Below are 144,179 nucleotides of genomic sequence, written 5' to 3' on the forward strand. Positions count from 1 at the left end.
GGCCTGCTCCAGCACCTCACTTGAACCGGCATCTTCAAACTTTTGCTTGATCCGTTGCTAGACAGATCTACCCTAGCAACCACAGCTTCCTTCTCCTCATTTCAGTAATCAACGTCCAGCTTCAGTCTCCAGGCCATTGCTAACAGTTTCCTCTTCACCAACAATTCTTCCCCGGCAACATCCATAGCAACGGTCTGCATGGCAATCCCTCTTTACCTGCATGAGTTATAATAAGCTTCTATTTACGACTGCATTGTTGTTGCTGCAAAGACTGTTATTTCACCTCTGCTTGATATCCATATCAAAGACTGTGTATTGAATCTTTACTTGCACCCTGCCTGTGTCTACATCAAGTTTGTGCTCATTACTTCATGCTTGCATCCAGCCAAGACTGTGCTCATTAACCCTTGTCTGCAGCCTGCCTGTGTCCACACCAAGACTGTGCTCATTAACCCCTTGTCTGCAGCCTGCCTGTGTCTACACCAAGACTGTGCTCATTAACCTTTGATCTATTGCCTATTTCTGTTAACGGGGGTACAGATAGTTACTCCCCAATCCAAGACTTTCATGCTTGTTCCAGTTACCGTGTGTATTGCTACTTACCTTGAGTATTAATTTGCTCTCACTCTATGTACAGTCAAGTTTCCTTTCCTAAAAGAGGACTTATTCAAGGTCATATCTGCTCCTCTGATTTCCCGTGGGAAGAAAACTACTTTTTCAAAGACTGTTTAATTTCTAAGGACTTTCCTAACACAGTATACTCTCCTAGAAGCTCCTGCTTATTTCCAGAACTACTGCGGGTTTTCCTTCTTGGGATGTGCAGGGATTGTCCTTCTGTGAGACCTGAAAATAAAGAGTTTAATTGAATTCATCACAGTGTTCTTATTGCTGCACAATACAGGGTTCAACTAACACATTAAATTCCTAACATATTTGCACTAATTTATTGGATGACATTCACTCTGTCCCCTGGTAAGGCTGAGTCCTAATCGCTACCCTCAGAAAATATTGTGTTATTTTTATTTTAATATAATCTTGCAATTTAGGCAGTGTTGATGTAAGTGAGCTGTACTACCACAGCAATTTTGTCACTTGACTGCGTTCCCCATTTAGAGCAGGCAGGGAAAGATAAACACAGCTTGGTTTAGAGTTAAAAAAGAAAATAAGTGACTCCTTACGAGATAAAAAGAAGGAATTTGAGAAAAGATTTGTTTGCCTACTTTTGGAGGGTCACAGAATTAGAGAAAGAAATGTTGACTTCTGGATATCTGACTAGGGTATCCTAGAGTTGTAAAAAGATTTCTAAATTGTACAGTATAGATAGATACAAGAATCCAGTATGTATTGTAATATATAATTTTATAGCATATGCTCTCATATGTATTAATTAAATACATAATGTATTGCTCTGCTTTAAATGTTGTTCCCTCTAATCAGACTAACCCTCCCATCCCTCCAGAATTTGTCCAGTCTTGTGTTTGGTCAAAGGGTCCCAATGATGTGGGCCATATGAGGGTTTCACAGGTCAAAGCAAACAAATGTATGTAATTCTGAAATACCCTATTTCTCCTAAAGCTAGACAAGTTATTCTTCCTGTCATTCAAGATCTTTTGCAGCAAACCAAAACCTTTCACTATATACTGCTTGAACTTAGGCATTCAACCAGTATTCTAACACAGACTTACTTATCTTAACAAATAGAGAACTGTTGCTTATTACAGTTAGATCCTATTGCAAGATTCCTCCCTGGCCCTGATTGTCAAATCCAGTGACATTGCACTTGCCAACAGACTTACATTGTGTTGTTCTCACTTTATCTTTTTATACTTTGGTGAATTCAGGATTTATCCCCCCTTCTCTTCAGCTGTCCCCTTAGTGCTCCTAAACTTGATTTATTTGTAGAAGGGAGTATCACACATACTCAAACTGCTGCTTTAATTGCCTCATATGCGGTTGTTTCCGTTATTCCAGGTCATCAAGAGTTTAACTTTTCATTGCTTGAAGCTAAAATTATCCCAAATTGCTCCTCTGCTCAAGCAGCCTATTTTTTTTAATTTGTGCATGTCATATAGCCAGCACTTTTATTGCCGGAACTAAAGGTAGGCAGAGAAGACATGTACCTAGGGCGCAAGGCTGAGGGGGGGGTGCCAGGCAAGTATACTCTCTGCCTCCTACCCCTAGTCCGGTCCCCTCTCTGTACTCTCAAGCTGGCTATTCCCTGCTAAGAGGGACTGTGTGTGTGTCTATTCGCGAGCGTAAGATCATGAGAGGGTTCCTGGCCGGCCTGGCCCAGCGCTGGTAAATATTTATTATGATTTGGTTACAACGTTGGGGTAGTTTGCTAATTTGTTTAATTATAGAAAGAACAGCTCATCAGTAACCTGCTAGATACAGTCCTGTTACATTTATAGTAGTAATCAAATGTTACTCTCATTCGAATGGTCTTGATTATGTCTCCCAAGATAATGCATTTGTTAATGCAAATTCTAAAGCCATCCAAACAAGCTATCCACTGTTTCTACTATTCAGAGCCATGGCCCCACAGATAGCACTTTTCCAATTCAAATCTCTTTTACATATTTAAAAACTGTTCAAAAAGACGCTTATGTTGGAGAATGCCATCATGGGTTCATGGCGGTTGTACCCTGAGCCCTTAGGACATAAATTGCTTTAAAAGCAAGTTGAAGATTTTCTTCTATTGCCCAAAGGGTAATAGATGGCAGCACACATAGGCCAAACTGAACCAACAACGATCTGTCATTTGCCCCAGACTGTAGCACCTTTTCAAATAGTACCAATTACACTACATAGAGATGAACCAATGTCAATGCTATAAATATGTTTTAGTCTGCGTAGACCTGTTTTCCAGCTGGCATGAAGCATTCGCAATGGTAAAGGTATATGCAGCCAGCACAGTTAAGATATTATTCCCAGGTTTGGCCTACCCCAAATAATCAATTCTGACAGGCGAACACATTTTGAAAATACACTGATGGTACAGGTATGCAACACCTTACACATCATAACAACTTCATACCCTTGTAGACCACAAGCATCTGGGTTGGTAGAGCAAACAAATGGAACTATAAAACAGAAATGATCAAAAACCACAAAAACTTTAGGTTGCACATGGGTTGGGTCTTTACCCCTAGTACTAACTTCCATGATTACCACACTTTTGGCAAAACACGGGTTGTCCCCTTAAGAAATATTTTTTGGTAGAATGATGGCTACTGATGTTTCAGTGACAATCCCTCGGGACCTGCAGTGATAATTTAGTTCAGTACTTAATTCAACTTTCTAACAGTCTGTCTACCATTAAATCACAGGCCACTGAGGCCCAGCCCACCAATGACAACCAACAAGTCTATGAATGTCAGTCCGGTGATTGGGTGCACTACAAGCATCACTCCCGGGAAGCATGCTGGAAAGGTCCTTTCCAGGTTCTGCTAGCATCACCAACGTCAGTAAAATTAGAGGGAAAGAATTGCTGGGTTCACGCATGTAAAGGACTTGCCTGGTCGTCTGGTGGGGTGACGGGGATGCCTGCCATGTCCACTTGCTTCCTTCTTGCGCGTCGTCTTCTGCAATACTTCTGGATTCACACCGCTCAAAGATTCTTGGCTTTTCCCGGCCGGGCCGAAAGTAAGGCTTCAAATGTATTGTTATTGTTACTTTTTATTACTGATCCTTCGATTCAGGCCCTCTCCTATTCATATTCCAGTCTCTTATTCAAATCAATGCATGGTTGCTAGGGTAATTTGGACCCTAGTTACCATATTAGTTAAGACGCAAATTGAAAAGCTGCTGAATAAAAAGCTGAATAACTCAAAAACCTTTAATAATAAAAAATAAAAACAAATTGCAAATTGTCTCAGAATATCACTCTCTACGTCATACTTAAAGTTATCTCAAAAATGAACAACCCCTTCAATGAATTGATTGACTTTGAGACTCATAACAAAACAGAGCATCCGGACTGCGTAGAAGAAAAAGGAACCAGAAGACCAGAAGGTGGCTGGGTAGCACAATCTAGTAGGACGCTGTTGGGTAGGGAGTGTGGCACCTTGGTAGGCAATGCATGATTAGTCTTGAGAGTAGTCTTCCCACCTGCTATAACAATAATTTTCCTCATTATAGTCACGTGTTCCCTCATGGAACATGCCTCAGTATATAAAAACGTTATTCCAAATGCATATTAGAGTGGGAAAAACCCTAAAGCTCGCTGATTGTTGGGTTTGCTCTGCTATACCATATAGTAGGGGAGCTTTATCTTTATCTGTTTTTCTGCCTGTAACAATGTATGTAACAATGGTGCAAGAAACCCCATTCCATACACCTACTGGGAATAATCTTCCCCATGAGCTAGAAGTTATCATAACCCAATCAAGACCTGTTACTCTTCCTGACGTACCCAAATAAAGGTAGTACAGGTATGGGACTTGTTATCCAGAATGCTTGGGACCTGGGGCTTTCCAGATAATGGATCTTTCCATAATTTGGATCTTCATACCATAAATCTACTAGAACATCATGTAAACATTAACTAACCCCAATAGGCTGGTTCTGCTTCCAATAAGGATTCATTATATCTTAGTTTGGATCATGTACAAGTTACTGTTTTATTATCATTATAGAGAAAAGGGAAATCATTTTTACAAATTTGGATTATTTAGATAAAATGGAGTCTATGGTACATGTCCATTCCATAATTGGGAGCATTCTGGATAACGGGTTTCCGGATAATGGATCCAATACATGTACTTGAAGTGAATCTTTTTAAACACATTTTAACTTTTTAAATTGCAATATTTAGAATAGGTCAAGGTGATCTTTTTATGGGAAATTCTTTTTTAAAAGGGCAAAAATAGAATAAGGCTAGAAATGCTGTATTTTGTATACTAAATATTAACATGAACTTACTGCACCACAAGCCTAAGCTAACAAATGATTTTTGCTTTCAAAGTTGGCTACAGGGGGTCACCATCTTGTAACTTTGTTATACATCTTTGCAAGACCAAGACTGTGCACATGCTCAGTGTGGTCTGGGCTGCTTAGGGATTGTCATAAACAAAGCTGCTTGAGTTCTGCATGGCTGGGAAGTAGGGCGGAGGCTCCCCCTGCTGTTCATAAGTATGATTGTTTCCCTGCTCAGCAGTTAGGGACCATCTTAAAATTCCTATCCACAGCAGTAAATAAAGGGAGAATTTCACTGCATACAGTCAGGTTTCTTATAAAAACGGTACACATTTTTTAATTAAAGTATATTGGAGATAGGTTTCTTTTTCATTAAAGAAAGTAAAAATGGGATTTTATTTTTTTGCCTTTACATGCCCTTTAAACACAACGAGTCATGCAGAAGTTGTTTTATATCCAAATACACAGGAAAGATAAAGAATATAATTTTTTGATAATTTGGATAAAATGTAATCTATGGGAGACATAATTTAGAGCTTTCTGGAAAATGGGTTTTTGGATAAAGGATCCCATACCTGTATGGAAATATTCATCTCCAAAGGGGGGAATGTTAAGATCAAGAATAGAGCAACAGGGCTAAAACTATCAGGTCAAGTTTCCCATGATTTTATTTTGCTTATAGGAAATAACATTGCTTATTTTTTCCCGAATTTGTTGATAAGTTGTTTATCCTTGGAGATGGAAAGTGCCACGGACATTGTAAAATAAACATTTGTTCTTCTTGTGTTGAAATAAGGGGGTGATTAAAAGAAAATGCGTAATTGCAAAATGCCATACTCTGCCTGCCCTATGCTGCCTGTGTGTGCCTGTGGGAGGTGAACCTGGTGGGGGTAATTAGTATATGGCAATACTGTTTCAGGGGTTCATCATGTTCTGGGGGGATGGGTGCTGTGCTATCACAGGGAAGGAGGAGGCATATAAATTTAAGGGTATGTCTTAAAAGGGTGATTCACCTTTAAGTTAACTTTTAGTATGTTATATAATGTCCAATTCTAAGCAACCTTTCAATTGCTCTTTATTTATTTTTAATGCTTTGCCTTCTGATTCTTTTCAGCTTTCAAATGGGGGACACTGAATTTTTCTAGAAAATAAATGCTCTGTAAGGCAACAAGTGCATTGTTATTTATACTTTTTATTACTCATCTTTCTATTCAGGCCTCTCCTATTCATATGCCAGTCGCTTATTAAAATGTGTGCAAGGTTGCTAGGGTAATAGGCGCCTGGCAACCAGCTTGCTGAAATTATAAACTGGAGAGCTGCTGATTAAAAAGCTAAATAACTCAAAAACCACAAATAATAAAAAAATGAAAACTAATTGCAAACCACTCTCTACATCATCCTAAATGTTAACTCAAAGATGAACAACCCCCTTTCATATGACATGAACTTTTTCCCATATGAGTGATATTCCTGCAGTAAGCACAAACCATTTGTTTTTTTGGTGTGTTACCACCATTAATTTCTTGTGATAACATGGGTGTGGTTTAAATTGGGTTTAGTTTAAAAAGGGGGCGTGGTCAACACTGCCCTATATTATCGACCCTCCATCAGGTAGGCCAGAAAAATTCTGGCTCTTAGCACTACAGAAATTGGACGGCACTGGTCTAGCTAATCCATTTCCATTAACTCTGTGAATCTCTTCTACTGGATTTAACATGTAGAGCTTATTATCAATCATAAATAACATTTTACCTTATATTTATCCTAAGTACTCTCAGTTTAATTTCCTAAAAGCCTAACAAAATGTACCTATTTAGAATTTCCTGTTGACATTTTCCTTGTATTTTTTAAAAGAAAGCTGTTTAGTAATTAAATACACAATACATTGCAATCCTGTCGCAGTAACTACCAGGGTGACAATGGGTGGCTACCAGGGTGGCTACCAGGGACCACTGGAAGGCTGTCAGTGATGGTGCAAAAGGATATGCCAGCTGGTATTGAGACTGGGAGGCAGCCAAGGGAGTTCCAGGTGCAAGTTTCTCATCTGGCCTGAAACACACTGGTACTGTTACTGTCACTATGTGAACCCCATGAATTGCTTTATACACTGTTTTTCATCTTAAATCATTGTACACACCTATATAACTAGTTGCCTATGTCACAGAAATACATAAATAAAATTTTACTGCCATCTAGTGGATGATAAAAGAATTACCCATTAACAATGCATTCGAATGTCAACAATACAGACAAAGTTAGGTACTTTTTTCCCCTAGGTGCTAACCGTACTAAAATATGTTGTGTAGCTTTCACTTACAGTGTATTGCATTGTACACACTGGCAGTATTAAATCAAATGTGGTGCAGTAGATAACCATTCTGAAAATGCCTGGAACCTGGTCAACTTCAGAAAAAAACGAACACTTATGTTTCCATACCAGCGATTTACATTATAGCTGATAGTAAAGCATTAGTAGGAGATTAGATGTGGAGTGGTAGGGGAGATTTATTGCTGACCACTAATCTCCTAGTGTGTCATCACCCTTAAACAGGGGCAAATATTTAACTGTGTGATAGTATTACACATTACACAGTATTACTATTTTACATGGTTTTCTTCTTCCCATTAAAAGAGATTGGAATCATTTTGTGAGACTGATTTGAGGGGTGCCGAGATAACGCAGCAGTATATTGAGACTGACCTTCGATATACTGCTAATATTGACTGTGCCAAGTGTCATTAAAGGAGTTGTTCACCTTCCAACACTTTTTTCAGTCCAGTTGTTTTTAGATGTTCACCAAAAATAAAGGCTTTTTTCAATTACTTTCTATTTTCTATTTTAATTGCAGGTAAAGTTGCTGTACCGTGTTTGCCAGTAAAAATGTTACAGGGCCACCACTTTTGTTATTTTTTATTTCAAAAAGGGTTGCCCTGTAATATTTTTTATTTGTGACTGTTTTACTAATATTGAAGTGTAAAGATTATTTTTTCACCTTATGGCTTTCTAAAACAGCTCTGAAAGGGGAATCGTCAACTCTATTCCAAATGATACATTAGTTTATTAATTTCTTATCATCGGCCCTGCTGAGCAGAATCTCTGCATTTCTTTAAAGGCAGCTGTTATAATTGATACAATAGTTGCTAATTTTCCACAGATGCTGCTGAGAAATGTATCAACTAATGTAGGAAACTGTAACAGTCAACAATCTACACCTGAATTACTGAGCTGCCAGACAGGGACATTACATTTAAATTTTGTAAATATGGTCAAAAATAACAAATGGAAAGCAATTGGAAAAAATCTTTGTACTGATGATCTGAAAAATAAGTGAACTGAAATAAGTGTTTGGAAGGTCAGCAGCCCATTTAACCTTACTAACCCTGATATGAAGGAATTGTATGTATTCTCTGCATGTAAAACACTGATGCTTGGTGACTTGTTTGAATATAGCTAAGGCATACAAAATCTTATGAAGAAGATTAGGAAATCACAATTAATCTGGCATCAATTTTGATTACCAAATATAAAATTTGTTTGGTTGGTATAGCCTGCTTAATTTTGGTTAGTCAGGGTCGGACTCGGCCGAGTCCTGTTCCCTGTGGTAGTCTTTATGCCCAAAGTCGCGGCAAATACAAGGTGCTCGCATGCATGTGTTCTGCAAAGGGGGGTGCAGCTCGGTGGGGGAACCCGGCGGCAGGAGACCTGGAGGGGGGCCCTGCAACAGCAGCCCTGGTGGGCCCAAGGGCCCCAAAGTCTGATCCTGGTTAGATTCATAATCAAGCTGAAACTATAGTTTCATGACTCCCTAAACAATGGTATAACTCTACTCCCATTTGCCTCAGTTTTGCTATTAGAACACTTTGGTAAATATACTTGGTCATGTTAAATATGATACTACTGGTTTTCCCAAGCAAATCTGAGATGAGGATGATTGTCCTTGGCTCCCAGTACACAGGGGCGCCCCACCAATGAGGCAAGTTGAGACACTCGCCTCAGGCGGCAGCGCCCCCCTGGTTGCCAGGGGCGGCAAAACGCCGCGCACGCACTAAAACAGATGGTGTGCCATCTTGGATCATCGTGAAAAGGACATCTGCAGAGAAACTCGTGAAACAGGCTTAAGGCTGCTGAGAATTCAGATCCGGCTGTGCCCTTGAGAAATTCCGGAACTGTGTATATGGTGAGATTATTCCAACTTCTTTTTGGGGGGCCTGTGCAGCTGGCAAGGATAATCTGCTCTCTAAATTCAGCCATCTACTGGCCAGCCTGTTTGTTATATCTAATTAAATACTCTGCACACTCCACTGCTTCAAAATCCCAGCTCCAACTTCTGGGTAATAACGTTTCTGTCTTGTTGAACTACAACTCACAACCATCCTCCACTGCTTCAAAAATCCCAGCTTTAACTTCTGGGAAATAGATTTTCTGTCTTGTTGTACTACAACTCAAAACCATCTTCTTTTTTAAATTATAAGCATATACCAACACCAAAGAAACAATCATTTGAATTTTCTCCAGAGGAAAAGTGATTGCCCACCTGGATTGTATTTATTACTGATTTTAGAATTATTTATTCATAATTTATTCACTGTGTTTTCTGGCCAGACAGTGTTTTTGTGATTATATATAATAAATTGTACTTTTAATATATTGATTTTGCAGTCCAATTTCTACTTATTTTTCGTAACAGCAGAATATAGTGTCAGTATAGTATAGTATCAGTATATACTATGTTAGAGCTAAATCACATGATTAAGAAGTATGCCTCATCCTGTAAGCATTAATCATTAACAAAGAAACTAAAACTAAGAGACCAAGATGCTTGGCATTTGGTAATTATGTTTGAAACCACGCCCCTCATTTTGAAACAAACCTATAAAATATACTCAGGCTATACAATGACTTGCTTGTCTATTTTGATAAAGGCACTGACCTTTATTCTCTATGGACGCCTTCTCTATTTCAACTGTAGATTGTATTTTAGGTTAAGCTGTCAGACAGGAAAACACAGACATTAGAGTTTCTATGCTGCATGGGGAATGTTTAGAAAATATAGTTTTTTTTTTGTCATTGCTCCTTAAATGAATATTCTGTACTAGATTACTTGCACACAAGCCACTGTATCACCTGGAGTTCAGTTCTAACCGAGGGGGGACTGGTTTAGAGGTTTAGTATGGCACATAATGTAGCTAAAGGGGGAGAGAATGGGACAGAGGAACATGGGTGGGCTAAAGGAATGGCACATGGGGACAGAATGGAACATTGCAATGGAAATGTGCAATTGGCACACTGTTGGATACAGGGCAGGATTTCAGTGATGTTCCCTTAGGCCAGCGATTATTTACCCAGCAAGCCACCACGCTCCCCTGCCAGCCGCACGCACAAATATGCACACATTCAGGCTTTCGCTTGCACCAGAGAAAAAGCTGATAGAGGACTATGCTTTATGTGAAGATACAGGAACTGTACCAGAACAGGAGAGTTAAACCTAGCACAGTCCTCACACACTTCCCTATTAAAGGAAAACTATACCCCTCAAACAAAGTAGGTCTTAAAAAAAAATATTGCATAAAACATCTCATGTAAAACCCTGTTTCATGTAAATAAATCATTTTCATCATCATCATCATCATCATTTATTTATATAGCGCCAACAAGATACGCAGTGCTTCACCTTAGTTATAACAACAGGGAATACATGGTGGATAACAAACAAGGGTTACAGAGTACAATAGGATTAGAGGGTCCTACAAATTAGAGTTTACAAAGTAAAGGTTAGGGTACAATTGAGACATTAGGATTTTAGAAACAATTTGTGATTTTTGATACAGCAATGACTGATTAATTAAGCTACATTGAATAAGCTTCTTTAAACAGGTGGGTCTTTAAGGAGTGCTTGAAAGTTTGGAAAGAAGGAGAAAGTCTGACAGCTCAAGGCAGAGAGTTCCAGAGAAAAGGGGAAGCCCGAGAGAAGTCTTGTAGACGAGAATGGGGAGAAGTGATGAGAGGAGAAGCAAGGCGAGGCGAAGATCAGAAGCAGAGCAAAGGTTGCGTGAAAGAGTGTATTTGGAGATCAGAGATGAAATTTAGGGAGGGGTTTCATTATTAATGGCCTTGAAAGTGAGTGTTAGTAATTTGAATTTGATTCTTGAGGACATTTGGAGCCAGTGAAGGGACATGCATATGGGAGCAGCTGGTGTTGAGCAGCGAGCTAGATGAGTCTAGCAGCCGCATTTAGAACAGATTGGAGTTGTGAAAGGTGACTTGTTGGAATACCTGCGAGGAGTAGGTTGCAGTAATCAAGGCAGGAGATGATGAGAGACAGATTGCAGGGGGTTAAGAAGGGAGTTGTGAGTCAGATGCTGGATCAGGCGTTTGTAAACAAGACTTTCTAGTCATTTGGATGTGAAAGAAGAAGGGAAACCGGGCGATAGTTAGTGGGAGAGATGGGATCAAGGGAAGGTTTTTTGAGGATAGGAGTGATAAGTGCTTGTTTGTATAAGGATGGAAAAGTACCAGTAGAGAGTGAAAGGTTAAATAGGTGGGTAAATATCAGAGATTGGATAAAGGAGATGAGATGGTATGGGATCAATGGAGCAGGTTCTGGGTTTTGAGCAGGCTAGAAGTTTGCTACTTCATCTAGTGTTGCAGGGATGAAGGAGTGCAAAGTGGATATGAGTGGACTGGTGGTGAGTTTTAGATTGTTGTCAGACAGCATGCTCAGCCTAATAAGATTGATTTTTTCATTAAAGAAATTAGCAAGATCTTGGGCAGGTACATTAATGAATGCAGGAGATGGAGGGGGACATAGGAGTGAGTTAAATGTGGCAAAAGTCGCTGCGGTTTAGAGGACAGAGTGGAGATTAAAGAAGAGAAGTATTGTTCTTTAGCTAATGATAGCGCTCGATTGTAGCAGGAGAGCATGAATTTAGAGTGGATGAAGTCAGGATCAGTTTGTGACTTTCTCCACCGTCGCTCAGCTGATCTACTACATCTTCTGAGGTACCGAGTTACAGTAGTGTACTACTAAAATAATATACTTTTTTAGTAGTATGTGCCATTGGGTAATCATAAATAGAAAACTGCCACTTAATTTGATATAAACTATCTGTTGCTCAAGTATTCATTTTGGGGGTATAGTTTTCTTTTAATGCGGAAAGTGGGCAGCATGCCACCCCAAAAACTTTGCTGCCCTAGGCCTGGGCCTTTGTTGCCTTCCCACAAATCCGGGCCTGGGTGGATAAAGGAGGAGATAATGGCACAAGTGTGAGCTGCAAGGAAGAATGGCAAAAGGGGAGAGAGGAGGGTAACATAAACTACAACATTTGTGTGAAATTATACTAATTGTAGTAATTGATATGTGCAGTGGGATTGGCTCATAAAAGGGGCATGGTGTTAAAATTTCAGTACTGGTTAGCTGAAGTTTCTCTTGCAATGTCAAAGTACCCATCAACTCAAATCAAGTAGAGAACCCCTTTGGTGTGGGATTTTCATCACAATATAATCACACTGGGGGTCATTTATAAAGTTCACGCAGCGCATATATATTTATTTGCAAATGGTTGTATTTACCATGTTTTCAAATATTGCACTGCAGTGTCCGTCTTTCTGGTTTTTGCAAATTCGCATTTTTCACTGTGCAAGGTTGAAAAGTGACAGTAAATTTGCAATTTGTTAAACTGTTTTGCGAATATTTTCTTTGCCACCAAAGTAGTGGCGTAACTCAAACGCAGAAATTTGCGATATTTAAAAAGCTCTTATGGACATTCTTAGAGCAAATAAAAATTTGCAATTCTCTCTCTCCACATAAAATACACCATTCTTATCCAGCTTTACAAATACAACCATGGGCAGGGTGAATATGTTCACTGTGCTAACAATTCTGCAGATTATAAATAATCCCCACTGGCTGCTTGTCTTAATTTACATGTTGCTTCTGATGCTAAAGTGTTAAATAACATTGCCGACAAATTACCCCCCCCCCAATCTCTTACTAATCTAACCCAGAGATTACAATGGCCATGTGTTAAATGTTCAGGTTAATATGCATTAGCATTTTAGCACTGGGTTGAGTAATGAAAAAGGTTATGGATACAGGAAGGGGAGGAGAGAGCAGTCAGAAATGAATCTGATTGACATCTCTGTGTGCATTCTTCCAGTTCCACAAAACCCTACACTGAGTTATTACAACTGCAGACAAGGATTCATACTATCTGCAGGTATCACAGTAAAACAACTCACAAATTCAATCCACAGTACTGTCAGAAGACCAGCACACAGCATTGCCAGCCTCCCTAACTTTCCCTGTTTTCATGTGCATCAGTCTCAAGTAAACCTTGGAACACTCTGGAATAAATGGCTTCTTCAAGGTCCACAGCACCCTTGCACTGGGTTATTCCACTGCTCAAAGCACACTGAGCATGTGCAGTGTCACTGACACTCAAACAAACTCCAAGATGGGAATCGCCTGTGAAAAATTTGAACAGGGGCAATCCGGACCCCTCTGCTGCCTGAGCCCCTCCCCCCCACACTCACCTTTCAGTGCTGGAGGGGGGGAGGCTATGTTGCTAGCTCAGAGAGCAGATTGTGCTCTCTGTAATAGGAAAGCTGAATTTCAGGTTTGAAAACCGGAAATTCAGCACTTAGTTACTAGGAGTGGCTTTTTGCCACCCATGGTAATGTGTGGGGCACTGTCGGCTGGTTCAATATATAAAATATGGCATTTCTAGTCATATTCATGTTTTAGGTTTTGTTTTCCTTCAATAAAATAATTGAAGACCTACATCAACTTGATTGGTTGAAAAAACGGTTCTTGAAATGCTATTGGCTATACACATTTGCACCACATAATTTCAAAAAAACAGAACAATGGGAGTAGCCGCAGTAGACGTGTAAAGTGCTATTTAACGAGACAGGAAGTATCTTAAAGGATAACTAAACCCTAAAAATTATGGGGGTGCTATTAGGGTTGCCACCTTTTAAAAAAAAAAAAAATGACCGGCCAGTGGTGGGGGAGGGAACTAAAGGGCTGGGCTGTGAATTGTGATGCAAAAAGGGGCAGAGCCGGTGGGGCATGACGCAAAAGGGTCGGGCCACATTGCCAGAAGCCGTAGAAAATGTACGTTATCACCAGCGGGCAAGGGCATTTGTGAATGGTATTACAAATTACAGGCAGCTACATTGCCGGTAAATTTGTAATACCAGCCCCGGCCGGCATTTGCCACCTGGCCGGCATTTTATCGGCCTGGCCTGGCCGGTAAAAATGATGGTTGATATCAATGTTATTAACAGGGAAAAAAGATAAATTTATAGGAAGGCCGGTATCTTTTTCCAGAAAAGGTGGCAACCCTAGGTGCTATTCTAAGAACTTTTGCAATGTACAGTCATTATTATTTTTTTTTTTTTCATTACAAGATATGAAAGGATAAATGTACAGTTAATATGAATGAATTTTGTTACAACAGCACCACCTGCAGGTCATTTTCCAACCAGTCTGACCACCAAGTAGTCAAGGAAGTTGCCTGGAGAAAGAAAAAGGCTGCTGTTGTAACAAAATTCATTCATATTAACTGTACATTTATCCTTTCATATCTTGTAATAAGAACATAATAATAATAAATGTACATTATAAAAGTGCTTACAATAGCACCCTCATACATTTTACATTCACTTATTTTTAAGGTTTGCTTATCCTTAAAAGAAAAACTGGCAAGACTGAAGAAAAATGCTATGATTTTAGGGAAGATCAGAGGTACAACGCGGAGGAATGATATCTGAAGTGCAAGTGCCACCACAAAGTTTTATTGGGGTTTGCGGAGTATACGAGGCGCAGCTCGACAACTTTACTTATGGATATCTCAAACCCTATATACGTTTTCTTTAATAATGTCCTAAAATGGCCACCGTATGACCGTGCTTTCTTTTTCCCTTAAGAAGCCGCCCAATTTTTAACGTCACAAATGCCACGCAGCACAAGAAAATGGGCGGGCTTTATTGTGTACTCACACTAGGAACCGACCAGATGATGTCATAAGCTTATATCCAATAACAATGCTGCTTTATGGCCAAGCCTATTACTACAGTGAGTTTATACGTGTCATGTGGGCCGACCCGAAAGCGCCAATCCCAAGATGGTTACTCAACGTCAGTCTGGGACTTTGGCAACCCACCTGGTGTCGCTGTTTATGGGCGGTGCCAAGAATTGACTCTATAAAATAAAGCCAAGAAGACAGTGGGCGTGTCAGTGTGTCCGGCTTTGGTGGGTAAGTATGCGCTAAAAGAGCAGTATTCTCAGTATTCTCCGCAATTATAACAGGGTATAATGGAAGAATGATTCTAATCATGTTCAGACTGTCTTGGAACGTACCAACAGTGGCGGGGTAGAATGTTAGAGTGGCTTTAATATTTTGTCTTTGGTTCAGGAGATTCCGTATTGGGCAAGAAAATAAACTGAATGGGGTGGGGGTACAAGTGGGGTACAAGTGAGTATCCCAAATAGGGAGAGGGATGGTGCTGGTTACATGAAGGGGAGAGACATGTGGCCACACATTTAGGAGAACTTCAGAGATGCTGGATTTTATAGGTCCAGGGGGAGCATTTGTTAGGGGTCCCAGCACCAGGGCACATTGGCAGAGGAATTTAAAGACTTAACATTATTATTACTTGGTGTTACATTTGATGGATGTTGTCAGTATATTTATGTTTGATGTATAAGCCCTTTCTATTGTACAGTGCTGTAGAATATTCTGGTGTTAAATAAATATGGAATGGAGTGAGGATTGGTGCGGGATCTGGAGGAATGAGTGAGTTAGGAAAGCTAAAAAGAAGGGGTGTAGAAAGGTAGAAGGACTATTGGAAACTGTAGAGGTAGGTAGTGATAGTGGATGGTGATGGGTTACAGATCAGGGCATACTTACTAACTTTAACCTTTAAAACAGTTCACCTCTAAGAAAGGCACTATGCACAGTGCACTGAAATGTCTGCAGCCCAAGTCAAGTGCATTCATTGAGACATTCTCATTAAAAGAGGCACATTACATGTTGGGAGGATGGTAGGTATAAAGGGCAGGTGGAAGGAAAGTGCAACACAACAAAAGGGGAATGCTTGAGGAGCTTAACGCACATCAGGATGCAGAAAAGGAAGTATATTAACACAAGGCATGTTGTCTTTCTTCTGTTTATTTGGATCAGTGCTGAAACACATAGAGAGTTGTCTCAGATCATTCCCCACTGTGGATACTAAAAAATGATTTTGTGTGTGTGGCACACCTGTATCACTTTATTTGTTATCTGAAAACACAGATGTCCATTTGTCCAAAAAAACCCAAAAAAACAGTTGTATAGGAGTGCCATATGTATACATATTTGGTCAATTGTCCATGCCTGCAATAAGTGATTTATAAATGTATCTGTTCAAGACTGTGAGGCAAATTCCTTCATTAGTACCAATTGCAGCTCTTATATTTCCTGTGTTGGCTCATAAAAATGTTTCCAAATTTGAAGTTTGAGTTAGTTAGAATGCCTGATCATTGTCAAACACGAATTTCCTTATTTTATTAAACTTATTTTATTATGTGAAGCTCAATTTCAGTAAGTGTGATCATGTTTTCCAGATTTGCCGTACAGTATGGATGTGGCAGTTGTTCGTCAGCACCTGTCTGAAGCAGGTCAGAACCACGTGTTACAGTTCTGGGATGAGCTATCCTCGGAACAGAGAAGCAATCTTTTAGAAGAGCTTCATGGTCTAGACTTCCTGGAGTTAAATGGCTTCTTTAAACGAGCAATGGCAGGATTTTCAATCTCATCTTCCCAAGAGAAAGTAGATACAAGAATGGAGGCCGTGCCTCGGGAGGTTCTTGGCAGTGTGACACGGGACAAGGAACATCTACAAGAATGGAAGGCACAAGGTAAATTACAGCATTAAATTGAAGGTAACATGTGAAACCAGTAAGCATACTTAATCAGATAAGAAGTTTGTCAGTGTGTGGTTTGGTTCTGTAATCATTGTGGGTCCTTGTTCTTATAACCACTGATGCTGAAATTGGGGTCAATGGCAGATGTCAAGTTTCTGTGTTCTGGCAGCCTGAGAATACTCCCGAAGTGCTGGGGATTTTAGGCTGAAACCCCTGACGTGTGCAGCTTTGTGGCTATATTTAAATTTGTTTCTCTTTTTCTTTTCTTTTTTAAATACACTCCAAACCATTTAACTTTTCTGAGTGTCTAAAAATGTTGGCTATGTTATGGCAAAGCTACCAAAACTGTATTCTATAATAGAGAATACAGCACAAGGCCCTTTATCTAAAATATTATTGATTGCAGCACTTTGCATTAAAGTGTGGTGTATTAAATTGGTGTGGGACCTACATAACTATGTTTATGTAGTTTAGTGTGAGCTAAACTAGCTATAGTTGACTAGTCCTAGAAGAAACCCAGAATGTCAGCTGACTAAATTCAACATATGTAACGGGTCACATTTCTGTGTAACAATCCAAATAATGTTTTTGTGGACCAGTTGGTCATATGTGGTTACGTGAGTGGAACTGGTCATGTATGGCCAGCTTTAGAAAGCGTATAATATTGACAATTACACAATTGTTTTTTGTTTTTTTTTAAAGATAGGGAGTGGTTAGGACAAAGGTGCATATAAGATTATCCATATGTCAGCAAAGACATTGACATAAATATTTACTGAGCAATCAGATGTGACTCATGCAATTAACAGATTGTAGAGAAGGGGTGATGGCTGAATGGGACCAGCACCTTAGATTGTTTAGAAGGAGTTAATACAAGCACTGCAATTGCTTCCTTGATTTTGAATACTTTGCCTTTCTGTCCTGGCACTTTTATACATGTATTTAAAAGTCTATTGCATAACTGGAGTAATTGACCTGTCTTATCATGTAAACAACTGTCTGGTAAAAAAATAGTAGTGTAAATTGTTGACTGAAGAGCTGCAGAGATAGTTAATGATGACCATATACTATAAGATCCATTCGTTTGGGGACTTCGCCAAAAGAGCGGATCTTTCCCCCAACGTGTCCACCAAAAACAGGCAATATCGGGCTAATCCAATCAGATTACATTGAAGGGAATAGGTTCCAATGGGGCAAGGAGCAGATGTGGTCTTCGATGGGAAAATCAAACCTGCTGATCAACAGCTGGCTGATTTTTGGCCTGCTTGTGGTCAAGAAGGCCCGTTGGAGGGCCCCAGACATGGGCAGATAAGATGCTGAATTGGTTGAATGGGCCCAAATCGGCAGCTTCCACCAGATGGTAGAAAAATATCTTTGCAGCTTATAAGGCAATAGCACATGGAATGTTTTGTTGCCTGCATTTAATATTGACTACTGTGTGTTTCCTTCCAACAGCAATTTATGTACATGGATCCGCTCACACGCTCATTTTCTGCAGTTGGGGAAGTGCCCCTTTCTTTATTATAACACCACTAGTATCAACGTTCTGGGGGGTACACCCTCCCTTCATCCTCATGAAGTGCATGTTAGCTTGTGGAAAGGAAAAAAGGATGTTTGTCGCCCAAGATTGCACGCGACAAAAAATGTCTATTGACATTTTAGATAAATAAATGCTTAGGGTGAAACAGGACTTTTAGGGAAAACAATGGCAACTAATTGGATTTTATTTCCTAACTCCTGCTGTGCTGTCCTATTTGTTTATTTTTTTTCATACATGTATGGAGGTTCTGTTCCCAGCCCAGAATATGCGCACCAGTTGAAATAACAAATCAATGTGTTCACTAATGATGATTGATACTGAACTTTCAGTTATTCATTCTACATCATTATACATACAATACAGTAAAACCATACATGGACTAGTCTAGCATATCGTCTGTGCTAAATACTGTTGGAATAATTTATTTGAGATTTAGATCATGATATGTTATAAAGATTTATAGTGTTTACTTATTTAATTCCATGGTTCTTTCCAGCCTATAACCAAACAATAGAAACCCACAGGACTTTGAGTAATATTGAAAAGTTTCACTGCTCATCGAAGAATGAAAACCTTCATCGACAAACAGTAAAATCTCTTTCACACTAAGGCCAATGGCACACCACGCAGGGGGTCACACTGAACTATGCAGCCAAAAGCTAATTGCTTGCAGATTTTTTTAAACGTGGATTTTCTGTATATGTTCAGCACAAGCCCTATTTGTTGCACTCAGACCTTTCAGGCTCATGTTACAGTATATGGGGCGACTTATCACTTGTGGGAAATCGGAGCTACTCGTGGCTGAAAATGCCTTTGCACAAGTAAACATTGGAAATTGTTGCTGATATATGTCATTATTTGCATGTTATAGAATATCATATGTTTATTTTTTTATAGTTTTGAATTATTTGGCCTATGGCACACATTACGTCTTCTCCACTGGTGGATCACACCTATCCCATGTGTAGTGTAGTGACCGGAATACATGTGAACCATTTTTCACTGTGCACATGGAGCCAGAGAATTCAAACTCAAGCATTTTATGGCCTTAATCCTTCCTGTATGCTGAAACAGGAGGATCATATTAATATCTCAGTACACACACTGGACAGGTGCAGGCAGGATCAGCCTTTTCCCCTTTTTTAACACGTTTACACCAGTGGAGGAACTGCATGTGTGTTGTATGCCTTTCCACCCTTGAAATTGGAATCCTTGACCCGGGCAGCCAAAAAACTATTGCTGGATTAAGCTACAATTTCAGACATTGTATCTTTTTCAGAATGCACCTAAATTGTGTTTTTTTGCATTGGCGTGAATCATCATTTGTGACTACAAACTATCAAATTTTATTCTTTTGTAACATTGACCTGATAACCTAGAAAAATGAAAGTGATGTTTGGCTGTTTTCTTCCAGGTTTAATGGAAATCTCTCGCGGTAAAGTAGCTGTACTACTGCTAGCAGGGGGGCAAGGAACCAGATTGGGAGTGTCCTATCCTAAAGGAATGTATGATGTTGGTCTGCCCTCTCATAAAAGCCTTTACCAGATACAAGCTGAGCGTATCCTGAAACTACAAAGGTTGGCCAAAGAGCTGCATGGTCTAGAATGCACCATTCCCTGGTGAGCCAATTTGCTTTTTTTGCCTCCTTCGATAAAAACATAATAGATGGGTAACTGTGTAGCTTAGCCGACCCAGCAAATCTGCTTCATCTCCTCATTTTGATGGAATATTTTGTTTAGTGTGTTCATGTTCTTGGTAATGTAAAACAAGTCATCATTTTTTTCATAAATGGTTTCCTTGCAGGTACATCATGACCAGTGGGCGCACCATGGAGTCTACTCGTGAATTCTTCCAGAAACATAATTATTTTGGGCTTAGTAAAGAGCATGTGATTCTCTTTCAACAAGGCATGCTGCCAGCAATGAGCTTTGATGGCAAGATCCTCTTAGAAGAGCAGGACAAGCTCTCCATGGCCCCAGGTTATTAACACTTTTAATGGTGTCTTAACATTTGTTTTTCCAAGTGTTGCTTCAGTTATCTGTCTGCTACTGCTATAATAACCATTGGGCTCTTTTGTGCGCAGATGGAAATGGTGGGCTATACAGAGCACTTGGTGCACATGGTGTGCTGAAAGACATGGAGGGGAGAGGAGTGGAGTATATACATGTATACTGTGTCGACAACATCTTGGTGAAAGTGGCAGATCCTGTTTTCATTGGGTTTTGTGTGAAGAAGGAAGCAGATTGTGGGGCCAAGGTAAAATAAAACAGAAAGCAATTTAGTACTTTAACACTTGACATTGTTGCAAGCTATAAAATGCTGTAAATTATATTCTTTCCTGTGTATTTGGATATAAAACATCTTCTGCGTGACTCATTGTGTTTAAAAAAGGAGTTTGCCATAAAAAGATCACCTTGACCTATTCTAAATATTGCAATTTAAAAAGTTAAAATGTGTTCAAAAAGATTCACTTCAAGCACAGGTATGGGATCCATTATCCGAAAACCCGTTATCCAGAATGCTCCTAACTATGGAAAGGCCGTCTCCCATAGACTCCATTTTATCGAAATAATCCAAATTTTTAAAAATGATTTCCTTTTTCATCATAATAATAATAATAATAATAATAATAAAACAGTAGCTTGTACTTGACCCAAACTAAGATATAATTAATCATTATTAGAAACAAAACCAGCCTGTTGGGTTTATTCAATGTTTTCTAGTAGACTTAAGGCATGAAGTTCCAAATTACGGAAAGATCCATTATCCGCAATGCCCCAGGTCCTGAGCATTCTGGATTACAGGTCCCATACCTGTACAATATTAATGCATAGTATAAAGTGAGTCCTTATTCTCTTTGCTCCTGCATGCCTGTGTAAATATAGAGAAGAGCTGTGTTATTCCGATGGGCGTTAATTGTTTTACTGATTCAGTGCTATAGATTTACCTTTATCTTTACCATGATTATTTATAGAGAAGCAGGATTAGAGATTTAAAAGCAAGGCCATCAGATTCTCCAGAGTCTTAAATCTTAGGGCAAAGCTGATACCCTCATAAGGAGGGCGGTGTTATCAAAAGGGTGACATATATGTGAAATTGTACCTTTGTCACAAGACTTGGCAGTAAGAGAAGGGCGGGGCTATAGAGGGAGAACTGTATATGAACTTTTTCCTGATTTACACAGGTTTTTCATGCATAAAGGGGATTTTCCCTGAGGGCTTTAGCAGATTAGAAATCATTTGCTGCTCATTCAGGTGGATATTACCTGTCCTCTTTAAGAAACTACACGGCCTTTGGTATTTTCATTACCATAAATAAAAAATAAAAAAACACTGCCTAGAAAGCATCATTAGTTAGTTGATATTTGCATTGTATTTTGGTCCCATATTCCATTTAGCCTTTGCCTACATTGCACCTTTCAGGCAAACAAAGGGGGGGATAAAATTGCCCATACACTAGCCAAACTTGTGTGAATATTGTAAGACTTGGCCAAATGTGAAAGGCCGGTTACCATTATTTAGATAAAATATAAAAGGAGGAATTGCACCCCTTTCTCCCAATATACTACTCATTCCCAGACAGTCATGCAGTGCTGTTAAAAACCAACCAAACTGTCGGGCTGCATCCAGCAATTTGGCTTAACTCAAAAAGCAGAGGTCCTTTTAATGATAATGGCTTTGTTTCTGTCTGTAGGTAGTGGAGAAGATGAATCCAACAGAACCAGTGGGTGTTGTTTGCCGTGTGGATGGTGTGTACCAAGTGGTGGAGTACAGTGAGATCACACTGGCAACGGCACAAGCTCGCAGTGCAGATGGACGGCTAATGTACAACGCAGGAAATATTGCCAACCACTTTTTCACACGACGGTTTCTTCAGGAGGTTGTGGAGTAAGAACGCTTGGTTTAGCAAATTTGTTCTAAATGATTTTGACCAAATTGGTTGGCAGGGTAAAGTTTGGTTAAAAAGGGTTGCGTTTGCTGCACTTTTTTGCTGTAGCTAAACATATAATAGAAACTTAATATGACAGTGGAACACCTGCCATTGTGTGTGCACCTGCATATTTGGACTGCCAAATCATTGCGTGTTTTTAAGCCATTAACCTGTAGCTGTAAAGCACATATACAGCCTTTCCCTTGCAGAGTTACTTGTATATGGTTGCATTCTTGCTACAGCCATAGGCGGTTTTGTCAAGTATTCAATGAACAGTAACACCAAAAAAAAAAAAATGTTTTAAAGTAATGAAAATATCATGTATTGTTGCCCTGCACTGGGAAAACTGATGTTTGCTTCAGAAACACTACTATAGTTCATATAAACAAACTGCTGTGTAGCAAGGGCGTAAACTGAAAAAAAGTCTATATGGCACAGGTTAAATAGTGGATAACGGATAACACCATTATGTTCTACAGAGCTTATCTGCTGTGTAACCGGAGCCTTTTCTCCTTTGAATGGCTGCCCCCATTGCTACACAGCAGCATATTTATATAAACAATAGTATCTGTTTCTGAAGCAAACACCAATTTTACCAGTTCAGGGTAATACTACATTATATTTTTTATGTTAAAACACTTTCATTTTTTGATGTTACTGTTCTTTTAAGTTGGCCATACTGTATATGGGGCAATAAAATAAAGTCCTCTTATTGGCTCAAGTATGGGACCCTCCTATGGGCCTGCCTGACTGATATGTGACCTGAAACAGATATCCTGTTGGGATGAAAGATTAGATCAGTGGTGCAATTCCTCAGGCCAAACAGTTGGATCAGCTGATATTTCCCATATTGAGGTTTGGTGACCTCACCAGCTTTAGTGAAAGCATTCCATCTGTCCTGTTATTGGAGTGGAGCATTGATTTTGTTTTCTAATGTGCTTTTTTTTTTTTTTTTTTTTTTTTTTTTTTTAAATAATTTCCTGTAGGGTCCATGAACCTCAATTGCAGCATCATGTGGCGCTGAAGAAAATCCCATATGTGGACACACATGGTGTGCGTATACATCCGGAGAAACCAAATGGGATGAAAATGGAGAAATTTGTTTTTGATATTTTCCAGTTTGCCAAGTAAGTGTTAAGTAAAAAAAAAAAAAAAAAAGTTGTACTTTTGTATCCCTTGTTTTACCCTTTTTAGTACTATCATATTCACTTCTTCCCACATTTAGAAAATTTGTAGTTTTTGAGGTGTTGCGAGAAGAGGAGTTTTCACCTCTGAAAAATGCAGATAGCCAGAATGGAAAGGACAATCCAACTACAGCACGCCATGCCCTTATGTCCCTACATCACTGCTGGGTGCTCAATGCTGGGGGACACTTTGTGGATGAAAATGGAACATGGATTCCAGCCATTCCTCTGTAAGTAACTGGTATCCTGGAAAAGTGTCAAGGTCCAATAAAGGGACACATAACATAAAATAGTTCTTGTAATATAGAGATGAAGCACAATGCAAAAGTTAGATGTGTTTTATGTGCATGACTCTCATAGCCACTAGATGGCAGGAACAGAGAATTCCTGAAATGTAGAGGCAAGAAGGATGGGACGATTTGCATATACAAATTAGGATTTGGTTCGGCCAGGCACAAGGATTCGGCTAAATCTGAATCCTGCTGAAAAAGGCTGAATTCCAAACCATATCCTGGATTTGGTGCATCCATAATTCGCATAAAGTAGAGAGATGGTTGCTGTAGCACACAAGCAGTTGAATTACCAGTTACAGGAATCCCTTTGATATGGATATTTTGCCTTCAGGTGTGACGTGGAATGCAAGCTTCTGGACAACCGGTTTACTATGAAGCATACATTATCCATATACATTGTGTAAAACGCTATATATATGAATGCATGGATGTGTATATAAAAATGTCAAACCCAAGATGGCAATATCTAACACTAATATCTTCTAGTATCTTCCTTTTCATTTTAACATCACCCTTTTTTGTACCTTGTCCTACTAGGCCTTACCATACTTTGGAAGTTTCCTCTATTGTGCTCTGTAACCAAAGATCGTATCTAACTTTTGTCAGGTTATCAAAGTGGTTTTCTCAATTATTTCAAATGCAGTGAAGGTATTTTGTAAGAAATTACTTTACGCTGCCCAGGATATCCTGAAGCTGTTTTAGGGCTTTCGTTTAATACCGAACATCCTCTTTAGCTGAATGCAGCACACTGGCAAAAACCTTATTTGTGTTGTTTAGTGTGACTGCTTCCTAGATGCAAAAAAAAAAATCCTGAGACAAAAGGCTGGGAATTGTCACCAGCAAAAGCCAGACAATCACTGTTGTTATGGCTCGTACAAGTCACTGGCTAGAGTCTGGTATGCCTCTGGCCTACAGTTTATTTTAATCACAGCGAATCTCTTTTCACCATACTCTGTGATAATAGTATAAGGAATTATCACTGTAGAACTGGAATATGCCAGAAAAAAATTGAATCGTGGCAATTGAAATGCACCATGTTCCATTGCCCTCAAATAATTTTCATTAGGATAAAAAATAAAAAAACTCAATTCACATTTTTATTACATCTTTATTTTCAAAACAGCCAAACCAATGGAGTGTGTGGAGCGGCGCAGGACCATGCCGAGAAAAAGTAATTATGTCTGTACAGGGTCTGTCCTACTGTCTGCTCCTGACGGTGGAGGGGAATAAAACAAAGCTTGCTTTTCTAAACCTGTTTGGCTATTGGCCCAGCATTGCATGCCTTCATATTAACTTTCTTTTCTTCTCAGGCTGAACATCTAAAGAAAAATGTCAATGGCCCCCAAAAGGGCATTTTCTTTCTAAACCCTTTCTTCAACTCTCTCTCTCTCTCAAACAAACTATGAATTAGTTTTAGGTTTGCACCACTGAGCATCATATTTAAGTCAAGATTTACTACAGCAAATTTGAGCCACCAGTTAGGTCTGCCTATACCTGAGCTGCTGCTTGGCTTTCTTGGATTTATTCATAGTTGCTTGTTAGAGGAATTTCCTAAAACCAGATGGTCATTCCAGTCATAATGATTTTATAAATCCTCTGTCTAGTCAGTGAGTAATATGTTACACCCTAGCAAGCAAACAAGTAACCTATTACTCACATATTGCTCGAAATCCAAATTTGGTCTCTTGAGATCGAAAAACATTAATGTAACCCGTTACTAATTTGCCAGGACCCTGTATGTGCCAGTATGATATTCATGTAAAGTAGTGTAATAGAATTTCAGTATATGCATGGATTGCTTGTAGGGGGAAGGAGGGGCTTTATCAACAAATATTTCGTACAAGCAATTACAATTGGCAAGAAGGCATACCAGGAAATATTAGCATTCGTTCCCACATAGGGTTTAACTATAAAATGTAAAAGGTTCCAGTGCACAGCATATAAGAAGGCTCCGTGAAACTAGGTACAGCATGGTTACAGCTTCCACGATGACTGCAGCTTGTCCCTGCAAAAACATGGGTGAAATAGCAGTTCCGCACCACTTACCTTAATCAGACCTGTTACCAGCTAGAAGACTTTGCATAGTAATATGAGTCTCAAGTGGTATTTTCTCTTTTCCTGGCTGTACTCTTTACACTTATTTCGCACTTTACTCTGTCTAAAAATCTACATTTATTTTTTTATCCGTTCTTCATAAGGACCTATCCGTGTAGCTTCACCATAATGTCACAGCTGCTTTAGCCAAGTTTTGTGATGTAACTTTTTTTTCCCCTCCCCAGTATGAAGGATGCTGGCGACGTGCCCATTCAATGCGAAATTTCCCCCTTGACTTCCTACGCTGGTGAGGTAAGGTCTTGCCTAACTTAATGCAATTGAAAGTGGTTTTTTGAAAGTGTAAGAATCGGTATTGCTTTTTTAAGTTTAGGGGGTGATTTATGAATGTTTGAATAGAATTTTTTTCCATAATTTTGAATTATTTTGTACCAAAACTCCCAAATTTAAATTATATTTTCAAAAACTTGAATGTAAAGAGTCGGCATCTAATAGCTTGCAAGTTCATGTACAGTACAAGTCAGTGGGGGTTATCCTTGGTAAAACTCAAGACATTTTTTTAAACGCGTTTTGTGCTTGTAAACTAACAAATTTGTTTTTTTCTGTGATTGTATTTTTATAATTGTATTTTTTAATAAACAAGCAAATGTTCAAGTTTTTAATTAGTGCGTTTAATCGAAGTAGATAAAAACCTCTAAAACCACACAAATTAGATTTTTGATAAGCCCATTAAAGTGGTTTAAGCAGAGATGATGTGGTTTATGCTGTGCTTAAGCATCCTATTCCTTGCATAGGCTAATGGCACAGGGGCTATTTTGACAGTCATCATCAAAAACCGTGGGACCAGGCAGTCACCATTTTCCATAGCGATCTTTGGGAAACTCTTGGGATTACTGATCAGAGGTTAATGTGCTTTACCCCATAGGCCTTACTTACAGAGGCAGCACAACAGCATATTGTACACAAAGCCTTTGGCATGGCATAAAAACATGGTTGTATATTATAACAAATCTATTTCCTTGCAATGAAAATGTAGATTCCAGGCATAGGCATCCCAATGAAAATTGTGGTGTGTTTTTGCTATTGAATATATTGTAACCTTTAAAAAAAGCAGAACGTTACACATTCTACCATGTTGTGTTTGAAGGAACAGTATCACCAAAAACTGACCATGTTTTATAGTAATTAAAATATAACGTACAGTTGCCCTGCACTGGTAAAACTGATCTGTTTGCTTCAGAAACACTACTGTAGCGTGTATAGACTAGCAATGGAGGCAATTGAAATAAGGCTAAATGCTACCGGTTAAATCGTGGATAACTGATAACCTCTATAGAACACCATAATCACAACAGTATATTATTTCTTAATTACCTTTAAAACACTTTCAATTTTCTTTTTCGGGGTTACCATTCCTTTAAAAAGATGTTTACTGCAAATGTTCCTGCCTTCTATTAGTATATTTCCTATCTACAGATACAAATATATCCCACTGCTCTGCCCCCTTCCTCTTTTGAGGACATTCACCAAAAAAACCTGGGTCATAATTCTTAAAATGTTTTTAATTCTTTAGTTCAGCAATAGTGATATGCGATCCGGCCCGATACCCGCAGGTTGGGTAGGTTTGGGCCGTTCTTGCATGCTCCTTCCCGGGTCGCAGGCGGGTGAAGGTTAGCTCTTCTGACTGCTCTCCCCGCCCGCAACCTTCCAAATTCCGGTTTCCGGGTTGAGCTTTTACAGACACGCGCCTATCGCCCCGCCCCTTTTGTGACGCCATCGGCGGGACAGGGCAGCGTGGGTCTATAAAAGAAACCCGGAAGTCGGGCAGGTGGGGAAAAGCCCAACCCGCACATTACTATTCAGCAGGTCAATCTGTATCTCACTTATCTTTATAATAAGATCAAAGAAAGCAAAACATTAATGTAGCTGATAGGTATTTTTCCTTATATTCCAGCAAATAAGTTTCATCAACTCATAGAACTAGTGAATTGTCACTTCTCTAATTATTTTACTGGATTAGGCCTTCTTACGGACGTCTGTTTTTATTTCAGGGTCTGGAGCCCTATGTTCACAATCAGGAATTCCATGCCCCTCTGATAATAGATGAGAATGGAGTTCACCAGCAGGTTATGAATGGCACCAGCTTTTAGAGCCTATGAAGAACGTGAATGTGTTGTGCTTAAATAATTGGGTGTGGGTATATGATTGTAAGGTACTAAAGGACAATGTTAATCACAGGGGTCTTCAACATCATTCTTCTGCCACTACAGAAATGTGAAGGTTTTATCTGAAGCCTGTTTTACTTGACAAAACATATGGAAGGAAAATATACATATTTATTGCATGTTCTCCATCTTAAAGCAAATATCTTTTTTTTTTTAATATTGTACATAGTATACTCTTGTACATTTACAAAATATTTAAAATATTTTAACGGTACTCTACAGTCTTTTACTTTCATCTGTATGCAAATTTTTATTTAATTTTTCTAAAGGAATCGGTCATTTGAAGTAAATAAAATTTCCGATCAGCAAGGTTATTAAACCTCAGTTGTGAATCTTACTTTTCTGGAGCAGTTCTTTTTGGTTATTGCTCCACAACTTTTATTTTGTATTCTAAACAGTCAGTCACAGATGTCGGGGAGTCGGCTTGTGGAAAATGGGGATTCTGGGCGGATGAAGAAATGGGGGAATTATAATCTTTTGGTATTTGCTTTTTCAAAATGGAATAACTTTTAGCTGGCAACAAGGAACATCTGATGGCTCAAACTAGATCAAAAATCCAGAGCGAGATGGACAGGATTGCGTTGAAGACAGAGCCCACAGCTGTTCCTTAGCTTGTGCATCTGAATGTTATTATTCAGGGTTAGGAAGCCCTTATAGGGACTTATTTATAAACTAAAATTGCCCATGGGCAGTAGTAACCCACAGCAACCAATTAGTAATTGGATTTTTTTCAGTCCGCTTCTGGTTAAACAGTGAATGCAAGCTTTTGATTGGTTGCCACTTTTAACTGTCTGGGGGCATATTTGCCCTGTGTTTATAAATGAGCCCCGTATGTGTCTTAAGCAGCCATGTATTTGAGAAAGACAGTTGAAGACAAAAAGGCACTGTATTCACTAGGAAGGCCTCAGCTCAGGTCTTTGTGCATATACATTTCATCAGAAAGCTTCCCAAGGCGACTGCTTCCCAGGCCTGTCCTTAAAGGGGAAGGAAACCTAGTCGACACAAACCCCCCACCTCCTGTTTTTTTGCCCCTTTAAGGACAGGCCTGGGAAAGCCGTTCCTGCTTTGAACGGCGTTTTGGCGCATGCCCAGTAGGATCATTTTGCCGGTACGGATCTACTGCGCATGCGCCAAAAGTCACGCGCATGCGCAGTAGATCGTACCGGCGAAATGATCCTACTGCGCATGCGCCGTTCAAAGCAGGAAGAAGATTGCGTGGAAGAAGATGTCATCTGTGAACTCCCTGGACTGGACCTGCGCAGAAGGGTAAGTAACAAGTTAGGAGCATTTGCCCAGCGGGACGGGTAGGCCAGGGGGGAGGAGGGAGGGTGGGCAAAAAAACAGGAGGTGGGGGGTTTGTGTCGACTAGGTTTCCTTCCCCTTTAAGCAAGTGCAATAAACATGAATACTCAATTTTATGATTGTAATGTTTTTCTAACAATATATAAATGAGACAAAACATTATAATAGATGTTTTATTGTGCAGCTTATGTAGGAAAGATTACAAAAGTACAATACAACTCTGCTATAAAATATAAATAGAACATGTAGTCTCCCTAATTTTTATAGGTCAGAATCCGTAGATAAATGCCATTACAGTATGTATCTAAGAAACAAAATATAACTTTACATATATATTTATGCTTGACAATTTCCCATACAAAAAGTCTTTTCACATGGCCCTGCCACTGTGATTTATCCAGTTCAGCAGCCTGCCCCATTGAGCTGACAGGTTACTATCCAAGGGAAAACGTCATAAAGTGAAAAAAGGTAAGAACAGCAAAACAAGACTGGACTTCGGTTCTTCAATATGAAGTGTTTTGTATAAGCCTTTAACAGAACTTCACTGCATGTCTCAGTCCTATAAGACGGCATGTTGTGGGACTTACAGGTGAGGAAACAATACAGAGTGAAGATTAAAATAAAAGCAGCCCATCGTATCTTGTGGGTCCCTAAATATTTTAGCAATGCTATGCCCTTTGGAGATATCCTTAAATGGGTAATTTAACTTTATTCCCTGCATTGAAGCTTAAAACAGACCAGTTCTCTTGTGTAGAACATTTTTACCCGTGTGTGTGTGTGTGTGTTGCCTTTTCTGTAATTCACTCTAATCACCCAAAATATTTACATTTCCCATTGAATAATTAAAGCTGCGTTTTGTTGGTCATCTTGGGAAGTTAAAAGAATGACAATTCTGCATTTCTCAGTCTAATAAGAAACATCATTCCATCCTGTTGGTTTGGGCAATATTGATGTTCCAAAGAGTCTTGTTCCTGGTCAAACATTTTGATGTTTAGCATATGTACAGTGTTCTAGTGTGAATTTAGGGAATCGGAGACCTGTTTTCAATCCAGTGTGCATCCCCCAGGTGGCAGGCAAGAGCAGCATTAGCAGTGCAGGCGGTTATTATGCCACATCAGACATACCGTCTGAGTTATAAGACATGCAGAGTAGATGAGGATGTCTGTACTGCATGGCACTTCCAGGCAAACTGGCAAAATTAGTGTTTTGGTATGCAGACAAGAAACACGATTACAGTATAATCTGCAACATCCAGTTTTAACAGTGTATTGCTTAAAGGCTTCTAGCTTGTTAGCTGTACATTGTCCTCTTAGTGGGTTTTGGTACATCATATGTGATGTACTATCTTGGTTTAGGCACGCTGCCCATCCCTCCCCTTGCATTATTCCCCATTACTTTATCCTATATTTGCTCTGTGTACCTTCCACTAATATTACTATTTTCCCACCTACTTCATGCTGGCCGCGTAGGCACAACCTTCTTCTGAGTGATCTTATAGGCTAGTTGGTTTCTCCATTAGTCCATTTGCCAACACTTATGTGTAAACAAACCCACAAACAACTCAATACCACCATTGATGAGTCTACTCCAACTTTTCATTGTCCTTCTAAGGCTGTGGGCACACAGGCTAATGGATCTGGCTGCGGTCAGCCTGTGTATTTTTACAGGCTGAGAGAAGCAGTTCTGCTCAGTGCCCCTGCGCCATTGATTTGAATCCGATGAGCCTGTGTGTGTGTTTGGAGGTCAGTCCAGCCTAAGGGCAGGGGCACACGGTTTACACACGATTAGTTGCTGGGTGACTAAATCTCCCCGAATCTGCCCGAACAGCTTCCCCGTGTCTTCCGACTGCTTCAATGAAAAAATGCCTGCAGCAATGCACCAGCGGTGCTTCGATTTCCGAAGTCGCCCGAATGCAAGATGTTTCCTCAACCGTTCCTAAAGCCTGAAAGTCCACAAAGTCCTCAGTGGAAAACCCAGTTGACTACATACCGCCATGTATAGCTCACTTTACAGCACTGAAAATCACTTGCCTCAACTTCAGCTTTCCTTTTGTGCAATCTGGGGGCAGAATTAACACTTTCTATTCATTCCTATGGGATTTTTAGAGTAGTATTTATCAAATGGTGAACTCTAAATGTCACCCATTGATAAATATGATTCTAAAAATCCCATAGGATTCAGGGACCTTTCCTCTGATGGCTCTTGTGGACACAAACAACAACCTGCAAGGTAAGTGATGGGTCCTGTACACCAACAGCCAAAATATATTTGTAGGAGATTAGAGCAGCCATGTTCAGAAGCCGCCACAGGCACTGGGATCTTATGAGGCAGAGTAGCCCAGATCACCCCTTTCTTTAACAAACAATTCTAGAAGACCGTACAAAACGGACTAAATAAAAGTCTCCATAGAATTAGCCAGACTTATGAATCTACTTTTTATCATTCCATTCAACATGTGAAATCATCAGATTCATTTTCCTAATATAGACCTGCCAGTTATAAAGGCAGGGGGGGGGATCTGAATGCTCAGCATCAACAAAATATGCAGAGACGGTCCCTAGGCAAATACAGTCACTGCCAATAAGTTTAACTGGACCATTATATAGTAAACCTATACTATATTTATAAATACACATCTTTCTTTTAACTCTTCTTTTATAAATGCTAATTCTACGGAACAGTGCACAAAATCATATTTAAAGCAGTAGGGATTTTTCTATTTAGTTTAAGGATTTCTTGCTGCTACCATTTGTATTTCTATAATATTTCAATAGCCTGCTCACTTTAATACTGTTTGATGGCTGATATCGGTGAATGGGGTTTAGTAGCTCTCAAAGCAACGTTTTTATCAAAAATGTAAATACTGGACATGTGAACCGAACAAGTGACTAAGTTTTAAATGACAGAAATTCCACAAAACAAGATTATCTTTTGTCACTTTCAGTTTCTCTGTGTAGGCCACATCATTAAGAATAACAGCACTGAGACTGGAAGAGCAGGTTTTGTTTGCACTACCCACATATTGTAGTTTTTTTAAGCCTCCTGCTCTCAAGAAGTGAGAATCCTCATGTGACCGGAGAACAAGACATATGTTGAGATTATCCTTATTTTAGGGATGCGAAAAAATTTTTTCGGCTTGTTACGACATGGAAATGACGCCCATAGACTTGTATGGCGTCGTGCGTCAAAAAAATCTTTGACGCTTTAATGAGCATAGGCGACAATTCGCCGGCGCCAAATTTTTGGTGAAACCAAACGGGTCAAATTCGCTCATCCCTATTATATTTCATTTAATCCACCAATTCATTAATCATGAATAACAGATGAGGGCTGGCTAAAATCTCATCTGTTTAAAAGAGAACAGAAGACAGACCAAGATCTGAGAAGCAAAGAACAGTGGCACACATCCATAATTAACTCATTCAACCAGCCAACGGTAACCAACCCACACCAGCAACTTGTGCAGCTCACTTTATAACAAACCATTTCTTTGAAGGAGAGACAGCGCCTAGGATTCTTTCTGAGTTAAAATTCATATTTTACCAATTCCCATAGAAAAAAAGATGGATAACAAACGTTTAAAAAAAATCAAATAGTTAAAATAGTCCTTATATGAATATTGCCCTTTTCAGAATTAAACAAACCTTTAAAGGAAAAGTCAAGCCGCTTTTTTATTTTAGTATCCCTGTGTAGCCTACCTTAGCCCCATGTGAACCGCATTAGTTGCGCTTTGAAAAGCGCTCCAGTTTCCCTGCACCGTCGCATTCTTTGAACCATTGCGCACTGACTAACCCGGCGGCCATTTTTTCCTGTATGCGCTCTTCCTGATATCAATGCGCATGTGCCAATAGCCCCATCCTCCTGACCTTTTTTAAAAATAGCTTACTTAGATTTTGGCAGTGCAATAGTTAATCTCTCTGCTCCCTTGCTCTCCTCGCTGCAGTCAGATGAAATATGGGCTAGCAGCAGCGGAGCAGAGAGTTAAAACGGCACAATACAGCGCCCATAGCAACAACAAAAGACTATTTTATCTATTGGCTGAACTAAGCCACAGGCGTGTCTTCAGAGGTCACTCTTAATGCAGCTTGATTATTTTGCCGACGCTAAACACAGTCATCTGCGCATGTGCTAGATTTTTTTTGTGAACTGCGCATGTTCGTATCGCCAAATTACAGCACACATTCCTAAGGGAGGGGGGAGAGAGGCTGACAGTGCTGGAAACCAGCCGGAAGAGAAAACCAACAGTGCTTCTTAACGGATTACTTGTCAAGGACTGCAGTGGTCGGTATGTAAATCATGCTAAAAAGCGTTTCTCAGATAAAATTTGTGTTAGGGGAGTTGACATGTCCTTTAATTTGAAGCACAGGACTATCTACCCATCAAAGATACCTGCTGCAAGCATTGCTCAGGCATAGCCATTTGCTTACAATACTTACTACTGCCACTGCTATGAACATAAGGCACTGGGACACACTGAAACATTCCACACAACAGAAAATGAAATGAATGTCAGATTTCCCTATAACAATATATACTAACTGAGATGTCTTTCCTTCACTCTCATTTTATGGCACTTGCATAGCACTAAACAGATAGCAAACATACTAACACACATATTAAAAAGTTCTAATTCATTGAGTGGCCATTGCTTACAAAAAAGGCAGAACGTCAAAAAGGGTTTCTTTATCTAAAAACCCTGAAATGTATCACAAAACCATGGATGTTAAAACTAAGGTCTTCCAGTTGTGTTTCCATTACAACTCCCACTAGCTACAGATGATGGGAGATATAACATAAAAAAGCTGGATGGCTGAAGGCTTTGGTAGAGCCCCCAATAATAAAGGAATTACAGAACTGAACATACTATATTTACAAAGCATACAAGGAAGGCACCTAAGAGATGATTTAAGAATTTCCTATACCAATGTGTTTGCATTATATACTGCAGGTTAGAAGGAAGGCATCATGGGAACAGTCCGTGATATGATTCACCCACAATGAGCATATACATAGGTAACTTAACAACGTACTGTACAGCAGAAAAGTGAATTGTGGTTCCAGTGATAGGACAGACATCCACCCTAAACTCTAGTCAAAGGAGAGGAGGTCTGGGTGTGGACTGTCTATATCTAAGGCAGAGTTTCTTGGCCATAAACCCAAATCTGTGTTATTATATTCCCCTTGTAGCAGCTCAACCTGGCTGATAGTGCTCTTCATGCTGATGCTTTCTATATGGTTAGAGGAAATTACTTTTAGACTTATCTCTGACTTTTCCTTGTGTATGAGGTCAGGTATAGAGAGTGCGGCTTCCAAATGATTTCCATTTTGACAATTCTCTGTCGGTTGCATAATCTCACCATCTTCTTTTCCATTGATCACCGTTTCTTGCTGGTGGTGGGGCTGTAATGTTTTATCCTCTTCAGCACGTGATTCACTGAATGTTTCTTTAGGCACTTCAGCAGAGGCACAAACAGGCTTCTCTGGGCTGCTTATTATAGGGTTGGGTGAGATCATCATATCTTGGGTGGTTTTCAGAGCTCGAGGAATTCGCTTTTTCACAGTGGGTGGAGGAGGATCAAGCCTAGGAAAACTTTCTAGGTTCTTGGACCTGAAATATTTAAAGCAAACGCAAGTTATTAATAGACTGTAAATACTATTTAAAGGAGAGGTTAAAACTAAGTAAGCTTTATCAGAAAGGTCTATATAAATACACCAGTAACTCAAAGTAATGTTGCTCTGAGTTCTCTGTCAAAATAAACACATTTCTTTCCTCCTATAGTGTACACATGGGCTTCTGTATCAGACTTCCTGTTTTCAGTATAAACCTCCAGGGCAGGGCTTGAGCATGCTCAGTTTGCTCCTCTCCCCCTCCCTCCTCCCATCCCTGCTGTAATCTGAGCTCAGAGCTGTAAGTGAGCAGGGAGAGGCTCGAGCAGGAAGTGATGTCACACCAAGCTTATATGGCAGCTGCTATCCTAAACAAACAGAGAGAGATCCTAGAGGTGTTTACTCAGATATGGTAAAGCATTCTACAGAATAAATATAGCATTCTATCTTGCACTATTATGTCTAATCTCTTGGCAATAAAGTGCCTCAGTAGCTTTTCTTTTCCTTTACAAAAACTGCTAGAACTCTTTACACTCACATTTGTCCCTCTTCAAGGTTAACACTGCATGTCCTGTCACTGCTGGACCATTCTGCAGCCACCGTCTTGTTGACTTCAGTTACCCCAATGTCTCCTTTATCTGCATCTTTCCTCCGAAGGAAGTCATTCACCTTGGCTCCAACTGCCTTGCCTAGGTTCTTCAGGTGTTGTGTGCTGCCAACAAGAATACTGACCCCTGAAGGTTCCGAGCTAGTGCTGCTGGCGAGTCTTGTCAGTTGGGTGAGAGAATGACTCTGCTGTAGCTTTGGCACTTGAGTTACGTTTGAGTTCTTGAACATGCTTTGATCAACTGTGGATTGAACAGCAATGGAAAAAATTAATTCCTTGTTTCCATTTATACGGTCGTCAAAAAGTCAGTGTATTATCAAAAGACAATGGAAAAAAAGAAAAAGGTGAGCATAGAATGATGTTTGATTATGCCACTGCCACATAGAGAAAAAAAAGAAAAAGCTAGCCTTCCTCCATCATGCATGGTAAACTAAAGTCACTGAACTATTACGTCTTCATCCTTTACTGATAAACCTACACAGCAAATTCCATTTAAAACTACAGATATAATAAATACACCAATGCAGTCTAAAGTGAACCTGTTGAAGATGGACATTTCTATTTACCATATAATACTATAGATATAATAAACAGACCAATGCAGTTTAAAGCAAACCTGTTGGAGATGGACACTATTACTATTTTACTATTTTTATTGACTCCTAAAACTCTTTAAGTGGCTTTTAGAGTTTTGCAAATATTGTTATGAAAACTTGAATATGATCAAAGCAAATACCTTCCATGAAATACAGTAAACTTAAAATACAAATGCTACGGGGGGGGGGGTGTCACCCAGTCAAAATCAACTCCCACAAGGGACGAAAAATGACTAAAAACACCATTGTACTAAAAAGAAATGGCCTTATCCTAGTAAATCGTATTGTGCAATCTTAACTGAACAGGTAAAATGTTTATTTGTAGGTGTTCTGTCATCCATAGGGAATGCAATTTCCTGCTGCAACTAAATAACCATTGTGAGCCATTGGTCTATATAATAATCCCAAATTGGAGATGTTTTTCAAATGAATTTACAGCTGTAACAAAGTATAGAACACACAACAGAATGAAAGGTAGTAAAGATGAAACTAGAGTACATGCGTTGATCTGTTTCTTAAGCCCAATTATAATTCACTGATGCAAGGCCAGCATGTGTGTAGTGCAATGGGACAACACAACATTAAAAGGGGGCTGTCACTATTGTAAAAAGCTGAATTGTTTAATAAATAATTTTTTTTCCTGGCTGCAATCAACACACTCATGCTGTGAGTCACTGACACATTTCACAGGGTCTCATTGGCTGATTCCAACAGGAGTCGGCAATTTATCATCCACTACCAAAAAACAACAGAAATTGAGGAAATACAATTTATCCCAAAAAATAATAAGAAACAAATGATACAACCTATTGGAGTAAAAGAATGATTAATCATCCATTACAGTTAAGTTTTTTTAAATATAAGTGTTTATAACCCCCCAGTAGTTCCTGGAAAGGCCTGATTAGGTTGTGCAGTAAGTAAATCTATTTAAGCCACTAATGAGTTACACACAGCTGCTATAATTGGCCATCAAAACGGTTAACCCCCAACACGGGAACAGCATAAAGACATAATACCCATTGTACAAGAATTAAATTAATGTATAAATAAGTAGTACCTGCACCCTAAATAAAAGATACCTGAACTAACACATACAGAATATAGCAAGTAAAAACATTAAAATATCATATATAAGGTACAGGTATAGGATCAGTTATCTGGAAACCCGTTATCCAGAATAACGGAAAGATTGTCTCCCATAGACACCATTATAATAATATAATTAAACATTTTTAAAATGAATTCCTTTGTCTCTGTAATCAGAAAACAGTACCTTGTGCTTTATCCCAACTAAGATATAATTAATCCTTATTGGGAGCAAAACCATCCTATTGAGTTTATTTAATGTTTACGTTATTTCCTAGTAGATTTAAGGTATGAAGATCCAAATTACGGAAAAATCCCTTATCTGGAAAAACCCCGGTCCTGAGCATTCTGGATAACAGGTCCCAGACCCGTACTACGGTTTATATTCAGCGGATAGCCACCTGTTTCCCTAATAATGTTAGCCACCCTCCAGTGAATAAAAAAAACAAAAACATTTTTTTCTCCAGCCCGGGAGAAAAAAAAACAGCAAAAGGCTACTGTCATATGAAGGCATTTGTTACAGCTACCACATTACAGACACAATAACTAGTTCACATTGAGAAATAGAATCAATGAAGATATATTTTATGCCCCATAAAGATCTTCAAGTTTGCCGACATTCAACCTCTTCTGTTTTTCTATTTAATATGTGAAGCAATTTTTCTCACAGATTCTTTTGTGTCACCTAGACAGTTTTTAGTATGAATTACTCCCCAGGAGACCAACACAGTGTTAATATTGGAAAATATATTACTGCTTACTGTCACTGTGACAAATGTGTCCTGCTGGTCTTCTCAATGTATAAAATCAAATTTATTCAGAAACAGATACGGATAGATCATGGAATATCAAAAGTGACAGAACACACTGGATGATAAAACAGTAACAACACAATGCTATGGCCGGAGCAAATTGAATTTGGCTTCTAAACACACATGATGATGTTTTGCAGGAAAAAAATAACCAACAATGAAGCTTAGTAGAATTGGGCCGTCGGTGGGAGCCGCAACATTCTTACCTTATACACACAGCACATTGTACTTGGAAAGCTCATTAGAAAGGAGAGATATAAAAAGCACGTTTTAGACCCAGTGTTGTTAAATATACACATCAACAGACATAAACAAACTGAAACCTGATGAGTGAAAATCTCTATAAACAAAGAAGTTAGGAAAACCTGGATTTAATTCCTGCTGAGGACGGCTGCATTTCCTAATTTGTGGCTATGAGTATGTCAACTAATCTACATCTGGAAGATTTTTCGTCAGATATCAGTCGGCGAAGGCTGTTGGAGGGGCCCCATACACAGCCCAACAAGCTGCCAACAGCCACCGTCGGCAGCTTTTATCACCCCATGTGTGGCCACCTTTAGGGAAAGACCAGAGGCTCTGTCTTTACAATTGAGGCACCACATAAAGCACAAGTGAATAATTCCCTTTTACAGAAACAAAAGGATAATACTTATTGAACTTGCACAATGGTAACACCTAGATCAGTGATCCCCAACCAGTGGCTCGTGAGCAACATGTTGCTTCGAGTGGCCTCAAAGCAGGTGCTTATTTTTCAATTCCAGGCTTAGAAGCAATTTTTAGTTGCACAAAACCAGGTGTACTGCCAAACAGAGCCTCCTGTAGCCTGCCAGTACACATAGGGGCTGCCAATAGCCAATCACAGGACATATTTAGCACCACCCAGATACTTTATTCTTGCTAATGTTGCTCCCCAAAGCTTTTTACATTTGCATGTGGCTCATGGGTACAAATGGTTGGGGGACCCCTGACCTGGACTGTGAGTGCTGGAATAATAGCTGCCACAGTCACAGAAAAACTGCTTCCAAATGTGCTAAAGCAAACTCTATCAGACTGTATGAAAAAGGCAGTCAGCACTACATGTCTGCATTCAATAAACAGCTGCTCAGGGGTTTATTGATAGCTTAGAAAGCAGCACATTGTATACACTGACCATCTCTACTGGATCTGATTTGAATGGGTTGATATAGGATATGGACAGTTTGTATAATTAAACATATTTGGGGGAATGTAATAAAAGTTGGTAAAGGAAAAAAAATTCATAATTTGAAAAGTTTGAGAACAAATTTTGCTTTCCGCAAATTTAATATAGCTTTTGCTAACCCATAAACCGTTAAGCGACCACTTCCAACAGAATTTATACAGAATTTTATAGTTTGCGGCAGTGTGCAGTGAATGTAATAAAACTTCTTACTGAAAAACTTATGCTTGCTCCAAAAGATTACCACACCTTCAAGCAGTTCTTAAAAGTGGGCAATGCGCAATGAAAATTCGCAATGCAATAACAGTTAAAAGGAAAAATATACCCCCAAAATGAACACTTAAGCAACAGATAGTTTACATCGTATTAAATGGCATATTAATGAATCCTACCAAACTGGAATATATATTTAAGTAAATCTTGCCCTTTTACATCTCTTGCCTTGAGCCACCATTTTGTGATGGTCTCTGTGCTGCCTCAGAGATCACCTGACCAGAAATACTTCAATTCTAACTGTAACAGGAAGAAGTGTGGAAGCAAAAGACACAACTCTGTCTGTTAATTGGCTCATGTGACCTAACATGTATGGTTTGCCCTAACATGGTATGTTTGTGTGCACAGTGAATCATACGATGCCAGGGGGCGGCCCTTATTTTTTAAAATGGCAGTTCTCTGTTTATGATTACCCAATGGCACATACTACTAGAAAAGTATATTATTATGAAAATGGTTTATTTACATGAGCTGTTTTATGCAATATCTTTTTATAGAGACCTACATTGTTTGGGGGGTATAGTTTTCCTTTAAGGAAGAATATTTTTATTGCACATTTTTATTCTTATTTGTGCAAATTTCTTTGCTCTTTGCCACTTTTATTACATTCCCCCATATGTCTCATTTAAATCAGAATTTAGTTATGACTGCAGCAACATAAAACTTACCCAGGTCATAACTGGGGACAAGGGTGCGTCTCCTTCCAATGAACATCAGCAGACATGACAATAAGACCCCTGTTTACGCCACCCAAATGCCGTTGTTATTTTACACCACTTCAAACCTTGTGCAATCCATTAAAGTCAATGAAAAAAATTCAAGTGGCAGCAGAAGGAAAAAAAACCACTGAAAAAAAGGTATAGATGAACGATAACACCGTTTTCAAATGACTGCTTCCATCTACACCAGATTTTTACATAGAGGTACACGATCGTTGAATACACAGCTTGATACATTGTTTTTTACACGGTGAAGCCTGGTGGTTTGTGGTGTATTTTGTGGCTTTATTTTTACACAGCGTGATAAACAGACCCCCTTGCGTCCATCAGGATTAAGGAATTTGCTTACGTTGGATGATTGATGTTGTGTAATATCTGATGCTAGAAGACAGTACCGACTGGGAAATGACATCTGACAGAAGATTTTGTGGCTCCCTAAAGGTCGCAAAATTAAATAGTGTTCTGTTAGTCCTCACAGGCAGACTGGGAACAGCTTAGTGGAACCAGAAATCATCATTTACTAGAGAATCTATTCAAACTGCTTATGAGTGCAGTCATAGTTACTGTATATAGGAACACCATGATCTATGAAAAAATGCAGTCTCGGTTCATTAAGGCTACAGGGCTAGATCCCTAGCTTAGTCCCATTTGCAGCTAGCTCTTGTGGAGGCACTTTATCCTTGGAACACACTTTGCTGCATAGGAAGAACACCTTCTCTCCTTATACTTACCTTTGACCTATTGTTCTTTTCTTAACTAACAGCTGCCCGAAGGAAAAGGGGAGCACACTTACGAATAAGTTATCATATACACAGGGTGATATCCCTTTTAAATGGACGTATTACGCTATGCTTGTTTTTAATTTCTGTTGCCACAGGCGCTGATCTCCTTATATATATTCCCTAGGGAATACATATACATTTGTTCTAGCTCTTGTAAGTGCTCACTTTTTTCCAGAAAAGGAATGTTCTTGCAAAATCGAATTGATGATGCAGATTGTCTCACAGCATTTGGCCTCATCTCCAATTATAGCAGTGCACTAAGCCAACAGTAAATTTTATATTCAGAGCGGGGCAATGATGCAGCATGAGAAACCATCAAATGCCCCATCTAGAGGGTTCCTAAGTTAATTCTGCAGGTGGCACAATTCCATGTGAATCCATGCATAGAAGAACACGGACTGCAGGGCAGCACAACAGATTATTTTAGTAGATAAACAGTTTCACCAATTCCATATATTTCACGGTCTTCTTAAAGGAACAGTAACGTCAAAAAATAAGTGTTTTAACATAATGAAAATATAATGCAGTGTTTCACTGCACTGGTAAAACTGCTGTGTTTGCTTAAGAAACACTACTATTGTTTATATAAATAAGCTGCTGTGTAGCCATGGGGGCAGCCATTCAAATGAGAAAAGGCTCAGGTTACACAGCAGATGGCAAATAAGCTCTGTCTAATGGTGTGATCTGTTATCCATTAGTTAACCTTTGCCATATAGCCGTTTTTCAGTTTCCGCCATTGCTCCAAAGCAGCTTGTTTATATGAACTATAGTAGTGTTTCTGAAGCAAACAGATCAGTTTTACCAGTGCAGGGCAACGGTACATGATATTTTCATTACTTTAAAGCACTTTCATTTTTTGGTGTTACTGTTCCTTTAACTCATCTGTATTGTACTGTATCTTGGGTGCAATTCAAATAGCATTCCATTCTACTTCAGAATTTCTAAAAAGCTGCGAGTTCCTGACAGGTACAAAGCTCAACCATTCAGCAAGCAGTCAGTAACAGCAATACAGACACTAAAGCACAAGGGCCTTCACTTTGTAGGTAAACGTTGGTTAATCCAGGAACATCACAAAAAACGACATGAATTGCTTCTAATGTTGCCGAAGAGCAAACCAGGAGAAAAGAGAATAGGTATGGTGTCTATAACATAGAAGAAACAAATGCATTCTAATAACAACACTACTGCTCATTATCAGATCACAATTACCATACAGTGGCAAGCCCTCCACAGTATCCGACCCATCTGCCCAAGGGTTGTATGGGCAGATACTGTTCAATTGGATATACACGTGTAGTCACGTCATTTATGACTGCAAATGCAATGTGCAAAGTGCATTTCAAGTGCAAGTTGACACACTTGATGCGACTTAACTGAAAATTTCCGTTTCACTCCTGATCCTTTAGGTGTAAGTGCATAATGTCATAGGCCACTTGGGAACACTGGGGCTGTGTCAAGAGATGCACTTGCTCAAAATTCAGAATATGACGCCCACCAAGTTTGCACAAGTGCATCTACTGATGCAGGGAACCCTGATGATACCACCTCCAAAAGGTGGTGGTATCTCCAATATTCCCAAGTTGACTCTGCAGAGTACAACTATAAGGAAGCACAAGAGAAATTCACACAATGAATGCGCTAAAAGCTTTGACTGCAATTGTAGTTTTCATTATAAATTACCATAATAATCTATTGTTCCATATGTGCATGCCGAGTTTCCCAATGATCAGGACTGTATGCATCTGCTAATGCACCAAGAATGATTGAATGGAACACTCAAGTTAACATGCATGCCCATGTAGTCAAGCAGTATGGTTACAACTGGCTAAACTTGTGTGACCAAATTTTCCATAACAAAAATAATATTTAGCAGCAGCTGCGGAGTATGGAGCTTGATCATCGTTAGTTTGCATCTGAACTTAGTTTTGGCATTCTTGATGGGAGATTTCTAATATTAATATAATATTATTATGTGAAGTGTATGTGTACAATGTGTCTCTTGATGAAATCATTATCACACTTTGTTGTCTGAATGTTATTACTCAATGGGTTTCTTTTTCTATCTGGGTTTAAATATGCTTGGCAGTTGGCATCATTTTTAAAGGGATACTGTCATGGGAAAAAACATTTTTTTCAAAATGAATCAGTTAATAGTGCTGTTCCAGCAGAATTCTTCACTGAAATCCATTTCTCAAAAGAACAAACAGATTTTTTTTATATTCAATTTTGAAATCTGACATGGGGCTAGACATATTGTCAATTTCCCAGATGCCCCAAGTCATGTGACTTGTGCTCTGATAAACTTCAATCACTCTTTACTGCTGTACTGCAAGTTGGAGTGATATCATACCCCTCCCTTTTCTCCCCCAGTAGCCAAACAACAGAACAATGGGAAGGTAACCAGATAGCAGCTCCCTAACACAAGATAACAGCTGCCTGGTAGATCTCAGAACAGCACTCAATAGTAAAAACCCATGTCTCACTGAGACACATTCAGTTACATTGAGAAGGAAAAACAGCAGCCTGCCAGAAAGCATTTCTCTCCTAAAGTGCAGGCACAAGTCACATGACCAGGGGCAGCTGGGAAATTGACAAAATGTCTAGCCCCATGTCAGAATTCAAAATTGAATATAAAAAAATCTGTTTGCTCTTTTGAGAAATGGATTTCAGTGCAGAATTCTGCTGGAGCAGTGCTATTAACCGATTCATTTTGAAAAAAATTATTTTTCCCATGACAGTATCCCTTTAAGTATTCACATTAACTTATCTACATGCCATTATTCAGGCAGAGGTATGGAATGACCACATGTAAAATTCTAAAAATAGGCTGAATGTTAGTTAAGATAACATGGGTTATTATTTCAGACAAATTACTTTACATTCGAGGCAGGAGACAAGGTTTTATATTTCCACTGTACATTAGCTTTCATGTTAATAAGGTGTACTTTGCCTCACTCTTACCTAATCTAACACAAGCTATTAATGACAGTATCTACCAAAGTTATGTGCAGACAAATGAGGCTTTGAATAATGAAAATAATAATAGATATGATTATAGCTGCTGTGAAGTGTCACTGTTACATACACAGAGCAACCTCATCAAACTAATTTCCCATATATCTTCATCCTCCCCATGTTGTTCTAACCCTCCCACCTGCCCCAAATGCAATGTGCCCACAGATTAGGCCAACCAACACATACTTCTACTGACACAATAGACTGCTGGCCTATTCTAGTAGCTACCTTCAAATAAGCAAAAGAGTCCTAGAAATTTTGAAAAAAAAGTGTGCAGGTAATATCTCTCAACAAGAGGAGATACTGGCAATCCCTGGTATCCAGAGCTCTAAATTCTATGACCATGAATGAAAAAAAATAATATGCAAATACATGTGTGTAAAAATAATAATGATATTACACACATAAATGTACTGACCAGGTGGTGCTCAAAGCTTGTATTTTCATATTTTGTTTAGACCAAAAGGTTATGTATTATTGCTGCTCTGATGCTTAGTTAAGTACAGGCATGGGACCTGTTATCCAGTTATCGGCCTTCCTGTAATTCAATGCTTTCTGGATAACGGGTTTCCAGATAATGTATCACATACATGTACAGTACAGAAGTGAAATGCTGATAATTAAAGCACTTGTAATTAGCATTGTGGTCAGGTATTGTTATGTAGTCATATGGTGGGGACAAATGCAAGCCACTTACCCTCTTTTACCTGCATTGCTATATGTGTAGGTGTATATGTGTATATATTACACACAAACAGATACTCCCATATTAGTCAGGCAGAGAAAGACAGTTTGAAATGAAGGAGTAGTATTATCAAGTTTAATAGCAAAGGAGATGTTACAAAGTGAGAGAAGAGAATACAAGAGGCAAGAAGAAGTGGTAGAAATATACAAGGTTTATTTTTGTAACAAAGAAGAGGTAAGTGCACTTAACAGACAACACTGCTCTATAAAGTCACCAACACACGATCTAAGGACCAAATACCTTCTCTGCAATAGAGCACAGCAAACACCACAACACAGACTATAGCCAGTGTAAAAGCAGACTATTATCCAGTACCAGTACCCAATGTAAAATATTCAGTCATTTGCACGTGCAAATGGTCTGGATACTGGTTATTACAGCATAGGCCTGTGTGGTTCTTTACTTGGTCCTACTGCAGCATAGGGCTCATCTGCATCCTGTGCTATTGGGATTAGAGCACTTCCACCTACAATTACATAATATTTTGCCATGGCTCCTCAATCTAAATTAAATGAACACAGAACATACATTTGCAAAGAGTATTACCAGAATAACATTTACTACTTATAAAACAGCAAGTCCTTAGTTACACATAGAATATCCTGCTGGTGCCCAAGATCACTGAAACAACAAGAATGGAAATCAGAAAGACAACAAAGACAAACATAAATACCCTGAATTAGAGAATGTATCTTGCCTGCTGTCACAGGCACCAAATTATGTATCAGAACAGGTCATGGTTTTGGACTAAATTTAATAGTTGAATAATAAAAACTTTGGCCCATGGGTAGTAGTGCTTGCTGAATGGTTGCTATAGGTGACTACACCTATAGTATTACATTACCCCAGTGAAATAAGGCATGACACACATCATTCTCGGATGCCATACTCTGGTTCAAAAGATGGCCCACAACTCAACTAGTAACACTTTGTATATTAATACTGCTTAAGATTATTTATATTATTAATATTATTAATACTGTTATCACTGAGGCTATTTACCAAATCTATTCTGATATTAAGCATTATTAAAGGGCATATTAAAATAAGTATTTTCACAATAGGGACTTCATTGGTAAAAGTTACTGAAAAGAAAGTACTTCTTCTTCTTATTTTTTTTATAAACAAGTCCCTAGTGCCTTTAAGCAAGCATATTTAATAGGGTTTTGTCCTACATTTTTTCAGATAATTATAAGAGCTCAAGCTTATGTGGGAAGAACATGTTTTTTTTAATGTGAAGTGAAAAAGTTCATGCTTTGTGCACCAGCTTCACTCATTTTATTAATTTTATTGAGATCTATCTATGGCGAATAATAATTTTATTTTATCCTAGTGAAGCAGAATGGTAGCTTACACCCTTAATATTAATGTAAAAAAAGCTGAGATTGTTAATTCATTGCACTTTATAGAGGCTTAACTGAAGCATATAGGACAAATGTTCCCTCTTCTAAGCCGCGTTTTGGTGTGAACGCCTTTAAGCTAAGCTACAGTATAAGTACTCACAGCAAATTGGGAGGCACAGAAAATGAGGTCCATGGTTGGATTCAACCACAGCTCTGAACTCAAAATATGAAAAACAAAGTAATGAGATAAACATGGTAGCATGCCTAGTTACACATTAGGAGGAATGGTGCACAGTGAGTGCCAGATGGACCAATTAACCCTGCTCGATCTGTGTTAATCTACATTAATCTATGCAGAATGTATGTTTCATATTAATACATGTTTCTGTGAAGCACTCTGTACCCTATGCACATGAAGAGTCAATAGTTCTGTGCATGGAGCAAAGTATAACTTCACACTCTGATATCTGTTTAAAAGACCAAAATACCCTATGTTTGCTTCCGCCTTGTACTTGGGTTTCTCTACATGCCAAAAGCATACAGGCACGTTAACTGGTTCCCAATGAAACTTACTCTGTGTGAATATGATAGGGAACTTTGATTGTAAGCTCCACAGGGTAAGGAACAGTTGTAAATGATTATCATTTATGTAGCACTGGGGAATATATTGACGTTATATTAATAAAAGGATAATTATGCAGGTATGGGACCTGTTCCTTAATCTTTCCTTAATTTGGATCTTCACACTTTAAGTCTACTAGAAAATCATGTAAAAAATAAAATAAACCTCATAGGCTGGTTTTGGTTATTAATTATACCTTGGTTGGGATCAAGTATAAGGTACGGTTTTATTATTACAGAGAAAAAGGAAATCATTTTTAAAAAACTGGATTATTTTGATAAAATGGAGCCTATGGGAGACAGCCTTTCCATAATTCTGGATAACTGGTTTCCGGATAACGGTCCCATACCTGTACTGTGTAAACCTGACTTCTTGAAGTTCACATGATTTATGCAGAGTATAAGCCTTGCCTTTGACTTATAAATACAGTTGTGAACAAACAGACTAAGACAGGCAGGACTACAGGTGACCATAGGCACACAGATAATATCATATGAAATGAAGTCTCATACGATATTCGGGGCGTATATGGCAGCAGATGAGCCAACTGATATCAGCAGAAGACTTGGATAATAGTCGGCTCCTCAACTTTGAACACTGACTGCACCCGAACATCAGCTACTGTTACTACTGAATAGTCAGATAGAGGTAGAATTCTGATGTTTCTACCTGTATATCTGTCAATTCAGTTATAACATGTCTGTATTGAAAAACCAATGGTCGCAGGAAAGATTGTAATGGTTACTTCTATGGCCACCTTAACACTGTGAGCTGAGCCAGTAAATATCTTCAGGCTTAGGAAAAAAAGGAAATAATTATACAGTTGCTTCAATAATGCTATCAGCCAAATACAAAGGGGAAATAAGCACAACAGTAGATTGGTCCTTTAATGAAAATCAATAGTGTAATGTATAATAAGCATTTAAGGGAAATCAATCTTTCGTCCTCCTACTAATTAACCCCCTGACATTACAGAAAACTGTCCTAATGACAGAGCAGCATTTCTCCTGACATTATAGTCTGTGCACATGCTTTGCTGTTGATACTGGTGTTGCTAAGACCTCCACAGGCTAGCTTAGCTCACTATTATATAAAAAAAAAAAATCTTTACCTACTGATATAGTAAAAAAAAAAAAAACTCATTAATAATGCCGTTTTGTGCACTACAACCCTCAGTACCCACATCCAATCAACAAAAGTTGGTGGAGGATGGTGGGAGTAAACGTTCTGAAGCGTTGGAGGGCTGCAAAATAAACATCCCCTTTTTAACCTGTTCCCATACATACAGTTTAAACACAGTAACATTGGACTGTAATGACAGCATACACTCTGTGCACGCACATAAATCTGTGATGATATCATTGGCAGCATAGAAATACATTAGACTGTCCTCATACAGACGGATTATACAGAAACACATTAGACTGTCCCTATACAGACAGAGAATACAGAAATACATTAGACTGTCCTGAAGCAGACAGTGTACTAAAGCATAAGATTGTCCTGCTTTTCAGAAACAGATCAGATGTGTACTGCCCTGCAATCAGTTTATGTAAAAACAAACATAAACCCACTGTGTAGTGTCCCCACCGGCAGCTGCCCATTACTATGGTACAGGGCGTGGAGAAAGAAGACGATGCGAAGCTAAAATGTAGGCCAACAGAACATTCACAAATATATTTGCTAATGTACATAATTGGACTTGAGCCATTCCGTTCACATATATAGTAAGCCAGTTTGGAAAGTTTCAGCTTATCAGTTATCACTGTGTGGGCTCTTGGTTAATCACTTGACCCATAGGCTTTCCTGTGCAGTCTACATGTGCCATGATATTGTAGCCAACCCCACTCACTCTTTGGCCACATGTAATTCAGTCACACATTAGGATACATGAATTTGGATGTGCAGATTATCAGCAGCAGAGGGAAGCAACTGTCATTTGTGCTTGATGGCATTGGAGCATGTTCCTAAAGCTGCAACCTGAATTTTAGCAAACGTTTCTCTTTAATTGCTCTGGCTGCCCTTGTATTAAGCAAACACAAGGCACAGATAATAAAGCTTGCCACCCCAATACCAACATTACATACTAAGCAAAGCAGGTGGCTTCTTTCAACAAGTTCTGTTCCCATCGTTATTTACACTGCAATTTCATCCTCTAGGCTGTCCCCCAGCATATCCCTATGCAAGACATTTGCTAATCTTCCTCCCTCATCCTGTACCCAAGAATCTCTCTCCTCACTATAATCTGTGTTAGATTCATATTCAGACGCTATGCCAGACTCTCTAAACCTATACAGCTCCAGGCTGCCCAGCAGCTCACCGGCCCCTTCCCTATCCCCTGGAAGAAAGCAGTAACACTGCACCTTTACCAGGCAGTCTGTCCTACCTAACGGACTGCAAACTTGAAAAGAGGAATCAGGATCAGTCAGTGGGGGCACATCTTCTGGCCTAGGAGTCGAAGGGTCACAAAGCACCGGCAGAACATTTGAACGGAACGTAATCTCTAGGAGGCTGTCCTGAGATCCCACTGCAATAAGAAAAATTATATCACACCTTACCTATTAACAAAGATGTACTTATCAGCAATGCCCATATCAAACACAACCAGGCAATTTATTGCATTTATAGTAAATTCACACTTGCTCTACCACTTGTCAACAGTTGAGCACTCACTGCTTCTCAAGTCCACAAATACAATAATAATATAGTAGTATAAGCCCATCTGTGATAGGAATTGGAATAAGATGGAAAACACAGGAAAAGTAGAAGAAGGAATGTTTAAGGGGATGTTATGGGGTAGTGATATCATCAGTTAGAATATAATGGGTTCAAGGTTATGAGAGTGATGAGGAGAGGAGTGCAAAACTAATTTAACGGGCTTCCAAATCTTAATATCTTCCACCTGATACTGCTGAATGTGTTAACGATAATGGATACCTAGCTGCATCAATTCTTATCTTCCCTGGACACTAAAGGACCTATGAGAGCAGATTACTGGCATTCCTGGGCTTCATTTTGTGCAACACTACCACTGGACTAAGAGCTGACCCTGCTGAAGTCTGCACTAACAGCCAAAACATTGATAACATCTTTGCTTCCTGTCGTACTAGTAACTTTACTGCATTCCAGCACTTACTGGCACTTTGTCCAGACAATTTATACTCCAGTTCCTGAACCTGTCTGACCAGCAGGGAGATATGCTGCAGCATGTCTTTGTTCTGCAGGAGTAACTGATGGACCCTGGCTTGCGATTCCAGTCTGGCAGCAGCCTCAGCAGACAACTGGTCTTTCAGCAAATGGACCTGATGGAGGAGAAAAAATTAATAGTGGCTGTAAATAATGTGGACCTCAAACAAATGCAAATGTGTGGGACTCTCCAAGTAAAGAAAGATGATATCATGCTAAATGGAACCACATACATGACCCAAGTTATGGAAATAGAAAACAAAAATATCAGGATACTCCTGAAAATAGTGTACCTGAGCCACTGCCACCTGGGTCTGCTGCTGCTGCTGTTGCAGCTGCTGTTGGAGAAGCTGTATTTGGTGATGAAGAGATAGGGGGGTCCCAGGGGGCAGTTCACTGCTGGACGGAAGCAGCATCTTGGGGGAAGCTGGTATGACCTGCTCCTAGAATAAGATAAATCAAGTCTGTATATATCTATAACTACATGGAGACAAAATACGGAGACAAAATACGGAGACATGAAGACAAGGCATGTAGAGCTGTTTTAAAGGGATGTTACCATTACTTACGACCCCCTAGTTCTATTATGCCATTTTGGTTTTCTACATAAGCATCTAACTAATGCTGATATTTTATGTCAGATAGGAAATTAGGGTTTGTTTATTTCCATATTTAAAAAGGACCTTTACAGGGGTCCTAAGAGATTTTGTATTCACCTTGTTCTCAAAAGTGCTGTCATTCTCCTTATGTACAGCATCCAAATCGGTCACTCCGCGGTTAATCCTTGGCTCCTCCCTCTCAGGCAAAGGAATATCCAGTGCATCAATATCAGTCTCTTCAGCAGCCTGAACCACACTGGCTACAGTTTGTGTCACTGGTAAGATCAAAACAAAAAAAAGGGCTTAAAGGGCATATAAAGGCAAAAAATTTATAAAGGCAAAAAAATAAAATCCCATTTTTACTTTCTTTAATGAAAAAGAAACCTATGTCCAATATACTTTAATTACAAAATGTGTACCGTTTTTATAAGAAACCTGACTGTATGCAGTGAAATTCTCCCTTCATTTACTGCTGTTGATAGGAATTGTCAGATGGTCCCTAACTGCTGAGCAGGGAAACAATCATACTTATGAACAGCAGGGGGAGCCCCCACCTTTCTTCCCAGCCATGCAGAACTCAAGCAGCTTTGTTTATGATGATCCCTAAGCAGCCCAGACCACACTGAGCACGTGCACAGTCTTGGTCTTGCAAAGATGTTTAACAAAGTTACAAGATGGTGACCCTCTGTAGCCAACTTTGAAAGCATAAATTATTTGTTTGATTAGGCTTGTGGTGCAGTAAGTTCATGTTTATATTTAGTATACAAAATACAGCATTTCTAGCCTTATTCTATTTTAGACTTTACATGCCCTTTAAGAAGGGATTGCAGTCATAAAATAATAAACAACACTGTATATCATTGTGTGTGGGTGCTGGATAAGTGCTACATACAGTAGATGAACTGGATGATGAAATTGATGTGGAACCAAACAATGGCAGCTACCTTGTCTATTTTTATTGTATATCTTGCACCAAATAAAGATGACCTACATATCTCTCACGGGAGCAGAACATGGGATGACAGGCCCGGTAAAACTGCAGATGATGTGCCAATTAATGCCCTGTTATGTATTGACTATTATTGTCAGATCAGGTGCAGTTACATATAAAAATCTTATGTTTCATCCTGTTCTGTTGGAAATCTCTCTCTTAAGTATCTGTCTATCCTTCCCTACTTCTGAACTGGCATTTTAGCCATGCTATTCCTTAGTAATGCCTTCCAGCTGCTGTGAGCCTCTTCTGTTCTAATACAGAGAGTCCAGAATATAATATGCCCAACTGAATATGGCTGTGCAGCCAGGTGTTTACTTTGCCTTTCAGTTTCACTTCAGGTAGGGGCTGCATAGCCATATTCAGTTGTGTTCTGTGTGCCATGAGCCTAACTGGTGTCCACTGCCTACTGACAGCTCATCAAGAGAGAGAGGTGTGAGGGCAGCCATGGAGCACTAAAATAGTGTGTGTGTGTGTGTGTGTGTGTGTGTGTGTGTGTGTGTGTGTGTGTGTGTGTGTGTGTGTGTGTTCCAATATATCTTATAGGGGGGATTCCTTCCCTAACTAGAGCTCATTCAAAATATGGATTCCAGTACAAACGAAATGTAACAAAATAACTGCCTTTTGCACAAATTCTGAATGTAGAGAGACATGATGTCTGGTGAGCTCGAATACACCTTCTATGCAAAAGGAGTCCCCGTATAAAATATATTGGATTTAACTGTCAATGAATATCTGACACCCAACTCCTGCATGTAGACAGAATGAAGAGAAACAAATGCTGAGAGAGGGATAGTGAAGATAAACTTGATTTCAGAAACAGTACCAAATTTTTAATTAATTATATTTAGAAAATGTCTTATTTCAAGATGCTGAAGCTTATATTTTTAAATTTTCATTTTCGTGATAGTTCCCCTTTAAAGGTGAACGACCCCGTTAAAACACAATTATATAGTTGTAAACTATCACATGCTGCCTTTCAGTCTGTTAATATTAACTGCACTTTAAACATTTCCCCATTTAAGTCAATATACAGAGATCCTTTGCTCAGTGTACCAGAGACTAAGCACAAAAAAACCCCATATGATACGGAAATAGGCAAAAAATACAAAGCTGTTGTCTATTGGTTACCTTGTCCTTCAGAATCTGTGCTTCTGTCACTCTCTGCATCTTCTGTCCCATCCCCATTCTGCTCAGTGTGCTGCAGGCTCAGCTTGTGACAAACCTCAAAAGCTTGCCCCACAGTCCGCACAACACGCATTGCATGACTCTGTATGATAAGGCACAGGAATAGCACACATCACCAAAACATGTCATAGGTCTGTAGTTCCTGTGTATTACAATTCCAAGCTCCCAACAGCAGCAATGCCTTGCATCATGTACATATTGCCAATAATCTCATAGCAATAATATGCTGGACCTTATGGCTCTGTGTCCAGTAGTCACTGAGCCATTATATTGACCCTTTCATTATTTGCAAGTGTTTTCCTTAGGTGTCAGGGGGAGATTCAGCCTCTAATTTTGAAATCCGAACGCTGCATATCATGTTGGGATCCAGTCACAAGGAGCTTATAAGGATTCACAATACCTTCTGGCTATGGCAATAACTAAAGTTCAACAGAAGGCATAGGCACACAAAGCAGACAGAAGATGATACCTCTTTCTTAAACTTCATCTTATATTAATCTGGTATTAAAAACACACATACATGGGAACTACATATTCATAAATCAGTCATGTCTGCTAAATGACCAAATGAATGCGTTTTGAATATCATATCAATTATTTATATAAATGATGTATATTGCTTCATAAATCATTTTGTTGCAGAACTCGTATAAATGCTCAAGGCTAAATGTAAGCCCTACAGCCTTCAGTTTGTAGGAGGGACACTCAGCAAGTCCCGCCTCTGCTCCCATTTCAGCACAGAATTCACCGAGGACCACTCCCTAGACATTACCTTTTTCTTGGACTTAAATACATTGCAGCGGAAGATGTTACTGGTCCCATCCCTTGCAATATAACTAAATATCTTCAGATCCTGGGAGTCATGAGACACATAGAATATCCTGTGAGGAGAATGAGAACAGATTGGAATACCGGTCATAGGGAAGAGGGTTATGGTCTGTTTGTTATCACTATTGTGCAGGCATGATTATCAAAGTTATACATCCTCACCAACTATTCAGAATTAAATGGCACCAGTATGTGGGTTCATATGCACAAATTAGAGATTTTCCATATGAAGTAAATCTTACTGAGAATTCCTTGGGGAGGGATATTTGTAGTACACAAATGAGTATTAGGAAGTGGGGATGGCCAAGGAGGTTACATTTAGAGCCCTATGGGAAGAGGGAGTCCAGTCAAAGTCATAGTCACCACTCTGATCAAAGAAACTAGGATAGATTTGCATGGAAGTACCACAAGAGAAAGGCGCTCTGCTTTGAAACATAGGCCATGGCCCAGCAACACTGTTTTATGGCACATACTTTTTTCCATACTTATAAAGCACTGTGAAGATCTGTGCACACATAAATAAGTTTAGGAAATCAATGGAGAAATTTCCTGGTATAACTTTTTGACGCTGGTGCAAGTTTTTGCAAATGTTATTGCATACAGACATCAATGCATTAATACTTTTCTATGTGCCATTTTGTCCTGGAAACTTTTAATTTAGAGAATGGGTATATTACAAGGATGAGCTGTGGAGAGTACAACAGGATTAGGCAAAAACTCCAATATTTATCCCACACTGAAAATAAAAGATTTTGTCTTGTGTACAGTGGCACCATTTCTTTCTTTTCCGTACGTATAAAATAAATTCTGAATATTGATAAATACTGGCTACATTTATAAGTCCCACATTCTGGCATTGAACCAAAACATGGTGGTAACTTTTTTTAAACAGACAAAAATATTTTATGCATTTATTGTAACTTAATTTTTATAGGCCTCATAATGCATCTCCATGTTGGAGAGTCAAGACTGGTGACACTGTTCAAAACATGGGTATAGGATATAGGGCATTCTGCAATTTTATATTAAATACATTCATGTTTGTGTAACTATGTAACTACCGTATGTATGCACTTGTCTTGAAGTTTGATTCCATAATCAGAATTCTATATAGCAAAAGCACTAACATATATATAGGAAACTTCCATAATTAACAGTCTATATAGAAGGAGCACTAACCTGTATATAGGATCTTGCATAACCAACATCTTGCTTTCATCCCACACCCAGTCATTTTTCTGCAAGAAAAAAATATTTCCTTATGTACACAGCAAAACATGAGAAATATTTTGCTCTAGGACATTACAACACAGAACAAATGGGAGCACATTCCGACTTGATTGGATGTTTAAATTTTCCCCTATGGTACAGGCTAAGGGCTGCAGCACCTGGACCACAGATACTTCCTGCTGAGTTCTAATTTACAGATGGGACTAGAAGCAAGTTTACACGTGTAAAGTGGAATTGGTTCAGAGCAACTGGTTCAGGGTTTGAGCACCCAAGCCACTATTATACTGTTTACTGATAAATCGTTTATTAAATTGTAATATCCTGTAACAGACATTTACATGATGCAGATCAAATGGGTTCCCAGATATTATAATCCCAGACTTGGAAATGGTTGATCACAGAGCAAAGATACCCAATATGGAGTGGCAATATGTTCAAAAGCCGCAAGAAAGCCTTTATATCCTGCCTAACTGTTGAATATAATAGATATGTTTCTGTACCCATATATAAATAATGTAACTAACATAATTCACATTGTCACATCTGAAAACTGAAAAGGCATTACAATGAAATGTGATACTTTTCAAGAAAGTATGGTGGGTGCTCCAGATTAAGAGGATGCTAGCCAAGTATTGTAACAAGATACAGGGCCCGTGGCTGAATGGGTAGTACTTTTGCCTTGCTGTGCTGGGGTCCGGAATTCAATCGCAGGGCACTATCTCCCTAAATTCTGTGGGTTTGTGTGTGTGTGATATGCAAAAAGTTCCTGAGGATTGCAAATAAGGGTTCTGATTGGCAATTTAATAACCCCTATGTGGACTGGCAGCCTACAGGAGGTTCTGTTTGGTAGTATTTATGGTTTTATGCAACCAAAACTTGCCTCCAAACCTGGAGTTCAAAAACAAGCACATGGTATGAGACCACTGGGAGCAACATCCAAGGGGTCAGCGAGCAACATGTTGCTCATGAGTCACCGGTTGAGGATCACTGATCTAGAAATTGCCATAAATACTCAGCTACATGACAAAAATGAAAAAGGACTCACTTTTCTCTTCTTCTTCCTTAGAGTGACTTTCACACCATCCACCGACACCAGGATGCTTACTTTCTTCTTCTTGATATTCTTTGCTTTAAATTCATACTGTAACAGAATAGACAAGCTATCAGATAGGTAAAAAGACAGGAGCTATCAAAGGTAAAAATACAGGAATGGAATGAAGAGATTCCCCAGTAAAAAAAAAGGTTGAATCCACTGAGGGACAAATATTTTTTTGTGTTTAACCTGACACTGAGAATAAAATCGGAGCTTTAAATTTCAATATGCCAGCTCAGTGCAGAACATTGGATAGTGAGGTACAGAGGCTCATTCATTATTGCTTATATAATACTTTCCTTCCTTTCCACACAACTTGCAATAATTATCTACATGGCTGATTTGTGAAAATAATTATAATATAAATACTACAAAAGGCAGGGTATATATAATTAAAGAATGAATTCATTGTATCTGCCACTCATCACTAGGTACAAAAGTGATCCAGGTACCCTTTCCTGGTTATTTAACACTTACATTTATTTAAACATTACATTTAATAGCTGGCCTGTTTATAAATTAATTGCATGCCTAAGAATAAAATCAACAGTCCCCAAGCAAATTCATACTGTATATACCTAATTGCCTTGATAAACTCATAAAGGTCATATTTAGAAAACTGATATGTAAAAATAAAACTAAAGAAATTATTTAAAAAGTCTATTTTTAAGCTCATAAATATGTTAAAAAAAAACTACAGACAATAAAACACACAGTCTAGAATAGGCACTGTTACAAGAAAATTCATATGAAGGGGCACAATGTAAAATGATGGAAGGTATAATGATATTCAGTAGAACCCCCATTTCATGTTTTTCAGGGGACCAGAAAGAAATGGTGTAAAATCTAGGAAACGTAAAATCAGGGAAATATATTATGCATAATATATAGGTGGGACCACAAAACAACAATGTAAAATGAGAAGAAACTTAAAATCAGGGGATGTAAAATTGAGGTTTCCCTGTAAATTAAAGGTATAATGGAATAGATAGTCATATAGGTTTAAACTGTATGGCTGTATTGGCTGCCTATATACATGCAAACACCTTTTATATACAAAGGGGAGAATAATATCAGTGTGCTATTTGTGTGAGCTATTCTTCATATATGTGAGTATGTGATAGATTAAGGTAAGGCTCTTTATAAACAAGCACACAGGGTTAGTCAGATAGGTAAGGTCTGCTGACACAAGCAACAACTGTGTAGGGAACGAGTTTGTGTAACATGCTATAGGGGTCAGAGCTGAAAGAGAAATTAGTGCAGCTGCTAGAGACGACTGACATTGCTAATAGGGTCAGAGCAAATGACAGAATACATGTTTGAAACACAACATAGCTACCGGCTGAGCAGGCGGCCATTGTTCTATATGGAAAGTCTCCAGAACACAATCTTATAAGTTCCTGTTTAAAGGGGATATAAACACTACAAAAATGTTTGGCCTAACAAATGAAAAAAATTGTAAAAGCTTTCCAATGTAGATAATCTGTAAATGTAATGTTTGTGGTTCACATACATTTAAAGACAAAAAGGATACATGGCAAATCTGTGGCTCAATAAAAAAAGATTAAAGCCTTAAATAAACACAAGTGCCATTCTTGTTATTCATAATAATGCTTATCCTCACATTACCATTCCAGTTTCACCCATACTATGTCTCATTGCTTTAAGCAAGTGTTTCCTCTCCCTACCCCCCTCATGTCCATTCAATGCTTCAGGTTATAAAGCGAATGCTTCACATTATATTCTGTGCATGGCGTCCCTAACATTTCAGGTTTAGCTGTCAAACATTGCTTACTGCTGCAGGATTTCACAGATAAAATGGAACTTTAGTCAGAGCAGAGGCAGCTGTAGGAGCTACATGTCAAGATTTATTTAATGAGATTTTACAGAGGAACTGACCTTTAAATATTACAGGCTAATCTGGTATAAAAATATTTCTTTAAAATGTAAGATCCACTTGAGGCAGGAGGTTCAGAATACAGAATATTAAACATGTTACTGACCCTTTGGCCACAAGACAAAAGATACAAATATGGCACATTTACCAGTGTGTCACTAGAACATTTTTTTTATTTTCTCATTTTTGCTCAGTTCCACTAGAAATACATGATCATTCTCAAATTTTGTTCTTCGGGGTCCCTTGAAATACTTAAGCTCAAGCAATTTTGACTCTAATATAAATACAACGGTTGCTTTTGTCTGACATGCTTAGGTTATTACCACTTGATAACATGGTCTGTTTCTACCAATGGCTCCCAGAGCCCAATTGGGAATTTGTAAGCATTCTTCAATGTTTATGAACCGAGGAGAGAAGTAGGAGCTGAAAGTAGTTTTTAATCAAGGTTTTTTTATCATGGCTATTAGAGTAGACGTCTGCCTGCAAATCTTGGGAGACGGCATACTGCTTGGAAACAATTGATGGCATACGACAACCAGGGTTAGCGTCCCTAGGTATTTAGTCGTAGTACTGAACACAGCAGGGCTCTAGCGTCTCTAGGTATTTAGTCGTAGTACTGAACACAGCAGGTCTCATCAAGAACTGTTGCATTCCGCAATGTAATAATCCTTATAACATTGCATAAGAATTATTATATTCTATATAAACTCTATTAAACTTCTCTCTTTGCTGCCAAAATAACCCTTACTCTCTTAATCTGGTTTCTGGGAAGGCTTTCCACTAGATATTGGTGGGATATAATTCCATTTACGCATACGGGATTAGGCACATATATTGGGTGATCTGGCCTGTCTCGCATCGGCATTCCAATTTGTCCCGCAGATTTTTATGTGGTTTGAAGTCAGGGCTCAGTGCAGGCCAGTCAGTTTCTTCCACTTCCACCTCAGCAAACCAATTATTAAAGGATCTTGCTTTGTGCATAGGGATATTATCGCTCTTAAACAGGATAGGACCTGCCCCTAAATGTGGCCAAAAAGTAAGAAGCGTTGAAATGTACGTTACTGTATGATGTGGTGGCACTTGTGTTGGCAAAGATGCATTAAATAGATCATTTCAATTAACTAGAAGGGATGCCGGGATACTCCTGACCATGCAGTATAGTGTATGTAAACAAAGGATTTAAACATTTAAGATTCTTAGAAATCTCCACCATCTAGTATTCTACAGAATGGCTTATAACAGTGAATGAAGTGTGTAAACAGAATATAATTTTAAAGGCAGATACGATGAGAGGGTTACATTAAAAACAAAAAAAGAAACTCCAAATCTGGGTCACTTTATTTAGATGATGTTTTTACATGTCAGATATGGTAAAGGCAATTCTGACATTACAATAGATACACTGAATTTATCTTAAGGACGGGAGAACTCTTTTCGCATTGCACAGCCCTCCTCTCAGATCCACGACTGCCTACAGAGCTGCTGTATATATAGAACCAAAGGAAAGTCCAACAAATCTTCTCACACAGAACCACTTGTCCCCACAGCTTAAAATATGGACACAGAAGAGAAGATATGTTCTATTTGCAGAGGAATGCTATGCCACAATAGATGCCACCGTAGCCAGCCCAGATCAAGCATCAGCCCTATTGATAGAACACAGTGCTTTTGTTCCCCTAGTTCCCCGGAAGTGCCGAGAGTTGAATTAATATCCATCAAATCATGTTATTTGTTGACTTCGTTCTTACTATTTCTTTAGAAAAAATAAGGAAACCTGGAAAAACTAAGGCTATGTACACACAGATGGCTACATATTTGCTCTTGTTTCCAGTGTCTAAACACGCACAAAAATTAACTGACCCTTCATTAAACTGTAGGCTGGTCAACATGATTACACAATGCTCACCCAGTAAAAGCAGCTTGTATGTACTAAAATTACACTGCTTACCCATGAACTTGTGGCAGTACAGGTATGGATCTCTTAACAGCATCCAAACAAAATCCAGAAAGCGCCAAATTAGGAGAAGCCCATCACCCGGAGTAAATAATTAAATTTTTTGTAAAAATGGAGTTGGTGGGAGGTGGTAATCAAGCTGCATAAATAAATATTGGTGGATAAACAATCCAACTGGATTTATTGAATATTTTTTAAGTTTGTAAAAACCCAGCTTACAAAGTGCTTGGGATAATTGATCCCATATCTGTGTTATTTGTAGACAGTATTGCTTTAATGTTATTCAATACATTTTGGACTGCAGCATGTACATTTCATAATTAAGTATATTTTATTTATAAGATGCTACTTATATACGCAACACTTAACATTCCTTACAATAACAGATGACACAAGGAAATGCTGAGTAAATTACAAACATCTTGAATCAGTTTATTTAAAAATCGAAGTTTGGTACAGAAAAGCTTAACTATGACACGTCTGTCAGCACTTTAGTCCATTATTACAAAATACAAAGTAGTTCTTCAAGCTGGATATACAGTTATCAGCACACACAGGAACAACCAACACCCTTGAACACACAACCAACGACAGGGTTCCTTTGAAAAGTGAAAGAGAAGAAGGGCACAGCAAGGAAGTTGTAATTGAAACTCATGGGGGCAATTTACAATATAAAATTTGTGCATATTTATTTGCATATGGTTGTTTTGAGCATGCTTTCCCCTATATGCTTAAATATGCGAATCGCAGTTTGATGCACACTGTGCAAAAATATTTGCAAATGCCTCGCAAATGAAATGGGTATTTGCATGAGCCAATGTGCATAGTTGTTATGCGCTAATACAGGGTTGATCAGTGTCATTTTGTGAATGTAAATTTATAATAGTTGTGGTGTAACTGGGAATGTGTGTATAAATATTCACAATTTGCCATTATGCCATTTTTATAAAGTTAAGTAAGTAAAATCACAATACTGTAAGCATTTGGGCCTTCAAGGCAGCTGGGGGTGGCACAGCTTATATGTATGGTAAACTGGACATTAAAATAGAGAGATGCTAGAAGATATAGCTCATGTGCGGATTTTTAGTTTTTTAAGGCACAAGATATTTTGCTGAAATACTAAGCAGATATTTTACCACAATATAATTTTTCTTTGACACTCACTCCCTTGGAAACACACTGAGCTGTCAGTCTCCATTTCTGGCAGCAGGCTTTATTTCTAATGCTTTCTTTCGATGTATTAACAAGCCATGTATGCCATACACAAGAACTAAATAAGCAACTCATTTTATACATAGGATTTTCCTTAACATTAAATGGCAGTATTTGATTTTAGATTTGATAATCATGATCAACAAACTGTGTGGCAGCATATGAATCAAATTATTAATGGATTAGGGCAAGTAAATACAAGATGGACAGAGTTCAGTGGCTGAAATGGTGGTCTCACATGCACTACCTGCAGCATACAGCAGGTGATAGCAGAGAGCCAATACAATATGCAAACTGGTACGCGAAGTTGCTATTTCATTAGTCCTGCTAGTTTGATTCCATTATAACAAAATCATTTTGGATTTCAAACTCTAAAATGGTATTTAAGAGGCTTTAGATACTCAGGGTTTGAGACACACAAAGCCTCTTTTGTTTACAATGACTTACTAGCCTTAATATTATACAGACATTTTATACAATTCAGGATATTTACTTTAGCACCATTGTATACATCTTAATTTGGCAAAAGAAAGGTTAACTACTGCAGGTTCTCACTGGTATAAGGAAGGGCAAGGCAACTTGCAGCCATGCCTTCAGCTGTCATGGCGGTGTCAGAAGTTTCACTAAAGCAACTGCCGCAGAATAACCAGTTGCTAGTATATGGTGCCTTGGTACCCAGACTGTACAGGGTGAAGCAAGGGACCATTGATTCCTAGTTTAACACCACTGGTGAAAAAAGAGCCTCAAAAATTAATTTAAGAGGGGGAAATTGCATTTCGTCGCATTGCAGTTCTTGCACAGCTGTATTTGGTGTGTTAAACACCAACTATAGCTGAAAAAGAAGTAAATTGGAACAGTCAGTTCTGCACCTAGAAGAGAGCTATTTCTACTGAATTTCTTACGGTGGAGAGATTTCTTATGACTGCTAAAAAGCATGTTGTGAATCCAGAGACTCCCAGCCTGCACCCCTCTGGCTGATGTTGCTATGCACCTCCCAGCTTCCCTCCATGACCCAGCCACAGCAGCTGTACAAGCTCAGGTTGGACATATTTGTAAACTGATTAACTAGTAGGGTGGAAAAGGACAAATCATACCCCATTGCATTGAAAAAAGAGAGCTAATGGTCATTCTTCCCAATAAATGCAAAATTCACAGAACCCTTTAATATACATCTAGTATATTAGTAGCAATAATAACAAGCCGCCATGGTGAGCAAGTACACAAATGGACAGGAATGTAAACATTCCGAGGGGGATCCTTTTACTGTACATCAACCAACTCATTGGGAAGACATGCAAACACTTAATAAAGGGGGCAACACAAAAACATGTAGTGTATATTTGCACAATAAATTCCCTGACATATAAAAACCCTGCAGTAAAGCCTGTTTTTCTTCAATTAATATATGACTATTGCAACAGACCTCAAGCGGTAACATCTTTGAATTATAACAGACCGAGAAGGGTTGCCTGAAGGGTATCCAGGACCTAAGTACACAAGATCTTTTGGGTCTTTCAGAAACGTTCCCTTTGAAAGGATCAAATCGGCACAGAATGATAGTATTAGACATACATTCCCAGAGTAAGGATTTCCTGAGATAAAGGAAAGTCTGGCAGAAGGTCTGCAGAAATGTCAGTGCAGGAATGAGACAGCCCTAGACAACTTGCAGGTCTGTAATAAAAATAGAGTGAAGCTTGGCAAAACAATGCCATTACCAATCAGATCAAGGCTTGTTTCAATACTGATTGGAAGACCAGATGACAATATTTCTGGTATAGGTTATTAAAGGAACAGTAACACCAAAAACCAAAAGTGTATCAAAGTAATTAAAATATAATACACAAAAGCTATGAATATCTTGTAAATTATATCCTTATAAACGGTGAGTTTTGATGTCATCAGTTATAAACGGTGAGTTCTGATGTCATTTCTGTCACATGACTCACTGAAATTTGTATATTATAATAAACAAAGTACCCCCAGTTGCAAAATATGAGGATATTAGAAGTTACCTCGCAGTTCCATGACCTGTATAAAAGCACTGGGCCTTCGGCCTCGTGTTTTTATATGGTCATGAAACTCCTCTGTGACTTATAATATCCTTATATTTTACAAGAGGGGGTACTTTATTCACTATATAATGTACTGTTGCTCTGCACTGGTATATTTGCTCAGTGAGTCTACTATAGTTTATATAAACAAGCTGCTGTGTAGCCATGGGGGCAGCCATTCAAGCTGCAGAAAAGGCACAGGTTACATAGCGCATAACAGATAAAACACCATTGGCTTATCAGGGCTTATCTGTTATGTGCTATGTAACCTCTGCCTTTTCTCCTATTTTCCAGTTTTAATGGCTGCCCCCAGGGGCGTAACTACCGGGGGAGCAGGGGGTGCAAATGGGCCAGGGCCAGCACCCCGCAGGGCCCCCCCGGAAGATCGTGCGCGCTGCAGCCGGCTGCATCAGCAGAGAAAAATCGCGCAGATGAGGGTGGGGGCGGGCCCGTCTGCACGGCCCGCACCAGGGCCCGCCCCCACCAAGTTACGTTACTGGCTGCCCCCATAACTACACATCAGCTTGTTTATATAAACTATAGAAGTTTTTCTGAAGCAAACATGCCAGTTTTACCAGTATAGAGCAACAGTACATAATTATTACATAAAAAGGAATTAGTACATCCCATAAATTTAGAAAATTACATTTACTATGCTTTTACATTAACATTGTCCAGTACTCACCCCTGAGCTGCAGTGACAGAGGTCAGGAGAGAAGAGAATGCAAATGATCACCGAATACCCTCTAGAATGCACTGATAAAATATGCCAGGCTATATAAAATAAAGTATTAACATAATCTATTTGGGGTAATCATGTGCAAAGATAGAATCTGGCCATGAGCAATACTTTAAACCTCAGCAAAATGGAGACTTTATACAGACAGTAGTTTCTGTCATAGAAGTGTACTGGATATCTATAGCAGAACTTTGTTTTTGCACCTGCTCTAAAAGATATCCATTTATTCCCAAAAGATTCCTGTAGTCTGAATCAAACAGCATAATTTGCCCTCTCATCAGCATTATCACCAGCGTATGCTGAACAGGCAGATAAATTATCTGGCAGAGCAAAATCCCAAACTTCAGTCCCTGCAGAGACTCCCCTCCATCCATTGACCCCTAATGAACTCTGCCCAGTGAATTCCATGGCTTGCCCTCCCACACTACGGAATTCTTTAGATTCCTCTAGAATATTGAAGCCTGGTACAAATCTTTAACCTCCCACCTCTGCTTGCAACAGCCCTTCCCAGTCCTTTTGCAAATCTTTTGTAAGTGTTCCATTCACAGCTTTTGTTCAAAGAATAAAACAATTAACAACTACCGCTTGTGACCATGGGCTGAATGCTCTTAAGCGGAAGCCTTGTAACAAAGCTGACGTCAGAGACAGAACACTGGCTGCACTATGTTACATGGTTAAACAAAATTATTGGAACATATCCCATCCTCGGAACGAATATGGCTTAATGGGAATGCCAAAAGGTCCTTAAGTCAGTGGCAGTAAAGGCTTTGCACCCTTCATTAACAGAATAGCAATGCTAAACACTAGGCTAAAGTCACATGAGGAGACAGGTCAGCAAATATATCATGAACAACTTTTCAGCCTCCTCCTTGCAACTGGTCACTTGCTATAACTGGCTGGGCAGCCGACTGCTTCATTTGGCGAGGTGTCTTAATCAGCAAGCAAAGGTTTGCCAGAATGCCCAATGGCTGCTTGTTTTTGTGCAAGGCATTAGAGGCTACTTAAAGAGGTTGCTCACCTTTAAATTGATTATTTAGTATGATATAGAGAGTTATATTTGCATTTGGTTTTAATTTTTTAGCTTTTGAGTTATTTAGCAATTTATTCAGCCGCTCTCCAGTTTGCCATTTCAGCAATCTGGTTGCTAGTGTCCAAATTAACTTAGCAACAATGCATTGATTTGAATAGGAGAGGGCCTGAATAGAAACAGGAGTACTAAAAAACAGCATATGTATAGTCTTACAGAGCATTAGTTTCTTAGATGAGGTCAGATGAGTTGAAAGCTGGAAAAAATCAGAGGCAAGAAGAAGGCAAATAAGTTCAAACACCCCATTAAGTTGTTGTCTATCCAGGAGAAAAGTAGACAAATTATAAGGGCTAGACTATTTTGGTAGGTAGTGTAAGGATACGTTATTAAACAGTTGCCAGGTACATGGAGCAGAACTACAGTTACTTATTAGAAAATGTCCAGCAAGAGGGGGGGGGGGGAGTTCAGTACTAAACACATGCAGAGTTCCTATAACTGCAATAACATTAGCTTTTTAATCTGCCAGCACCCAACGGACACAGCATTTACCTAATACACATTAGTGCTCCAGGCTTCTGTTGCAATATGGTCATATGCTAGGAAAGCTTCTCACATTTCTCTTGCTCTTATCCCCAATATCCTTTGCAACCCAAACGTACATTAAAACTCACATCTCTCTAATCTAAGCGGATAACATCTGTCTAGTCTGTGACAGAATAGGATCAGAAAAAGAAAGCTGAACAAGCAGGAAAGGAATGGTTATTCTTTGTAATGACATTACCTTCCTCAAAAATCACAGCAATATGCAAATATATGATTTTTCCCCCTTTTACACCACGCTTAACTTATCACGCCTGACTGCCTCAACCTTTGCCTTTGCTTTCAATCTGTACAGTTAATGTTGGTGCTCCCAGCACATTCACCTTATTTCCCTCTCTGGATGTAATACCTGGCACCAAACATGGCAAGATACAGGCATGGGACCTGTTATCCACAATGCTCGGGACCTGTTGTTTTTCTGATTACAGATCTTTCTGTAATTTAGATTTTCATACTTTAAGTCTACTAGAAAATCATGTAAAACATTAAGGGAGTTATTTATTATGTTCGAGTTTAAGGCTTTTTTTTTTGTCAAAAATCTAATTTTTTCAGGTTAAAAAACAAAGTTTATTTTTAAAAACCTGCTAATGTTTTGTGATTTATTATACCCTGACCCTGGAAATAGCTCAAATCTGAAAATACACCATCTAAAACCTGTGGAGGTCATGTAGGAGTCAATGGCAGAGGTCCCTTGAACCATTTTATTATTATTATTATTTATTATTAACATGTATTTATATAGTGCCAACATATTGGGTAGTGCTGTGACAATCAATTCTAGAGATTTGAGTTTTTTTCCTACCGAAAATTCTATTAAGAGTTGTCGGGGTTCTTAAACCTGAACTCGCCGATTCGAGTTTTTTCCATTCAAGTTTTTCCTTAAGTTAAAAACCATTTGAGTTGTGAATTCATTGGAGGTATAAAAAAAATTCTTAAATTCCACCTTTGATAAATAACCCCCTAAATAACTGAATAGGTTGGTTTCGCTTTCAATAAGCATTAATTATACCAAGCACAAGGATACAAGGTACTGTTTTATTATTACAGAGAAAAAGAAAGTCATTTTTAAAATTTTGTATTATTTGGATAAAATGGAGTCTATGGGAGACGACCTTTGTGTAATTTGAAGCTTTCTGGATAAATGGTTTCTGGATCCCATAGCTGTACATTATTCTGTATCCAGAAAACAATGAGAATGGCATTCAAAAAAAGTATCAACCCTACTGCAGACACTTAAAAAAAAAAATAGCCTGACCAACTGCAATAAAAAGTGCAATAGGAAGGACAGATGGACGGGGCGGAGTTTGGAGGTTAAAACAAATGAAAGATCTAAGTTAACAAAATATGAATAGAGCTCTAGATCAAGGAAGTGTCATTAATGCCTTACTACTTGCTAGGTATAGCTCCCAACTTTCTTTAGATAGTGATCCTCAAGGCATTTACTGAGCTGACACATGGTACCAACACTCTGTTTCTGTTGCTATATCACATACTGAGTTCCTGTTTTCACAGCTGAAATATGTGATGCTATTCAGAGGTATACTAAAATAGTGACTTCCCAAACAGTGGGGAGAAGTTAGGGTAAAGGCCCCCATACATGGGGCGATAAAAGCTGCCGACAGACTGAGTGTGAGGGGCCATCTGACGGGCGCCCCAAATCAATATCTGGTCGAAAGTCAGGCAGATGCCGATCGGGCAGGATAAAAAAAGCCAGTCAAATTGCGGCTGCATCTGTTCATTGATGCAGTCCCGCGATCCGACCGCCCTTATTGCCTCCATTCTGATCCGATCGTTGGGCCCTAGGGCCCACATTCAGATCAGCCCAATATCCCCCACCTCAATGTGGGCAAATCGGTGAGAGATCCGCTCGTTTGGCGACATCGCCAAACGAGTGGATCTCCCTGTGTATGGCCACCTTAAGAATACCTATTTGCTCTCCAAGATAAACACTAAGGTCCATACTGAAGGTCAGTTAGGGTGATGTTTGGGATGAAAATGTAGTTTCTTGAAAAACCTGGTTGAATGTCTAATTTCACTTTGGCCCCATAAAAAAAAGAAACAAAAACAAAATAAAGAGCAATTTGCAAATGCAAAACAGTTCCTCTAAATACATGGCACAGCCCATCGAAGTGTTGCTCCTAGAAGTAGAGTAACTAGCATACAAGGTAGAATAAACTTCAGACTGACCCTTGTGGCCACCAGAGACAAATGTATCAAATTCCAAGAGTCTCTCCATTTAGGAGTCTTGTGACTCCACTTAGACAGGTGCTATATTTCTGCCCAGATTTCCAATTAGATTACTCAATATAATTACCATTGATCAGCACAGAGGGGCTGCTAATCCCTTCCTATTTCTTCCATCCAACAGAAGGTTTGTCCAGCTTCTGCAGCCTACATGATAATGACATTTGTACACCGTGAATTCCCCTTTAAACTATGTTCAAAGCTGGTATTAATGCACATTAAATGGAAATGTAATTAATGGGCATGTTCACTTGAAGTTAACTTTAATATGTTAAAGATGGACATCCATTCAGTTGGTATTTATTATTTATATTGTATTTATATAGTAATTTTTTTTTAATCATTAGTCTTCCTATTTCTGCGCCGAAAGACTGTTTAAAGGGTGATTCACCTTTAAATCGTTAAACCTTTAAAAGCGTTTAGTATGTTATAGAATGGCTAATTTTCAGCAACTTTTCAATTGACCTTCATTTTTCATTTTTTTTTTTTTATAGTTTTTGAATTTGCCTTCTTCTGACTCTTTCCAATTTTCAAATGGGGGTCACTGACCCCATCTTAAAAAAAAACCAAAGATTCGTAAGGCTACAAATGTATTGTTATTGCTACTTTTTATTACTCATCTTTCTACTTTGACCTCTCCAATTCATATTCCAGTTTCCTATTAAAATCAATACATGGTTGCTGAAACTGTAAACGGGAGAGATGCTCAATAAAAAGCTAATATCTTAAATGTGATAATATGCAATGATTTGTTAAAACTTCAAATAAATAAAGAGTTATAAAAAAAAAAGCTAATATCTAAAAAAAAACCTAAATAATAAAAAAGAACACCTAATTGGAAATTGTCTTAGAATATCACGGTCTACATCATATTAAAAGTTTATTTAAAGATCAACCCCTTTAACTGTTTAATTGTAGACGGGGGTATAATAATGTATATAAAATTTCCTTATAAAAGGTATTCATTTGTTGCATTTGACTTGACACTCTTGATCACAGCTTAACCCTTATTTGCACGTTAGATCTTTCCACTCCCCAACAATAACAGTATGGTGGAAAATCTAGGTGTTTGATAAATTATGACACTACATTCTAACTAAAAATCATGTTAAAAGACTAAAAGGGAATATTTTTAATGGCAAAAAAAATAATTATATCCTTAAGTTTTCAGAAATTTGTTTTAAAATGGTTGATCATATCCAACTGCAATTTTAAAATATTCAGTTTGACTGTTTATGTGCAAAGAGTCCAACATAGAGCTGCTGTCACCAAACCATTCTCTGCTTGACCATACCAAGAAGTGGCGTTGTGCAATGACCACAAACTCTGGACATTCAATAAGTGGAACCTGTAGTGATCAGATGAATCAAGTTCTAGGCTATGCATAGGCATCTGTGATTGACATCCAGTGTATTTTTGCAGTCAATAGGTTTGTCAACAAGGCAGTAAACACTAGTGTCCTACAAGAGCAAAGTGCTTAGAAACAACAAAAGGAGGAATGTTTAATGGTCTAGGAAACCATGTCATGCAATTTATTAGTTCCCATTATCAGACATATCACAGAATTATTTATGAATATTCCACTTCTTGTGGTTAATCGAAGATACTGTTGGGTAGCAAGTTTATGGTAGAACATTGCAAGCACAATAATTTTGTTGCAGTTTCTTTTACTCTCCCACCATAACCGTATATTACAGCTTCGACCCTCCCTGCACTATCCTAAGTTTTGTTCACACACAGGTTAGGATACCAGCTGAAACCCAAACAACAAGTTTTTTTGTGCACTCAAAGATCACTTTTGCACACATGGACTAGTGAAAATTACAGGGAAACTTGAACACAGTGCTGAGGCACAGACTTCCCATTGGTGTTTCATCTCAGCAGGTGCTGCCTCAAACAGCTTGTGCTGCCATGGTGATGCTAAGAGAATGCCCAAAGATTCTGGTGCAGATTAGACAAACTGACGTCCAAACACAGACATTTTCAAAGAAAGGCAACCGAGAACGTAAAATATATAGAAATATGACAGATAAACACACACATCTGAATCAACCCGTTTCCAGAATATTTGTGATGCATTTCTTCAAGCAATAAACCTTTTTATTTAAGATACATTAGTCTGTGGTGTCAACAGTGTTTTTGTTTCGAACAAAATAACAGCAGGCAGCCATTGATCTCTAGGGGAGGGGGTATATTATTGGGAACTTGGCCACAACAATACATATATTAATAAACACCCCTTGCATTTCCTTTGGTGAGATCTGGGCTCACATTCGCTCTGGACCACAGCCCCTCCTTACTGACGGCACACACAATGGAATCCTGCAGAGCAAGGCCAGTCTTTAACAAGAACCAAGAATGACTACATTTTAAAAAAAATTACAATTTTATCTAAAAAAAAGAACACTTTGAAAATATTTTTTATCTTAAAAGGTTTACATAAATATTTGTGAATATGATATCACTCTCTATGGGCAAAGAATTCGCACAATGTAAACACAATTTCCGAACAGCAATTTCTACATGCTCCCAATTCAGCCATTTGAGTTTCATTGTGCACTTGCCACAATGGTGAAAAAAAAGTAGAACAAACAAATTAAATTTGTTTGTTAGAAAAGAGGTTAAGGGAGAAAGTCTGTGCCTCTAGAGAGAGTGTGTGTGTGTGTTCTTAGCAAGAAGGGGTCTGCTGTGTGTTTGGTGCCCTGGTGATTCGAAGATTTTTCCTTAGTCTGAGAACAAGCACTGGTCCCGAGACTTCAGCCTAAAACTATTCTCTGCTAAATGGCCATACACACTTGACCATACATTCAGTCTATGAGGTTGCCATTATGACTGGACAGCACAAGTGGCCCACAGCACCAGCCTGGTGGAGACCATTATATTCTTTGTGGGAACACGCAAGCGCATCAATCATTTTTTTTTTCTTTTCACTTCATATATATACAAAGCAATTACTGCTTCTAAAATTGGTTTTTAGCTGGTGGTACATTGGGCAGTTGCAATAAACAAAATGTAACAGACACATATTATAAGATCTTGCCAAATGCATGATGGTTAGACAGTACTAATTGAAAATCGAACTGAATGTAATTGATATGCATGTATAACCGATGTGTGTAAAAATAAAATAAAATTTACCTAAAAAAAAAAAAAACTGCAAGATCACTGCATGAGGGTGATGGTATCCCTGTTAGATGGGTGACCCTGACCACCTTCAAATGGAACTTTGGTTAACTGGATGTTCAGGCAGCAGTCTGATTAAATCACATGACAGCTCCTAATTAATGTAGGCTTAAGAGATGACACAAAAATCTTAAAAACAAAAATCTTAAAAAAAAGAAAAATCTTAAGTTTGCCCACATTTAGTAACCCACAGTAGCCAATGAGATGTTTGTTTTCTAACAGCTGACTAGTACATGCTACCTGCTACCTGCCGATTGATTGCTATGGGTTTCTAGACAAGTAGCAAACTTAACATCATGTATTACATGATGACACTCTTTAAATGGAGAATAAATAGCCCTGCACAGTTCTACATGTCCAAGATGGTATTAATGACCCATGGTAATATATGTAGCCTTCAGACAGATAATAGTCCAAGTCAACTACTAAGTGAACTGCATTGTTCTCATGATAATAAATCCCAATCAAGAGCTAATGTTTAAAAAAAGGAGTGTCTGTACTCTTAAAGCACAGCATCCCATGCTTAAGGCACCTGGAGAGAACTAGATAAATACATATTTGCCATCTCGGCCTCTTACACATATGCCACCTTGACACACACACAAAAAAACAAAAGTGAATCAGATTTAACATACCCGGATCCGTCTCATGGCCGCCACAATCTCAACCCTGCTGTTAGGTCGTTGGACATCCAAACTTCCAATATACTGTAAAAACACAAACCGGTATTATTAAAGGTGCAATAACAACACAGGCCTGTGAATGATCTAAACTCATCTTGCTGCTTCTATTGTTTCACTAAGGCAGTGACTGCAGTACACTGCACTTGGCTCCCACTGCAGAAATTCAAGAATTACCAGGTTGGATGACAATGATGGAGCATGGAGATGAAATCACTGCTATAAAACAGATATATGTATGCGTGCTTTGATTTGGGTAGCAATGTATGCTGCAAATATTCTTACATTTATAATTTACACACATGGGAATAAGTGCAAGTGAGTAAACAAGCCACTATTACAGATTTGTGCTTGCTACTGTATTAATCCATAAGGGTAATAACACACACCCGCAGGGCATTTTTTAGGCATCTTGTTTCTGCAACCTTTCTCCGGACCAAAACAAAATGTGGAGCCAAAGAGAAAGTAAAGTCTATTAGACTCATAATAAAACTGGGATTCCCCCCCCAGATAAATCTTGGCACTTTACACCTGATAAAATTTGCCCAAAGAGAATGCCACAAATTGATTTTCTATTTTATGCCTTTTAGATAAGATGAGTTTTTTGTTACTGATTAATTGGACTTGAGGCTTCCCAGCTCTTTACTTCCCCTTTAAACTGTTTGGATATAAAATTGCAATCAGATGGTTAAGTCTTCTTCCTATCTTTTACAAAGCAACACTTCTGTTCTGGTTTATGATTGAGGTTGTAGCTATCTGTATAATGTTCCTGGCATGTTGTGAAGATTCCCATTCACTTGCAAACAGTCACAGGGAACACTATACCATTGGTCACTGTGACTGTCGGGCGGTGATGATGATCGCTCAAAAATGCCAAAGTCATCATTTCTGAGAGATCCGATCAAGTGTCATCTTCTACAAAAAAATGAAGTATTTTTGTTGGTCTTTTCTTGCTGGGTAACCAGAGTTTTTTCCAAGAGATGGCTAGTACTAAAGTTATTGTTTTGTAAAGCCAAGGAAACATTTTTATTTTATAATTTTATGCCACCGTAGGACAGGCATAAATCACATGGGAGTGATTCCAAGCAAAGGTAGTGCAGAGCAGTGCCACTCACTAACCAGCCACAGTGATGTTGCGATTCACGATTCACTGGAAGGCAAGGTCTGAGCCTAAGGAAGTACAACAATGACTCAATGTCTCATGCAGGAAACCTCACTTCTCAAGGTCATCCAGGATTACTAAAATAAAGCCTGTTTTTTAAACTAGGGCATTTATATTTGGCTAAAGAGAATTGACGGAAAATGCAATTGAGGAAAAGGCACAGTTGCCTTGCCAGATACCAACATCAGAATTTATCATCAGTGTTCAAGTTTATCACAAAAAAAGCAGTGTGATGTGTACCTTAGTAATGTCTCCTTCCATATCTTTATTTTTCAGCTTAACATTTTGAATGGCTCATTTAAACAAAAGCTACATAAAGAAATGGTAACAACAAAAAATTAAAATGTTTTAAAGTACGGTAATAAAATATAATGCAGTGTTGCCCTGCACTGGTAAAACTGCTGTGTTTGCTTCAGAAACACTACTGTTATTTATATAAATAAGCTGCAGTGTAACAATGGGGGGAGCCATTCAAAGGAGAAAAGGCTCAGGTTATACAGCAGATAGCAGATAAGCTCTGTAGAACATAATCTGTTATCAACTATTTAACCTGTGCCATGTAGCCTTTTTTCAATTTCCGCCATTGCTATACAGCAGCTTGTTTATATGAACTATAGTTGTGTTTCAGAACCAAACACATCTATTTTACCAGTGCAGGCAGTACATGATATTTTCATTATTTTGAAACACTTTTATTTTTTGGTGTTACTGTTTCTTTACGTGCAAAATTCACTACGTGCTAAAATGGATTTATTGGCCTTAAATGTACACAAACAAAAGTGAGCACTAGCTTGCACCTGTGTTTTACACATGTTGTGGTCTACAATACTCACCAAGCGCTTCAAAAATACTAGAATTTTACTGATTTTAAAATGCTGCATTGTGGGTAAAAAAAATAATCTGTAAAGTGCACTTTAAATCACCCAAATCCCACAGAATATGAGAATTACCTATGTGAGAATCAATCATATACTACAGCTCTCTAGCAACCTGTTTCTGACACAGAAAAAAACAATTTAAAAAAGAATGTAAAATTAGTAAGAACTTTACATGTAGGAAGAGAATATTAATCCTTCCAAACATATTTACCACAACTATTTTCTTTCATGTTTTAAGCGATTATATTTACCTTACATAAGGATGCTTTAGTGCTCTACCACCCAGATTAGATGCAGAATCTGCCATTTCTGGGTAATTATACTTTGCTTTATTTTCACTACAAGTCAGACTTGTGCACTGTTCTATTGAACCCCCATAGGATAACCTGGTTGAAATTGGCAAGAAGCGAGACTGCAGTCAATTCTGGAAACCATTTAAAACACTGAACTTTTTATAGGAATTTCTTGTCATCACTTTAGAAACATTCCTAGTGAAGCCTTTGCCTCCCCCAGAGCACTTAGGTGTTTATATCAGTTCTGGACTCTTAATTGTCTTTCACCCCTGGCTGCTGAACTGATAATGTATCCATGCCTACTGGGTGATGGGCAACACAATGGCAGAAGCATCAAACTAGACTGTGCCATTATCATTCTTCACTTATCTGCAAAAACATGTGAGTGAACAGTCTCCCAGACACAATCAAGTCACTACTTTTTATCATCAGACAGAACTTTACACCATACCCATTCTGAGAAAATAACTTGATTTTTTTCTGCAGTTAGCATTTTAGAGATGTCGCTCTGATTCCAGACAAATTTGGAGAGTGCAGGAGGCAGTAGTATAAGCAAACACAGACTCTTGTAAAGAATTCCACAATGTGTCTGCTCTTACTATGCAGCCCCCGTTCAGCTGCTGAAGGTGAAGTCTCCTTTTCCTTGACCTCTTGTACTCTCCACATACCAACCAGTCAAAATGACGCCCAGAAACATGTTACAGTTACAGTGTTATTCCACTTTAATAAGAGTCTATGCCTCATGGGGCTTTATTTGCTACTCACATAACCTTCACTTTGAAAACTGACCAACTGGCTTTTTACAGCACAAAATAAAGAATGCTAGCCCTTCCCTATAGACAGTGATCCTCTGGTGAGACTTTGTAGTACCAAAGCTTCTCTGTGGGAAATCTGCCATAAATAAGGTATAAAATGCTACTTTACATGAGTGAGAACTTGCAAGATGTCATGTGATTTTAAGAAAGTTCCCTACACTGTGTAAGTAATAAGACCCCTGCATCTAAAGCAGCACAAGTTACTAATTAGGGCTCGTTAGACAAGGATTTATTATTGTATACTCTACACCTGGCACCAATGGGATGTTTACATGACCTCTAAGCCACAACAGGTGGTTCAGAACACTGTCAGTACAACCGCAGAATACTTTCCATTATTTGTAATTTCATTTAATTGCCAGACAATTTTTAAAAAATGATTTGCAGAAATCTGCAGGTACTTTGCTTGCTCTCGTTATGCTTAGCGTTGTTATCTTTAACAATCTGCCATCAATATTAATGTATCTCGTATCTGCGATTTAAAAAAGGAAAGACAGTCCAGAATCTGGGGTGTAACTACAGAGGAAGCAGACCCTGCAGCTGCAGGGGGTCTATGAGTTATAGGGGCCCCACGAGGCCTAATTCATATACAATTTAAATAAATATTGATAAAACAAGTCAACCTCTAGACATTTTGGGGGCCTGAAAAATAATTTGCTGTGGGGCCCTAGCCTAAGCGGATCTGATACAGAGTGCAGCTACACGGAGCGGAGATTATTTTTTCATGGAGAGAAGCAGGGCATATGCTTAGTGTGACTTTGGCCTTAACAAGCTGGGCCATTAAAAATTAAATGGGCTGGCAAATCTTTTTCCCCAAAGAGGTTTGATTATTATTCACTTATTTTTTAAATGGTTCATGATTGTGCAAACTATTCTCTTTAGCCAAATCAACTCTCTGTCAGTAATGCAAGTGCACATTGCTAAGGGCTCTTACACATGAGCGTTTTTACCTGCGTTCAGCCGCAGGGGAGCGCAGGAATAGACGCATTTCATTATTTCAAATGGGGCTGTACTCACACAGGCGCATGTAGGCGCCGAACGCAGGTTGAGACGCAACATGCTGCATTTTCCCTGCGTTCGGCGCCTACACGCGCCTGTGTGAGTACAGCCCCATTTGAAATAATGAAATGCATCTATTCCTGCGCTCCCCTGCGGCTGAACGCCGAAAAACGGAACGCAGGGGGGCGCAGGTAAAAACGCTCATGTGTAAGAGCCCTTACTCCTGCTGGAAGCAACCAATTAAACCCACAAAGACACATTTAACTTTAAATTCGCAAAGTCTTTATTAAGAAATAACTTACCGATATTCCGCTTGCGCTCAGAAAAGGTGACAGGGCGATGAACGATTTGTGCGGCGCTAGATTTCTCCTCCCTGGCTATCTCCTATACAAGGCAGGGAGAAGAAATCAAGCCCTGCACGATGGATCATCGACCTGTCGCCTTTTCTGAAGAGGAGTACAAGCGGAGTATCGGTAAATTATTTCTTAATAAAGACTTTGTGAATTTAAAGTTAAATGTGTCTTGGTGGGTTTTTTTTATGTTATGTAGAAAAAAATTTGTTTATGTTACTGGTCCTTTAAGATATGAGATCTGCCAGTGACTCACAGCATGAGTGTGTTGGTTGCAGCCACAGAAAAAAATGTTAGGTTTTAGCGCTCACAAATGAATTCTTAAAACAAATAAATTTAATGAATTAATAATAATATATTACTAATAAGAATTATTTGTGAAGCAACTATCTGTTTATTAAGCAAATGCCCTGAAAAACATGCAGGGTTCTTGGTTGGTAAATTGTCCCATTAATAAAAAAAAGTTCCCAGGGCATTCCCTGGAAAACACCACAAGTAGCCACTAGTCAATAAGTTATGAATATGTTGTCTTAAAGGCCAAGTCAACCCCAAAATAAAAATTTGCATTTTTATAATAATTCTAAACAACTTTGCAATATACATATATTACCATTTTTCCATGTTTTTTATGTGTAAAAACTATTGTTACCAAAAGCAGCATTTGCTTTATCCTGGTTGTTACTTTTTAAACAATGTTGCAAAAGTCTTAGTTCTCCAACAAAGGCAGTTCTGTTAATCAGCTGCCTTGTCTTACATTGTTTCAACAGTCTCAGCCACCAGGACACAGAATACAAGGGGACATACAAACACTGCTTTCAATAGCAATACATATACAAATAACTTAAAAAAAACGTAGAAAATATGTAATGAATGTATATTGCAAAGCTGCTTAGAATTAAGTTTTCTTTTATAAAGTAAAAGAAATATTTTTTGGGTTCTCATTCCCTTTAATTTTATTGGCAAAAGGTGAGTGATAGTCTATGAAACATCTGGCTGTTTGGGGGACACTGCAAGACACAAGGCACAGAAAGCAGTCTGGTAGCATACAAGGAATTTAAACAGTGCTAGTTTTTATTTAGGCATATGAGTAGGATGTATCATAATTTTGATTGCCAAAGGTTATGGGTCATCCATAGTTGCCAGTGAATCATTGGCCTCTGGAGGCTAAAACATAAGTAACAGAACAAAGTGAAGGGAGAAAATAAACAGCCAAACCATTTTCAATAGCAATTACATTTGCAAACAACTTGTAAACCTCTAAAACTGTTTGATTAACCCTTTTTGGGAAATTGGGTAAAATAGCATTTTCTTTCAGTATGCAAAAGACTGTTTTTAGGTAGATATCCCTTTAACTGATGAAGGACCAAATCACTCAGTTATGAATCAGACCATGAAGAATTTGTAAGCTGGTCTCCTGCTGACAATGCAAGACAGGCATATTTCCCAAATAAGCAGTATATTCAAAATACAACCCAGTCCTAGGGACGTTTCAGAGTATCAAATCATATTAATATCAGAGGTACTAGGAACTGCAGCGCACAATAATATGCCTTGGTCTGACAAAGCTACCAGCCTCTATTTGTTATGAAAGGACATCCATCACAAACAAGGCCTGCACATGTAAACCAACAGATATCAGAGGATGGAGCATTGAAGGCATACACTGGAACATGCCCAGCACTGATGCACGGCAACTGAGAGCAGAACAGGGAGCCAATGTATTTGGCAGCACTTTATGAGATTATACATCATTCACATAACTACATGCCCCAGTGGAGCTTACAGTTTCAATAACAAACACACACTGCAATTAATTTTATCAAGAGCCAATTAACTCGGCTGTATATTTTTGGAGAGTGGGAGGAAACCCCCGCAAGGCTGAGGATAAAATACAAACTGCTTGTAAACAGTGCCCAGGCTGGAATCAAACGTAGAACCCCAGCACTACACTCCTGTGCCACCAAGGGAGTTAAGTAATAAAAGGCACTAAGTTTGCCCAGGAGCAGTAACCAATAGCAACCAGATGCTATTGCTTGTTTTTAAAACAGGTGAGCCGCAAATGCATCCTGCTGATTGGTTGCTATGGGTTACTGCTCCTGGGCAAGTTTAGTGTCTTTTATTACATAACCCCCCATGAGTTCTACAGTTTTCACTGGTAATAAGACCACTGGTGGTGCACTTTCAAATGAGTTTTGATGATGATCTATCCATGCAGAATAACCTTTGCCCAGACATTCCACTGAACATGTGGTGAATAATACAATATGTAAATAGGCAAGTTTCTTATCACTTCCTGTCTTTCCATAGTAAATTACAGCTTCCTGATAAGCAAGTCAGTCAATTCTTTGAGGTGGCTGAAAATGGCTATGTTTCAAGTCCTGTCATTATGTGGTAACTTTGCTATTTGCTGTAGTGTATAGCGAGTGGAATTATTCAATGTAACTACATTGAAATAAAAAATCTTTGGTTTCAGTTAGGGATGCACCGAATCCAGGATTCGGTTCAGGATTCAGCGGATTCAGCCTTTTTCAGCAGGATTCGGCCGAATCCTTCTGTCCAGCCGAACCGAATCCCAATTTGCATATGGAAATTAGGCCGGAGGGAAATCGCGTGACTTTTTGTCACAAAACAAGGAAGTAAAAAATGTTTTCCCCTTCCCATCCCATCGGGGGTTTGGCCGAATCCAAAATAGAGGATTTGGTGCATCCTTAGTTTCAGTTTTAACAATGGGCCTTAAAGGGGTGGTTCACCTTTAAGTAAATTTTTAGTATGTTATAGAATGGCTAATCCTAAGAAGCACTTTTTCAATTGCCCTTCATTTTTTCTTTTTTATAGTTTTTGAATTATTTACCTTTTTCTTCAGATTCTTCCCAGCTTTCAAACACTGACCCCATCTAAAAATGAATGCTCTGTAAGGCTACAATTTTTTTTAAATGCTACTTTTTATGTTTCATCTTTTTATTCAGGCCTCTCCTATTCATATTCCAGTCTCTTATTCAAACCAAAGCATGGTTGCTAGGGTAATTTGGACCCCAGCAACCGGATTGCTGAAATACCAACTGGAGAGGTGCTGAATAAAAACTCAAAAACTACAAATAATAAAAATGAAAATCAACTGCAAATTGTCTCAGAATTTCACTGTCTACATCATACTAAAAGTTAATTCAAAGGTGAACAACCCCTTTAGACTAGTAACGCCGTGCTATTCTTCACCTACAAATGGCCCTTTCTGTCAGTCCGTCAGTCCATTTGTAGCCCTCAATTTATATCAAACTGGAAGGCACAGTTCACATAAACAATTACTTTTTTCATTTGCTCTCTATTTTGTATTGTTTTTCTAAATCATTCATTTGATACATTAATTTGTTTCATTCTACTCCCTCTCATTTCCCATTGGCAGGTTGCCAACTTGCTTAAGAGTATGGTTACAATCTAATACATATTTTGCCCATATTTCTCAGCAGTTGAGAAATAACTAAGCAGTGACTAAACTTGATGAGCTGCAAATTAAAAGTTAAAAAACCTTGCATTGCACCCATACAATATATAGTACAAAGCTATTTTCAGTAACAGTCCATATGGCTCACTAGCAGAAGAGAGTGAATGGGGCCATTTATTGGTCTCATCTATTTGTGTGCAGTGACTTAAGTCAAGCACAAAGCTAAACAATGTCAGTCTTAGGGTCAGGGCACACAGGCAGATTCGAGGAGACAAATCTCCTCTTTTTCGGGGCAACTAATCTACCCAAACTGCCTCCCCGCCGGCTAAGGGTCAGGGCACACAGGCAGATTCAGGGAGATTAGTAGTCCAGCAACAAGTCTCCTCTTCTTCGGGCCGACTAATCTCCCTGAACTGCCTGTGTGCCCTGACCCTAACTGATAATTCACTTTCAAAGCATTTCCCCTTACCATAAAATATTGCTGATTGACCATCTCCATTCATTACATAGCTTGCACTGATGCTGCTACTCTGAGAATCCTTCCTAGTAACCTTGCCAAAACATACTTATCTCTCAGTCAGAAGGAACAAAAAAATCTCTGCCCCTTCTTATCTCACAGTCTGTTACTTTTATGCAATATTCCTTGCTGGACTTCCTCTCAAGCTTCCAGCTCCCAATTCCGTACAAATGAAGAAAAATTATGTCGCTTTTACAACTGGTAACTTTACTACTTCCCCTTAATTTACTGCTCAGTATCCTGCACAAGTGTCTGAGTTTTTCCTATCCATTTTATAATCGTTTTAAATAGGAAGCACTATTTTAAAGGAATATTGAATAAAATATACACCAATGTCCAGGAAAAGAATGCATGCATTCATATTACAATGTTTCATATAATTTTCCAACTATCATGCCTTACTGAACCATTGTTTCGTTTTTGCCTTAACTTCCTCTCACACCCTCAAGATTAGCACTTAAGGTCCCCATAGACGCAAAGATTTTTCTTTGATGAACGACCGATTTTAGTGCAATTCGACCAATCCATCAAATTATCTTGAAGTTAGAGGGAATGGAACGATCATGCATCTAAAGATTTTTTGTCCGACATCGGTCACAAAATTTATCAGCCAGGTTATAACATTTTCATCGGTCACGTGAAATCTATTTTCCAATTGTTTGCAGTGCCAAGCAGGCAGCTCAGTTTTCCTGGCTTCAACTAGACAACATTGCTCAAATGGTATTTTTAGTTGATGGACAAATCGTAAGTTTCTTAAAGCAATGGGCTTGCCTGGAACTCTTAAGATACAAATCAGCGATTGAACAGAGATGATGAAAGTTCATAACCAGTCCTCTGCAGGAAAACATCTATACCTGTACTTGAAGGCAAATAAAGCCCTTTTATCACCTATATTTTGTACAAGGGTCACTGAGAGAGACTATATTCCATGGACCCATGTTGGAAAGTCAGTATTGCCAATTCCAAGTAACATTGAAGGTAACTTCTAAGTCAGTATGTGGGTGAAACAAGAGTCTGGGGAAGCTGCTAAACTCAGTCCTGCATCAATGATGGGTAGTTTATCAGTGTAAGGATAAAGTACAGCTGGCATTTAGATCCCACCCCCCCTTGCAAGCGGTTGTTCACCTTTGAATGAACTTTTAGGGGCAAATTTACTAAACTTCAAAAATTCACCAGGGCCAGGCGTAGATTCGCCAGGACAACGCTAATTCACTAAAATCCGAAGTTATGTCCAGGGCGGCGAACGCTGGCAAAGTTGCGCTAGCAATACTGCATCAAGCAAATTGAAGTTGCGCTGGCATTGGCTAATTTGCATACGGCAGGAAGTTAACGTTCAATGGACGTATATGTTGCAGCAAATACATTACATTACATTAGCCCGGGAAACCTTAATAAAATAAAATAGAGTTGTTATTTTGCCCTACACATGTGCCCACTGTATAGTTTATGTGCCATATGTTAGTAAACGTAGGGGGGAAGAGGGTTACCCCAAAAAAAAGTACGTTCTTTTGCAGCCTATCACCCTCAAAAAAGGAAAAGACACCAGTGTTTTTTGGTACTTGGAAAATTTTTCAACTAAATTTTGAGGAAGTCTTATCTACTCTATTGCACTTCGCCTGGTCTGAGGTGGCGAAGGCAAGTCTGGAGCAAGAGGTAGCATTCAGTAAAAGCCGCATCTTAGTGAATTTGCGTAGTTACGTCCATTCGCCAGAGCGCAAATTCGCCAGAGTGCAAATTCGCCAGACAGCGAAGTACCTCTAGAGTCTCCTTCGCTAGTGACGTTATGCCAGCGACTGTTAGTAAATTTGCCCCTTATGTAGAGAGTGATATGCTGATAAATCAAGTATTACTCCAAATTACCTTTTCCATCCACATATTAAGTTCAACACTGTAGCCCACTACTTGTATTTACATCTTATTCCTTTATATATCGACTTACTCTCTCAGTCTAGGTAACTACTGTCAACTTACCCCATATAAGTAGACTTCTAGCCCTGCAAATTCACCCCAGCCTTTCCCTAATAAATGCTTTATATGGACAAGCCTCCAGTGCCCCCAAACCTGCATTATGACTGGAGAACACCAGTAACCCCAGTCGGCTCCAGATCCCTCTGCTGTAGGATGTGATGCGCCCAGCTCCCCCGTCTCATTCAGGGAGAGGAAATATCTCGCACTATCTATAATTACTTGAGTAGATATCGCAAAGACAGTTAGCAGTATAGTACACAGGCTTCGGAGGATTTTAGGTGACTTGGCTATAATAATATACGGAGGGAATATACTTGAGCCGCAATCTGTGCTCTTTATTAGAAGAAACACCTGCTCCGACCGGATCCAAACAGAAGCAGCGACTTGTGTCACAGTGTGGGGCCACTCAGAGCAAATTGCACAGACACAGGTACAGTGGGCAGAGATGGGTAGCGCCGGGCAGCAGAGGGCACATACATTCAGGGGCACATACATTCAGGGGCACACAGAGACAGTGACGACAGGGCAGCGCTCACCTTGGCCTCGAAGCTGATGCCATGCTGAAAAGCCTCCTCATTGTGCATCGGGATCCGCAGGTCGTGTCCGTCGTCCACCAGGTTGTAGCGGCTTTTGGCCGGCATGTTGCTGAGCTTTCCCCCAGTCAGGAGCCCAGGCAGAGCGAGCAGAGATCCACAGACCACATCAGTCCCTCCCGCTGGAAATGGGAGGATCCGGGAAAGAGGAAGCGAGATCCTGGCGGTGGGAGGGAGCTAGACGCCTGCCCACTGAGAGTGCTGGGGGTGTGTGTGTGTGAGGGGGGTCACTGACCCTCTGGGTGAGCCAGCTCCAGCCCTCCCGCTATTGGCTAACCATGGACCCGCGTGTGTCCCCGCACCGACACCCGCACGTCAGCTCTAACCACCAGGCAGGGCACTTCACACACATGATTGTTATTATCATTATCCCAATCTTGTATTAGACCTTGCTCTAGCATACCATCCATCATCCTCTGTTTCAGCGGTGCATGCTGGGAACTGTAGTTTTACAACATGTAGTAGCTGCTGGCAGATTCCTCCCCGATGTGACTGTCACCAGCCACTTCCCTAAGGGATCATCTGCCCCTCCCTCAATTTTCCCTGTCAGTGTTTAACACCACCTGTAACCCTTTCCCAGGTATTCAGCTTATTCCCTGCCTGGAACTCCGTTTATTCCCTGCTGGCACAGCTGAAGCCTGGCATTACAGGGGCCATACGACAACATATTTATAAATGAAAATGACTTATTTTTCATAAATTGGTTGATAGTTAAGTTTATAGATCAGGGATGTCCAGCCTGCGCCCCTCTAGCTTATTGGACTGTATGAAACCCAAACTCTCCAGTGCTGTATTGCACAATGTCTTATTTCCATGTTAAATTCTGAGCTGCCCATCCAAGAAATACGCCCCCTGAGCACATGAACCTCCTGTAATACAATGAAATATTTTGATCCAGAGACTTGTACTATTGGCAACTGGATTTGGGAGTTGTATTTGGGTTGTTGGCTATATATCGCTGAAGGTTTCATATATATCTATTTTCTTTTAGATTATGGGCCCCAGCCTTGCCTTACTTTGGCTTTGCTTTTCCTCCTACCCACTTACTGAGCTCAGAGTTGCTATGCTTGTATAGTTGGGTGTGTGATTTGAAACTGATTCCGTTTCTGGAAATCTAAAACAAACTGAGTGATAGCAGTATAATACAGTATACAGAACTGTTTAAATGACATTGGATTTGTAATCTGGCACAGCTCCTATCTTAAAGTGGCTGTTCACCTTAAAGGAGACATTTTGTGTAAAAAATAAGAATGTATCAGTGCATTATACTCATTTAGATATAGAAGAATTTTGCTTAAAAAAGTAGTATTTCAGGTTGATTTATTGAATATTTCTGCAAAAACCCTAATAATCCCTCCCGTCTCTTCCACTTCCTGCTCCCTGAATTCCCAGGCTGTGCAGGGGAGCCAGTGGCTCTCAGCTCACTGCACTGTAGGACAGGAACCAATCAGCAGCTAGCAGGACCTGATAGGGAACTGAAGCCTGTCTGTGCTTGTGTGACTGTAGGGCTGTGATTGGCTGTCCCCCTTCTACTGTGCTTCTGGCAGGGACCATTAGGACATGCCCACCCCTCATTTGAAACAAAGACAGGGACCAGAGAACATCTATAGGGAGCTCCAATAAAGGGGCTATTTTTAAAGATAACATTAATTTTTAGCACCATGTAAAAGCAACACCATATATTACTTATAATTGCCTACAAAATTCGGTTTTTTTTCATTCATCCTATATGTCTCCTTTAACATTAACTTTTTAGCATGATGTTGAGCGTATAATTCAGAGACAATTTTCCATTGGTTTTCTTTTGTTATTATTTGTGGTGTTTGAGTTATTTAGCTCTTTATACTCCAGTTTGCAATTTTGGCCTGTTCTGGGTGGTGGGACACAGCTAACATGGACATTCATCCAGATATCTGTAATAGAGAGTGTAGTGTCAGACTGGCACTTTGCGTAATCAAATGGCAGATTAAATTTATGTATATAAATGTAATGTCATTAACTTGAGGTTTAAAAATATGCTAGCCACTTAAAGCTGTAATATGACTTAGCAAAGATAGGAGTAAATTTAATTATAACTGCAATATGACTTAGGCAACAATAGGAGTACATGTAATTATAACTGTAGTATGATTTAGGCAATGATAGGAGTACATGTAAATATAACTGTAATATGATTTAGGCAATGATAGGAGTACATGTAATTATAACTGTAATATGATTTAGGCAATGATAGGAGTACATATAATTAAACCTTTAATATGACTTGTGCAATGATAGGTACATGTATATGGTATAATTAGCAGTACCATGCAGTACCAATAAGCAGCAGCAAGGTATTGTCGTGCTGTGTTAGATTGCAAATGTTTCATGTAGTTTACCCATCAGATATATTATATGTATCAGTCCTATTTTAACCCATATGACTGCATTCGACTTTTTTTGATCCAACACCTTCCTATAAAATCTCCAGTGGAGTTTAGCCATTATTTGAAATCTGGCGTTGAAAAAAGAGGCTAGAATGTGATTTCAATGTGTTCAAGTGGTTATATCCCATTTTTTTGCAATTTCTAAAGTTTTCAAAATTCTGATTTTTTAAATAAATAAGCGCACAATCGAGATCTTTGAACTTGAAAGGGGTTGTTCACCTTCCAACACTTTTTTGTAGTGCAGTGTCTTCACCAGAAATAAAGACTTTTTTTCAATTACTTCCTATTTTCTATTTGTGACTGTTTTTGAAATATTGAAACGTAAAGTTTAATTTTTCACCTTCTTATATCATTGTCTGGGAGAGTTGATACATTTCTTATTTTTATCCCTGCTGAGCAGAATCCTTGAGTTTCAATTAAAGGCAGCTGAGAAATGTATCAACTAATGCAGCAAATTGTAACAGTCCAGAATCTGAACCTGGAACGTTAAACTGCCAGATTGAAGAAGAATAGAAACAGGAACATCCAACTTTAAATTTTAATTCTGGAAAAATGTTCAAAAATAAAAAATGCAAATGGAATTTTCAGATTTTTCACCAGAAATAAACAAATGAACTAAAAAAGGTTTACAAGGTGAACAATTACTTTAATACAGAGAAATAGAAAGCCATCACAATTCACAGAATTGTTTGTTTAAAGGGGACCTTATGGGTAACAGCACCAATGTATTTCAAAGCTTCTGGATGATACAGATTAACAGAGAAAAAGATATTACGTTCCATACATACAACATTTTTTCCTTGAATTGTACCATTTAAGTTCTCATAAATGTCCAAAACCACTTTTATTAGTGTGCTAGAAGCATAAAGTGCCTCATTAAATAGAAATCATAAAAGTGTCAGTTTTGAAATACTATATTCTGAAATGAGCTGCCTTTCCATGTCAGACCTTAAAAGAATTTGCCCTTGGCTGGACTCATACACTTCACCTGTTCTCAGCACATGATAACAAGTGTGCAGAATTGGGCAGGGGGCTGAATCATCAAGTAGTGCTCTATAAATTCTTTGTATTTAGCAGGTACATCTCACAAAATATCAGAATAAATAGTAAAAAAAACCCCTCCTGTACTAGCAACTAATAATCACAAGAAATTACAGGTTATTATATATCATACACACTAAGGTCTTCAAGGCAGGGACTGTCTGATTTGTTTTATGAGTTCTGAACACTACTGCACTTGCGCTCGTAAATGAGGCTTTTTGTCTCCCTCCTGCCGAGCTGGAAAAAAAAAGTTTGGCATCAAAACATCAAAACATACAGAATCACCGCACAATGTACAATTTCCTTAATAAGGTATGGAAATAGTTTGACAACAACAGCCAACAATAGCTACCGTAGGTTGACAGAAATTTACACTTGTGTTTTGGGCTTATCATATGGATGTTGTTATTACAGCAGAATTCCATTTTAAAGGAAATTTTAAAAATAAGTGGTTTTCCTCAAAACAAATGTGCATTTTGCATGAAAACAATGTGCATGGTTTAGTGAATGAGAGTAAAGCTAAGCAAATTAAAAGGCAGATGAAATAGAGTTTATAATGTTTAATAAATAATAATAAATAATTAATTTATAAATAATTTCTAATGTTTAATAAATTGTTTAATAAGATGATCAAAGTGTTTCCTGAAGCATATCAAGTCATCACATATGGATATTGGTAGGTTTTTAGATTAACATGTCGAAAGTCAGGGGTGTAACTAAAAAGGAAACAGATCCTGCAGCTGCAGGGGGCCCTATAAGGCCCTAATTAATGAGCAATTTCAACATATATTGGTAAAAAAGGACAACCTCTGCATATATTGGGGGGGGGGGTACATTCTTTTTCCCTCAGAGCCTAAAATTAATTTGCTGTGGGCCCAGTTACAGTGGCATAGCTACTGGGGGTGCTGAGGGTCGATTGCACTCAGGCCCGCATCCCCTTGGGGCCCACCAGAGTCACAGAAAAGCTAATTTGTGGGCAGGAGGGTTGGAGAATTTAAGGGCAAGAGTGTGTGCAGAGCAAGGGTCGCACATTTGGAGGGATGTGAGCATCCTGCACCCTGGCATAGGCTTCTTTATTTACACCATTGTTGAAAGAACTAACCTGCTGCAGCTCCTCTTTGCTTGTGCCTATTGGTTGGATACCTACCAGGGTTGCAGTATGCATGGCCTCCTATGAGAATGATGTGTGTTACTGCTTTGTGTGGATTTATTTTGTTGTGTTGTTGGCTGTTTATGCTTGATTTAATAGCTGCTGCCATACTGCAAATATTTCCCTTTGGTACCTATGCCCTTGGCACGAAGCCATGAGTGTACACCCCTGTGCATTCTAAAAAAACAGTGTAATTTAATTAGTGTCCAATAGAAAGACAGGACTGATCATTTGTGCAGAACAGAATATATCTGTTTATTTTAGTTCACATTTTGAGGCAAAAAGCCATAATTGAGATAAATGTTCAATGTTTATTTATAAAATTTAGTTATATTGACTGAGGTATGCTTAGACATTTAGGGGTTGGTTGCCATGGCTGCCTCATTTTAGGAAAACAGCAGTATTGGAGATCTATTATTTTTTTCTAAAAAAAAAAAATATCAGTAATGTAAGCATTTTGGAGAGGGTCAGTTTTACTAAAGCTGGCCATAAACACAAAGATCCGATCGTACAAATCATCGTACGATCGAACTTCCCCATCTCCCGACCTGCCACTAACCATTCCAATCAAATAAAGTACAAGAGAACAGATCAGCCCATGTTCTGCCCCTGACAGTGATCGTACGAAAGTTATGTCCGACCAAAGCTAGTGACAGTCTCCCTCTGAAAATCGTACAATCGGCAATACATGCAGAGATATCATCGGCAGCCGACAGAAATCCTTTAACCTGTCCGATCGACCAAACGACCGATCTCCCCCCGACGAAAATTGTCAAGACTCTCCACACACAGTCCGAAAATCGTACGAATCCTCGATTCGTCTATGGCCAGCTTTACACTCAATCAAGTTGCAAAAAAGTAGAAAAAACAGATATTTTTTGTTTGAGAAGATCATTATGAGAGAGTCGTCAGACTTTTGAAAACAGAGCATAAAGGAGAACAGGGTTTATTTCACGTGAGTCTTTTCATCTGCAACAATAGAAGAAATATAAGGATATAAAAAAATCTACAGACAAGATATGGACTGGAAGCTGTATCTGCTATTCTTGCGGTGATAAGCAACTGTAACCCCAACTATTAGATGTACTTCACAAAGTGATACAATCACGCATAGATGATATCTTTTTAATTTCCCCTCCAGGGGCACTGTGTCTTTTGTGTCTGTAGATGATATAGTGATTTATCCAAGCAAAGGAAGCAGAAAGCCAGAATTTACAGTGTGGGTGTTGTGCTGTCAGTGTGGCTATAAAAGATGCTACGAAAAGAGACTCCCCCTCCCTTTATATTTCAAAGGTCCAGTGACTCATACCATACCTACACTGGGATAGCTGTCGGTTCTCTACCAGCACTAATAAGCTGTTAAAGTTCACATTAAATAACAAGCAGGAATAAGAGCCTGTCACCTTTGTATGTTTGCTTAGCAATCAGCAGGATTAACTCCAGATAATGTCTTCCCTCTAAAACATATTAGCACAGCTACACAAGACATTGTATTCATGAGAAACTGTAAGTAAACTGGTGTAAAAGTTGTCCAGGACAACAAACCCCCACAGACTCTTTAATTCTATGTTACCTGAAATAACTCTGAATGATTAAAGTCAACATCAATAAGTATATTGTATACACACTGTACCTAATATACTTCATGTGTTTTTACATTTGTGTTTGCTATTTAGACTCCGGGCCAAAGGGCAAGTAAGATATTAAGCTATTAGCATTCAGAAAAACTTACCTAATAACACAGCCAGACTGACTTAAAGACATGGGTAGCCTATACGTTAACTCTTAGTATGTGGTCAGTTCTTAGCAACTTTTCAACTGGTCTTCTTTTTTTTGTTTTTTTTTATAGTTTTTGAATTATTTGTTCTCTCTTTTTTCTTCAAACTCTAAAACAGAGATTACTGACCCCAGCAGCCCAAGTACTTGTATATTTAGGCTATGATTTTATTGATATTGTTACTTTTTATTACTTATGTTTCTATCCAGGCCATTCCTACTTATTTTCCAGTCTCTGCTTGATACCGCAGCCTGGTTTCTAGGGTAATTTGGACTCTTAACAACAAGATGAAATTCCAAACTGAAGAGCTGCTGAACAAATATCTAAGGGTAAGACTACACTGCCGACTTGGATGCGTTTCTGTCGGATCTGGCGCTGGGCGACAAAACGTCTGCTTCAAGTCGGATCCAACGGGAAACGAGGTAATTAATATGACACGACTGTCAGATGGAGACACAGCATGCAGCGTTTGCATCAGACAGTCATGTCGCATCAGACGAATGCTGCGACACCATGCGACTTTTTGTACCTTGTTTCCCGTCACATCAGACTTGACGCAGGCGTTTTGTCGCCCAGCGGTGAATCCGACGGAAATGCATTCAAGTCGGCCATGTAGCCCTACCCTAAATCATTCAAAAACCACATATGATAAAATAAATAATTGTCTCAGAATATCATTCTCTACATCATACTAAGCAGCATATTTACTAAAGGATGAAACTATGAATCTGGAGTAATTTCACCAAAAAATGAAAACTCCCCACATAGCCAATTTACCAAAAGGAGATTACAAGTTTTGGAGAATCGTCACATTAGTGAAAATTCTCTTCAAATGCAGAAACATTTACATCTTTCCACCAGGTAAAATTTCTCCAGTGAATATTCGCCAATTTATTAAGAGCACAAGAGAAATTTGCTTAGAGAAATTTCTCCAGGTCTAGGCTTGCAAACTGCCGTTATGGAGATAGAGCATCTACTTTTGCATCTCATTGTCTATGTCACCTCCTCCATGCTTATATCCCATGTTCTCTAAGGAATTGTCCCTACTACAATTGTACAGGGAAAATACATCACAGATAGTTTATACCATGGGAAAATTCACATACAAAAAAAATCATTTTTAGAAAATGATTTTTAGTAAATATGAAATGTGCTGTGAAAATACACCTAACAAATGAAGATGAACTTTGCTGATGTTAGATAAAGAGAAAATTTACACTATGTCTGTATAGTTTTTAGAGAATTCTCAGAAAACAAACGTGCCTGTTGTTAATATGTGCATATTATTTTAGCTGGTGTATAGGCTGCAACACATCATTATTTTCAGAAAATATGTTAACTATCCAATCCTGCCGTATATATTCCCATGCTGCTTGGACGTGCCACCTCTGAAGTGTCAGAAATGTAAATCTCATGCAATAAAATGACTGGCGGCAACAACATAGAAATGTTCTGCAATGAGAATTTTCTTGCTGCTAGTTTGATACTTGTTTACTAGTAAAGCCTATGGGAAAACCCTAGGGGGACAACTGACACTGTTTAAGGGAAAAGTATGAGAATTGCCTTCTAACAACAATTCAACAGAGGGTAAGTCTGAGAAATGCCTCCTAGTGCATCTGCTTCAAACTTAGCTTGGAGTCAATTTCTGTTTTATTGCTGAGACTTGTCTCAGGAAAATCACAACCACAAAATCCAAAACCACAAAATCCAAAACCACAGTATTTCTGTGGCAAAATCTGCTTATTTTTACAAATAACACCAGCTTGTCAGAATCCCCCTCCAAAATAGATTCACCAGAAAAGTCACCCAAAAATGTTCCCCACCCCCTCAAAAAAAGCCATTCCCAGGCACCTAAATCTATCACCACACATCCCCACTGGTTTAGTACAATGGAGAGAATCGTATTGACAGGAAATTTGCAGTGGAGGAATTGCTGCATTGTATTACTCAAACCCCTTTCATGTATCCATTAAAATACCCCAGGAGCAGTTTTTTAAGTAGAATTATTAAAAGGTTTATTGGTTGTTGTGGGTAACAGCCCTGGTCCAATTTGCCACTTATTTTAGCAATTCAACTCAGTGTACACAGATTAAGGGGCCGATTTACCAATATTCAGATTTCCATTTTTTTTTCACCAATAGTAGTTTTTCTATTTCTCTAAAACTCAAAAAAATGTGTTATTTACTAAGTGTAAAAACCATGATAAACACAAATGCAAAACTTTGCCAAGTCAAAGCAGCCGACGACCCATAGAAGTCAATAGGAGCTGCTCTGATACTGCTGGATGTTTTTGTTTTTCAGCCAGACTATTTTTTGGTTTTCAAATTTTTTCACTAATCTAAATTGTAAATTGAAATAAAAGATGGTAACGGAAAACTAATCGCAATGCTAAAATGTATGCCTTTGTGTGAAATTAAAATAGCTTCTGGAAACCTGGAAACTGTTTAGCAACTACTTCTGACACTGGAAGAAAAATTGTAAATTTTATTGTTTGCTCCAGTGAGCAGTGAATGCAATAAAACGTATTAGTGAAAAAGTTATGTTTGCTCCAAACGATTACAACACTTTGAAGCATCTCTAAAGAATGCGCTATGCGCTATTAAAATTCACAATGCAATAACAGTCTAATGAAGAATATTACATTGCAAAGTTTTAATATTATTTGCGCAAATTGTTTTTCTCTTTGCAACTTTTATTAAATTTACCCCCTTGGGTGAGTTTGCTAACTCATGCTGGGTTGGGCTGAAAAGGTTTGACTATATCCAGGCTTGATTCAGGGGCTGCTGCGGCAATGGAAATTCGGCTTTTTGCCGCCCCTGGTAACTGGCCGGCCCTGGCTATATCCGTAATTGTACCCAAACAGGTTTAGGAGCAATCTTTGGCCTGTAGTGTTCCTGTGACAATTTAGTCCTTTTATATATCCTGCCTGAGCTATTTTCTAAGGAAGTGATACACAGTATGGCATGCAGCCAGTCATGTTCCGCTTGTACTTTGTATTGTCTCAGTAAATGTCTTTGTTTCAGGCAGTACTATGACTTCATTCAATTCTCTCTGAAATTTGAAGCCTCTTCAGGCTCTTAGAGACGAGCATTTTTAGCTGCGCTCCCCTGCATTACGGTTTCATGCGTTCAACCGCAGGGGAGCGCAGGAGTAGAAGCACTCAATTTTTTTCATTGGGGCTGTACTCACACAGACGCATGTAAGCGCTGAATGCAGGTTGAGACACAGTATGTTGCATTTTTCCTGCGTTCAGCGCTTACGTGCGTCTGTGTGAGTACGGCAACAAATAATTCAGTGCGTCTACTCCTGCGCTCCCCTGCGGCTGAAAGCATGAAACCGGAAAGGAGTGCAGCTAAAAACTAGACTGATGCACATGTGATCTAGATAAAGGATAATAATAACTGTCTCTTTAAATCTCTCTTTTTCCACTATAATGTTTGTTATGCAGGCAAGTCCTTCTTGTAAATGTAATTCCTTTCTGTAACAAACCATGGGGCTTATGTAATATAAGGAGCAAAGTTTGCTGCAGATCTTATCACCTCAATTAGTAGGCAGTATTTGCTGTTTAGGGCTTTAGCACACAGGCAGATTCGGGGAGATTTAGTCGCCTGGCGACTAATCTCCTCTTCTACGGGACGACAAACTCCCCGAACTGCCTTCCGCCTGCTATAATGAGAAAACGCCAGCGTCAATGCACTCGCGGCGCTTCGATTTCCTCGTGAGGCAACTTCGGGCGAAAAGTGTTTTGAAGTAATAAAAAAATAATACAGTGTTGCCCTGTACTGATAAAACGTGCGTTTGCTTAAGGAACATTACTATTGTTTAAATAAATAAGCTGCTGTGTAGCAATGGGGGCAGCTATTCAAAGGAGAAAAGGCTCAGGTTACACAGCATTTAAGCTCTGTAGAACATAATGGTGTTATCTTTTATCCACTATTTAACCTGTGCCATATAGCTTTTTTTCAATTTCCGCGGTTGCTACACAGCAGCTTTTTTGTATGAACTATAGTAGTGTTTCTGAAGCAAACACATCAGTTTTGCCAGTGCAGGGAAGCAAGACATAATATTTTCATTACTTTAAAACACTTTCATTTGGTGTTACTGTTCCTTTAAAAGCAAAAACTGCTTTCTATGTGTTACTGCTAGGGTTGCCACCTTGCCCTTATTTTACCAGCCTGACCGGCAAAATTGATGTCATGCCATGATGCTTCATGTTATTAATAGTGAGGAAAGCAAGACCGACACTTTTTTTTCCAGCTCAGGTTACTGCAACTGAGCAAACACTGTGCCTTTTGTTACATATGGGGCATATTTGCAGTCAGGTCATGTAGACAAACACAATGTTTTCTCCAGGTCTAGTAACCAATCAGATACATGCTTGCACAGAGAGGACTTAAATTGATGCCTGCTCATTGATTTATACGGATAAATATAAATGTAGCTTTATTTTGTCATAGGCCATAAGGCAGGAGTGTCCATACTTTACTAATGTAAAGTCTACTTTTAGTGATGATGTCCCATGATGATCTACATCCATAAAACATTGTTAGCATTATATTCCATGGAAAATATTACTTAAACACTGATTAATGGGAAAATACATATTGATATATTTAACAAACAACTATTTCTTATGTAAACTTAATTAAAATAATAAATACTGTATCTAAATGAAAAGCATGAAACAGGAGGGTGATATAGACAAGCTGTTTGTTGACAGTGTCTTGAGATCTACTGATCACCAGCTAAAGGTCTACTGGTAGATCCCAATCTACCTTTTGGGCACCCCTGCCATAAAGGATTATTCACTTTTACAGCTAGGAGGTTGGATTGGATTAAAACCGCACATCCTGTCTGGAAGTGGTGCCAAATGACTAATCAGTACAGTCATATTTAATGAGAATGTACTGTAGTGTCTAGCTCTAATGCAACCTAGGCTAGGGCAAATGATACTTGCACTTGTTTATGCAGCCAGCATTTTATGGGGGTATCATAAAGCATCAGGGTGGTGTGTCTTAAGCTGGCCATCGATGTAAAGATTTTTAAAAGATCCAATCGTTATCGCGAGACCACGATTATCTGATAGTTTAAATGTACGATGCGTCCATCAACTAAAAAGACCATTTCAGGCGATATTGCCAGCAAAACTGAAGTGTAGCTGCCTGCTTGTCCCTGCAAAGATAGATAGATTTCACAGGGACCGATAAAGATTTTTTAACCCGGCCGATCAATTTTCTGACAGATGTCGGCCGAAAAATCTTAAAATGTACAATTGTTCAAATCCCACTAACCGCACAATAATTTGATGGATTGGTCGGACTGCACTGAAATCATTCGTTCACCTAAGAAGAATTGTCGTTCTATAGTAGCCAGTTACAACCAATTTTAAAAAAGCTAACTCCCCTTTTATAGCATCAAATATTGTCTAATATTATTAGATAAAGTTTGAGGTATTGGGGATGTGGCTTGGTGTGATCACTGTGGGTATAGATATTTGGGAAGCTCCCAACGCCTGTTTTTGTATGTAGGGGAAAGTAGCCTTAACTGTCAGTCAAAACTCCCAGCAGCCGTGTTTGTATTAGATATGCTTATAATACACAAAAGCCATGAATATCCTGTAAAATATATCCTTATAAACGGTGAGTTCTGATGTCATCAGTTATAAACGGTGAGTTCTGATCTCATTTCTGTCACATGACTCATTGAAATTTGTGTATTATAATAAATAAAGTACCCCTAGTTGTAAAATATGAGGATATTAGAAGTTACCTCGGAGTTCCATGACCTGTATAAAAACACTCGGCCTTCGGCCTCGTGTTTTTATATGGTCATGAAACTCCTCGGTAACTTATAATATCCTTATATTTTACAAAAGGGGGTACTTTATTCACTATATAATACACAAAAGCCATGAATATCCTGTAAATTATATCCTTATAAACGGTGAGTTCTGATGTCATCAGTTATAAACGGTGAGTTCTGATGTCATTTCTGTCACATGACTCACTGAAACGTGTGTATTATAATAAATAAAGTACCCCCAGTTGCAAAATATGAGGATATTAGAAGTTACCTCGGAGTTCCATGACCTGTATAAAAACACTCGGCCTTCGGCCTCGTGTTTTTATATGGTCATGAAACTCCTCGGTAACTTACAATATCCCTATATTTTACAAAAGGGGGTACTTTATTCACTATATATAATACACAAGAGCCATGACTATCCTGTAAATAATATCCTTATAAATGGCGCTTAGTGATGTCAAACTTTATAATCTGAGATTAGTGATGTCATTTGTGTCACATGACTCACTAAAACTTGTGCATTATAATAAATAAAGTACCCTCTATTGCAAAATATGAGGATATCAGAATTTACCTTGAAATTCCATGACCTGTATAAAAGAACTCTGCCTTCCGCCCCCTGCTTTTATATGGTCATGAAACTCCTCTGTAACTTGTAATATCCTTATATTTTACAATAGGGGGTATTATTTCCACTATATATTGGTATTATACACAGGTTCATGAATTCAGCAGCAAAGTCACGACTGGTAACAAAGTTTACCTGCTGGGTTATAATCTCACCCTGCACTAATCGGAAAATGTATTAAAAGTTTTATAGGAAAGGTATTCACAATGTGAACAATGTACTGACATTTTATAGAGTTTCTTGCTAGAAATCGCTAATAGGTGTCTTACATTCTCGCTACTTTCTGCCCTTATTGACATATTCATAACGCCGTGTCAGTTAGCTAGATAGGGTTCTCACATCTTGAAGATTTTTTAAGATTTTTCAGCCTGCATTACAGGGTTTTAAGGCCCTGAAATACAGCGGGACCGTTATAAGAAATGCATAAAATATTTTTGTGTGGAAATCAATTGTAGGTTGTAGTGGTTACAAATAGAGATGTAGCGCCATCTAGTGACTGTCCAACAAAATTGCAAATGTGCTCTATTCAAATATTCCAGTTTTATAGCCACAAGCAGAAAAATACCATGACAAGAATACATAAAGAATGAAATCAAACACATACAGTAATTTTGGTTATTTATTAATAGTGTACTCTACATTGTCATTGTTAAGTCTACAAACCTAAGGGGTTCTTCACCTTTGAGGTAACTTTTAGTATGATGTAGGGAATGGTATCCTGAGACAATTGGTTTTCATTTTTTTTTTAATGATTTGTGATTTTCGAGTTATTTAGTGCTTCATACAGCAGTTCTCCATTTTGCAATTTCATCCATGTCCCTTTTTTATGTAATAGTCCCAACAACAGTATTGCACACAATAGCCGTACTTTAGTAGTTGACAGTAGTGGTTCCCTGGAGGCTCCATCCCTGGCCTCCTGCTTATATTAACAGTGTACATACGAGTTTGGGAATCACACACTGAAAGCAGAATAACTTCCAATTGCAATTTGGTAAAGTAATTATATAATATACCTTATGGAAATGAAGTGAATGCTGATTTTCTATATCAGTGCTGTCTAACTGGTGGCCCACGGGCTGCATCCAGCCTCCCCCCCCTTGTGTGGCCCTCCATTGAAGTCTAGTTACTTTGATTGCTCACCTTTGTGTAAGATTTAAAAGGTATCAGAACTGAGATTAACTGGCCCTGCACTGTTCACACCTCAGTTTCAGGCTGTAAAGGCCCTGCATTGTTCACACTTGTAATTTCATGTATTGTTCACACTTCAGACTGTCAGTGCCCACATTTTCACCTTTTCACACCTGAAACTGACCATAGGTGCAGTACTGGCATTGTGTAACTCAGGGGTACATAACCCGCGGCTCTGGAGCCTCATGCGGCTCTTCATCCTGATTGCTGCGGCTCGGTCTTTTGGCTTTGCCTGTTACGTCTTTTATACAGCCCCCGCACCTGTTCGGCGGCTTCTTGAGTGTGCAACCGTGGTAAACTAACGGTTAGCTTACTTCGGTCACAACCCCTCATGAAGCCGCCAGCAGGCGCGAGGGCGTGACAGGCAAGACCGTGCCGCAGTAAGACTTACCTCAGTCATTGAATAATATGGCCCGCTCGCACACCCTGGCCTGGTGCACGGTGTTGGAGGGACCGGCACCCTCCCAAGCAATCAATTACAAGAATACTCTGGCACTCATGGCAGGTTCAAGCAGGGAGATCCCCTTGCGTGTTTATTTGCAGAAATGCAACGTTTCGGGGCTATACCCCTTTGTCAAGCAATGCCTGAATAGCCCGAAACTTTGCATTTCTGCAAATAAACATGCAAGGGGATCTCCCTGCTTGAACCTTACCGCAGTCACACGCTCAAGACAAGAGAGGGAAGATCAGCATGGAGCTTCAGAAACAGAAGTCACATTAAACAGTTACAGTTAACATTTAAAAAAAGGTTAAACTTTTAAAAGTTTATAAGCTGTGTTATGTTTTGCGGCTCCAGACTATTTTTCTTTAGTGGAAGAGGCGGCAAAATGGCTCTTTTGATAGTAAAGGTTGCTGACCCCTGGTGTAGCTGTACATAGTACAGAATGTACTGTTAGTGGTCCTTATAGGTTCCCTGTCTCATAACCTGCTCTAACCTACCTGTGTGTGCCTGTCTGACTCTGCCTGTGTGTGCCATACTCTACATGCCCTACTTTGCCAGTGTGTGAGATACTCTGCCTGCGTGTTCCATACTCTGCCTGTGTGTGCCATATTCTGTCTGTGTGTGCCATACTCTGCCTGCATGTTCCATATTGCCTGCATGTGCCATACTTTGCCTGCGTGTGTCATACTCTGCCTGTGTGCACCATACTCTGCCTGTGTGATCCATACTCTGCCTGTGTGATCCATACTCTGCCTGGGTGTGCCATACTCTGCCTGTGTGTTCCATACTCTGCCTGTGTGTCACATACTCTGCCTGTGTGTCACATACTCTGCCTGTGTGTGCCATACTCTACCCACTGTGTGTCAAACTCTGCCTGTGTGTACCATACTCTGCTTATGTGTTCTGCCTGTGTGTGTGCCATACTCTAGCTGCCATACTCTGCCTGTGTGTGTCATACTCTGCCTGTGTGTACCATACTCTGCCTGTGTGTGCCATACTCTGTCTATGTGTGAACCATACTCTAGCTGCCATACTCTGCCTGTGTGTGCCATACTCTGCCTGCGTGTTCCATACTCTACCTGCGTGTTCCATACTCTGCCTGCGTGTTCCATACTCTGCCTGTGTGTTCCATACTCTGCCTGTGTGCCATACTCTGCCTGCTCTGTATGTGTGTGTATGCCTGTCCGACTCTGCCTGCTCTGTCTGTGTGTGTATGCCTGTCCAACTCGGCCTGTGTGTGCCATACTCTACCTGTCCTACTCTGAGGTGCAAAAGCCAAAAGTTACCCCCACATAGAATAACTAAATATACACCACTCTGTAGATTGAGTTTCTCAAAAAGAAACATTCAAAATGAAGGTGGTATACAAAAAAAGTTTCCTTATGTAGAATCAATATAACAATCGCTTCAGTTTTTAGTCAAAAAGCATAAGCATATTTACATACCACATAATCATATATATAAGGCATGAAATACGACAAGAAGTCAAGGGGAATCCGTTGGGGCTATTCTCATTTTGTGGTAGGTGTATCCACTCCTTGTTGTCTTTCTTGCCTTTCAGTATATATACGATTGGGTGGTACTGTATTCATGGGGGGTGCAGGTTCTTGCACTATTGTGGAGCATAAAGACCATTGACTATAGGCACTCAATGTGGGGCAAGATACGAAATGCAAAAAATATGGGGCTTACTCTTGTTTTTTTTTTTTTTTTGCTTTGCACCCTGGACTTACAAAAATCATAGTGGAGAATGGGGTTGCAGACCCCTGCCTCCACTACTTCTTGCAGAGATCAGCAGTGCCTAGTAGAAAGGAGCCAGAGCAGTGCCAGTACTGCATATGTTCCATCAGCTCAAATTTATCTGGTCGGGCTATCTGGGGCAAAAACTTGAATTTTTCATGGAAAAAAACCCTAAGATTTTTTCAAGATGTATTATACCCCGATGCTGCAAAAAGCCAGAATCAGAAAATCTGCCATCTCAGACTTATTGAGGTCCAGTGTAAGTCAATGGGAGAGGCACCTATCCCAATTTGAAGATATAGTGGTTTGGCATTGTACGATTCAGGTTTTTACTCGATTTCTTATGTTTTTCCCCCAATCCAATTAATTTGAGGTTTTTAATTAATAAATAAGTTGAACAATTGGGCAGCCTTGGTGCATATACAGGTATGGGACCTGTTATCCAGAATGCTTGAGACATGGTGTTTTCCCTGATAAGTGATCTTTCTGTCATTTGGGTTGTTATAACTTAAATCTACTAGAAAATCATTTAAACCCAAATAGGCTGATTTTGCTTCCAATAAGAAGTAATGAATCTTAGTTGGGATCAAGTACAAGGTACTGTTTTATTATTACAGAGAAAAAGGTATACATCTTTAAAAATGTGGATTATTTGTATAATACGGAGTCTATGGTCTTCTCATAATTCAGAGCTTTCCGGATTACAGATTTCCTGATAATGGATCCCATACCGATACTAAACATCAGATGGTTCCTTTCAAACAGCAGGTCGATAAAAGTTACCTCATTTGTAGTCATTGGCTACTGGAACAACAGCACATTTTTGTTCCCTTACTTCTGGTCCTTATAATTATTTCTGAATTTACCTTATTATAGAATATTACAATTAACTAAGTTAAAAGCCTTGTGTACTCTGACATCTAAACAGTAAGGGAGCAGATAGAACTGGTTTTCCATTTCCTGCAAATTAGTAATAAGATTACCACTACCAGTAATCTAAACCATATGTTATGGTAGGCCAAAAAAAGAAGCATCCAGTCATTACTTGTAATATCCTGCCACATCCTGCTGCCATTTGATGCAAGCAGTTTGTACATCAGGGTGACTAATCACAACTTTATGTAAAAGTTTGCAATTGTCCAGGGGGCGCTCTGACAAGGAGAGAGGACAAACTTACCGAAGTAGGTCTTCCACCAGACCTTGCCTCTGTTTGCTTGTTGCAGAAGTAAACAGGCTTTCTGTGTTGAAGTGGGGTGTTGGTGTTGTGCAAAGCTTATTAATTATTTAGGGGTGCTTATTTGTAAACACTGGGCACATTTCTTCTTAGGCAGAACAAACAAGGGAAAGTTGTGCTCACATTTATTTTTAAAACCATTAAGTGGGGGTGCAATGAGACTGTGAACACAAAATTAATATAGACAAATACAAGAGGTCCTCTGCACTCAACCTAGTATCACTATTAAGGACATTGAGACATTTTTTTGCCTTAAGCTACTAAAAATGGCTTAATTGTAATCTATTTATTGCAATATATTTTTAAGATGGCCAGTTACATAACTTGGGTGCACCTAATTTTTCTATTCCATACTACTTTACATATGGTGGAAGATTTAACAAAATTGTAGATTGTTTTTTTTCACAATTAAAGAAAATAAAAACAATATATACTCTTTGTAGTCAGAATTTTCTGCCTCAGTAAGGTACAATCCACAGTACTAAAACGTTGTTAAAGTAGTAGAAGTAAAGGGAAATTAGATGAGTTCCCAAGGACCTGATACTGGAGTTTAACCAGTTCCCCATAAAATATATATTTACACTAATTAAATAGGCAAATTAAGAAGATATTTGAACTTGACGCAGGCATAGTCATATACTGAAAGAACCTGAGCTTAGCAGGTGGTTTTATCGATCAGAATCTCTTTTGACTGTTAAAACACTACAGTATTTAATGTTGTTACTGCTAGTCTATATTTATTTATATCTTTTATCACAGAAAATACAGTATGCATTAATGAATGGTTCAGAAACCCCATGTACTCAATATGAATTAGAGGAATAGAGGAAAAAAAGTGACATTTTTTTTTTTAATTCTTCAGTGGTAGCATATTTAAGAAAAAAAGATAAAAGAATTGCTAAAATAGTTTGATAAGTCTGCACATCCAAATATTCTGCAAATTTTCTATGAAACTTGATCTTGATAAAACCTTATTTTTGCTGAGGATAGGAATATGGATTATCTAATATACATTGCTTTCTTGGCATGTTAATAACTCTTGAATTAGACATCTTTCAGACATGGGGCTCACATGTATTTTCACCTGCGGCCCTGTTCTCATGCAACATTAGTAACAGTCTCATGGGGTTATGTAATAAAATACACTAAGCGGGTTATTTATCAAAACCAGACTTTTCTGAAAAAAAAGTAAAAAATAGTCAGACCAAACTAGAATCCATAATTGACCTTATTTATCATTGACAAAACTTGTTTCAGAAAAAATCCAAACTTTTCGGGTTTTATCAAAATTCCTTGTATCCAAAAGATAGCTGTCCCAAAGGCTTGCTTTTCCGTAAAAAATTCCTTTATTTAAATTATCATTAAAAATATTTGGTTACATTCAGTCCCCCCAGGCCCACCTTACGCGTTTCGCACCTTCCGGCGCTTAGTCATAGTGAGGTGAGATACACCTATGACTAAGCGCCGGAAGGTGCGAAACGCGTAAGGTGGGCCTGGGGGGACTGAATGTAACCAAATATTTTTAATGATAATTTAAATAAAGGAATTTTTTACGGAAAAGCAAGCCTTTGGGACAGCTATCTTTTGGATACAAGGAATTTTGATATATGTGTCGCCTGTGAACTGGGGCGAGTACCTAAGGCTTCACCAAATGTAAATCAGAGGCGGATTCCCAATTTTGATATATAGTTTTCGGGTTTTATGCCTGAAACACTTTTTCATGAAATCGCTCGAACCCCCTGTTTTTTTTTATTTTTGCCTGAAACTCAGTGCAGACCATGATATCTTCAAATTTGAAATGGGACCTTTGCCATTGACTTCTACAGGACCCAACAGCTTGGAGATAGAGTATTTCCAGATTAGGACTTTTAGCAGCCCCGGGTATAATAAATTTCACTACAAATTCGGATTTTATAGTATGGCATTCGGACTTTAAGAAATAACCCCCTAAGTTTGCTCAGGTGCAGTAACCCATAGTAACAAATCATCAGGTGGATATTACTGGTGACTTGTTTTAAAGTACACATTTTATTGGTATCTATGGGTTACTGCTCCTGTGGATATTTCATGCCTTTTATTATACATGGGGGTTAGTGCAAAATTCAGTAGAGACTATTGATTCAACCCACTAGTGAAACCCTGGAACTACAGCTACATCTAGGCTAGTAGTCATTTCAGGGTCCCATAGCATCAATACCTGGCTGCAGCGGCAAACTGTTCATCAGAAGATGCTGAGTAACACATTGGACACATTGGACCTCCTGCAAAAACGTGCAAGCTTTTATGGGCAGTAGGTTTGCATATATAATTAATGACATAGCTTATAGCATGCAGAGAAATTTGGCTTTGCAGCCATTTTAGCAAGCCACACTTACTGTTGATTTATAAATAAACCGGTCTTGTAGTGGTATTCAGGAACCCTGCTCTGGTTATAACCTTGCTAATGTAGTTGCTTCTCAGATAAGAATTTTTATCTGTGCCACTAAAAAATTATTTTTATAAACTTAATCTTTGTACCACATGGGACTCTAACTCACACTCACAGAATCCTTCATCGTAACTGTAGTGAGACAACCCTAAACGTATTCACTATCTTCTAACATAGGGAAGTATCATATAGCCAAGTAAAAACTTCAACCCATATCTCTCTAGTGGTGCACAATGACTGCTGCTTCTTCAGTGTGACTGCAACTAATATTTGCTTAAATGAGTAAATGTAGTCTATAATCTCATAAGTAAACATTTTGGGGCATATTTATCAAGGGTCGAATTTTCGAATTGAAAAATCTTCAAAATTCACCTCGACCTTTGATAAATCTGCCCCTTTGAGTATCATCATCAGTGTCGGACTGGCCCACAGGGATACCAGGAAAACTCCCCGTGGGCCCAGGTGTCAGTCGGCCCTCCTGCTTCTAAACATTTGGCATATTTCATGGCCATTACCTGTTTCTATGAGAACAAAGAGACTAAATAGATTGAATAAGAGATTATAATATAAATAAATGATAATGATGATGATAATATGTAAAGAAAAGAGACTAGCAGAATAGAGGTTGAGTGAGGAGAGGAATTATAATAGTACTGAGAGTGGGCCCCTGATCTAAGGTCTATGGTGGGCCCCTGGTGTAAGGTTTTTGGGTGGGCCCCTGGTGTCCCAGTCTGACACTGATCATCATACTAAATGTTTTGGATGTGGTGGAAGTGAGTATCAAATGCTCCGACTACAATTTGGTACAATAAAGAGTGATTAACACTTAGTCACCGGGTCGGTTATTTATTTCTTACTAAAAGGGACAGCGTTTGGGCACACACCATATGTTCATTGGTAGCCTTGGTAGCCAGGAAAAAATAAAAGTGTCATTGTGCAATACAATATTCCTTTTTAGACTTAATATGTGCTTGTGTGCTTAGTTTCTATCCATGCATTTTGTGTATTGCAAATTCCTTTTACTGCATTACACCATTACACCATTACACCATAGCAAAACTATTATAGTATGTTGTCTCAAGTAAATAAACTTCTACACAGACAGATTCAAGCAACCAGTTAAACGATTAATAATTGCACCCACAGTAGTGTAAATTCTAATGCTACTGGGGGATATTTCTTGAGCACCCCAGCAATGATGGCACAGCACCAAACACACATTAATGAGGAAAAGAACTCTGACATTCTTATAGCTAACATCAGTGGGAAAGTGATTGACTTGAATGGCCTCTACATTATGACATTATGAGAAGAATATGTTATAATAAACAGTACAAAGGTGCTTTCATGAGTTGAAATCCTGTTCTTTCATGGGCAGTGGCCTTGCACCTGTAAACTCTGACACCTGTACAGGTATGGGATTCCTTATCTGGAAGCCCATTATCCAGAAAGCTCCGAATTATGAAACGGCCCTCTCCCATAGACTCCATTTTAAACAAATAATCCAAATTCTTTCAAAATGATTTCCTTTTTTTACCTGTAATAATAAAACAGTACATTGTACTTGATCCAAACTAAGATATAATTAATTCTTATTGGAAGCAAATCCAGCCTATTTTATTTATTTAATATTTACATGATTTTCTAGTAGACTTAAGGTGTGAAGATCCAAATTAGAGAAAGATCCGTTATCTGGAAAACCCCAGGTCCCAAGGATTCTGGATAACAGGTACCATAACTGTACATCTGTTGTTATATTAGTCAATAGCATGTCTACTGATGGAATGCCTGCTTCTTCTGAGCTATTCTCCTCTGAACTTTTTCCATACTAACAATCACCTTTTGCTGAACTCTCCATCACTTAGGGGGCCCATTTACAATCTAATCTAATCTAATTTAATAGATTTTTTTTCCATAAATAAATAAAAATATATGGTTTTCCTATTTTTTTTTAATGGGAGCAGCACTGATCCTGTTGGACAGTTTTAAATCAATTCAGACATTTTTGGATTATATCATTAGGAATTTTTAAAGGTTTTTGAGGTATTCGTATTTTTTAAGTGCATTCTTTTCCATTCGTACTTTTTTGATTCAGATCTTTTAATAAATCTCATTTGTAGTTTTAGAGTTTGTGAGTTTTGTCATAGTTTCAAAACTAAAGCATCCACATGTTGCTGCCAAGATTTAAGCACAAAGTCAAATGCATACCTCCCAACTGTCCGATTTTTTGTGGGACAGTCCCGATTTTGACAGCTCAATCAGCAGTCCAGGGTTGTTATTGAAATGTCCCGACTTTCTCTTTGATTCCCTGCACTGAACAGCCAGAAAAAGATACAAAGTGTCTAACTTAATTGGCTTTTGGCAGAGAGTCCAGAAAACTTGGTAGGTGCACTTATAGATACTTTTGTAACAATTTAAGATAAGTAAAGAAACAATTGTAACAATTTAACAATTTAAGATAAGCAGGTCACTTGGGAAATCTGTGACTTGCAGCATAAATGGCAATTCACATTCATTAGGAAAACTGTAATAACACATAAAAAACACAGAAATTTGTAAAATGAACATGGTAATTAGGGGATGTGGCTGAAAAAAATGGCAAATCATTTTGTCCCTCTTCCAAAATGTTGGGAGGTATGCAAAGAAAGCTATTAGATTATAGAAAAATCTTGAAGAGATATAGAGACAGCCTGCCATTAAACTAGGATACCTGAATTTATTTCCCTATATAAGGCACATCTGGGATTTGAACCAGGGACCACTCAGATTTTTTTGAGTGCCACTAGTTTGGGAAGGCAGTTAAGTAGTTTCTTAAAAACTAAGATTTATTCCCTAATTATGGTCAGCCAATTGCGACGTGTTCCTTTCTATATAAAATCTTCCTTCCTCGCCTTTCTAGGATTGAGCAATGTGGCTGAGACCATAACTGATGAGCCCTACTTGTGTATCTCAATTTGTGAATCCTGATCAGAGTATCCCGAGCTAAAAATATTAACTTTGGAATCCTTATGAGCTTGTTTCGGCTTGATTACCACATGTGCAGACCTTGACCTGTTCCTTTCTATGTGTCTCTTAATCCAGGTCTCTAAATCTTAGTATTGTCCTATCTTACTTTTGCCAAATCTGTGCTGATTTATATCTTTTCCAGTTTGTCCTTGCTGTGTCCGTCCCCGATCGGCCTTGCATATGTTTTGTACTAGAGAAATTAAACTAAGCTTATAAAATGTGTTGTAGACATGTTGCAAGCCAAAAGCAAAGATATGAGTATGAGTATTTCATGATCAGAGCAAGGCATGAATGAGCAAAGATCAGACCTAAGAATTGAAGTCTTTTCAGTTTACAATTGATGTCCAATCCTTGTTCCTAATAATGCTTAATAAGGAAAACATAATTATAATTTTTTAACATTTAGAAGGATAATAAACATAATTTAATAAGTATGAAGGATTATTTGTCACTCTATGAACAAAGAACATAACATTTTGGGGAGATAAATGCTTCTCCCTCCATGTCCAAGAGTTGCTCGTGCATTTGGTGAGTGGGCCTGACAATATAACAGCTGAGCAGAAGCTCCCTTTAACATTTTAGTACCTTAGCAACATCAACAAAAACATCAATGTTTTGCTACAGAATACCATGTCCTTATCCTTCTGGGTATATTAAAGTGATTAAAGCCTTATGCAATTCCGTTTCTTGGAAAGATGCTGAACAATCAAGAAGATAATTGATATTGTTTTATGCTTCACTAATGATAGGCTATTATAAAAGAGAGAAGACTGTACCATCTTAATATATGAGAAGATCCAGAGTTTAGAGGAAGATGTTTATTGTTGGTATGGAATTTGATGGTGCAATAATGTTAATCATTTGCAGGTATGGGATCTATTACCTGCAAACCCATTATCTAGAAAGCTCTAAAATACAGCATTACAGTTTTCCATACAGTCCTATAGTCCTATTTAGCAAACATTTTTTACTGATTTCTCTTTTTCATTATAATAAAACAGCATATTTTAATTGATGGTAATTATACTGCATAATTCCTTGATGGTAACTAAGCTACCATGCTAGTGGCAAAACAATCCACTTGGGTTATTTGTAATGTTGAAATACTCTAGCCTTAAAGGGGTGGTTTACCTTTAAGTTAATTTATAGTATGTTATAGAATGGACAACTCCAAGCAACTTTTCAATTAGTTCATTAATTTTTTTAGTTTTTGGGTTTCTGGCTTGATACCTTAACCATTTGAGCAGCCTGTAGGGTTGCTCGCTATATGTTACCTCACCTCTGCAGCCCCAGCCCAGCAGCAGCCTGATTGGTTGCAGTCAGCCAATCAGGGCTGACTCTGCCCTATATAAGGCCAGCCCTCCAAACACTCATTGCTGGAGCATTATTGGCCTTCCTAGTAGGGATGGTTGAATTTTTCACCTTGTTTTGCCATGGAAATGACGCCCATAGACTTGTATGGTGTTGCGCATAAAAAAAGAAAATTTGATGCGTGTCAAAAAATGTTGACGCCCATAGACTTTAATGGGCGTTGGAAAATTTTTGGCAAAACAAAACGGGTCAAATTCACCCAATCCAACTTCCTAGTACTGTGGCAGTTCCCCTAGCTAGGTTGTCCTGCTCTTGCCCTTTTCCCTGTTATTCATCCTTGCCTTAATCTGCCTTGTCCTTCCCTGTCTTGCCTTATCTGGACTGAACCCCTCCCTGTCTTTTCCTTTGTCTTTTCCTTTGGTTGTCTTGGTTACCTTGCCCTGATCTGCTTTGCTTTTTCCTTCCGGTTCTGCTCTAGCCCTGCTTTTAACCTTGCCTCGACCTTGCCTTGCCCTGCTTTCCTTACAATTCTCTATCTTGCTCTGCTTCTCACTCCAAACCTGATCTTGCCTTAACCTTACACTGCCTTGACATTGACCTGACCTTGCCTCAAGGACTCACACTTCCCTCTTCAGTCTCCACATCGCCCCCTACCTAATCCTTGACACTCACTGACCCCATCTAAAAGCAAATGCTCTGTAAGGTTACAAATATATTGTCACTGCTACTTTTTATTATTCATCTTTCTATTCAGGCCCTCTCCTTTCATACTCCAGTCTCTTGTTCAAATCAATGCACGGTTGCTATGGTAATTTGGACTCTAGCAACCAGATTGCTGGATTTTTAGATGGACAGGGATGGATGGGGCAGGAAAATGAAGGAGAACAGGGCCCAAACGGGGCTGTAGCACCACTGAAGAGAGAACCAGAATGCTAAAATTGCTAATGGGAGAGCTGCTGAATAAAATTCCAAATAACTCAAAAACCAAAAATAATAAAAAATTAAAACCAACTGCAAATTGCCTCAGAATATCACTTCCTACATCATACTAAAAGTTAACTCAAGGGTAAAAAATCCCTTCAAGGAATCTTGCTCCAGTATTACAAATTTGCCTCTGTCACGAAAACGGGACTCTCAACCACACATAACTCTTGGGTTTGGCTATAAGGGGTTACACTCAGTCTCTCAATCACCTTACACACAGGTTAAGATCAGACACCCGAAAACACACCAACACCCACAAAATGAATTCGCTGCCACCATCTATCATTAACTGGCGATAGAAACCTAATGTGACTATTCCCCTGTCCTCTATAACAGGTTATAACTCACACTATAGAAATGCATCAAACACTCTCTCCTATGGTAGTTAGTCAGGGTAAGATCCTACTAGTTCCACAAGTACTCCAGCAGCCAAAGGTTTAATTTACATTTAAACAAACTTCTTTGCTAGCCGAACTAGTTATTAAACATATAAATAGGCAACTTTCCCTTTCCACACATATGAAGAGTTAATACACATAGGCACAAGCATTCATATGGGCTATGAGTTCGTTAGAGCAAAACGTATTAAGATGTATTTGATATTTAAAGCAACAGTGCATGTCTATAAAAGAATATATTACAAAGAAGACATAAAATTGCAAATACAGTTGTAGGGATGTGAAAATCTTAGACACCCTTACACTTTACAGACAGGCACATCCCTAGTAATATGGACACCTCAGTGGGTCCTTATGGGGACCTTATGCTTATGTAACCCCTGCAATTCACACAGTGTACACTAGATGGCACTGTGCCAGAGTATAAAAGGTTTAGGAACCATGTGTTCTGGGTCCATTGCTTTAGCCCAACCAAGCAGGCTGGAAGGGAATGGGTAGTGCTGACCCTAGGCGCCTTGGCCCTAGTAATAAGACAGCTATACTCGTTTTATAGATCACTCTAGGAGTGATAGAGAGGTTATTTATTTGAGCAGCTCAAGTCTCCGCCGAGGAGATTAGAGGGATTAAGACCCCAGGGTATTACTGACCCAGAGTAAGGAACCAAGTGTTGAGATAGGGATGTCAGGAGTTCCCCTAGTCTGCCACTGGAAGATATCCTGAAAACTGGGCAATACCCATCGCAAGCTCTCAATTTACTCTCTGCTGTATATTCCCTAGCCTGTGGGGATTCAGCCTATACGTGCTGTGAGTATATGCTTCCTTTATGCTGCTGTGTATGTTCTATACTCCATTGTGGATCAATGTGCTAAATGATCTATGTGCTATTGTTCAATAAATACTGTTCTTTGTTCAACCGGTAAAGAACTACTGGCGCCCATCATTGTGCTATCGCACCAGGTTACAGTTACACTACACCCTGCCTCCACACTGTTGCGAGGGCTTACCCCTGGGAAAGAGAGCTCATCTGTGGTCTCAGCCCACCAAGGAAAGTAGCTTAAACTGTCCTAGCACAAGTCAGTTTACTATAGGGCTACACAGTAAATAAAATAAAAGGGAGTAAAACACAAAGAAAGCCTTACTTTACCAAGTTTCGAATTTCGAGTTTGGAAACAATGGGCATACAATCCACGGGTATGGAGCCTCTTTTGCATGACATTGGGTACTGGGTCTATCACCTTTTTATTGCCTGCTGGGACATTCCCCTCATTACCTTATGCATGAGGTAGGAGTGCCCAGGTAAGTGTCATTTACGACCCCCTGCAGGGGGTTGCTATTTTCAGGCAAGATTCCCCAATATAATATTGGCACTTGCCAGTACCCAATATTATAATAAAAACATGGGCAGGCTGTGATCCATATGTGGGCAAACAAATTGATACCAAACACTAACGTGAATGCATATTCCAGTCCCCCAGGAACCATCGCTCCTAACTGGTGGGTATAGGCTGGCCCTGTTTGGGGAAGCATGTGACCTCCTCAAAACCAATATGTAAGTTATGAGGATATGAACCCTATGACACAGGAGATATGGATCCTTTCTTATAATCAATATTTTTCTACTAACTATCCCCCCCCTGCTGCTCCAGGTCCACAGCTCTGTTCTTTGATCAACCGATCAAAGAACTGACTGGCCCAGCTTCCTTGCCCAAATGTTGTGACTCCAAACTGTCTCAGAAGGCAGATATGGATGTCACCTTTCCACAGCCCCCTTGGTGAGATATGCAATCAAGGGTCTCGGTGAGCCTGAGACCAAATGTTTCCCATGTTAACTGTTATTATGCCAGAGCAACGCTGCCCTGGCATGACAGCCTCTTATCTGGAAAACACAGGTCCTTTCATTCCTAATAATTAAGGGAAATTTGGGCCACTTGAAGCTACCTGAATCTTTATGTCAGTCCTTTAAAATCCGTATTTGAACATTCTAATGTGTATCTGCTATTTGTACTATGCAGATTATCCTCATTTGCCTTTTTTGTCTACTTTCTGGTTCCTGAGATTTGTCTTTCTTAATATTATACGTAAATTCTTGCAAATAATAAACTGAAGAGCTTTGACTACAGCATCAAACAGTCTTCTCGTAGCTGAGCAGTGGAGAGAGCTAATCTGTCAAACACAAGACTGCAGTGTGCTGGGAAAGCATCTCTGCTAATGGCACTGAGTGTTTATTAGATGTTTGCAGAAAGGATAGGGCAGTGGCAGTTACGATGGAAATGTCATTTCTTCAGGTATTTGCTGTACAAGTACTTTGGTGAGAGAACATACTGTCCAAAGAGAAGATAGACTTTATACGTGCTATCTCTAGGAAGATATTTGTACTGCACAGCATGTACCAGATGAAGATATTATGCACTGATGTATAGTTTAGGGACTTGTATTTTCCATTATCCCTTGACACTTCCTGTCTGCACTGGAATTCTCAGGATCCCCGCCATGTCCTAAAATTGGCTTTGAGAAGCCCCAAGGCAATACTGCATGATAGAGGAGAGGAATTTTGGGTCAGAAAATACAAATTCCATTTATTTTTTAATAAAAATTGAGGGAATAGTTGGCAATATATAGAAGATATGGGAGCTAATTGTGGGTACACAGTAAGCAAACCTCACCAAAAAACTCTGTGGGAGAGGTGAAGGAATTAGCAGTACTCATGAGACTGCACGGAGGAGCAGAAGTTACACTGGGAAATATTTCTTAGCCCCCCATCAGTTTTTTTTGACGATAAGGACAAACTGAAAATCACTTAACATTAAGGGGGGTTGTTTATCAAAGGTAGAATTTTAGAATTTTTTTATACTTCGATGGACTTGAATGACCTCACAACTCGAATGGTTTACAATTTAAAAAAAAAATAGATTTGGCGAGTTCCGGGTTAACGACCCAAAAACTTGAATTAATCGGGTTTTTAGCGGGAAAAACTCGAATAACTCAAAATGCTTGAGTTTTTGAGCAAAGCCCTCCAAAAAGAACTTGAACATCATGAAAGCTATTAACATCTTCACATGGTTCAAAGGACTACTGCCATTGACTTCTACATAACCCCCTGAAAAGTTATATTTGTCTTACTTTAAATTAGGACTTAGATTTATTCTCTCATTCATAGGCAGATATCACACAGCATAAATTATTAATTTACCCATAATATTTGCATGAAGGCACTTTTGACAGCACAAATGCTTCAGGTTTGGAATCTTCCATATCACATGACCCTTTACATACACATTTCATTAATTTACTCCCTGTGGAATAGCACCCAAAACAGCAGCTCATCATAAGAGAGTGGCCATACTGTAGGATTAACAATAACTTAAAGGGGAACTGTTGTGAAAATGAAAATTTTAATATTAGATTCATCATACCGAAATAAGAAACTTTCTAAATACAATCAAATATTCTGTACCGTTTCTGAAATAATCAAGTTTATTTTCACTATTCCTATCTCAGCATCTGTTTCTCCTCATTTTGTCTTCATTCAGGAGTTGGGTATCAGATGAATGATCCAATATATCTTATAGGGGGTTCCTTTTTGATAGAAGATGCATTGGAGCTCACTCTATTAAAATTTCCAAAAATCCTGTCTCTCTACATGCAGAATTTGTGCAAAAGGCAGTTATTTTGTTAGATTTTTTTTTTGAGTGAGCTCTAATTCATCTGCTAAGAAATGAAGCCCCCCCATAAGATATATTGGATCATTCATCTGACACCCAACTTCTTCATGAAGACAGAATGAAGAGAAACAGTTGCTGAGTGAGGAATGGATAAGAAAAACTTGATTATTTCAGAAATTATGCAGAATATGTAATTGATGTATTTAGAAAGTTTCTTATTTCAGTATGAGGAAGCTTATATTAAATTTTCATTTTCACAATAGTTCCCCTTTAAACAGGTTTTACTTGGAAAGAAGACTGGACTTGATGTGTCTTTTTATACTTCATCTACTATGTACTGTAATTATGTAAGTAAGAGGCATTGCATTCCTTTTACCCGATGTAGCACGTCTCTGCCATCTTTCACGCTAATTATTATCGTTTTAGGACAGGTGTCAAAAACTGCCATACTGAAAGTAAGGCCTTACCAGGGATCTATAAAGGGGCAAATAAATATAGCTCAGTGTGTAGCTCAGTGTGTTTCATCCCATCCGGTCTCTGTAATACCAATTATATCATGGGTCCCTGCAGGCCATATGCAATTTACTCTAGCTATTTCATTTTGTCTAACCTTTAGGTAGATCTCAGTATTAGTCACTACTAGAATAGGCTAGCTTATTGTAAACTGTTGGAGCCTGCTGCTAACTGGACTGCAACCTATCTGTATCAAATGACACTAGAAATGCAACTGTGCGCAAGTCAACAATTTATTTATATACAGTAAGGCCTTCCTAGAACATATATGCATGTATGGGTTTAAAAAGGAGGGATAATTTAGGACCTATAAATGGGGTTGTTTTTGTGTTTTAGTACTATGTGCAGGAGCTGTTAGTATTGCCTGTTTGCACTTTTGTATCACTTTAAAATTGCACTTTAAATTGTGATCTTAGTATTTTTTGCACTTTAAAATACATAGGTTCCTGAGAATGTATATGTATATAAATAGGTCAAAGTTTTTAATAATTGATGCACTTTACATATGTACTATAAATAGGTTTTATTCATGGCTGTTATTTATACGCACTCTGCACATTCTAATTTGTATGCACTTGGTAACAGTAACAATAGAAGAATTAAGAGTCCATGAGCAGAAAGTCGTTGATGCACGTTACATATGTAAATGGCCAGATACTTACAAATGGTTATTATTCAAATACACTTTTCACTTTTTAACATGTATGCACTGTGTAACAATGTGGTTATTAAAGTATACAGGGATTTGGAATTTTTTATGTATGTGGAGAATGCCCTGTGCCTGCTGTGAACATTACAAACGCATTGCCTAGTGGAAGAGGTTTCTTAGCAACTAAGCTGGTAAAAGGTATGGAAAACGAGGAAAGATTGGCCAAATTGGGGATGTTGACGCTGGAGAAGAGGCACTTAAGGTGTGATATGATAACTATGTATAAATATATAAGGGGATCGTACAATAACCTCTCTAATGCTTTATTTACCAGTAGGTCTTTCCAGCTGAAACAAGGTCACCCATTCTGATTACAAGAAAAGAGGTTCCGCCTAAATATTCGGAAGGGTTTTTTTTTTTTTTACAGTGAGAGTTGTGGATTCCTCTCCCTGAATCAGTCGTACAGGCTTATACATTAGATAGCTTTATAGGGGACTGTCACCAAAAAAAGTATTTTAAATCCTATTTTATCACGCTAGTCAACCAAAATGAATTTTAATTAGACTATATAAATGTCTGAATCTTGTTTCCATCAATCTGGGAACTCATAATTATAGCAAGCAGACAGGAGCCATTTTGTGCACACTATTATTAAGACAAGACTTTCATCATCTAAGAATCTTGTTTGTGCACCAGAATGGGGGACCTGATGTCCATCCCGACACACTGGCTACACAATTAAATGCTAAAGAGAGTGGTGGAATGTGAGGAGTGCAGTAAGTAAGTGCTGAAGTGAAAGTAATTGCCTGCCCAGCCTCTATGCCTAAGGCATAAATGAGGGGCAATCAATACTTGATTGACAGCTGAGATTTTTAAATGAGTTTGCAACAGCTAGTAATGCTTTGATGAAAAAAAGAATTTGGGTTTTATGTTTAATTTGAAATGGACTTTTATTATACAGCTTTTTATGTCTGGGTGACATTTCCCCTTTAAGAAGGGGTTGGATGGCTTTTTAGCAAGTGAGGGGATACAGGGTTATGGGAGATAGCTCATAGAACAAGTTTATCCAGGAATTAGTCCGTTTGCCATTTTGGAGTCAGGAAGGATTTTCCCCCTCTAAGGCAAATTGGAGAGGCTTCAAATGGGTTTTTTTTTTTTGCCTTCCTCTGGATCAACTGACAGTTAGGCAGGTTAAAATAGAGTTAAATGGTTGAACTTGATGGACGTGTGTCTTTTTTCAACCTAACTTTCTATGTTACTATGTTATATATATGTTTGATAAAGAATTTTTAATTTTAGTACTACCTGCTTGTTTGTGCAAGATCATTCTATCTTTATCTGTGTGATTTGAATCCTGTAATTATTGGGGGATTATTTGATTTTAGCACCTTAAATACAAATTTGTAAAAACATATATATGGGCAAGCTTTTTTAGCCCATAGTGCCCTCCATTACCATTCTTGCACTGTTGTGTCACATAGATGGGTTGTATATGCTCTGCACTATCACAGTAGAATATTCTTTATGCCCTATACTCTCCACTGTATAAGAATGTCAGAGATTGCCCCTTTCTAATATATTGCAACACATTTTAATTTTATTCCAAATATTTGATTACTACCATGAATTATCCTTTATTCAGTGTCGGACTGGCCCGGCGGGACACCGGGAAAATACCCGGTGGGCCCCGACCCTCATGGGCCCCCGCCGGGCCAGAACCCCTCTCTAAATATTTATCTTTAAAAAAAAGAAATAAAAATTATCGGCGCTGAGCAGCGCCGCCTGCGCATGCGCGCCAAGCGGCGCTGTTGCGCATGCGCACCGAGCGGCTTCCTTGCTCGTCCCCGGCGCGTCACAGTGGGGGGACGTGTGGCCGGAGGGGGGCCCTCGGCAACAGTCCCGGTGGGCCCCGGTCCCCCCAGTCCGACCCTGCCTTTATTTATATAGCCCCAACATATTCCAAAGGGTTTAATGAGATTATACATCACTTTCACCAGTCCCTGACCCAGAGGATCTTACAATTTAAGGACCCAATCACACAAACACATGCTATGGTTAATCCTTTCTTATTAGGAGAGAATTGACTGTATTTTTTTGGGGCAGAACTGTGCTACCTGTAGAAAACCCATTCATGCAATCAGAGAAATGAGTGCCCGGGTAGAGGGAAAGTCATCTCCTGGTGTCATAATGTTACACACACTTAGGGGCAAATGCATCAAGGGTCGAATATTGAGGGTTAATTAACCCTCGATATTCGACTGGGGAATGAAAATCCTTCGACTTCGAATATCGAAGTCGAACGATTTTGCGCAAATACTTCGATCAAACGATTAAATCCTTCGAATCAAACAATTCGAAGGATTTTAATCCAACGATCTAAGGAATATCCTTCGACCAAAAAAAGTTAGCCAAGCCTATGGGGACCTTCCCCATAGGCTAACATTGAGTTCGGTAGCTTTTAGGTGGCGAACTAGGGGGTTTTCAGAGAAAATAATCTTTTTATATGTTAAGTATCATCCTATGATCCTGCTAAAAATAAAACTAGTGCTAATGTTCCTGCAGAAATTATTTACTTTAAGTGAAAGGAGTGAAATGGAATATTTTTTAACACATTTTTTATATTAAATTAGTGTAACCCATTTTTGGCCACCCCCCTGGTGCCAAGGTGGCACATCACAATATTTACCGACTTACAGGTCCTGAGTCCCCTACAAGGTGAAAGGGTACTGGGAATTCTCTTCTCTGGCAGTGCCTACACCTGATGGGATCTGGGAATACACCTGCAGGTGGCCACATTAGTAATAACATGCAACACATAGCTTTTATATATAGCTTTTATAGCTTTTATAAAAACAACAACTTGAATAAAGAAAAAAGTGTAATTTAAAGGGTAAGTAAAACACATTTACATCAATCAAATTTAACCCACTCCCATGGGAACCTGTGGCAGTCCATTTCCTGGCCCTCCATGCCAGGCAAAGTCCCGCACTACTTATTTGCAGATTAGCACCAGCAGCCCTCTGGTTAGGAACTGGCTCCCTCATGGCAGGCATAAACAGAGCCTGTGTCACAAATGGAAATATGCTTGATCCTCTCTTTTTCCACCCTCCCCTGGCATCACTCACCCGAGGGCTCACACACAGAGCTGGCAGGCTCACCTAGAGCTGGAGCAGACATCCACAGTGATGAATCCATTCCATTACCATATGCAGCTTGTATTATCCTTCAGACATAGCTCCCAGCACTGTCTATAGTGCGAGCAAACTGTTGCTGAATCCATAGCTGAACTGTAGCTCCCAGCACTATTTATAGCACGAGCATTTCACATTCAGTTGGGAAATACAGAGCTTCCAACTCTCTTGATCGAGCTCCCAGGCATGGGGTCCCCACCCCAGCCGCAGAGGCCTTCCTGCCTCTACATAGTGGCAGCTGAATTCACTACTCCTTAGTGAAGTTCAACTCAGCAGAATCCTTCAGCAGTAATGGCTGATTGAGCACATGACAATCCCCTTTTATAGGGCACAGCGACACTTTGTGGCTGCTTTTGGGATCAGCCATGCTGCACCAATCCAAGAGCTCTGCCCCTGGAAACTCTAGGAGACCCTGCATCCACCATGAGGCTCCGAATGAAAAGGGGAACTTAAGCCTCAGGGTCCCTACATTAGCTTGTTTTACTGTGACTTTATGTACTTGTGCAATGACAGTAACATCATTTTTGCTTTTATTAATGACTTTGAAGAATCTTGACTGACTAATACTATTGCATATAATAAATCACAACACCATTGGTCTATTCTGTAAATGTCTTCTGCCATATGCTGTAGGTGCTCACCTGCTGGGTGGTAATAGAAAAGATATATGGTGTTGCTTTGGCTTATTATAAATATATAACAGTGTAAATCTATTGTAGCATGTGTACGCCAGGAGAAGGGAATAATAATCTTTAGAAACCTCAGATCTAGATATATTGGTGGGATGCTTTTGTGGACTGTTAGTCAGAAACAATTCACAGCTCTGAAGAGAAGTTCAATGCATGACCAAAGATTGTTACATGTGAACCCAGGAAAAGCAATTTTCATCAATCCGTACCAAGCTCTGGATACATTTCAGCATAAACAAATGCCCGAAGAAAGCTCTAGTCATCTAATAGTGCGATGTAATGGCAACAAAATGGAACTCTTTCTTGGACTGTGGTTATGTTATGATAGGTTGTATGTTAGCGACGGGAAACAATGTCTAAATTTAATTTTGTTGATGAATGTTAAAGTAACATTTAGGTAATGTTAAGCCGTTAATACAGACTTGTTGAAAAAAGTTAGTAAATACATGATATTAGCCCAAATAACCAGATTGCTAATGTTTATAGACAAACCTGCCAATAGGTATTTACTTTTGAATCTTTCTCAGTGGCTTTAAAGAAGAGCTGAACCCTAAAAAATAATATGGCTAGAAATGTGATATTTTATATACTGAACTTACTGAACTTGTCTAAAGCTGTAGTATCTCTATAAAAGTAATGATCCAAGCCTTCAAAATTGTCACAGGAATAGGGATGTCGCGGACTGTTCGCCGGCGAACTTGTTCGCGCGAACATCGGGTGTTCGCGCTCGCCGAATGTTCGCGAACGTCGCGCGACGTTCGCCATTTTGGGTTCGCCTTACCTGGCGCTTTTTTTTGCCCTCTCACCCCAGACCAGCAGATACATGGCAGCCAATCAGGAAGCTCTCCCTCCTGGACCACCCCCACACCCCCTGGACCACTCCCCTTCCATATATAAACTGAAGCCCTGCAGCGTTTTTTCATTCTGCCTGTGTGTGCTTGGAAGAGCTAGTGTAGGGAGAGAGCTGTTACTGATTTCACTGATTTGAGGGACAGTTGATAGTAAGTTTGCTGGCTAGTAATCTACTTGATACTGCTCTGTATTGGAGGGACAGAAGTCTGCAGGGATTTGAGGGACATTTTAGGTTAGGTAGCTTTGCTGGCTAGTAGGGATGTAGCGAACGTCGGAAAAAAAGTTCGCGAACATATTCGCGAACTTGCGCAAAAATGCGAGCGGTTCGCGAACGGTTCGCGAACCCCATAGACTTCAATGGGAAGGCGAACTTTAACATCTAGAAAAGACATTTCTGGCCAGAAAAATGATTTTAAAGTTGTTTAAAGGGTGCAACGACCTGGACAGTGGCATGCCAGAGGGGGATCAAGGGCAAAAATGTATCTGAAAAATCTGCCTGTGTGTGCTTGGAAGAGATAGTGTAGGGGGAGAGCTGTTAGTGATTTCAGGGACAGATGATAGTAAGCTTGCTGGCTAGTAATCTGCTTGATACTGCTCTGTATTGGAGGACAGAAGTCTGCAGGGATTTGAGGGACATTTTAGCTTAGGTAGCTTTTGCTGGCTAGTAATCTACTGTTCTCTTTAAACAACTGCCATACGTTGACCTTGTAGGCATTGTTTGCCCAGTTTTTTTGGACGCAGCCACTGAAGCACAGTTGCCAGAAAAAATATGCCATATAAATGCTGAAAATAGTAATTTTTCGCCATACGTTGACCTTGTAGACATTGTTTGCCCAGTTTTTTTGGACGCAGCCACTGAAGCACAGTTGCCAGAAAAATTATGCCATATAAATGCTGAAAATATAAATTTTTTTGGTTGCAGCCACTGAAGCACAGAGGCCAGAAAAATTATGCCATATAAATGCAGAAAATATGCATTTTTTTGGTCGCAGCCACTGAAGCACAGTTGCCAGAAAAATTATGCCATATAAATGCTGAAAATATAAATTTTTTTGGTTGCAGCCACTGAAGCACAGAGGCCAGAAAAATTATGCCATATAAATGCAGAAAATATGCATTTTTTTGGTCGCAGCCACTGAAGCACAGTTGCCAGAAAAAATATGCCATATAAATGCTGAAAATAGTCATTTTTTGCCATATACGTTGAGTCAACGTATGGCAAAAAATTACTATTTTCAGCATTTATATGGCATATTTTTTCTGGCCTCTGTGCTTCAGTGGCTGCGGCCAAAAAAACTGGGCAAACAATGCCTACAAGGTCAACGTCGTTGACCTTGTAGGCATTGTTTGCCCAGTTTTTTTGGCCGCAGCCACTGAAGCACAGAGGCCAGAAAAAATATGCCATATAAATGCTGAAAATAGTAATTTTTTGGTCGCAGCCACTGAAGCACAGTTGCCAGAAAAATTATGCCATATAAATGCTGAAAATATAAATTTTTTTGGTTGCAGCCACTGAAGCACAGAGGCCAGAAAAATTATGCCATATAAATGCTGAAAATATAAATTTTTTGGTTGCAGCCACTGAAGCACAGAGGCCAGAAAAATTATGCCATATAAATGCAGAAAATATGCATTTTTTGGTCGCAGCCACTGAAGCACAGTTGCCAGAAAAATTATGCCATATAAATGCAGAAAATATGCATTTTTTTGGACGCAGCCACTGAAGCACAGTTGCCAGAAAAAATATGCCATATAAATGCTGAAAATAGTCATTTTTTGCCATACGTTGACCTTGTAGACATTGTTTGCCCAGTTTTTTTGGTTGCAGCCACTGAAGCACAGAGGCCAGAAAAAATTAAACCAGTAGGGTTTGCACCCTAGTTTGTAACGGTGGCGGAGGGAGGAGGAGGACGCTAAAGGACAGCTGTGTGTGGAGTCATGAGGCTTGAAGAGAAGGACAGCTGCATAGAAGTCAGAACAAGTCTTCCGGCGTGCAGTAACCCTCCGAGATCCACCCCTCATTCATTTTAATAAAGGTCAGGTAATCGACACTTTTGTGACCTAGGCGAGTTCTCTTCTCAGTTACAATCCCTCCTGCTGCACTGAAGGTCCTTTCTGAGAGCACACTTGAGGCTGGGCAAGACAAGAGGTTCATGGCAAATTGTGACAGCTCTGGCCACAGATCAAGCCTGCGCACCCAGTAGTCCAGGGGTTCATCGCTCCTCAGAGTGTCGATATCTGCAGTTAATGCCAGGTAGTCCGCTACCTGCCGGTCGAGGCGTTCTTTGAGGGTGGATCCAGAAGGGTTGTGGCGCTGCCTTGGACAGAAAAACATTTGCATGTCTGACGTTACAGACTGGCCAAAGGGCTTTGTCCTTGCAGGTGTGCTCGTGGCAGGATTACTGGCACCTCTGCCCCTGGAATGTTGATGAGTTCCTGAAGTGACATCACCCTTAAAAGCATTGTACAACATGTTTTGCAGGCTGGTTTGTAAATGCCGCATCTTTTCGGACTTTGTGGTATGTTGGTAACATTTCTGACACTTTATGCTTGTACCGAGGGTCTAGTAGCGTTGCGACCCAGTACAGGTCCTTCTCCTTAAGCCTCTTGATACGGGGGTCCTTCAACAGGCATGACAGCATGAAAGACCCCATTCTCACAAGGTTGGATGCAGAGCTATCCATCTCCGCTTCCTCATTATCAAGGACTGCATCATCCACGGTCTCCTCCCCCAGCCACGTACAAGACCAGGGGTCCCCAAAAGGTCACCACTAGCCCCTGGGAAGCCTGCTCCTGTTGGTCCTCCTCCTCCTCCTCCACAAAGCCACCTTCCTCCTCTGACTCCACTTCTGGCACCTCTCCCTGCGTTGCAGCAGGTGCCTGGGTTCGTTCTGGTGATTCCGACCAGAAATCGTGCGCTTCCAGCTCCTCGTCACGCTGGTCTACAGCCTCATCTGTCACTCGTCGCACGGCACGCTCCAGGAAGAAAGCGAAGGGTATTAGGTCGCTGATGGTGCCTTCGGTGCGACTGACCATATTGTCACCTCTTCAAAAGGTCGCATGAGCCTGCAGGCATCGCGCATAAGCACCCAGTAACGGGGGAAAAAATCCCCAGCTGTGCAGATCCAGTCCTACCACCCAGTTCAAAAAGGTACTCGTTGACGGCCCTTTGTTGTTGCAGCAGACGTTCCAACATAAGGAGCGTTGAATTCCAGCGAGTCTGGCTGTCAGAAATCAAACGCCTGACTGGCATGTTGTAGCGCTGCTGAATGTCAGCAAGGCGTGCCATGGCTGTGTAGGAACGTCTGAAATGGGCCGACACCTTTCTGGACTGGGTGAGAACGTCCTGGAATCCTGGGTACTTGGAGACAAAACGTTGGACTATTAAATTTAACACATGTGCCATGCAGGGCACATGTGTTAAATTGCCTAGTCTCAACGCTGCCAACAGATTGCTTCCATTGTCACACACCACTTTTCCGATCTGCAGTTGGTGTGGGGTCAGCCACCGATCGGCCTGTGACTGCAGAGATGACAGGAGTACAGATCCGGTATGGTTTTTGCTTTCCAGGCACGTCATCCCCAAGACAGCGTGACAACGGCGTACCTGGCACGTCGAATAGCCTAGGGGGAGCTGGGGGTGCACAGGTGTGGAGGAGGAGAAGGAGGACCCAGCAGCAGAGTAAGAAGAAGAAGAAGACGAGGTAGAGAGCGATGGAGGAGTAGAGGTGGTGGCAGAACCGCGTGCAATCCGTGGCGGTGACACCAACTCCACTGTTGTTGTTGAGCTACCCATTCCCTGCTTCCCAGCCATTACCAAGTTCACCCAGTGGGCAGTGTAGGTGACATACCTGCCCTGACCATGCTTGGAGGACCATGCGTCAGTAGTCATATGGACCTTTGGCCCAACACTAAGTGACAGAGATGCGGTAACTTGGCTCTGCACATGTTGGTACAGGTGTGGTATTCCCTTTTTAGAAAAAAAATTGCGGCTGGGTACCTTCCACTGCGGTGTCCCAATTGCTACAAATTTGCGGAAGGCCTCAGAGTCCACCAGCTGGTATGGTAAAAGCTGGCGGGCTAAGAGTGCAGACAAGCCAGCTGTCAGACGCCGGGCAAGGGGGTGACAGTCAGACATTGGCTTCTTACGCTCAAACATGGCCTTCACAGAAACTTGGCTGGTGGCAGATGACTGGGAATGGGAACAGGTGGTCAAGGTGGAAGGCGGAGTGGAGGGTGGTTCAGACGGGTCAAGGAGAGCAGAGGTAGAGCAGTAAGATGCTGGACCAGAAGGAGTGTGGCTTTTAGTTTGCCTGTTGCCTTTGAGGTGTTGCTCCCAAAGTGCTTTGTGCTTGCCGCTCATGTGCCTTCGCATAGAAGTTGTACCTATGTGGCTGTTGGGCTTACCAAGGCTCAGTTTCTGACTGCACTCATTGCAAATTACAATGCTTTTGTCAGAGGCACACACATTAAAAAAATCCCACACTGCTGACTTTTTGGAAGTGTGCGATCTGGCGGTAACAGTAGAAGTTGGCGGAGTTGGCGGTATTGGCGGCAATGGCGGGTGCGTTGGCCGGCTGAACACAGGTGCCGATACATGTTGTTGCCCTACTGATCCCTGCGGGCTGTCCTCCCTGCTTCTTCTAAGTCTTATTCTCCTACTGCCTCTCTGACTCTCCGTCTCTCCATCTGAACTACCCTCCTCTTGCTCTCTTCTACTAGGCACCCACAAAACATCAATCTCCTCATCATCATTCTCCTCAGATGCATCAATTTCTTCTGACACATCACAGAAGGAAGCAGCAGCGGGGACCTCCTCCTCATCACTCATTATGTCCATCTCTATCGTGTTCTCTGCCAGAATTAAATCTGGTGTAAGGTCCTCATCTCCTTCATCTTCTTCTGGCAATAATGGTTGCGCATTACTCAGTTCAAGAAACTCATGGGAAAATAACTCCTCTGACCCCAGTGAAGAAGGGGCACCGGTGGTGGAGGAAGTGTTACGTGGGGTGGCCATAGCAGTGGAGGATGAGGAGGATGTTGTGGTAAAGTTAGAAACGGTAGAGGATGGGGTGTGCTGTGTAAGCCAGTCAACTACCTCTTCAGCATTTTGGGAGTTCAGGGTCATTGGCTTTTTAAAACTGGGCAATTTGCTAGGGCCACAGGATTGCATAGCAGCACGGCCCCTAGCACGGCCTCTGCGTGGCGGCCTGCCTTTGCCTGGCATTATTTTTAAAAAAACAACAACAACAACAAAAACTCAGTTGGTTTTTCTGGAAACGATAATACACACAGCTAGATGGCGGGTTGAAGAAAACAGTGTGCAAATAATGCCTACAAGGTCAACGTATACACTACTACAGCGGTGGATACGGATTACGTAAAATATATTATGGCTGCTTGAAAAAAGTCACTCCGGTGTTTTTTCTGGAGACGGTAATATTATGGATATTTAGACAGAATGTGAACAAGGTCACACAGCTAGATGGCGGGTTGAAGAAAACAGTGTGCAAATAATGCCTACAAGGTCAACGTATACACTACTACAGCGGTGGATACGGATTACGTAAAATATATTATGGCTGCTTGAAAAAAGTCACTCCGGTGTTTTTTCTGGAGACGGTAATATTATGGATATTTAGACAGAATGTGAACAAGGTCACACAGCTAGATGGCGGGTTGAAGAAAACAGTGTGCAAATAATGCCTACAGGGCAAATAATGCCTAAAAGGTCAACTTATACACTACTACAGCGGTAGTAAAATAAAAAAAAGTAAAATAAAAAAAAAATGAATATTAAAAAAAAAAAATTAAAGTTGGTGCTGCTGAACTACTAGGAGCAGCAGATTAGCACACCAGTCCCACTCCCCAACACTGCTAGACTAATAGCACTGGGCTCTTATAGTAGTAGTAGTAGTAGTAGTAAAACAACAAAAAAATAAATAAAAGCAGTCCTTACAAGGACTACTGTTATTGCAGCAGTCAGCAGATGAGATCAGAAGCAGGACAGCCGCCCACTGCAGCTACATACAGAGCACTGCAGTAGAAGGTAGATTACTAGCCAGCAAAGCTACCTAAGCTTAAATGTCCCTCAAACCCCTGCAGACTTCTGTCCCTCCAATAACAGAGCAGTATCAAAACGATTACTAGCCAGCAAACTTTCAACTGTCCCTGAAATCACTAACAGGCAGCAGCTCTCTCCCTACACTATCTCTTCAGCACACACAGGCAGAGTGAAAAAACGCTGCAGGGCTTCGGTTTTTATAGGGAAGGGGAGTGGTCCAGGGGAGAGCTTCCTGATTGGCTGCCATGTACCTGCTGGTCTGGGGTGAGAGGGCAAAAAAAAGCGCCAACAATGGCGAACCCAAAATGGCGAACGTCGCGCAACGTTCGCGAACTTCCGGCGAGCGCGAACACCCGATGTTCGCGCGAACAAGTTCGCCGGCGAACAGTTCGCGACATCTCTACTGGCTAGTAATCTACCTTCTACTGCAGTGCTCTGTATGTAGCTGCCTGTTGTGGGCACTGATCTCTTCTGATCTCATCTGCTGACTGCTGTAATAACCCAATAGTCCTTGTAAGGACTGCTTTTATTTTCTTTTTTGTTTTTTTACTTTGCTAGTTGCTACTATAAGAGCCCAGTGCTATTAGTCTAGCAGTGTTGGGGAGTGGGACTGGTGTGCTACTGTGCTGCTCCTAGTAGTTCAGCAGCACCAACCCGAGAATTTTTTTTTTAATATACATATAATTTTTTTTTTATTTTACTTATCTTACTGTTCTTTAACGTGTACAGTGCTGTTTGCTGTTCTTCATAGTAGTGCACCAATAGTAGTGCACTTGCAGGCATTATTTGCCCAGTGTGTTCTTCAAACAACGGCCATCTAGCTGTGTGAGCTTTTTCCGTATACGTTGACCTTGCAGGCATTGTTTCAATTTGTTTGCCCAGTGTGTTCTTCATTTTCAAACAACGGCCATCTAGCTGTGTGAGCTTTTTCACATTCTGTCTAAATATCAATAATAATACCGTCTCCAGAAACACCGCCTGAGTGACGTTTTTCAAGCAGCAATAATATATTCCGTATCCACTGCTGTAGTAGTGTATACGTTGACCTTGTAGGCATTGTTTGCCCAGTGTGTTCTTCATTTTCAAACAACGGCCATCTAGCTGTGTGAGCTTTTTCACATTCTGTCTAAATATCAATAATAATACCGTCTCCAGAAACACCGCCTGAGTGACGTTTTTCAAGCAGCAATAATATATTCCGTATCCACTGCTGTAGTGTATACGTTGACCTTGCAGGCATTGTTTGCCCAGTGTGTTCTTCATTTTCAAACAACGGCCATCTAGCTGTGTGAGCTTTTTCACATTCTGTCTAAATATCAATAATAATACCGTCTCCAGAAACACCACCTGAGTGACGTAGTGTGATTTCTGCCCTTTACAGCACAAAACGCAGCGCTGTGTCAACAATGGATTTTTTAGAAACATATTTGCCCTTGATCCCCCTCTGGCATGCCACTGTCCAGGTCGTTGCACCATTTAAACAACTTTAAAATCATTTTTCTGGCCAGAAATGTCTTTTCTAGCATTTAAAATTCGCCTTCCCATTGAAGTCTATGGGGTTCGCGACGTTCGCGAACCGTTCGCATTTTTGACGCAAGTTCGCTAATATGTTCGGGAACTTTTTTTCCGACGTTCGCTACATCCCTACACAGGAATTTCTCATCATGGATTTTTAAGTATTTGCATCTGCAACATGCATATGCTCAGTGTGCCTTAAGCAGCTTTTAAGAAGCTAAGCTTAGGCGTCATGGCAAAACATCATGCAGAAAATGTGGTTTGTCTATCATATACACTGATGCTACAGGACTTCTATCATATACACTGATGCTACAGGACTGATTATTCATCATAATTGTGCTGGTTATTGAGCATCCGTGTATCAATAATTATTTACTAATCAGTCTTGGTCTTATATTGCAATATTATATTGTGAGTTGATCCCTAAGCTCAGTAAGTGAAAGCAGCACAGAGCATGTGCAGTGAATCAGCAGGAAAGAAGATGGGGAGTAAGTTTGCTGGCTAGTAATCTACTTGATACTGCTCTGTATTGGAGGGACAGAAGTCTGCAGGGATTTGAGGGACATTTTAGGTTAGGTAGCTTTGCTGGCTAGTAATCTACCTTCTACTGCAGTGCTCTGTATGTAGCTGCCTGCTGTGGGCACTGATCTCTTCTGATCTCATCTGCTGACTGCTGTAATAACCCAATAGTCCTTGTAAGGACTGCTTTTATTTTCTTTTTTGTTTTTTTACTTTGCTAGTTGCTACTATAAGAGCCCAGTGCTATTAGTCTAGCAGTGTTGGGGAGTGGGACTGGTGTGCTACTGTGCTGCTCCTAGTAGTTCAGCAGCACCAACCCGAGAATTTTTTTTTTAATATACATATAATTTTTTTTTAATTTTACTTATCTTACTGTTCTTTAACGTGTACAGTGCTGTTTGCTGTTCTTCATAGTAGTGCACCAATAGTAGTGCACTTGCAGGCATTATTTGCCCAGTGTGTTCTTCAAACAACGGCCATCTAGCTGTGTGAGCTTTTTCCGTATACGTTGACCTTGCAGGCATTGTTTCAATTTGTTTGCCCAGTGTGTTCTTCATTTTCAAACAACGGCCATCTAGCTGTGTGAGCTTTTTCACATTCTGTCTAAATATCAATTTAGACTGCTGTAATAACCCAATAGTCCTTGTAAGGACTGCTTTTATTTTCTTTTTTGTTTTTTTACTTTGCTAGTTGCTACTATAAGAGCCCAGTGCTATTAGTCTAGCAGTGTTGGGGAGTGGGACTGGTGTGCTACTGTGCTGCTCCTAGTAGTTCAGCAGCACCAACCCGAGAATTTTTTTTTTAATATACATATAATTTTTTTTTAATTTTACTTATCTTACTGTTCTTTAACGTGTACAGTGCTGTTTGCTGTTCTTCATAGTAGTGCACCAATAGTAGTGCACTTGCAGGCATTATTTGCCCAGTGTGTTCTTCAAACAACGGCCATCTAGCTGTGTGAGCTTTTTCCGTATACGTTGACCTTGCAGGCATTGTTTCAATTTGTTTGCCCAGTGTGTTCTTCATTTTCAAACAACGGCCATCTAGCTGTGTGAGCTTTTTCACATTCTGTCTAAATATCAATAATAATACCGTCTCCAGAAACACCGCCTGAGTGACGTTTTTCAAGCAGCAATAATATATTCCGTATCCACTGCTGTAGTAGTGTATACGTTGACCTTGTAGGCATTGTTTGCCCAGTGTGTTCTTCATTTTCAAACAACGGCCATCTAGCTGTGTGAGCTTTTTCACATTCTGTCTAAATATCAATAATAATACCGTCTCCAGAAACACCGCCTGAGTGACGTTTTTCAAGCAGCAATAATATATTCCGTATCCACTGCTGTAGTGTATACGTTGACCTTGCAGGCATTGTTTGCCCAGTGTGTTCTTCATTTTCAAACAACGGCCATCTAGCTGTGTGAGCTTTTTCACATTCTGTCTAAATATCAATAATAATACCGTCTCCAGAAACACCACCTGAGTGACGTAGTGTGATTTCTGCCCTTTACAGCACAAAACGCAGCGCTGTGTCAACAATGGATTTTTTAGAAACATATTTGCCCTTGATCCCCCTCTGGCATGCCACTGTCCAGGTCGTTGCACCATTTAAACAACTTTAAAATCATTTTTCTGGCCAGAAATGTCTTTTCTAGCATTTAAAATTTGCCTTCCCATTGAAGTCTAAGGGGTTCGCGACGTTCGCGAACCGTTCGCATTTTTGACGCAAGTTCGCTAATATGTTCGGGAACTTTTTTTCCGACGTTCGCTACATCCCTACACAGGAATTTCTCATCATGGATTTTTAAGTATTTGCATCTGCAACATGCATATGCTCAGTGTGCCTTAAGCAGCTTTTAAGAAGCTAAGCTTAGGCGTCATGGCAAAACATCATGCAGAAAATGTGGTTTGTCTATCATATACACTGATGCTACAGGACTTCTATCATATACACTGATGCTACAGGACTGATTATTCATCATAATTGTGCTGGTTATTGAGCATCCGTGTATCAATAATTATTTACTAATCAGTCTTGGTCTTATATTGCAATATTATATTGTGAGTTGATCCCTAAGCTCAGTAAGTGAAAGCAGCACAGAGCATGTGCAGTGAATCAGCAGGAAAGAAGATGGGGAGCTACTGGGGCATCCTTGGAGACACAGATCTTCCCTGCTAAAGGGCTGTGGTTGCCTTGGGCTAGTATAGAATCCTAAGCATAATGTACAACATTTCTATCCTACTTCTATAGTTAAGTTTTAGTTCTCCTTTAAGACTGGGGGTCCCTATTCATCACTCAAGATCAATGACCATCTGATTTTTGCTTTGATGATACTATCTACAGTGATGATATAAAAAAGTGTGCTTATGGAGACGCTAAAGAATACACAATGGTGTAATATTATCTGGAGGTTACTGATTCCACTCCATAGCATTACAGTTAATATAAAACTTATGTTGTAGCTAAGGATGAAAAGATGTGATAGAAATAAATGATGAAAAATGAGACTAATGAGCTGGAGCTGTTGTTAAGCACTTTTAATAAAGCTTGTGAGCTAGACACTTTTTTGCTGTTAGAGGAACATTCTACTTTCCTTTCAGGTAAGATCCCAAAAGACAAATATAAGCAAGTCATATTTATGGGGCAAACCAATCCCTTCAGAAAGCAGGCAACAATTGTATATGTGAGAAGAATGGATCTATCAGGCACATTTCTTAACAGATCAGAGCCAATGCATATTTATAAAAGTAACCAGGGTCGGTGACTTATTTATTAGGATAAGGGTAAAGGAAAACAGCGAACTTAAAATGCACAACAATCTGACTAATAACAAATAATTAGAATGGCATATAGCAGTGTAGGGGACTGGTAAATTAGTCTCCCAGTATTATTAGTCAGGCAGTCCCCTATTGTTATAGATTCCTAAACTGAGTCCTAAAATACAGTTAGGAGGGGGAACTGTTTCCTTATCCTGCATTTAGCTATACCCCCTGCAGTTCAAATACTAAAGTTTATAGTCTTGCGTAGCCATGTGCTCAGGGTTCATTTTGTTAAAGCCCTTACCTGAGCAGAGGGGAAGGGTAAAGTGGAACTTGACAGGTCAGGTCTAGTAAGGTTAGGCTACTCACCTTAAGAGGTCACTCTAGTAGTGACAAATAGTCAGGCTATTTAGAGTGTGAGTGGGATTAAGATCCTGGGTAACAATTGCCCAGAATAGGGACTATGGGACACATTTATCAAGGGTCAAATATCGAGGGTTAATTAACCCTCGAATTCGACCCTCAAAGTTAAATCTTTTGAATTCGAATATCAAATTCTAAGGATTTAGCTCAAATACTTCCATCGATTGAACGAAGTAAAAATCGTCCGATCGAACGATAAAATCCTTCTAATTGAACGATTCGAACAATTTTAAACGATCGATCGATGGATTTTTCTTCGATCAAAAAAAGGTTAGAAAAGTGATGGGGAAGGTCCCCATAGGCTAACATTATACCTCGGTAGGTTTAACCTGTCAAAGTATGTAGTCAAAGTATTTTTTAAAGAGACAGTACTTTGACTATCGAATGGTCGAACGATTTTTAGTTTGAATCGTTCGAATAGAAGTCAAAGGTCGTAGTAGCCTATTCGATGGCGAATCCTTCACTCAAGCTTAGTAAATGTGCCCCTAAGTGTACAGACTTAGGGATGCAGAGATTTCCCTAGGTTCCACTTAGGGAAAAGGCTGAAAGCTGGGCGTAACATCAACGCTGCATATGTTCTCTTTCCTGCGGGGACTAATACTAATACATATATCTCTTTAATTGTAAGAATCTTGTCTGAGCTGGAAATGTTTTATTTTATGCCCTTGTCCTTTCTATGCTGATTGGGGTTATAATGAACCAGCATTGGTTAATGGTAGCTTAATTAGTGCTTAATACACTATAGTACTGTATCAATAATGAGATCTCATGTTAATCATTGCTCCTGTTAGCCTAAGGTTGTGATTCTTAAATATTTCTTCTTATATGCCCACTTCTCATCTTTACAAATTAATAATTAAGAAGTGGAATATGGTGGAAAGACTAACATAACTGCCACTTTTAAATTCTTTTTAAAATTTCTATTAAATGTTTTAAAGTAAAAATATAATGGCTGAATATGGAACAACGTAAAGACAATGGCAAAAGAATGTGAAGTACATGATATGTTACCATCCATCCATCACTGATCTAGTTGAAAAAATTAATTTTAAAGGATTTTTACCCCCCCCAGGTAGAATTCAAGGATAATCTGTTCAGTCTTGGGAGTTTAGGATTTCAGTAATGCTGGGATTGGAGGAGTGTTTAAATAATTGCTCCATCCTATCAAATTTTTGCCAAAACCCAGAATCACAAGTTTTGGAGCTTGACACAGATAAGTTGGCTGAAGCAACTGAATTCACTTTTTATGTACAACTTTTTATGTACAGATTGTGTATCGCTAACTTGGGCTACACAGACCAAAAGTAGTTAACGTCCAGCTAGTGCTTAGAGCATGTGACTAACACTTCAGTCTAGGGTCTTTGCTAAGTGGAAGATGTGGTGTAGTGTATCTACAACTACCACAGGCTACTGTGCAATAAAATAGGAAATAATGGACGCCAGGAGGTTCTTGCATTGAAAACAAATGAGTAACCATTTATTTGTACAAGACAAATATCCCACAGGTTTACTGACAATACTGAGGTATAGGCAGATATAACATCATAGCCTAGGACAGGTGGATGAGACAGCTGAGGAATGTGACTCCCATAAGGATGTAGTCAAGTAGTAAGGGAATTCAGATCACACCCAGCAGAGTGGTCAGGGAGAAGAAATCTAAGCCTGACACCCTATCCACTGTGGTCCCTTCACTAAAGGCAATCTAGGAGCATTGGGAAGCTATTACCTGCTACAGATCCTTAATGGAGCACAAAGCTGCTCTTACTATCTGTACTCTCTATCTCACTCTCCTAGAGAGTCTATAACAGATCTAATCCTGTCTCTAGCTAACCTCGTTCACGGGGTTTCCCTGCTCTCCAACTCCTGCTCACTGACTCACTAACTGGTAAACTTTCGCCAGAGTCAGCTTTGCACCCCTAGCAAAACTTTGCCAGGTGCAAATGCGCTACAAATACGCTAATTCACTAAAATGCGAAGTCTCGTCACGGGTGTTTAACGCTGGCGACTTTTCGATATCGTTACTTCGGCTGTGCGAGCATTTCATAGCGAAGATGCGCTTGCACCTAGGTCAATTTGCATACGGCGGGTAATTTAAAGTTGCATGGAGGTCTTTATTATCAATGTTGCTGCAAATGCATGTCCAGGGAACCTCAATAAAGACAAGAGAGTTAATATAATGCCCTACACATGAGCCCACTGTAAAATGAATGTTCCATTATGATATGTCTGGAGAAAACCGGTTATCCAAAAAAAGTTCAAGTCAGCCAAAAAAAGTTTGTCAGAGTGCAAATGAAAGCTAGTGACGGTCCAGTTTACTAGCGAATTAGCGACTGTGCCTGTTGGTGAATTGGTGATGTCCCTGCGGGTGGCAATGCTGGCGAAAAGTCGCTAGCGTTTGCCACTTCGCCCTTTAGCGAATCTGCCCCGTGGGCTTTTTCCCAGCAACAAGGTAAAAGGAGGAAGGGTAGGGATTTAAAGCCATAGGGGCATTTTATCTCTATGGGTCCTACCATTGTTAGATTAAAAAAACAAGGCTAAATTACTAGGGCTCAGTAATTCTCAGTTACATTATATTGCCTCCAAAAAATGGGGTAATAGTGTAAACAAATGCCCTACACAAGTCTCTACATGAATCTCCCCATAGTTTGATTTTTGTCTCATAATGGCTTTGTAAATACTAACCTATGTATGTCGTAGTTTAAAGAGGTTGTTCACCGAGTTAATTTTAGTATGATGTAGAGAGTGATATTCTGAGACAATTTGCAATTGGTTTCCATTTTTATAATTTGTGGTTTTTGAGTTTCATTTAATTTTTTACTCAGCAGCTCTCCAGTATGCAATTTCAGAAATCTGGTTGCTAGGGTACATTCAATTAAATACAAGACTGAAATATGAATAGGAGGGGGGCTGAATAGAAAGCTGAGTAATATAAAGTAGCAATAATAATAAATGTGTAGCCTTACAGAGTATTTGATTTTTAGATGGGGTCAGTGACCCCAATATGAAAGCTATAAAGAGTCAGAAAAAGGCAAATAATTATAAAACTATAAAAAAAAAAAATAAGGAAGACCAATTGAAAAATTTCTTAGAATTGGCCACTTTATAATATACTAACAGCCCCCTCAACTGCCCTCAATCTGTCCCCTTTACCTCTCCCTCTCTGCACAGTGTATTACCTATGTTAGCGCTCCTATTGGGAAGCAGTAGGCTCTGTGTCGGCGAACAAACCTCAAGAGGAAACAGATGGACAGAAGATGGGGCAGAGGGACCCCGCTGCACTGCTCCACTTCTTGCGTTCAGGATTCCCAATAGGAGCGCTAACATAGGTAATAGGGGGCATATCAAGGGCAGTTATATCTCAGGGGGGTTTAGTTCTCCCTTAAAGATGAACCACTCTTTTAAGAGGAAGCATTACTGTTTTAGAATTTCACAGTGACCTTGATTCCAATCTGCCTGCAATTCAGCTGGTGTGTATCTATGCTCTTTGCTCCACTTTAAATCTTTTTCCTTATAAACATAATTTGTTTTTAATATTAAATAAAGTTGTTGTTAATTGTTTTCTCATTTTTCTTAAAAATATAATCTTTACATTAATAATGATAAACTAACGTTTCTTTCTCATGAGAATAGTAAGCAACCTTTGCATTTTCCATGTGCCAGGGCCTCTTTTCCCTCTGACGAGGTAAGCCTTTTTGCAGAATGTTTTTTCAATATTGGGGTTTTGTATGCAGCATGATGATTTTGGTCTATATTGAAATAGTTCATAGGTAGAGTTGTATGTTATGGAGTACGTAAAGCCCTTTCTAAACACAGTGTCACGGAAAAATAGTTTATTTGACATGCCCAGGTCTTTTATAGGACTCTGATTATTTGTTTTACATATCGAGTAGATTATAATGTTTGTCCTTAAAGGTACAGTAACACCAAAAAATGAAAGTGTTTAAAAGTAATGAAAATATAATGTATTATTGTGCTGCACTGGTAAAACCTAAACAACTCTACAATATTTTATATAAACAAACTGCTGTGTAGCCATGGGGCAGCCATTCAGTCACAGGAGACACAGTAGATAATAGATACATTTTGAAGAATCCCATTGTATACTGCAGAACTTATCTGTTGTCTGCTGTGTATCCTGTGCCTTTTCTCCTTTTTTACCTTTGCATGGCTGCCTCCATGACTACACAGCAGTTTGTTTATATAAACTATAGTAGAGTTTCTGAAGCAAACAGACCAATTTTACCAGTGCAGCACAACAGTAAACTATATTTTGATTACTTTAAAGCACTTTTATTTTTTGGTGTTACTGTTCCTTTAAAAGAAAATTATACTATACAATAGTGGCACTTTATTGCTGTTCCCATGAGTTAAGTAAGCTGGAGTCACGTTGAGAAGAGATAGATGTGACCACTATATATATATATATACTGTATCTATATTTTTATGTTTTTATGCCTATTTCTGTTATTTTTATAGTTTTGTACTATGTCTGTACTGAGTGCCTTATTACAGTGTTTTCCAGGGCTCAAGAGAATGCAAGAGTCCGTGCTGTTTACTAATGTGGCCACTCACAGGCAATTTAAGGGGAACTAAAAAAAACAGGAATGAAGTTCCCAAGAAAGAACTTCTAGGAACACTGATCACAATGCTCTGTTCCTTTCTAAGAGGGCTGCTAAATTGATTCCCTGAGAGGAATGGTCTGAAAAGAAGCTATAAAAGTTCTTCTGGGAATTACATTTTTAGAAAAAGATGTTCAGTTATAGTTAAAAAAAATGGTCAGTGACAGGGGCCTGTGATATTCCCAGTCCAGTAAAAAAAGGTTTGTGAGGACAGTATATTTGTACAGGTTTTTTTTTTTGCTCAATTGTAGGGTTTCCTAATACAGCTAAGAAAATATGGATATACCTCTTATTACATTTTTACCTATATGTTATAAAGCAGCTTTCATATGGAAGTTGCTGTGTGACTAGTGTGTTTGCTTGGTTCCCAATGTATGCCTAATTTATAAAACACATTCACAGAAACAATTTACTGACACAGCAGTGTAGAAGCTTCAGGGCCAGAAAATAAATCACTATCTATACTTTTAAAGCATGAACAATCAGGCCTGGAAATTATAACACTCCCTTTTGATTTTTACATCTGTAACCAGCTATATTCCCATTACATGTGTGCAGTAAAACATCCCTATTCAAACCAGGCAGAAATAATAATCAGAGGAATATCATTCATCTCCAAACTATCAAGCTGCAATCAGTATGCATTTGATGCAAGCTGTATATCACACTACTGTTTGAAAATAATGATGACAGGGGGTTTGTTCTCCTTTATAATGATGCATGTTCACAAATTGGTGCAAATTACTTTTCCATTTATTAACAGAAATATGGAAAGCTCAAGTTGTCACATTTGTTTCTAAACCACAGCAACAACATGGTCTTTGAAAGGTGGATCTAACAAGGGAATAATCTTCTTCCCTTGATCTACAGCCCCCTCCAGCTGAAACATCCACCAAGGGTAGAAAGTCACTAAATTCCTCATTATAGCTTTTATTAATTCACCCTTCTAAAGCATCTAGACTGTGGGGCAGATTTAAAGGGCAAAGTGGCCGTTGCTAGCGAGATTTCGCCAGAAATCCAATCTGCAGGGACATTGGCAATTTACTAGCAGGTGTAGAGGACAATTCACTAGGGATAGAGACCATCGATAGCATAGTTTCGTGCCCTAGGAAAATTTTTGCTCAGGTGAATGATCGTTACTCCGCAAATTCACTAAAGTGCGAATTTTACAGAACGTTACCGCTTTTACCAGAGCTGATAACAACTGATAAGACGAAACTACATCCTTCTCAATCTTATGTCAGTGACATCATATCCTGTATGCTGGAAAGTCATAAAACTTGCAAAAAATGCTGGCTTTTTTTAATTGTTTAAAGCGGGATTGCCTTCAAAAGTCCCAACTATTAAAGATTTTTGTGTTAATATTTTTTTTCAACCATTTGAGGGGCATGCCACATTTGTTTAAGGGTGGGCTCATGTCTAGGGCAATAGAGGATCTTTTTTGTCTTTATTTAACTTCCTTGGTCATGTGTAATAAGTGGCCACTTCAAGCATTTTCACCAACATCTCCAATAAACAACATCTCTATACAACCTTCATGTACCTGCCCTATTCAAATTGACCTTAGTGTAAGAGTACCAATGAAGTTTCGTTAGGCAGAATTAAATGCTAGCGAAATATCTCTAATAAATGCTTGTGCTGACAAATTCTTTCGCCAGCAAAACTTTTCCAGTGTTCAGCTGCTGAGACACAACTGAATTAGCATAGTGGCAACAAATTTACGCCTGGCAAAGTGGCGCGAAGTGTGGCGTAGAGTTTGCTGGCGAAAATTTGCCCCTTAGTGAATTTGCCCCATAGGCTCTAACCTATCTTACCTGTCTTATCCTCCTGGGCATTCAGTGAGGTCTCCTGCCCTGGTCACACATATTCACTAAGATCTATTGCTATCCAAGGCAATGGCTACATATCCATATACATATATACATATCGAGGATTTGTACGATTTTCAGGCCGTATGTGGAGAGTCCCGACATTTTTCGTTTGGCGGAGATTGTTTGTTTGGTCGATCTGACAGGTTAAAAGATTTCTGTCGGCTGCCGATTATATCTCTGCATATATTGTCGATCGTATGATTTTCAGAGGGAGACTTTCACTAGCTTTTGTCAGACATAACTTTCATACGATTGCTGTCAGGGGCAGAACATCGGCTGATCTGTTCTTTTACTTTATTTGATCTGAATGGTTAGTGGCAGGTCGGGAGATGGGAAAGTCCGATCGTACGATGATTTGTACGATCGGATCTTTGCGTCTATGGCCAGCTTAAGACACTTTTATCTGTTATTTTGGTAGATATCTATTTGCACAAATTCCAAATATTTATAAAATATTTATAAATACAATATCACAAGTTTGGTTTTGGTGCCTAGAGTTTATTGGCCATTCAGCATGTAAATAAACCCCAAGGACCCAGTGCTATGACCTTTACACAGCAGCCATATATCAGTACTACTGTGACATTCTTCTGTTTGAGAGATTATTGTGATGGTAGTTCACCAAATTGCCTCCGATAAAAGTGGATTGGCATGTTATGAAATGATGAAACTTAAAAATAGAACTCTCATGTTAAAAATGTGTTACATTGGTTTGATTAAGTACAATCTTAAATTCAGCACCAGTAAACAGTGCTGCTGAGACTCTTGTTACAATTCTATAAAATTCTTGCCAATATAGTACATGGGACCTGTTATCCAGAATGCTCAGGCTTTCTGGATAAGGGGTCTTTCTGTAATTTGGGTCTCCATATTTTAAATCTACAAAAAAAAAATATTTAAACATTAATAAAACCCAACAGGATTGTTTTGCTTCAAATAAGGATTAATTATATATTAGCTGGGATCAAGTACAAGGTACTGTTTTATTATTACAGAGAAAAAGGAAATTATTTTTAAAAACTGAATTATTTGATTAAAATAAAGTCAATGGGAGATGGTCTTCCCATAATTCAGAGCTTTCTGGATAACGGGTTTCCAGATGGATCCCATATCTGTATATTCAAACAGACCTGAACTCTAACACTGAAAGTTGTTAGTGGCTTCTCTGAGGGCTCCCTGAGGGTACAGAGAGTATTGTATTGTACATACTCTCCAAAGCCTCATTTTATTAAACCATAATCTAGGTTCCTGGGAGTGTAAATACATCATTGAAAAATCAGACATGCATACTAAAGAACACAGCATGACTTATTAGTAATCAATTTCACTTAAGTAAAATCAATTTGCAATCAGTTCAGCAAAGCATTATATTGTTATGACTTCAATCATCTTATGATGTAGTAACCTAAAGACCCCAAGCCACCCCCACTTAGCAGAAAGTGTATGACTCATTGTGTAGGTCATTTTCTAACATCATTAACTGTTCACTTTAGTTTACTGATGCAGCAATTTAAAATTCATATCAAAATATTATATTTTAATTATTCTATATTTTTTTTCTAATGTAGAGGTTGAAACAAAATTGGTATTATGCGTGAACAAGGGCAAAGCATTTTTTAGATGAAAAAAAACAGACTTTTGATTAACTGCAAGTCAGTGTGAGAAATACTGTTTATTTGGTATGCCAAAAATAACCCCTTTAACAAGAAAGTTGGACTTTAAGCCTAATAGCATGGGGGGTTATTAGTACAGTATAACCAGCCACAACAATATCTTAATACTGCCAATACATTATCAGTTGCGTTTGAATCTTTTTATATGATATAATGCAGTTGGGTCCAGCTTTGTCTTTTCTGTGTTATAGCAATACAATAAATAATAATGTTTGGCTGTTTGTTTAATTGTTTCAAAAACTAGCTGTTTATTGAGTCCCAGCTGGTGTGCAAAGGTAAATCAGGCAAGTATTATTTATCTGCTACTTCTTGTTCTAGTGCTTTTTTTAGTCCTAGTTCTTCTTCTAGTTGTCCTTAGCATGGATGTACTCCAATTATGAACAGGGCATGACTTTGTGAAGAATGGAATTTTTGAGAGCTCATCTCACTTGTTGAGCAGCAAAGTTCTTCGGGGTCTAAACAATGATGGTAGAATGTTTGGTGGGCAAAATACAGCATTGGAGTCCCTTCTTTCCCAGCATTAACCAGGAGATTTGTTGATGCAAATTATCAAGCAGAAATTGAGTATTACCTTTCATATAAGCTAATGCTACAGGGCAGTTAATACATTCTGATGCTAACTGTGCTGATTTATGAGCTGTCATTTACCAATAATCGGAATTATTTACTAATAAGCCTTATATCGTAACATTAATATATATATTCAGTATATTGCTTCAGCCTAAACTCAGTAACTGACACAGAGCATGTTCAGTGAACCAGAAGAAAAGAAGATGGGGAGCTACTGGGGACACCTTCAGAGACACAGATCTTTATTGCTAAAAGGTTACCTTAGGCTGGTATAGAAGCCCAAAACATAATGTACAACATTCCTGCCCTACTTCTTTCGAGTTCTCCTTTGTTTTTGACTGTGTTCTATTATCTTCTGGAACTTATTTTTAGCCTATTGTTATTTCCTGTGCTAACTATACAAACTTGTACCTGATTGCCATCTAGTACCAAATCGCCTCTTCTTCGGGCGACTAATCTTGTTAAACTTCCTCCCCGCCGGCTAGAATTGAAATCACCGGTGGGATGGCACTTGGAACGATTTGTTTTCCGAAGTCGCTGAAGTTGCCTGACGAGGAAACTCCACAAATCTTCTTGTCTGTCTCTGGCCTAAAGGTGGCCATACACAGGGAAATGCGCCAAACGAGCGGATCTCTCCCCGATATGCCCACATTTATCCTAGGGCCCAACGATCGGATCAGAATGGAGGCAATACGGGCCGTCGGATAGCGGGACCGTATCAACGAATAGATGCGGCCACGATCAGATGGGATTTTTAACCCTGCCCGATCGACATCTGGCCAACTTTCGGCCAGATATCGATCAGGGAAACCTTTGGAGGGCCCCACACATGGGCCAATAAGCTGCTGACTTGATCTGTCAGCAGCTTCTATCGGCCCATGTATGGGGGCCTTTACTCTCCATTTGACTTAACTGCTTCAGCATGTCCTGCTTCAACAGTCCCAAATTTTGTGCAGATGTCTCTCCAGATGTCTGTTTGGCAGCGTGAGAGTAGTTATTTGGCAGTCATTGTTCAATTGCGACTCTCTGTAAGAGTTACTTAGAAATCCATTTTTCATTGTCCTCAATCCTTATAATCTAGGTCAATTGCCACAATGTGTGTCCTGGTGTGATATATTTATTTCTCTTTAAACTCTGTTATTTTTCTGTACATTGTGTATACTATTTAGTGCCTTTCTTTTGTACGAATCAGTTACCTCTAGTGATGGGCGAATTTGCGCAGTTTCGCTTCGCCGAAAAATTCGCGAATTTCGCGAAACGGCGAAAAATTAGCGAAACGGCGCCGGCGTCTCGTTTTTGACGCCGGCGCCCGTTTTTGACGCCGGCGCCCGTTTTTGACGCTGGCGCGCGTTTTTCGAAAAAAAAAATTTTGACGCCGCCGAATTTTTACCACGAATTTTCGCGGGCGTTTCGCGAATTTATTCGCTCGGCGCGAATCGCGCAAATTCGCCGCGAATTCGCGCCTGGCGAATAAATTCGCCCATCACTAGTTACCTCTTTAGAATTCCTCAATTTTTGAGCCCGCGAATAAATTCAGAAAACTGCGGGGAAAATTTGCCAGCTGAAAAATCCGCTGCATCAAAAAAAATTTGCGCATCAGAGTAGTTTTGCGCCTTAACACATTGCGTGTCAAAATTATTTGAAGCATCCGCAAATAAACGAGCAAGGTCTAATCCTGCTAGAATTATCCATGCTGTGCTGGTGTGTCTTGTGTCAAAATTATTTGAACCCATTGCCATTGCCCATTGACTTTCATCCATTTGGACAAAATATTTGCGCGTATAAACATTGACACACGTAAAATTGTTCGCTGATTTGTTAATTTTGCGGTAAAGTAAAACGCCACAGATTCGCCCATCACTATCTAATATACTGTATGTGGTGCTCTCATAAATATAGAAGTTGTTAAATAATACAATTTTCAAGATCAAAAGATGAGTGAACCGGAAAAGGGACATATTAAGAATAAAAAAAGAATATTATTCCGCCTATCTCTGTTCAAGTAACGCTAAAAATACTGTATATAGCAGGTGCTTTTGAAATGGGGTCCCCAAAATGTATACTTGTGAGTAGCATTGATGGAGAGCCAGTGGTTGGAGATCACTGCTTTAGACATGACTGTGCCTTATAAAACACAGTAGTGGATGCCACTCTTCAGATGATTGCACATTTACATCTGTGTGTGCTCTAAAATGGATTTAATGGAGAGTTCATATTGATTAAGGTATTTACCCTAGACCTGGAGGTAGCTGTATGGTTCTCACTGTGGTTTCGTCAACAGTAGCAACAGAATTGCATTCAATTAATCAGATGCAAACGACATTTTTGAAATGTGTAGAGACAGCACTGCCGCAATTATGCTGGAATTGTTTTGGGGGAGCATTGTATTTTAGTACATGTAAAAATCATTGCAGTTAGTCCAAAATTGCACTTTCCCATATTATCTTCAACTTTTCTTATACTTTTCTTAATAGCTTTTTATTTAACATAGTAATACTATCTGATACAAAATAAGACTGGACTCATAGGTTGATGAAATATGGGGCAGCGAGTTGTACACTGGGGGGGATAAGTGCTATGCATGGCCAATAGTGTTTCAATTTTGAATACTTTTTTTTATATTCATAGTCATTAACAGAAAAATACTGCATAAATAATGATTTACATTCCACAATGCAAAATCGAATATCTCCTATCAAAAAGATATAGACCTGCTTGAAGGTAAAGCATTGTTTTTGCACAAATCAGTAATGTTTTTATTACATACATTGGCAGTAGCCACAGGCAGTTGTCACTAAATACATTTGCAGGTTCACTTAACCTATTTTAAGAAAAGTAGTTATGAATTTTCTGGTGGAGCAATAAACACAATTATTACTTTCAGCCTAGACTACAGTTTCCACATGTCTATTCATAAACAATCTTCTGACAGTGTTAGGGCAGCTTAACCTTGTCCCTCAATGTTGATATAGTTTGTTTTCTAAGTTTGGTAATGGGGTATGTCACATGAGTGATCATTTTGGCCTTCTGTGCTTTGACGTTTATTTCTGGAAAATATCATAGATTTGAAAACCCCCACAGTTATTATCTCTATTGTATGAAAAATGCCAGGTGATTCAGATTCTCCTGAAATGCCTATTTTTAGCAGTGCACAGACAGCAACATGAACTCACATAGTCTGCAAGACAGTGGAAATCTCTAGGGGCCGCTGGATGTCTCTGGGTCCTGCCACATAAACAGTATTAAGTGTCAAGGTTCGTGATGTCATAGAAATAAAGGATGTTGTGAACTGTAAACCGTATTATCCTGATGTAGCTATAAATAAAGCTGATATTTACATATCACATCAATTATAGTTTTGAGCTTTCAGTTAGCCTTTATTGTCTAGTTGCCATTATTATATATCTGTTTTCTGTCATCTAATTTGCAGCCTCCTGAAACATCTATTTTTAGAAGTCAGGAACATAAAGTGGAGTACAATGTGCAAGACAGAGTAGACCACAAGGCCCAGGTCTCTGGGTCCTATCGTACAAAAAAACAGAGCAGGTTCTTGTTTACATTTTTAAAATTAGGGTCTACATAAGTGTGTTAAATGTTAAATTCTAGTTACCATTATTTTTTTATTTTTTTTATTAAATGTCGAGTTTGTGAGGTTTTTTCTACCTGGACTAAACTGGAATGTTTGTAAAAAACTCAATTGAATGCAACTCGAATCCCTTGAATTTATCGAGTTTATAGGCTAAAAAACTTTGAATACCCGAAAATCATGAAGGCAAAAAAACATCTTCACATGGTTAAAGGGATCTCTGCCATTGACTTCTACATGACCTAGACAGGTGTTAGCTAGAGTATTTTCAGCTTTTCTGCTTTTAGCAGCTTCAGGGCTGAAAAATTTGAGGTTTTTTCCACCCGAAAAATTTGTTTTTTTAGTGAAACTACCGTTGAAAAACTCGACCTTTAATAAATAACCCTCTACATCTCATTTTTTTTTTGCTAGCTAAGAGTATGTTACATTTAACTTCCAGAACTGAAACTTTATTTGAATTTTCTCTGGCAATATGTTGAGTTTGAAACCATCATTGAACTTGTATATACCAGTGAAAATACACAATATAAAAGTAAAACAACTGCTACACAGAGCAGAGTGCATGTCAAATGGGGTTGTTCACCTTCCAGAAGGGAATTTTAGGAAATTCTTTTCTACCGATTTCTCAACTATACAAAAAAAATGTCATCCGACGGGCAAAAAGTGTAGTTAAGGATGTTTTCCATCCCACACATTGTTTTCTTTGTTACCATTGGGCAGAAGATTCGGGAGCATTCAGACAGCAACAGCCAGACACTATAGGGGGCAGATTCATTAAGGGTCGAATTTCGAAGTTAAAAATACTTCGAAATTCGACCCTCGAATTGAAATCCTTCGACTTCGAATATCGAAGTCGAAGGATTTAGCGCTAATCCTGCGATCGATCGATCGAAGGATTTTAATCCAACGATCGAAGGAAAATCCTTCGATCAAAAAATCACAGGCAAGCCTATGGGGACCTTCCCCATAGGCTAACATTGACTTCGGTAGGTTTTACCTGCCGAAGTAAAGGGTCGAAGTTTTTTTTAAAGGGGAAGTACTTCGACTATCGAATGGTTGAATAGTCGAAAGATTTTTCGTTCGATTCGTTCGATTTCGTTCGAATTCGAACGAATTTAACCAATTCGATGGTCGAAGTACCAAAAAAATACTTCGAAATTCGAATTTTTTTCATTCGAATCCTTCACTCGAGCTTCATGAATCGGCCCCTAAAAGTTTTTTTCCCACAGGCGGTTAGAGTTTTGAATTCATTAGTGTGAAAAAATGAAAGGGAAGAAAGCAGGAAGCGGCTGGCATAGGTGGTTTGCATAGGTCTTTTAGAGGTATGGATATTTATATAAATGGGTTGATAGGTTATAGGTTTTTAAAGGTATTGATATTTATTATAGAAGGATGTACATGACACTTTGGTATAACTTTGCACTTATTATGAAAAGGTGATTGTGGTAGTGGAACACATTTATCACTGGATATATGCGGGTGGTATGCACAGTTTGCATGGGTTCTTTTAGAGGTATGGATATTTATATACTGTAAATGGGTTGATGGGGTAAAGGTTTTTAAAGGTATTGATATTTATTATAGAAGGATGCACATGTCACTTTGGTATAACTCTGCACATATCATGAAGAGGTGGGTGTGTGTGTGTGTTAATTTAAATCTATTTATCACTGGATATATATGGGGTAGTATAGATAAAAAGTAAATTATTAGCAGATGCACAAGTCTACAACATATTTTAGTGATATTGAGTAAAACTGAGGTTGGAAAGAGGTATGATTGAAAAAATGAATCAATAATGAAAGGCACGTGTAAGGTTTATGTCACTTGGTTATATTAAAGTGAAAGGAGGGAGGGTGGTTTTAGAAAATGTATTTGTACGCCTGAAAGGAAATGCTATGGCAGAACATTTTTCTTTTTGAAAAAATTTGGAAGGTTTTTATTTTTGTTATTTTAAACATAATTTTAAGCATATTGTTTTTATGTCTGCACCTTAAGGGGGGCCTGGGTGAAACTTCAATATACTGTAACAAGCATATTGACAATAAAGATTTTGTTTGATTGAACTCACAGTTTCTCAAGTCTAATTTTTCACCTTTCTAAAGCAACTATTGGGGGGGGGGGTGCCAACTCTCTAAACTGTTCTAAATTGATACATTAGTTGATACATTTCTTATCTTTGTCCCTGTTGAGCAGGTTACTTAACCGATCAGCTCTGAATAGAATTCAATGATATTCTACAGAGTGCATCTGCTATGTAACTTGAGCCTTGAATGGCTGCCCCCATGGCTAAACAGCGCCTTGTTTATATAAACTATAATAGGCTTTTACTAATGCAGGGAACAGTACATTCTATTTTAATTACTTTGGAACACTTACATTTTTTGGTATTACTGTTCCTTTAGCTTTCATTCCTAAAGTGTGACTTATATCTCAAGATGCTCTTGCTCTTCTTGCTGAGACCTGCAACCCTTATCCACCGAGGGGAGTCCAGAGAGATCTAAGCCTGACTATCCCATGCTCTTATAGGCTAGGTGGCCATAGACATGCAGATTTACCTCCATATCGGGCAAATAATCGTTCGGTGCCATCTCCCGACCTGCCACTAACCATACAGATCAAATAAAATAGTAAAAGAACAGATCAGACTATGTTCTGCCCCTTAACAGCAATCGTGCGAAAGTTATTGTAACACCTATTTGGGCCACTCAGGGTTAATTCACCAGCTAGAACACTAGAGCATGGGTTACACGCGACTTACACCCAGGGTAGGGCCTTCGCTAAGTGGAAGTGTTCCCTCTATGGTGTAGTGCAACTACATCCCCCCCAGGCTACTGTGCACACAAAAACAACTTGGGCGCCAGGAGGTTCTTAACAATCAGGAACGGTTTATTATGCCAAAAAGGGCAAATGACCACAGGTTTAATACTCACGCAGGAGTTGAGGAAAACAGCATATTGAGAGTTCACACAGATCAAAGGCAGGCTCA

The 144,179-nt window shown here is 39.2% G+C and overlaps 2 protein-coding genes across 8 annotated transcripts; one reads left to right on the top strand and one right to left on the bottom strand.

The window, feature by feature from the left end:
* Positions 1–15,024: 15,024 nt before the first annotated feature.
* Positions 15,025–28,744, top strand: uap1.L (UDP-N-acetylglucosamine pyrophosphorylase 1 L homeolog). Of its 4 annotated transcripts, none has more exons than XM_018256321.2 (11): positions 15,025–15,177; positions 16,527–16,820; positions 19,781–19,985; positions 20,170–20,345; positions 20,450–20,622; positions 22,060–22,253; positions 23,283–23,423; positions 23,522–23,710; positions 24,897–24,944; positions 26,053–26,119; positions 27,877–28,744. In XM_018256321.2, the coding sequence occupies exons 2-11, from the start codon at positions 16,541–16,543 to the stop codon at positions 27,973–27,975; spliced, it is 1,572 nt and encodes a 523-aa protein (XP_018111810.1). In that variant the 5' UTR covers positions 15,025–15,177; positions 16,527–16,540; the 3' UTR covers positions 27,976–28,744. The 4 variants fall into 4 exon arrangements, with proteins under 4 accessions (XP_018111810.1, XP_041445002.1, XP_041445001.1 ...); XM_041589067.1 differs by having other exon boundaries at positions 15,035–15,177; positions 16,540–16,820; XM_041589068.1 differs by lacking the exon at positions 24,897–24,944.
* Positions 28,745–31,720: 2,976 nt separating this feature from the next.
* Positions 31,721–82,785, bottom strand: nos1ap.L (nitric oxide synthase 1 adaptor protein L homeolog). 4 transcript variants are annotated; one of them, XR_005967032.1, is made up of 13 exons: positions 82,417–82,780; positions 71,415–71,486; positions 55,825–55,920; positions 54,729–54,787; positions 53,494–53,602; positions 52,665–52,803; positions 50,660–50,817; positions 50,237–50,386; positions 49,894–50,059; positions 49,144–49,284; positions 35,498–35,807; positions 33,701–34,960; positions 32,603–32,996 (listed from the first exon to the last, which is right to left on the bottom strand). XR_005967032.1 is itself a non-coding variant. In XM_041590561.1 (12 exons), exons 1-12 carry the CDS (start codon positions 82,519–82,521, stop codon positions 34,441–34,443), a joined length of 2,025 nt encoding a protein of 674 aa, XP_041446495.1. In that variant the 5' UTR covers positions 82,522–82,780; the 3' UTR covers positions 31,721–34,440. The 4 variants fall into 4 exon arrangements, 3 of the variants coding, with proteins under 3 accessions (XP_041446495.1, XP_041446496.1, XP_041446497.1); XM_041590561.1 differs by having other exon boundaries at positions 31,721–34,960; XM_041590562.1 differs by lacking the exons at positions 71,415–71,486; positions 82,417–82,780 and having other exon boundaries at positions 31,721–34,960; positions 54,729–54,789; positions 55,825–55,921.
* Positions 82,786–144,179: the final 61,394 nt, after the last annotated feature.

The sequence above is a fragment of the Xenopus laevis genome, chromosome 4L, assembly GCF_017654675.1.
Source record: "Xenopus laevis strain J_2021 chromosome 4L, Xenopus_laevis_v10.1, whole genome shotgun sequence".
Taxonomy (NCBI): Eukaryota; Metazoa; Chordata; class Amphibia; order Anura; family Pipidae; genus Xenopus; species Xenopus laevis.

Excerpts from the sequence above, each read along its gene's own strand:
- uap1.L (XM_018256321.2), top strand. The coding sequence starts at position 16,541 with ATGGATGTGGCAGTTGTTCGTCAGCACCTGTCTGAAGCAGGTCAGAAC. Across the intron at positions 20,623-22,059 it reads AAGCAGATTGTGGGGCCAAG|GTAGTGGAGAAGATGAATCC; the intron begins GTAAAATAAAAC and ends TTCTGTCTGTAG. Across the intron at positions 23,424-23,521 it reads GATATTTTCCAGTTTGCCAA|AAAATTTGTAGTTTTTGAGG; the intron begins GTAAGTGTTAAG and ends TCCCACATTTAG.
- nos1ap.L (XM_041590561.1), bottom strand. The coding sequence starts at position 82,521 with ATGCCGGCCAAAAGCCGCTACAACCTGGTGGACGACGGACACGACCTG. Across the intron at positions 50,060-50,236 it reads CCCAGGTGGCAGTGGCTCAG|GTCCATTTGCTGAAAGACCA; the intron begins GTACACTATTTT and ends CTCCTCCATCAG. Across the intron at positions 49,285-49,893 it reads ATTGTCTGGACAAAGTGCCA|TGGGATCTCAGGACAGCCTC; the intron begins GTAAGTGCTGGA and ends TTCTTATTGCAG.